The following is a 144,179-nucleotide window of genomic DNA, read 5'->3' as shown; positions in this document are numbered from 1 at the left end:
AATGAAATACAAGTCCACCACACGTCCAACCTATGATAGTTGTAGGATAGGTGTTACAAGGTTCAAATGCTAAGCTACATTGAGACACAAGTAGAGCTATAGCGTGGATGTCCAACCTATCATCAGCTATCATCTCTAGTAGCATCGATTGTTTGGTCTCAAGATCCACCACTTCTCCTATCTGCACTTCATTGCAATATGGAGATTGTGGTATAAGTTCCACAAATTGTCTTATTTTTACTACTTGATTTCCTCTTGGAGAGAATCAATGTCCACTATTTTTTGAAGCTAGGTATGGTGAATGAATACAAGTTCCACCACTTGTCCAACCTCCAATTGAGTGATTCTTGGTGCAAACCAAGAATTAATGTAGCATACCAAGATTTAGGTTTTAAGACATACAAAGTCCTCCATGAGTACAAACTCAATTCCATTGAAGCCTAGAGATGAGCAAGGTCTTGGGCTAAGCTCCAATGAAACATAGAAAGATGCAAGGTCCACCACTTGTCCAAGCTTGGCACGTCTCATTGATGCAAGGCTACAATGAAATAGAGGTAGATACATTGCATAGAAAGAAGGTTGCATACTATCTCCAATCTATCATCTCTAGTATCATGGATACTAGAAATATCAAGCTTCACCATTTGTCCAACTTGAAGTATCATGGATCATTTGGTCTCAAGCTCCACCACTTGTCAAACCTATAGTCCACTGTAATGCATATATTGTTTTTTTAAGGTTTTCCTTTTCCAAACTTGTTTCATTAGTGATTTTGAAATAATTTCTCTATGATTTTGCATTTAATGATCTTATATTTGTCATTTTGAAATAATTTCTCTTTGCATTTAATAATCTTATATTTGTCATTTGGTTGCAGGATGGACTTTGAATCTAGGGAGAAAGTGCACATGATAGTTGACAATGAAATTGTTGGTGTTGGTTGTGTGTGTAGAACTGATGAAGATTCAACTTGTGGTGGTATACAGATAGGCCACGAAAATGTATCCATAGTAGTGGATGAATATTTCAAGTATGTAGTTCTACCTTTCCCTACAATGGATAGTACATCGCTCCAGGGTTCATTTTGGAGTGCCATTCAATGGCCAAAGTTTCTATTGCAATCTACCATAGTGAATGACAACTTACTAGGACCAATGCAAAGCTATAATGCTGATGAAGAAGAGGATCATGTGGAAGTGCAAGTTATAGATGCAGTACCAATAACAAGCCCAGATTTTGAAATATTAATTCGAGAATCTTGGAGAAATTAGAGGGTTCTTTTGAAGGATGAGACAATGATGCACATTGTCAATGAGGGAACCATTTTATATGTATTTCCACATGATTATGTCAACTTCCAAGAACTTGGTCTTGATTGTGTGGGTGTGGCCATTGAAGCAGAAAATGCAAGCAATGAGAATCTGGTTGAAGTGGGTAGCATTACTTTAGTCAAATGGCCTATCAAACAAACAACAATGTTGGATGGAAGCCCATTGCAACGCTTTGTTCCCGTTGAAGGCATGCATACTGGATGTGAAGATGTATTAAATGAAGACAATGTTCAAAAAAATCATGAGGGTAATGCAGTACAGAACTCAAGGAAGAGACGTTACACTTTCATCAATAGGATGCAAAAGGAGAGAGCACCACCACCTTCTAGATTTTATCTATAATCAATTGAATCAATTCAAAGGGTTTCATGTATTGATTGTTGTGGATAAAAATGTTTTTAGTATGCAGACCGTGGTATGATGATGAGATTACGACAAGAATTTTTGGGAGAATCTCAAAAAACACGCAAAAATTATGTTTACAATGTTCTCTTAATATGCTACCAAAAAGATGAGAAGATACCGTACCAGTTTAAGATTAATGGGAATATTGTTTGTTGTAGGGCATGGTATGAGCTACATGGAATACCAAAGACATCATTTTACCGCTACAAAGAAAACTTTGAGAATGGTGTGCGGCAATATGTGCATGGAAACACATGTACATTCAAAAGAGGACTTCAACATACTAGTTTAGCAAGAGCATTGCTCAACAAATTTGTGGATAGCAACTCTGAGAAGATGCTAGTAGAAGCAGAATAATGTTGGATGGATCAAGGGAGACTCAACTAGTAATTCCATCCACATACAAACAAGTGGATATTTTAAGTGGAATCAACACAACACTTGAGCAGATGGGCTGTGAGAAGAAGCTTTCTCAATCTTCTTTTGGTAGAATTTGGAATAAAGAGTACCCACATGTCACCTTAACAAAGAAAAGTGAGTCCTCTAAGTGCAATATTTGTAGCTAAATCAAAGCAAGGTTAGAAGCCAAACCTAACCTTGAAGAAAGAGCTCTGCTCTTGAGGGAGAGAGAAGTTCACATGGCACAACAAAATAGTTGCAGGAGCCTATATTATGCATGGTGCACATTTTCAGAAACTCAACCAGATAAATATGTATGCATAATTCATGATAAAATGGATCAAAAGAAGACAACAATTCCTATACTACGCGTTGTTCCCAAGGGTGTGGATTCGGGTTATAATTTGCAGGTGGTGCTCATTTGTATGATCACTCATGGACATGGAGAAGGTCATTATGGAAACTTTGTTTTGAATGGTTTGTGGCCAGCTGATCCAAATCTTACAAATTGTTTACACAATTTAGAAAGGATGGATAAGCATCCTCTTGGGATCTAGCAATAAATGGGCTTCCAAGGAGCAATGTTTCACTGCTACATGCTTTGAACACAAGGGATGCTTTAGACTACCACAAAATGAGTGATGGAAAAGAGCCCATTGTTGGATCATTTGAAATTGCAGAACAGGATTTGTGGTCAACATTTCGCAAGTTGCAAGAGAACTTGTTGCTACAACTAGACAATTGTGCTAGGGAAAACAAAAATCGATATTTATTTGCTTATCTGTCATTGCTTGTTGCAAGGGGGGTTTTCAAAACCATCTAGCTAGGATTTTTAATGGTTGGACAAACACATGAGGACATAGATGCCATGTTTAGTAGATTTTCAGAGAAGTTGCGTGTTACACAAAGTTATATTTCGCCACATTTGATGGATACATTAAGAACCAGATCATCTTCATCTCCAGCTCCATTCTTGCTCACAAAGGTCCCAGATTTCAAGAAATATATTGTGATGGTTACATTTGTGATGGACAGGATATACTTGTTGGTCACTCCAAACCACTACAGTTTAGGTTCTTCATGCAAGAGCAAACACCAATGATGCAATACAAGGCACATGTAGGTGTTTCAAATTGGAGTGGAATTATTTGTCTTTGGAAAAAATACAGTGAAGGGAATATAATGCTACCACAAGGAAATCCACCTTTGGTACCAATGGCACAGTATGTTAAGGCCCATGAGGAGGTGATTCTAGGACTAAAGAATTACATAAGGTTTTGGAAAAATTTAGGGAGTGGTTCAAGTGTACCAAGGTACTATAGACCCATGATAGATTATTGGACTAAAGTGATCGAAGAGATTGGAAAAGAAATCATAATAGAAGCAGCCTTGTATGAGAATTTTTTGCCAAAAACCTAAGAACATCATCAATTGCAAAGCAGTGTGAGGAATTTCCAACAAGGAGCAAAAAGGTTCTTGAGCTTGGAAGAGTTAAATGATCATTTTTGTGGACCTCAATGAGAAAGACCAAGGGAAGAATTTGACCCTATGATTGATGTGCAACAGGGTGACTTCCTAATGCTACTTCCAAGTGACAGAGAAATATATCCTGTGTGGCTTGCAATGGCTTTGTCAAACATTGACAAAGAGCCTACATCACCAAAATATAAAAAGATTTTGATTCAATATTGGGCACCTTGTGTTAGAAAGAGTGGTATCATAAATGCTCAAGCTTACACTAATTGCTGGAAGGGTTTTTGGGCTATTAACTCTAAGGACCCACAGGTGTGGGAAAATGTTGATGGAATTGTTTGGTCTTGGAGACCAAACAAACAAGGGCCATTTTCTAGAATTAAGATTCCAGAAAGGCATGCTCTAAAAGCCAAAGCAAAGTTGATTCGTGCACATCAACCATGCTTGAATCAAAGGTTAGGTCTGGCATCAAATGAGGAATTATAGATTTATGACAGCTTCTATTGTCATTGTACTATTCAATTTCATAAACAAGATCGGTGGTTGTATCTTTTTTGTTTTAATTAATTCATCATATTCCTTCTAGTTCTACCTTATGTGTTCTCTTAAATTTTGGTGTTTATCAACACCGCAATTTACAAGATTATCATCTATAGCTACTAACCATAAATGAACACAATTACCATATTTTTCCCACTTTAAGTAGAAAATTCCAAAATTACATGAATATGCTTGATTTGAAAATTCCCATAATGCGAACTTTTTACCAGAATACCTAATATGGTCTTAGTCATCACGATGGACGTCTGTAGCATAGCTATCTAGAACTAACATAATGTCAATACTCAAGGAAGTGACCCGGATGGGGAACGAAGACTCTTTGAGGGTGTCAACCTCAAGAAGTGGACCTATAGAACGACAATATCTCTAACACTAGCAAATCTATCATTTGGATCTAGCAACCTGCCTATGTCCTATGTCATTGCACTTAATCATCAACACATTTTGACACTAAAACAAAGTCTATAAAACTTTGGGATGAGGTCTAAGACACTTAGGGGCACTAACCTACCAAGTTTGGTTGCAATCCAAGGAGGTACCAAAATGAAAATCCATCATAACAAGGTCCTAGAAACTACAACAAAACATACCAAAAAGGTTGCCCTAGGATCTAGGAACACTCTCCTATGGTCAGAATGTCAAATTAGACATTAATGCACTCAAATAGTAGACTTCGTCTACTCACATGTAGTCGTTGTAAACCACAACAGAATTGTCAGTGAATACACTTGAATGGAAGAGCAGTAGACAAGGATCACATTGCAAGTTTCAAAATCAAAATGTGATTATCAGAGTTCAAGATGTGATGATTACAAGATGTATGAGAGTAGCCGCTCTCAAGCTTATGCTCCAAAACTCAAAACCTTGATAAAGATAAGGGTCCCTTTCCCACTTTACAAAATGGGTTTTATACCTAGGGCTCACTTGGCCAGTGGCCGACTTTACAAGGCTCAAACTCATTTATAAGCTATACACCCCGGACGTAGCACAGGCAGACTCAAGGTGATCTGAATAAAATTATAGACTCTCATATAATTAAAAAGGCTTTCCAAGAAATAATGGACATCAAAATTTGGGACTCAAAATGAAGAGGTCGACTTGAAGGGCGCTTGTCTAGTTTGACTGCCAACATTCCCGCCTTCCTAATCTTTGCACATCCTCATGCAAACTATCTTGATTTTTATCAAGATTGCCTTCATGTTGTCGTTGTCTCGCTGCTTTTGTAGTTGCTTGAGTTATCTCATTGTGAAGTCTCTAATAATCGAGTGTGCGCTTCTCCAATGTGCGGGTGAGTAAGTTGAACTTTTGAGCCATTGCTTTGATTTCCACCTTTGTTTTCGGTTCTCTGAAGGGATTACTACATAATGTAGTTTGGTGGGCGATATGGCAGGCAAGCGGGTTTTTCCTCATGGGGTTGAAAATTGAAGAATCAATCTCAAGGGACCCTATCATGAAGGTGTCCTCAAATGTCAACATGTAGTGAGAGGGAAAAAACATGATTCAAGCATACATCTCCATGATTACATTGTGTCTTGGAATCTTTGTCTTGAGGTTCCAACATAAGCCTCTGGTTCCTTCCAGGAACAATTTCCAAGGATGTTTCGCTTCCTCTATGTCTTCAAATGCGGTGATGCAAGTGACTATCATTTTTGCAATCTTCACTAGCATTTGACATGTCAAATCTGGGACATCCTTCATCTGGGTGATGACCCCTTGTAGGTTGTTCACCATATATCTTTTTGAGGGTGGGAAGTTATTTGGCCGCTTGGTGAGGGATAGATAATTGAGGACCGCTCTTCGTTTGCTTTGCCAAGTATAGAAGCTATCCCAGGATTGCCTTCTAGTGATAGGACAAAAAGTAGGATTGATCCTAAGATGTTGTGGTGTATTTTTGTAAAAACTTTCATCATGTGGACTCTTTTTGAACCACTTTTTTTTTCATAAGGGTTGATTCTTAAGAATTGCTAATGCTTGCTCTTTTGCTACAAGAACACCCTGTAATCCCCTTGGTGGTTTGGCTCTAGGGTTGGCAACATCTTTCGCTTCTATAGGAGGGCTTCTTGCTTCATTATTGTAAGAGAAATCATTTCATGCCCATGATTTTTGACTACTTCATCCGGTGTTATCATCAAAAGTGTCGCTGATTCTAGAATTTTAAGTTCATATTGCATATACTCTTTGTGTGATGGATGTCGCACTTTTGAAATCTACCTTTGTATTTTCTCCCTTGCATCCATTCTATCTTCTCCCTTGCATCCATTCTATCTTCTCGCTCTTCAAAAGAATATAACCCACCCTCTGTATAGAAGTTATTGGCAAATCTATAGGGGAAGGTCCATGTTTGTGCTCTTTGCCAGATGCAAGTGGTGGAATACTCCTTACTACTGCCTAAGTCTTCATGGCACTAATGGTCAAATCTTTCTCTAGTAGCTCAATGGCATGTGCCGTGCTCTGGGTTGCCAATTCTTCTTCTGCTCTTGCCAATTCCTCTTTAAGCTGCTTGATCTCTTTGCCTTTTTGGCTCTAAATTGTTCGCCGATGTCCCGCAGCCAGTATCTGATGGTCATATCTTTCTTCGGTGAGAGCTTCCTTGAGAATTTTGAGCTCTTGCATTGTTGATGTGAGAACTGATGAAGTAGAGGCGGGGGCTCGTGTGTCCTACATTGCCAAAAGTTGTGTTAGGGTGCTTTTGACTACACCATATGACTCCCCAAACTTTACCTTTCTTTGACATTCTTTTTTGAGTTCCTTTTTCAGCCACTTTCTGTTGATCGACTTGTAGTTGGGTGTTTGCCTCGTTGAAATCTTGAGATTCTTTGTAATAGTAGGTAGCATCTGCTTTTTCTTTTTCTAGTTCAGCTTGTAGCTTTAATTGCGTGCCTTGAATATCTTCAACTTTGCATTATAGCCCTTGATTATCTTCCTTTCCTTTGGCAACTTCATATCTAGTCTCTTCCAAGTCCAATCCTCGGATGTTATTTAGAGTCCTTTGACATTAGAATTGCAGTTTAATATGCTCCAAATGTTCATTATTGTTGAAAGATTTGGTGAGCTTACTGCCATCCTCAATAATCGCCCTTGTGGAAGGAGACATTGGTCTTTTTTTCGATGTATGAGGTTTGTTGGAGGTGTTCCCTTTTGACTATTGGTTTCACCCTTGGCATTTGCTCAGATTTTGTATGTTGCTTTTATGCCTGTCAATAGATTCTTGAGGAGGAGAGGGTGGTTGGTTGGGTGGAGAGGGTTGGCACATTATCAGCGTGAATTTCTAAGGGTTCCACACCACTCTCCTCCACACCATATCAATATTTGTTCTCTGTGTTCTGCTGATTTCCGTTCGCACTCGATGAAGAGTGTACCCTTCTTCTTCTTTGTCATCTTTGTCCTCCTCAAAGGTCTGGTATTCTAAAGGCGTGCCTCTATTTTTTGGTTTGATTTTCCCACTAAGGTTAAAATCTAATTGTGTCTCCTCACTATCAAGATTCTTTCTTCAAGAGCTATGTCTTGATGTTTTCTTTGGTGCTTGAGCTATTGAGGGTCTTGCAACTAGCCTGACTGCATGCTTTGACTTGTGCAGGGGTGACTAAGCTAGTAGAAACTAACCTATCATTTTGAGTGGTTGGTAGGTGGTTCTAGTTAGCACTGCCCCTGTCCCCCATTCATATATTTCTTGCTCCTATCGCTTCTTTTGAGATTGGATTCTACTAAATTCTCAAGTATGTATGTTCCAAGGTCGCAATGAATAATTCTTTGCTCTGAAAGTCCAATGGCCATCACTACTGCAATGTGCAGGTTTGGCTAACTGTACCTTGGTGGCTTTTGGACTTTGAGGTGCTGGGATATGAGACGTAGTGGCAACTCCGTCGCTCAATACACAAAATCCTTGTAAGTGAACTTGTGCCCTTGCTGCTTGACAAATGCTTTGTCATTATCTGCAGCTTTGGTTTTAAGCAGCAAGTTATGGTTGCTTGGTGGTAAATGTAGTGCTTGATTGATCATGTCGACGGTGATCAAACTTTCACTGATTTTTTGTCTTTATCTGTCAATGTATCTTCTCCATTGTAATGAATGGATGACATCAGCTCATGCGCTCTCTAAAAGTCAGTACCCCATGGTTGTAGATGGAAGAATGTGTCCATTTGTAGGCACCTGGATCCTTCAAATACCTCATGTTGCTTATGCAAGGTCCATAATTCTCTTGGAAAAATGGTGGTCTTTCCTTTCATTCCGTCTATGGCTTCGAATCTCCCAGTGAAGATATTTGCATGAATTTTTGCTAACTCCTCCTTCAATATGTGGTCCTTCTCATTTGAGGAGATATCCATCACCTGGTAGGGTGGGGCTTCCCATTGCTTCTTTGGCCATCTACAAGGAATTCTCTGATCAAAAACTCAAATGATTAGATCCAAAATTTGGCCATAAAGTTGTTGAGAAAAGTCGATAAAACGCAAACTTGATCATAAAATGAAAAATGCGCATAGCTTGATCAAAACAAGCCCAAACTTGACCAAGCTTTGCTAGTGCATCTAGGACTACTACAAGTACTAGGTCAGGAGGTTGCAAATCATTTATGACTTTGGGGGTCATGGGTCGTGATCCATGTTGGGACAATTTTTTTACTTATGGTGATACCATATGGTAGAGTATGCTTAAGAGAAGCTATGGTTCACTTCTTTTGGAATTTGGATAATTGGTTTGAAATCCATGCCATTTTTTGGAGTTTTTATCAGACTTAAAGATTTTTGGCATTTTGACAAGGATTTTGAAGTTCAAACATCTTGAATTTTTGACATTAGGTCTTCCATGACATCTGGAGTCTGAGAGTAGGGTTTTGGTCTGGAAAGCTTGCAGGGGTCCTATAGCATATCCTAGTATACCGGTGAAGTTATTTTCTAGTTTGGAGAGGTTTTTCTCTAATTCACCCAGTTTCCCAAGTTATGGCCGAATTTGCCCGGCCTTTGCCATATTTGGTTCTGGTGGGCAATGTTGATCCTTGATGGTGATCACTCAGTTTGGGTTATTTCCTTTCCAATGATTTGGGGTTGAAGTATTGGCCAAATCCCAGCTATCTATAGGTGGCAAGTATGGACCACTTTTAACACTAGTCCTATAAAAAAAAAATAGCCACTTTTGTGGCTTTAAGAGACTTTTGTAAGAAATTAATTCAATATCTATTTAGATGTGTTATTAAAAAAACCCCTTTAAAAATATGCCCAAGAAATAGTATGAGTTGATAAAAATGTCGAGAAAATAAAACAAGGGTTGAAGTTGTCCTTGCATGCCATCCCTAAGGACCTTTGTCACAATGCACATACTTTTGCTAAGTTGACTCAATGTAGACCAATTTCTTTTTCAACACAATCAAAATTCTTTCAAAAATCCCTCAATAGGTATGTAATGAGTCTATCACACTTCTATATTGCTTACATAAAGACTGACAACATTTATTGCTCGCTCAAGTAAAGTAGTAAATTATAATTTTATGTATAAAGGATATTTTTAAAAAATAATATATATATATATATATATATTGCATTTTTAACTTAAATATGACTCTCAGAGTCTAAGACACATCCTAACAAGATGCTCAGGAAGTTTCATGAAGTTTTGATGTCATATGAAAAAGTTACGCTTAAAATACCAGAATCTAGGCATTAGCCACTTTGGTGGCTCCAATGTGACCCATTACAAGACTAGTGTTAAGGCATTGTGTGGCACTTCTTGAGTTGACACTAGTTCACATGTATTCTTGACTTTGAATTTACACCAAAAACACACTTTCAGTCTCTAACACTCTAACATTGATGAACCTTGACAAATGAAGCACTTTATGTGAACAAAGGCTGAATTTTTGCCATATTTCACAACTCCTAGCTTGTACCCACACTTTGCACTCAATTCTAACAAAATCTGCATATGGAGGTCATGGATCGCAAAATCGACGTTGTGAACCCAAATTGGACAAACATTGAAGAATGGGTTTCTGGCAAGTTCCTTAAGCTATTTAAGCACTTTTTTTTAATTTGGATCACTTTGACCCATGGGATAGACAATATCAAGATGAAGATAATGCCATTTACAAAATGACTTGGGGAAACATTTCTCATGTTTTAGGGAGGTACATAGGAAACTATGCAGAAGGTTTGCAAATGCCAAACATCAACATTGCAATACTAGAAGGTGAGATCAAACCAAAGCCAAATAGTTTTGACCCCAACTCATGGAGAAATATTTAGTGATCACCCAAGGAAGGGGGGAGCTACAACCCCGACAAACTCAGCTCTTATACTAGGAAACACAGCATCAAGACACCTTAGAACTTCTAGCCAGCAAACCCCTTCAAAGTAAAAGCCATTGAAAGAACATTTGCTTGTTTGAAGTCCCCAGTTGACCCAGGTTCACTCAAAATCTAATGACAAGTGCCAGTATGAAGATCATCAAGGAAAAAAGTTTCATATGATCTCCATAAGTCAAAGTCAAAATCCAACCAATTTAGTAGTGTTCAAGCAATTGCATGTGACCAAGCTTACATATGCATATTGAGATGCAGACGACAACAAATACCAACAAGTCCATGACCTTGCACAAACCCTTACAGATGGCTAGACTGAAGTTAAAGATTATCTCAAGTTGACGCAAACCTTCAAGCTGCCTGGACAAGTGACAGATAGGTCAAAATCAATGGAAGCTAAAGCTCAAAAGGACAAATTTGACCAGAAAGTACAGTGGATCTTCTAAGATCAAAAGGTACTCAAATGCTGGTAGATAATGCTCAGTAGTTGCAAGCAAAAGGCGCAGTAAGCATCACAACCAAACGAGCCAACATTGATTGAAACAGGTGATCAAGGCAAAGAAGATGTAGAAAAAGTTCAACCCAAGGACACCACCATAGCAAAATCATCAATACAAAAAAAGATCTTGAGAAGATTAAGTGCAACATTACTGGTGAACATGAAGAAATGTTGTCAAGTGAAGTGAAGCTAGACTTTCAGCTAGACAAGAACCTCATGTCTTTTCGCACTTGGAAAAAAAGCAATCATGGAAGACGCTCCTAATTTTATTAGCATATCCAAAAACAAACAAGAAGAATGTTGGGGAATCGTTTCCACCGCCATTCAAATAGGTGCAAAGACCGTCATAGCCCAATTTCATGTGATCAGAGCAAAAGATATAACATATAGGAAACCGGTGCCTAAGCAAAGCTTATTGAAGATGATTTATCTCCAACCTCCAAAGAGCTTAAAGAAGATCAAGCAATAGAAAGTCCAGATCAAACAGAGCAAACAACAACCATGAAAGCTATTGAGCAAAAAATTCCACCAAATCAGAAGTAAAGAAGATGGAGGCTGCAGACAACCAGGAAGCAATAACAAGTTCAAAGATACATCACTCATTGTCAGTTGAATCAACACATGGAAGTTAGAATGGAAAACAAAGTCTCAAGTCATCTTCCATAGAGACCAAGCTAAAGCATAGCACCCAAAGAATACTCAAGGTCGCTCCATGCAAGCAAGATAGCAAAGCAATGTGAGGTATGGATGCAAGTTAAGAAGAAGTGGTTGCTACTCAAGTATGAAGAGCAAGTAAAGTTTCAAGTAAATCCTTCAAAATGCATGCGTGCAAATGTTATCCTTGGACCTCATTGGCTAGACCATCGCAAAGCATACAAACAAGATATAGTGCTATTACTCTACTTTCCAAGAGGTAGCCCGCAACAGTTACAGGTGCTGTTAATTCCAGAATTCAGAGTTGCAAATGTCACAAGAATTGAGGATAAGATTGTAGATAAAGGAAAATTCCACCTACAATTGACGACCATAAAAGATATGACATCATATGCCTCTACATAAAAGAACCCTCACGGATCAGCTTCTTCAAGCAAGCGAGGCTTTATAAACACCCAGTCATTTGCTGACCCACATAAACCTCCAGGGAGCCACTCAAAAAAACAAAGGTGTATCACCTCAAGTACTTAGTAAAGCAAATGAAATTCAAGCAAATGTTTGTCCTGAGCCGTCTAGTAAAATTCAATGATTCAGTATGGATTGAAGACAGAAGATCAACACAAAAAGACCAACATATGGGATGGATAGCATCACAATGGAGATTAAAAGAATAGGAGTACTATAGAGGTGATATATAGATATGGGTACCAAAACTGGAGATCGAAGAATATGAAGTGCAATCAAGACCCTCCCAAGGAAGAAGACCAAATGAGTATCAATATCAAGATTATTGTAGGATACCTATACAAAGGGACAACACCAAATGCTGCTAAAGTCTACCACAATCTGCAAGAAGATACAGAACAGCGATGGACTTCTAAGAATCTTCTTCTTGCACAAAGGTTCTACATAGGATATACAAAGATTTGGCTATCAGTCACCCAACTGCAATTACAACAAAATTGCATGAAGATCTCAAGAGCTCAACGAGACCTCAAGCTAGACAAAGTCGACAAGGAAGCTACCAAGGTAACAAAAGAATTTGGATCCCTAAGTCTAAGATGGTGAAACAGTTATGGCAAAAGAAACCTTAAACTCCAACTTGGTCATTCATTAATCCACTTTTTGAAGACTCAAGCTTACTTTTACCTAAAGAAATGTTTGTTGTAGTAAGCACAAGAATGTAAAAAGTCAAGTCTCTAGGGTGCAAAAAAACACTCTTTGGCATAGTTAGAGTCGGGTTGCTGAGCCACAAAATGAGCAAAGCGTTAGTCCCAAAGCTTCAAGTTTTAATAAACTTTGTGGTAAGAGTTGTAGTTATTAGAGTTGAGCATATATATGTCGTTTTTCTCATGTTGGATGAGATGAGCATAAGAGTAGAAGTCTATTAACTTAGTCATGGTGGAGTGATGTAGAGTCCAACACTTGTGCACAGTGCACAGTAAGATGAGAGCACATATCCTCAACAAAAAAACCCTTCTTAAAGGGGTGCTAGCTTGTAAAGCCACAACATATGCTTTTATAGATACATCTTGTTTCTTATGAAGCTCTCAAAAATCTTTCTTGCATAGCATATTGTTGACCTTGCATTCCTGTATATACATATAGGATGTCCCATCATTGGACATATGCATTAAACACTCCTTTTTCCTTCCACCTATGCACCTTAAGTGGACTACAGTAGGAAAATCAATGTTCCATCATGCTACTCTCATATTTGTTGCCCTCGTATTTCCATGTCCATCAACATATAATCCCTTCAATACTTGATTGATATTTCCCACATTAATAAGTACTCTAATAATGCGCAATTCCCAAAGGCCCTTTTTTCCCACTGGGTGTTTTTCCTTTGGTCATCGAGGTATTAGACCCTAATTTCGATCCTCAATTTTCTACTTCCCTTGTACATACTCTTACTAAATAAAGAGAAAGCCTCGCCACTATGCAACTACAACAAACAAATGTGGCATCATCTCTCACATAGCATGGATTTCATTTTGTGCATTTGTGTGTGCATCTTATAGGGAGGGTCTTACCACATTTAGTGGTAGTGTCTAGTCCCGTGTGCCTCTACACACGTGTGTTGCATACATTTTACAAAGATATCTGTGCACAATCTTAAGATTGGGTAAATCATACATATCAAGAATAGTGTTATGTCGTACTTAAAGATAGCTTCTTGCCATTTGAATGGCTTAAAGGCCCTTGGAGCTAAGAGCTTGTGGGATTTACCAATGGAAAGTTCCTCTCTTTTCAAGGATTTGTGGCAAGGTTTTGTGAGGGGCCAAGAGCAGGCCCATGGGAATCCCTTGGATAGGCTAGGTTAGCATGTGAACAACCCCTTTAGGGGGACTTGTCTTCGGACAAAGTGGGAGCACAAAAAGGATTCATGCCATGTGAAAAGGGCCCTTTTGGAGGGAAAAAATGATATTTATTGATCGCGATGGGCCACAGGAGGGGGGGGGGGGGGGGGGGGGGGGTGCACTTTGTGGCAAACCCAAAATATAAGTAGAAAATAGATTACCACCAAGATGATGTCCATCATCGATTGGATAGGATGAATCAATAGCACCCTTTACAGTTGATGCCCTTGGTGCACAGGGAGATAGTCAATGGATGGTTGAGAAGTCTTTGCTGTCGGTTGACTAGAGTCCAACTAGAGTCCATTTGGACCTGAAACATCACTGAAATTTTCTTGATAGTTCTATTGAGATCCATCGGGCTCTCCTATCATGTGTGGGTGCGCTTTGACTTCCCTTGCCCTTATTTTGGGGAGGTTCCTACCCCGCGCGTGAATTCAAAAGGAGATCAAATAGGCATCGAATTCCCCAATGCTTCACACACACACACAATTAAGTTGTTGCAGGCCTGCAAAAAAAAACCCAGAGAACAAAGCTTCACAAGCTTGGAGTTTATTCAAGACGTTAATTTACAAAGCTTGGCTCAAAATGTGTGTGGATAGGCTCGATTGAAAGCTCTCGACAATGGCTTCACACACACATAAACTACAAAAGCAAATGCACAATATGATGAGAGCAGTGCTAATGCAAAATGGGATGATAATAAACACAACCAAAGAAAATTGCACACACAACCAATGCAAGAGACCAATGCTAAGTGTGAGTTCCTCCTCACCTAATCATCAAAGGGTAGTGGAGAATGCTCAGGCCCAAGTGGTGATTAGCGAGTGGGATTATTGAAAAATCTAATGCAAATAGGCATTAGTTGAGTGATAGGCCTAGGTACAAAACCATTGACTCTGATACCACTTGTTGGGTAAGTTACAAAAGTGTGCTCCCTAATCACCAATGGCTTAGCATTAGGCTATGGAGGATGGAGCCTTAGCTTTACCATGGTGTTAGGGTTAGGGTTAGAGAGATGGAGATAGGGTTAGGATATGCCAAGTGCAAGAGAATAGAGAGAGAGAGAGAGAGAGAGAGAGAGAGAGAGAGAGAGAGAGAGAGAGAGAGTAGACACAATGATAATGCTCAAAGTGCTTGTGATTCATTAAAAAATAGCCTTTTAAATAGGCTTTGTGCTTTACATTCATTGGCTAGAGAGGTTGCATCCTCTTGCTATTGGACCTGTAAGGATCGAGTGAAACTCAAATTGTAGATTCAGACTCAACAGTCTACTCAATCTGCAAATTCATACTCAATAGTTTGTAGAATTCAAACACAGCACTCTTTCAAATTTAGACTCAGCAGACTAACTGTACGACTGAATCAGACGCAACATTAAAACAATGGAGATGCACGCATAGAAGTTAGAGATGGAGAGGATAGCTTTGACACAGTGTTTGTGGGTACAAAAGCGTTGTACCTCTTTAGTTTATTCTAAAAAAAATAGTGTAGGATTATACAACCACCTGATAAGATTGCAAATATACAACCACCAAATAAGGGTGCGGATGGGCACGTGACTCTTTATCCCATTAACCTCCCACCTAAAGGCAACGTGCCTGAAGTGGAGAAAAGAATCAGCTATGTACAAAGCTAAAAACAACTATATCTATCTAAGCCCCATCATATGTCAGCAGTGAGCAAAGTTCTCAGCTGGAAGACCCATCATGAGAAGGTCTGCAAGATTATCATTCGTATGTACTTTGACAAGATCAATGCTCTTGTTTTCATGTACTTCCCGGATAAGCGCTACGCCTCATGTATGTGCTTTGTCTTTGCATGAAAGACATGATTTCGAGCTAACAAGAAAGCACTCTAACTAACACAATGGAGAATCAAAATCTTTGAAATGCCAAGCTCTCCCACCAAGCGTGAAATCTATAAGCCTCCTTTCATGCCTCTATAGCAACAACATACTCTACCTTTGTTGTTGTAAACAATGCAACACACTTTTGTAGCATGGATATCCAAGAGATTTCTCCCCCTTTGAATGTGAAAACATATCTTGAAGTAGACTTCTTGTAGTCCGCATGACCAACATGGTCTGCATTCATAAAGCCCACCACAGTTGCCTTCTGCTTTCCAAAGAAGATGCACAAATCCTTTGTGCCCTTCAAGTACTCACCCCCATTGTCAAAGCACAGACACTTTACCTTACTACTGACCTAATTTCAGCAAGTGCCACAAATTGTTTGAGCTTATCCAGGGCCTCATCCTTATGTTGGATCAAATATAGCCACACCTTATGGATAGCAAAATCCACAAAGGTGACAAAATACTACTTCCCACTAGAGATAGCCCTGGCATCTGGCATACATTAGAATGTACCAACTCCAAGGGAGAAGCCTTCAATGAAAGAGATTTCTTGTGAGGAGTTTGAGCATCCTTGTCATAGATACAGTGATCACAATGGTCAAAATCATCATACCTCAAACACGGTAAATACCCAAAATAGGAAAGCACCTTCATTTTGGTTTGACTCATGTGTCCCAACCTACCATGCCACAAGAAAACACTTGGCTGCTCGATTATGGTGACTACATGGTTCCGCACACTAGGTACATGAATTGGATATAGAGTGTCACTTGTAGGACCTCTAGCAATGATCCTAGATCCCTTGTTGATTTTCCACTTGCTATCCTTAAAGGTAGTGTGATAGCCATCAAAATCTAGCTGCCATGTGCTTATCAATCTCTTCTTGATCTTGGGTACATGCCTCACATGATGCAATGTAAAATTTGATCCATGCTGAAATTTCAGCTGCACACTACCGATTCCCTCAATATCATATGCATGGTTGTCCCACAAATGAACAACACCCTATACGCCTGCTGGAATTAGGATTGCAAGGAAACACACACATCTTGGAGAAGACGAAGGAAGCTCAAGGCACACCACAGAGAGTGTATTACTTAGTGTGCAATGGAAATAAGGATAGTCCTTTCATCAATAATTTGCCAATTATAGTTTTTGAACAAAGTTTGAAAGATGAGGTAAAAGATCTGATGGGGTGCCAAAGGTTTGTTACTCAACACATTGCTGATTGTGATGCAATTTTATCCAACCTTGAAGAGCTTTAGCTTAACCTAACTCTTTCGGGACAAAATTCGACTTTTAGGGCTACAACGGTATTGATTATTGGGCATGCAATGGAAGGCCAGGTCCAATGAAGGCTGGAGCTATTCAAGAAATGAAAGAGACACACACTTCAATTACTGAAGTTCATCGGTTTTTAGGTGCATTTGTGTTCTACCTCATTTGGTTACCTCATTTTTCTCATGTTGCAAAAGTATTATACTAGTTGTTATGAAAGGGAAAAAAGTTTGTGGAGAGAAGTACATACAAGAAGTTGAAAAAGATGCTTCTCAAGGTCCCCTACCTTGAGAAGTTTGATTGCAAATGTAGAATTTCAATGATCTTGACAATTGATACTAGCCCTACAAGGATTGAGTGAGATATAGGTTGAGATGATGAAGAAAGGTCACAAGCATGGTTTGACTTGGATCTAAAGTGCTTAATTCTTGTGAAAGTGACTACCCATATGTTAAGAGAGAGCTTTGGGGTATTGTTATGTGGTCATATAAGGAGTACTTTATTGGAGCTTCATAGTGATAGAGACGAACTACTTGTCGTTCATTGGGATGATAGAAAATTGCTCTATTTTGGACATTGTTATGCTTTGATGGATAGATTTTATCAAGTCCCTTAACCTTGAGTTTTTTCATATTACAGGTAGAGGTAACCCTATTGCTGATATGTTGCTAATATGAAGATGAAGAGGAGATTATTACCACAAGTAATGATGTGGGGCTGAAATTCTATAGCTCTTCTCATCTACATGTAAGTTGTGATGCCCTTGTTTGTGTTTTGAAGTCTTTTTTGAAGGTATGTATGATGGAGAGTGGCTCTTGATAGGTCATTATCTTTGCACTTTTACTAGGCAAGGATAGAGTGACGAAGAGTTCAAGAGGATCTGAAAGAAGGCTTATGTATATTTTCTTAGAGAATGTCATTTGTGGAAGCAGTCAAAGTGTCCAAGAGGAGTACCACAATGGGTTGTTTGTGATAAACATTGTTCTTGCTAGAGAGGATCTAACTAAGCACCTTGAAGGAAGATCTTTGCATATTAAAGCTACAAATTTTGTATGAAATTTCTTTATTGAAGATGTGATTTTTAGGTATGTTGTTGGCAAGATCCTTGCTACTAAAGGAGAACTAGATTCAAATGAAGCTCGTGAGTATTTTGTTGGTTTGGGCATCAAATTGGCTGGTACTACATCATGTAATGTAGAAGGCGATGGGAATAGTGAAAGAGGACATTTGCCTATTGTTTAAGCATTCCTTCTTGAAGAAGATATTTTGCATACATAACGACTTGTGGATGGTGTTAGCACAAAGACTACTCATGAGAAAGGTCTTGCCACCAAATGGCTTTGGGGTAGTGTCTACCCCTCTTACATAGAGCACAAATAAAGTGTCAAGCCCATAACTGGCAGATAATATATACATTTCTCTGTATGTTTTGTGCGCATGATGATCTCCTATGTGCATTATTTTTAGGTATTTGTAATGATCTTTGTGCATACAAGAGAATAATCAATCATCAAGTGAGTGCTCAAAAGGATTCTCCAGATTAATTTTATGCTCAAGTTGTGCAAGAATTGTTGCATCTTCCTAATGCATGGTTGGATGTGAATATTTGTAAAGTGAGCCCTTTCCCCTTCTTCTTGTTACATATGGTGTGAATATCCTCTTAAGGGGTTCTTTTTTTTTTAAGGGACACTTTAAACTTTTGAGGAAGCTGAAATCGGTATGAAGATGCCTCCATTCGTGGTGTCACCCATGTGAACCAAGGAACGGTCGGCAAATTTGGTTGGACACCTTTTTAAAAGGTGTTAAGTATAATTTGAGAACGAAATACCAAAAAAGGTGAAAAATGGCACAATTTTGAGAGAAGCTACAGACTAGCATTTGCTGTCCGATTGTGAAATGTGTTGATCTTCAGCTATTGCATCATCTGAGGGTACTTGGTAAGGTCTCGCCAGCCTTGCAGTTACATTTGTGGAATCTAATTAGTGTGAGCTTTGAGCCAAGAAGAGATGCCATTTGCTTTGGAGAATTCGCTGATTATGGAGATGCCTTCTGCTATGTGCTGCATGGAGTCCTGCTTTTGAAGAGGTTGCCTTTAATTTCCTAGTATGTGCGATAGATTTTTCTACTCCTTGGAGAGACTTGTGAGTTAGCTATTATCAAATCTCCACCTGCACTGCTAGTTTAAATAGTTGCCATTGCTACGTTGTTGCTAACTAGGAGCTCTACACATGAAAGAATCTTTGATTACAGTCGGGCGCTAGATGCATGACATATGCTAGTTCATAGATTTTCACGCTAGATGTGTTACGAGACTAGGCACCCTCCTGTTGTAGTGGTTAGCTGCAATTGGGATAGCTAGAGTAATGGTTAATTATGTGTTGTCTATTTATTTTACTAATTGAGTTGATGATGATTTTGTAGAGTGGAATGTGGGGAGTTGATGAAGAGGCGACGGCAATTACTCTTGGCCATTTTATATTTGCACAGTATTTTAGAATATCATTTCAATAAGCCACTATGGCTCTGTAAATAGTTGTAGTGGGAACTCCCCTTATGGGTCATGCAAGAACTAATGAGCTTCACTCATTTACAAAAGTGAAAGGCTTGGAGGGTCGGAAGATTCTTGGTTTTGAAAACTATTTGCAATCGAGCAATTGCTTTGTCATGGAGGACGATATCGGAAAGCTTAATTAAAGAGGAAGAAGGATGATGCATGCTGTGGGTACTACATCTCGCACGAGATTCTGTGGTATGTGACCCATGCCGCATACAATTACCGGTGCCAAACTTCACCAAAGTCACTAATCTTACTCGCAAGCTACTCAACTACCTTGCCCGCGGGAACGAGGCCCTGCATGCACTCAGTCCGAACTGCAACCATCACCCAGGGCGTTGGAAACTTCCCACAAACAGGTCGCCCTGGCCTGGACCTCTGGGTAAAAGCGTACCCTCCCATCACTGTCATTCTCTCTCTCTGCACGGCTCTGAGCTCATCCCTCGGCATCACGCTGCCCGCAACAGCTCGCACGCCATGCAAGGCTTTATAAAGCCTTTACACACCCTTTTAAAAAAAAAAGGTGTGGCTTAAGTCTTTTGGTCGGTTGCCCAAATTTTTTTATTTTTTTAAAAAGTTGGGGCTATTGCTTAACCTCGAGTCACACCCTTTTGTTCAAGTTCCCTACCAAGTGAGCTACACCCCCTACCTCCATTTACCAACTCAATTGGATCTTCCCCATTCGGTCACTGTTTTCCAAAAGGTATCGAAAACTGCCGAGATACGACCAAGAAGCTCAACTTTCTCCCTCTTACAAGTCAACAGATTAGTACTGGCACGGGAGAATCCCACAATTGCCAAATATTTTCGCAACAAAAATTAATGGCTTCTCCAACTTACAATGACTATCTCAATTCACTTGAATAACCTGCGGATTCCTCTTGAGGATAAGGGTGATCAGACGCCATGCAATTTGACTCGACTCGCAGATGCACCGTCAAATCGTCCACTTTTCTGGCAATTTCCTAGCGCATCGCCATTCCGGACTGGACGTCACCGCTATTTCTCAGCTAAGTACATTACGTTTCTCTTATTTATTTTACTCTTTTATTCCGCATATTGCATCTGTGAATATCACCAAATAGCCTTTTAAGCATTACCATTTAAATATTTATTTTATTTTAAAAAAAAACCACTCAATCATGGCACACCTTCCTCAGGCACCCACGATTGCGAAACAACGTCAAAATTTGCAACAATCACTCACATATGAACGCATGCGAAGGCAAGAACTTGAAGATAAATTATTGCATTCTGCACGCACCGAATCTGCACCGGCACCCAAGAAAAACAAAATTAGCAGAAAAGCCTTCACTTTCAAGGATTTTGATGGCACTAAAGATGCTAGCACGGTTCTAGCATGGGTTAGTCAACTAGATGACTATTTTCATGATGAAGACTTTCCCGAGCGTGAAATGGTAAAATGTGCATCAAATCATCTCACTAGCAGCGCTGCATTGTGGCGGAACGCCACCAAACAGCATGGGAGAAGACCACGCACCCGGCATGCATTTAAAAAAGTGTTTTTACCCCAATTTTTGCCCACACAGTACAAAGCTAAAGCACGACGTCAATGGGATTTAATTCAACAGGGTAGAAATGAAGATGTACAGGGTTACACTTATCGTTTTTGGAATTGTTTAATTCAATTGCAAGCTATTGAACATGTTAGTCGCAGGAAATTGAAGCGAAAGTACATATTAGGTTTGGCACTACAAATTAGTGTTGAGGTAGATATGTTCGAACCAGATTCTCTGTCAAAGGCTATTAATTTGGCTCTCAATGCAGAAAAGAAGAAAGGTGGACATTCCTCTCACATAGATCAACTTGCTAACACTAACCGCAACAAGAGACCTCCTTTCTCACCTAACTTTGACAGAAAAAAACACCAAAGCCGTACTTTTTTCAAAAGACGTAGATTCGACAATTCTCCTACAACTGCTCAACCTCATACGAGCAACAACAACAACAACACCCAGCAACGAGGCAACCAAAATTCTTTCAACCAACGTTCTCCTCCAAATTCTAATGGTAACAAAAAGGTGAAGTGTTTTAAATGCTTTTAATATGGTCACTATGCAGAAAAGTGCCCAAATGGTCATTCTAAGGGCAATGGCCATTCCAATGGAGTCAACAGAAATTCAAGTCAAAAACCCTTCAACAACAACTACCCCAATAGAGCTACTCTTAACCTCATCGAAGATGCTATACCCGACGACAATGAAGTGGAAGCTAACTACGGTGAGGAATATGATCCTGATTATGATAATGATGACAACCCATCCTCAGGTACTCCTATATCTCCTCACACTTTGTTTAAAGTGCAAGGCAATGTTAAGGGTGAAAGTGTCACCATTTTGTTAGATGATGGTAGTAGCCATGATTTCATTTCCACACGATTGGCACAACAACTATCTCTCTCTCAAATCTCATCACCTCACAAGGTCAAAACTGTTTTTAATAATCAACGTTTTAATTGTAAAACTCAAGTCACAGTTGAAGTTCGCATTGGTGAATTCACACAAGCACGCACATTTTTGGTAGCACCATTGCATGGTCTTGATATGATTTTGGGAATGCCATTTTGTCATGAATTTGACCCGTTGATTAATTATAAAACACGTACAATGTCTCTCACTCATAATAATAAAAATTTCTCCATCCAAGCAACACTGGCACATCAAAAATTTCCACTCCTCTCTCACACTCAAGCAAAAAGAGCTATTCGAAAACAGGGGAAAACATATCTAGTATTGGTAAATCACATTTCTGCTGAAACTGAAACTTCACGTAACTCCACACACGATAAATTTCTCTCACAATTTAAAGATTGTTTCATGCATGATTTGCCACCTGGAATTCCACCATCACGCCCAGAAGACCACAAAATTGATATTATACCGGGTAGTGAACCTCCTTGTAGAGAACCTTATCGTGTAAATCCTACCGCACACAGGGAAATACAAACTCAAATCACTGATTTACTTGATCGAGGCCTAATCCGACCTAGTAGTTCACCATATGGAGCTCCAGTACTTCTTATCAAGAAGAAAAATGGAACCTTTCGTATGTGTATCAACTACAGGGCTTTAAACAAGATCACCATTAAGAATAGGTTTCCTATTCCTAGAGTGGATGACCTATTAGACAAAGTGAAAGGGGCAAACATCTTTAGCAAAATTGACCTCAAATCAGGGTACCATCAAGTTAAAATGTTTGAACATGATGTCCACAAAACTGCTTTTAGAACACAAACTGGACACTATGAATTCCTCGTCATGCCATTTGGTTTGACAAATGCACTAGCCACCTTCACACGCATGATGAATAGAATTTTCATTGACCACCAAGATTTTGTGATTGTATTTTTTGATGACATTTTGGTATTCAGTAAATTTGAAGAAGAGCATAAACAATATTTAACACGTGTATTTGATCTGCTTGCACAAAATCACTTGTATTTGAATCCTGAAAAGAGTTCATTTTTCCAATCTGAAATTGAATATTTGGGACACATTGTATTGGGTAAGGGAATACATGTCAATCCAAATAATTATATATATTATTAATATATATATATTAAATAATTAATAAGGGAATATATACAAGGTTTGTATTTAAGAAAACTCACAAATAAGTTTATGATAGGTTTGCCATCATTTACGATGATTGAAATGCACAAGGTTTGTATTTAAGAAAACTCACAAATAATATATTAAATACGAACTCCACAAGAGAGGTGCCGTGGAGTTTGGGGCTAGATTTAGGCCTTTCTCTTGTAGATTCTCTTCTCTACTCTCTTATGCTATGGTTATTTTGCTGCGTACTCTCTAATCTAGTCTCCATCCCTTACACATCTCTTACACTCTCTTACAAGCATGTCTATGTCAATTCTATGTTTACTCTGTGTGTGTGTGTGTGTGTGTGTCATAGTCTAGGTGTGAGTGTGTGTGCTTGGAAATTGGAAGAAGAGGTGGACAGGTTGATGGTGATGCTTGGGAGCTTGTGTTGAATAGTTTAAGCGGTCGATCTCCCCCTCTTCTCCCAACAAGATGTGCTTTCGTGAACGAAGCCACTAGATTTTTGGGTTGCCGTTGCTGGACAATGAGGATGATTGTGAGCATGAGCCTATTATTGTAGATGACTCGAGTGATCATCAAATTTAAAGGTGGCCTTGAGCAATGTGGCGGGGATTTGGTACACACGCAAACACTAATCATGCAAAAATCCTATTAATATTTACTTTATCTGATGAGGATATGCCAACACACACTCTTAATGCAAAATTAATGACTAATTTGCATGCTCAATTAAGAGCTTATTAGAGAAAAAAAAACACATTAACTAAGATATGAAAAATTAAGAAATGCTCGATTAGTGAGTTTCATTAAGAAAGAGTATATACACACTTAGTAAGATATAAGAGGATGCTCAATGAATGATATTATTAAGAGAGTGCTAAATGCAAAATGTAAATCTAAATGCCAACTAGAGGGGATTGATTAAACTCAATGGCACCCTAACCTAAGCTCTGATGCCAAATTCTGGGATCTATGGTGGGTGCAAGAGCTCAGGGGGGCTTGAAGTTGAAGGTAGCCATAGCTACATAGTTACACACACACACACACACACACAAAGACACACACACACACAAATAGAGAAGTACACCCTTGCAATAAAGTAGTTGGCTCAATATATAAAATGCAAGTAATACATTTAATATAGGATAGAATATTTATAGCATAACCTTTACTTATAAGGTTGAAAAGCTATTCGGCTAGAGCCTTTGACTTACACTTGGCCATATAAAATTATATAGCATAATATCTAGGATATTGTGCCATACAAGCTCTTATCTTTCACCATGCAAGCTCTTATCTTTCACATAGGCTTTTACAATTCAGAGTTGTTGCACACACGTTCGAAACATTACTTGTTGTAGGTGTAAAAGCTATACATACTATCACATGGATCTACACATGGGTTCTGCCACACAGGCCGTGACAACATTGCAAATAGAGCTTGCGTATAGTCATGGAAGATTTGGAGAGGTTGAGGTAGTGGTGTCCATACAAGAGGCCAAGTACGACCCCCTTTCCCTGCTTGTGCCTTGTTGAGAGGAAAAAGAGTGAGAAGAGGTCACATATGGAGATGGCATGATGCATGGTCAAAAGCCAAGCTTTGTCCCATGCATTTTGGCTTGAGCCTTTCATGTGTACTTTGAATGTACTAAACACGTGTCCCAAAAAAGTGTTGCACTCTGTCACTACATATAAGGCTAAATCAAAGCCAACATACAATTGGTAGAGGAAACTTCAAAGGCAAGGGGAGCTAAAGGGGTTGTGAAAACTTTTGTAGAAACAATATGAACAAAAATGGCAAGTGATGTTGTTTGTGTGGTAGTCAAGACCACTTTGAGCATGATTTTCCACAAAGAAGGTAGCATAACAATTATGTAGGTACTAGGCGGGGGTAAGAAGAGCCAAAAAGGCTATTTGTTATGCTCCATATGATAAACACTATGTTTGCAAATGTATCAAAATGTGGTAGTGCATGGCATGCAGATTGGGCTACATCGAATTACATGACCAACCATGTTGAATAGTTTTGGGACCCACAAACTTTGGACATTCATTGTTAAGTTGAGATCAAGGATGATACAACACATCTTCTATAGGGAATATGTTATTGCCTATGACATATTGCAGTGTGTTTTCAATATTGATTTATGTACTATGTGTACCAAATATTAAAAAGAACTTGGTGTCTATTGGGCAAACGTTTAGCATGATTTGTAGGTCAAGGCCAATTTTTATGATTTGTATGCAGAGAAATACGAGAAGAATGGATGACTTGTAAGCATTTGGGAAAAATTCACACTCGTGAGATGTACTTGAAATGAAAGTTGCCATGTTTACACAAGGGTCAATATTTATTTGGGAAAGCGACATTTAGCATATGTGTATGAATGTGCCAAGGCTAAAAACTATTCAAAGTCAAGAGCTTATGATAGGTTTGCCATCATTTACGATGATTGAAATGCACAAGGTTTGTATGAAATACGAGAAGAATGGATGACTTGTAAACATTTGGGAAAAATTCACACTTGTGAGATGTACTTGAGATGAAAGTTGCCATGTTTACACAAGGGTCAAGATTTATTTGGAAAGCGACATTTAGCATATGTGTATGAATGTGCCAAGGCTAAAAACTATTCAAAGTCAAGAGCTTATGATAGGTTTGCCAACATTTACGATGATTGAAATGCACAAGGTTTGTGAGGCTTGGCAATTTGGAAAGCAGGGAAAGATATCATTTCCTCGTGACAAGCATGGAAGCAAAAATGTGTTTGAGATAGTGCATATTGATGTGTGGAGCCCTGCAAAGATTGCATCTATGGGTGGATGCAAGTTTTATGGCACCTTCATTGATGACCATACAAAGAACATATGGGTGTACTTCATGAATGAATGAGGTGGGGTGTTTACTCTTTCGAAATTTCAATGTTATTGAGCGAAAAAACAGATTTGGAGATATGTACAATGCTTGAGGTCAGATGGAGGGGGAGACTACTTCTCCAATAAATTTGGCAAAAAGCATGGAATTTAGATGCAATTTCCATATGGGTATACTCCGCAACAGAATGGTGAATAGGAACATTGCAAAAGTTGCAAGGACAATGATGAATGTGAAGAATATGCCTCACATTTATTGGGTTGAAGTAGTTTCTACAGGCATATAGATTATGATAAAGACTCCTATTGTACATAGCATGGTACCCAGGTAGAAGTTTACTTGCAAAAGACCTAGTTTGGTACACCTTGATTTGTTTGAATGTATTGCTTATGTGCATGTGTTGGAGGAGTTGCAAATGAAGCTGGATACAAAAGCTAAAAAATGTGTGTTCATTGATTATCCCCTTTAACAAAAATGGTATAAATGCTACAACTTTGTCGTGGGTCAAATGAGGGTAAGCAAGAATGTGTTTTTTGGTGAGTTTAAGAGCTTCATTGTTGTTGTACATTATGCTATTGGGACTGATTTCAAGGAAAATGTGGTTGCAAAATATGCAATTGTGCAATCACAGGTTTTGAGTGGACCACACAAGTCATCTAGTTCAAGCCTTGTTAAGAATCCATGGAGTGCCAAGATGTGTGAGAGAGTAAGTTCTACAAGGTCATCAAATGCATCAACAGAAAAAAAAAGGTTGATCATGCACCAAGGGTGTTGAATCTTAGTGTAGGTCATGATGATGGCGATTCAAGAGGCTCATAGCAAAGTCTTGATGAGGAGTTTTATATACTCTCTATGAAAAATCTAGGTGCAATAAGGTTGCATGCAAAAGATAGGGCACCTGGAAATGACAATGGACCATGAAGATTTAGAAGAGTAAGGAATCCTATGCAAAGATTTACATGTGGAAATTGTATGTCTCACCATTGTGCATATGTGGCAAAAGATCGTTTAGGATGTAGGGCCTAGTTGCTTAGGGGATGTCATTGGCCAAAGTGAGATCAAGCCATGAATAAGGAGATGGATGGTTGTATGGATTTATGTAGATGATTTTATTGTTGGTGGCAATCATGAGGCTCGAGTTGAGGAGAGTTGGAGTTGAGCATGCAAAGAGTTTCTTAAAGAAGGAGTTTGACATGAAGGATTTGGGAGAGCGGTGCTATTTCTTTGGGCATTGAAATTATACACACAAAAGAGGGCATATTGTTTTCAAGGTATGGAATGGTTGATTGTTGTATATTGTCCCGAGCCCCCTCCTCTTGCATAGCCACTTATTGATCAACACTACCATAGATTGTCCCTAGTACGACTCTTGACTCAATGAGCTTTGTAAACATAGTGCATCCCGTGCACTCTAAAGCAAAAGAGGTCGTCTAACGTTCTGAGGCAAAAATCGAGTCAAAGCATGTAACCTTACTTCCAATCTATGCATGTGACAAAGGCTTCAAGCGTTTGTATAAGCACAATAAAGAGAGAGAGTGAGAGATGCAATGATGTGTGCGTGTGTGTGTGCGCATGTTTGATTGGATTGTGGCAAAAGATTACATTCTTGTAGCTCATAACGAAGGAGTGAGAGGGGTCAAGGGAAAGCCTGTGTGTAATGGTGTGTGTCACGTATGGTGGACTCTAGTGTTGATGCAAAGTGAGAGACGATCTTGAGCCTGTTAATATCTTTATGCTGTAGTGTTCTTAGAGAGAGCTAGAGAGACTTAAACCTTGGGTTGTTACCGGCCTCATAAAGTTCTTGCTACTTTGATATTTTAAAATTTTTAAGTCACAAATCTCTTGTTGATAGGGCTGCATCTTAGTCCTTCGAGTATTGTTAGTAAAAACCCAACATGAAATTTCTCGTGGAGGCATTCCTTATTTTTAGAGAGATTCAGAGTGTTTAACGTCCAATGCGGGACGGGGCTCTTAGCTGACTTTCCCGAAGAGGATTTAAAACACCAGATTCAGTCCTCAAAATTCCCGCTTTGGAGCACTATGGCCAGAATCAAGCCCAGAGCGTTGCTTGCGCAGAGTAAGCAGAAGAAGGCCCCCGCTCGCTTCAGCAGGACTTTCCTTTTCGTGGGCGTCTTCCTTATTGCGTTCCTTCTTGTTACCTTCTTCTTTCGATCCGGACAGCGTCGTCCCACGCTCTTAGTGAGTCATCCTTCCAGATCTGTGAGAGAGAGAGAGAGAGAGAGAGAGAGAGAGAGAGAGAGAGAGGATGCAGTACAATTGCCAACACGAGAATCCAATCATCATCCAGAAGCCTGTTCAAAATGCTATCTGATTGAAGGGCATTTGGATCCATCGAATCAAAATGCTATCTAATTGAAGGGCATTTGAAACCATCGAGAGTCACTAGTCCTAGACTGTATGGCACAATACTACATGAAAATTTTCGAGTAGCGAGCTGCAGCTGTTTATAGTCTTGCCAAGTCTTGACAAGCTTTGTGTGGAATAGAGTGGTGCTTTTGTGAGAATTGGCATTGGAAGATGCATTCGGGTGACCCTAAGCAAGCAGCAATGGATGCAATCACGCTTTGTTCAAAGTTAACAACCGGTAGACAGATTGGATTATGAATGAAAGCACCTCTTGGATGTGCCCTAGGCTGGTGACAGCCATACAAAGGGAGCACTTCACGCTAGAAGCCAAACAACCTACAAAGAGGTCGCCTCATCTCACGGGCACATCTAACCCTATGTGCATGTGGACAAGCTACTTCATGACAAGAGTTCAATTAGCTTAGGAAGTGTTATGGCACCTTTGTGAGTCTGTCTGCAGACCGTGCATGTCCAGACATTTAGAGTAGTTGCATTTCCTATGGTTGCACACAACATGATTATCAAATTACAGTCAGTATCCATCAAGAGCATTTTACAGTGCATAGAACCTATTTTCCCTATTTTAGCAAATTTTTACTTATTATTAATAAGTGACTTTGTTGGGAAAGTGGGTAGGGCTAATTGACTAAGGCAATATATAAGGAAAGCTAGCGCTAGCACTTTCTGCCAGAAGAGGCAATAGGACCAAGTGTCTGGCAGTGCATCTTTTCAGCAAGACCCCTGATAAAACAACCTAGCATTTTTCAGCCATCGAGACAGCCTAGTATTTTCAGCATTTGCAAATCAGCCCCAACGTTGTGAAACTTGCGGATCGGCCTGGCGTTAGCAGATTCACAACAGATTCCCTAGCGTTTTTGCAGCAGACAGCAGGTCAGCCCAGCGTTTTTGCAACTGCAGACTACCATCAACATTTTGCAGATTCCCAGCAACAGAACCTTCACTTGCATCAGCGTTTTGCATTTTCAACAGTTAGGATCCGTACCGCAGCCTCAAAACCTCGCAGATCACCTTCCTGCAGCAAATCTTCACCGCACGGTCAGATCAGCTAGTGTTTGCAGATTCAGCATTTGTGTTTTTAGCGCATCGTCGTTGTGTCGTCATCATTGCCGTCGTCACCGACATAGAGTCAAAATTCAGCAGATACAAGATTTGGAGATTTTAGTCCTTAGCGTTTCTAGATCTCAGTCTGTCTTGTCATCGTCCTCATCGTCGTCGACATCGTCGGCAAGTCCATTGCATCTAGACCATTGTACCAGATTTGTGCAATCAATAGCATAGACCTCTCTCGCCATAGAGAGTAGGGCCCTTGGAGGAGGGTTTGACAACATTCTGGTGTCGTATTCTTCTCTCTCTATCTCTTAGTCTCAACACCTTCATTCATAGTGTTTACCACTTGTTTGTGATCATTTGCACTCTCACTAAAGGAATGGAAGGCTCTACCTTCCGTAAGTAAAAGGAACCCTTGAGCACAGTTCGGAGCACTCATCTTGAGCAAATTAGGTATGGAAAATTGCTAAAGATCTATAAAAGAAACCCATTGGGCACTCAGTAGAAGTAGAAGGAGGGACACAAGGAGGCAGACACCCAGCAGTCAAGAAGCACCTCATTAGGAGCCGTAGCTTTTTCTCAAGAAGAAGAAGACCCAAATCAGCCTCGCGTTTTTAGTTTCCAGCAGACAGCACGAGAACCCGCTCCCACCAGGTTGCAGATCTTCGCCAGATTCCCCATCTAGTACCATATCAGCCTAGTGTTTTCAGAATTCAACAGATCAGTCAGCGTTTTCAGATTTCAGCCAGATCAGCCAGTGTTTTTGCATTTCAGTCCTAGCGCGGCGAAGTGGTTGTATATCCAGGCCGCAGTATTGCCGCAGTAGCAGATCCCCCGCAAAACACCTAGCGTTTTTAATTTTCAGCCTTGACGCTGTTGTTGTCGACACCATCGTCGTCATCGCCATCGTCATAGTCGTCATCGAAGTCACTATTTTGACGACGACACCATTGCCATCGTCATCGCAAATCCCTATCTTGACGACGGTACCTTCGCATCGTCATCGCAATTCCGGACTGGACGACGACACCATCGTCATCGTCACAGTCACCATTGTCATCGTCGTCGACATCATCGTCATTGACATAGACCGATAATACCCGTCGTCGACATCACCGTCTTTGACATAGACCTCGTCGTGGACTTCACTGTCTTAGACACAGTACCGTTGTGGACTTCGTCCTCGTCCACAAAGACCCTTAGTATCTCGTCTTCGGCATAGACTTGTCGTCGACTTTCCTATCTTCGACATAGAACCCGCAGTACCTGTCGTCGACATCATCGTCTTTGATATAGTCCCCTTTAGTACCTTAGTACCCCTTCAGTACCTCTGTACCCAACATCGGTAGCATCAGTACCCATTAGCATCAGCATCGCAGCATTTTGTCATTGCAGCAGCATTGTGCAAGAATAAAGAAAGTACTTGCTCTGACAACAGAGCAAGGGGAACCCTTGAGGGTTGGGACCCGACATCCCTGTGTCGTCTCTTTTCTCTCTTTCTTTCAGATCAGTTCAGTTCTTTTAAGTGAAGTAAAGTGTCCCTTGAGTTTGTGTGCGGAGTACTAGATTTGAGAAAATCCTTATTCTCTTTTGTTGCACCTGACATTGGTATCAGAGCTTTGTGTGCTTCGGTTTCGCGAACTCAAGGGAAGTACCAAGAACACCAAGAACTCAAGAACTCAAGAACCCAAGGAACCTCTCCCAAAATTTTTCCCCTAAAGAATCTTTGAGTCCCGACCGTGGACTTACTAGGTCCCATCTTCATTGCCATGTCTTTGAAGGAAGATCGACATCGGATACAAGAAAACCCAGATCTCGAGTACCAAGATCTCCTAGCTTTGTATGCGGATATGGAAGGAGTTGGGGACAGGATCCCTAGCCTCTTCTGCATTTACATTCGCATGTAGCGTGCATCCATTTCCCTCGTCATTGAACCTTTGGAAAGAACTCCGGAACCAAACCTCAGTCCATCAACACCGGTAATGTTTTCACCACAGTCAGTGTTTGGGGAACAACTCTTGCTACAACAGGCAGAGTCAGCACTATCTGACAGAGTTACCCGGAACACGGAACGGGAACGGCGACGGGGACCCCCGCGAAACGGGGGAACGGCCAGGGGTCCGGAACGGGAACGACGCGGAACGGGAGGCATAAAAAACACCCAAATAATGCAATTTTTAGCTCTACATGTTTGGAATTTGAATACAAGTAGTATTAGAGTCCTTTGACTCTAATACTCACAAAAAACTCGATTTGAAGACCCCTAGGCCATGGACGATGCGAGAGGGAGAGGGAGAGACTTGAGAGGGAGGGAGGGAGGAAGAGAGCTTGAGAGAGAGAAAGAGGGAGAGAGCTTGAGAGAGTGAGAGGGGGAGAGCTTGAGACTCGAGAGTCGAGAGAGCTGAAGGCTTAGCATGTGGATTTACTTGAGAAGGGAATGGGTGTGAGTGGGTGCATTTTGAGTCCTTGCACACTCTAAAAAACACCTAATGTTCACTAAAAATTTGCAACAAACTGCCTATTTCTCCCCATTTTGAGAGTTGGCCATTCTGGGCCGTTCTGAGCCGTTCCGGGTTGTTCTAGAGCCGTTCCGGTATCAAGTGGTCACCGCGGGACGTTCCGGCCTTGCAGGGGGGGAGGAAACGGCGTTCCAATGTTCGAGGGCCTAGGGAATGCGTTCCGCGGTAACTATGCTATTTGGTATAGAGCCCATGCTGATATTCGGCAATCGTAGTAAGGCTGGATAGTGACCCTTACACGTTGTTTGCATCGCCAACAATACCCACAACACTCACAGCACCCGTAGGAACATCAATCCCTAGTTTCGAAGGGATTCTTATCGGTGATGTATCCATAGCATCATAAGCATTTATCAGTCAACATCAGAAGTTCAGATAGAAGTTCAATAGCTGTGCCTCACTTTTAATAGGGGGGATGTCACGTGTGCACTTCACTTTTGCCACGTGGACACGCTTCTGCCATAGTCTAGCACGAGTCTTAGCTTAGGATTGAGCCTGGCACCTTTGTGAGCCCCTAGCGGGACGTGCATGTCCAAGCCAGTCACACTTGCATAATCTCTCTTGCATAAGAACAATCATTTCATCATCCAGGCATTTTACCGCGTGAACCACCTCTTATAAGTCATTTTATTAGCAGTGACTTTTGGAATTCTTTTTGTAAGTTTTGGAAGCCAAACAACCTACAAAGAGGTTGCCTCACAAGGAGGTAAGAGAGGAGGGGTAATCACTTCAGGCAGAGGGGACATAAAGAGGGTGTCCTACCTACAAAATGCGAAGCGATGGAGAAGAGAGATTGGGGGCATGAGAAAGATAGGAAATTGTACAGAGATGAGAGAGAGGTTAGCCTTAAGCTGCTAGAATCATCTCGTCGGTGGATGAATACCCCTTCCACCTGTCAAAGTTGGCGATGCGGAAGCGTGTAGACCAAGGTGAGAAAGCACGAGAGAGAGAGAGAGAGAGAGAGAGAGAGAGAGAGAGAGAGAGAGAGAGAGAGAGAGAGAGAGAGAGAGAGAGAGAGATGCACTGAACTAATCAACCAAGGCAATGAGATAACAAATGATAATACAATGGGAGCTGAGGATTTCTTATATAGAAACCTCAGTAAATTGCCCTACCCAGACTTTGACAAATAAGTGAAATAAATCCCTAAAAGCCAAAATAAATATTGGGTTCACATTGGGCAGTTCACTTGAGATGCCTAAACTCTAACACCCTCTTTGCAGCTCATAGTGGACATCAATAGTGAAACCAAGTTGATGAAGAAGCTACCATGGACACCCCAGAAAGTGGCCTCCAACTGGATACACCTCGGTGTTGCTCTCCTTAACTTTGTACCCGAAAGAAATGCCATCTTGAGCATCGGTTGCCTTTGTAGAAAATCTGAACTGTAGACAAGACTACGTTCAATAATCCCCATTCATGAAGTGTGAACATATCACGCCCAAAATATAACACTCCAAGATAATGAAATCTGGAACACATCCTGTCCATGATCCGACCAACAACAATGAATTGGCGCGCCCATCCATAGTGTCTTTGATACGCCTGATTGGTTCCTTGCCAGATGCATGTGCCTTGAACTGCGACCTACGGGTCCAAACACCAATAACTTGAACTCCTACACAAGGTGTAAGGTGCAACAGAATGAATGTTGAACTTTGCTCAAGATGAGTCCGAACTGTGCTCAAGGTTCCTTTTACTTACGAAAGGGGGAGCCTTTCGTTCCTTTAGTGAGAGAGTGCAATGGACACAAACAAAGTGAATGACACCGTGAATGAAAGTGCATGAGACTCGGAGATAGAGAAGAGAATACGACACCAGAATGTTGTCAAAACCCTCCTCCGAAGGCCCCACTCTCTATGGCGAGAGCAATCTACTATTGATTGCACAAATCTCTACAATGCTTGGACTTGCCGACGATGTCAACGACGAGGGCTGAAAACTGAAAATGCTAATGGCCGAAATGTGCAAATTTTAATCTTCTGAATTATGACTCTATGTCGGTGACGATGATGCGACGACGACATGCTGAAAACTAAAAACACTGATGCTTGTGGGGATTTCGTCGCGAAGATTTGCAAAAACATTGAAGTGCCTTGCAGATGCAAAAACGCTAGGGCTGAAAATGGTCTTGCTATGGAGAATCTACTAACGCTGCTTGGTCTACTATCGCCAAGAATTTGCAAGAGCAAAAACGTTGGATGATCTGGTCCAAAAACGCTAGCCTTCGGCTGTGATGCAAAAACGCTAGGCCTCTTGGGGGTTCTGCTGAGAAGTTGTCTGTTGAGCTAGTGCTCTTGCTGCCTCTTCTGCCAGAAAGTGCTAGCGCTAGGTTTGCTTATATACAAACTTAGCAAAATTGCCCTACCTACTTTCCAACATTTTTCACTGCGTGCTGAACACACAGTACTTCCTGTGAGGGTTCCTTGGACCTAAGCTCGAGAGCCAAGATCGGTTCTTCGTAATCGATCGAACCTTCTTGTGGGGATTCTTTGGACCTCGACTCGAAAGCCAAGATCGATTATTCGTGATCGATCGCATCTGCAACGAGGTTAGCTTCGCTAGAAAAAGCATCAACTAAACCATCATCCTTGTGAACTATCACATCATCTCTATCGTGCAAATCATCATGCTTGTGAGAAATCACATCTTGATTATGCAAATCATCATGCTTATCCAAATCATCATGCTCATCATTATCATCATGCTTATCATCATGCAAATCCTGTGTGTCATGCTTGGGAGAAGAAGAGACTGAGAGAGTCTTCTTTTCCCGAATCTCTTGCATCTGTGCCTGCACTTGAGAAAAGAGTCGCAAGAACTCTTTCTTGTGTTGGTCGCTCTTTTCTTTTCTTGCTTTGGTCTTACGATTAAATTCTGCTTGTCTTTCTTCACGCTCACGCGCTATGGCGGCCATTCTGTCTTCGTATTCACGCTCTATGGCTGCCATGATTTTGTCGCTTTCTAACTCCCTGTCCATCATCATCTTGTCGAAAGCCTCCATAGGAGTTAGTGCAATCGAAGGGAGAGGATAAGAAAAACCCCTGGTGGGGAAAATTCTTCTTCTCCACTTCCATGCTCACTACCTTCGTGCGAAGTATCCATTCCGCTTCGAGTGATGACCATTCACTGAAGTCGTGGGTTCTTGTGGTCTTGGGTTCTTAAGTTCTCGAGGTTCTTAAGTTCTCGAGGTTCTTGCGGTTCTTGAGGGTCTTGAGGTTCTTGCGGTTCTTCTTTCGCTTGCAATCTGTGTTAGAGAAGGATCTTCTCTTCACCCGAGTTCTGCTCTTTTCCGCGGGCGCACCCCTTGGCGGCCTTGCGCTCACATCAAGGTTCCTTTTTCCCACCTCACGTCGATTGGCCGGCCGCTAAGTGCACGGTCCGCTCTCAATGAGTGAAAAGAGGCACAAGGGGAGGGTGGACAAGCCCTTCTTTCTTGGGTTTCCTGTCTTTCTTCAAAAACACGATTAGAAATCGACACGCCCAAGAAGTCTTGGGTTACGTGCGACCGCAACAAGCAAAAAAAAATTTGTGGTTCTTGTGGTTCTTTCCTTCAGTGATAGAGAACACTGCCAAAGCTCTGATACCAATGTAAGGTGCAGTGGAATGAATGTTGAACTTTGCTAAAGATGAGTGCTCCGAACTGTGCTCAAGGTTCCTTTTACTTAGGAAAGGGGGAGCCTTCCGTTCTTTTAGTGAGAGAGTGCAATGGACACAAAGTGAATGACACTGACTAAAAGTGCATGAGACTGGAAGATAGAGAAGAGAATACGACACCAGAATGTTGTCAACACCCTCCTCCGAAGGCCCCACTCTCTATGGCGAGAGCGGTCTACTATTGATTGCACAAATCTCTACAATGCTTGGACTTGCCGACGATGTCGACGGCGATGAGGACGTCGACGAGGGCTGAAAACTGAAAATGCTAATGGCTGAAATTTGCAAATATTATCTGCTGAATTATGACTCTATGTCGGTGACGACGATGCGACGACGACACGTTGAAAACTAAAAACACTGATGCTTGTGGGGATTCCGTCGTGAAGATCTGCAAAAACGTTGAAGTGCCTTGCAGATGCAAAAACGCTAGGGTTGAAAATGGTCTTGCTGTGGAGAATCTGCTAACGTTGGGGTTTTTGCTTGGTCTACTATCGCCAGGAATCTACAAGAGCAAAAACGTTGGATGATCTGGTTTAAAAACGCTAGCCTTCTGCTGTGATGTAAAAACGCTAGGCCTCTTGGGGGTTCTGTTGAGAAGTTGCCTGTTGAGCGAGTGCTCCTGCTACCTCTTCTGCCAGAAAGTGCTAGCGCTAGGTTTGCTTATATACAAACTTAGCAAAATTGCCCTACCTACTTTCCAACAAAAGTCACTTTAAAATAATAAGTGAAAAATGTCAAAAATAGGGAAAGTAGGTCTATGCACTGTAAAAATGCTACTGATGGGATTTGACTAGAATCTGATGGTCATGTTGTGTGCAACCAGAGGATATGCATCTAATCTAAGTGTCTGGACATGCACGGTTTGCGAACAGACTCAGAAAAGTGCCAGATCACTTCCTATTCTAGACTGACTTGACTGAACTGAACCCTGGTCAGGCTGTAGCTTGTCCATGGATACATAGGGTTGGATGTGTCACGTGACACAAGGGTCCAAATCAATCATAGGGAGCACTGTCTGCCCTTCTCTGCCACTCTCAAGCCTCTCTCTGGCTGAAGCTAGTGGTGACACCTGCTCTTCGACTAAAAATCAGACGTCGAGGCCATTGTGGCCACCACCACGTGTGCCATGCCGATCTTCTCTGTCAAACCTTTATTACCGTAGTCTCTGTCAAGCTTGCCTTTGACTTTGTCTTCAATTGAATTCTTGCTTTTGCCTTTAGCTTCCAACTCTTAAGCCAAACAAAGCGACGAATCACAATAATTGTGGTCGTACCTCCCGGGTACCGAGGCAGCTAACTGAGTACTGGTACTGCCATCCGTGTCAAGCTTGCCGATGCCGTCATCCTCAATCAAACTCGCCCATTTGCCTTTGACTTCACAATGTGGAGCCAAACAATTGGGTGGTCTCCTTGAGAACTGTGCCGGTGCATAGGCCGCTGACTCGAAGGCTGATCTGCTCTCCATAGCTTTTAGTTGGTTGTCCATACCCTCTTTTGCTGCTCTTCCCAAGTCGCTCCAACAGATCCCTCTTTGCCGCGCCACGACCGCCGCAAAGCCTCGCACCTCTGCCACCTCCTCCACCTCCTCTGCACTTGCTGCACTCGCCTTCCAATTCAGCCGGGGGAATCACTGCTGAAAAACAGGCAGCAGGGGGGTGCTTTTTCAAAAACGCCAGTGCAGCAGAGTGGGGGCAATTGGGTGTGTTTTCAAAACGCTAGGTAGCCGGGCAGAACTTTGTGCAGGCGGGCAGAACAGGCAGCAGGGCGTTCTCTTTGCGTTTCAGAAGGCCAGGCTAGCAGGGCAGGTTTCTGCGCAGGGAAGAGGGCAAGGCAGGGCAGCGTTTCAGAAACGCCAGGCAGCAGGGTATTTTAAAAAACGCCAGGGCAGCAGGGCATTTTCGTTGGCGAGGGCTTCTTCTTCTCCTCTGGGTCCCTTTGCTCCGCCCAAGGTCTTCAGTCGCGCTGCTCTGATACCATGTCAAAGTCGGCGATGCGGAAGCGTGTAGACCAAGGTGAGAAAGCACGGGGGAGAGAGAAAGAGAGAGATGCACTGAACCAATCAACCAAGGCAATGAGATATTTGATGATAATACAATAGGGGCTGAGGGTTTCTTATGTAGAAACCTCAGTAATTTGCCCTACCCAGACTTTGACAAATAAGTGAAATAAATCCCTAAAAGCCAAAATAAATACAAGGTTCACACTGGCAGTTCACTTGAGATGCCTAAACTAACACCACCTCCCATAGGTATGGTAGTCTAGGGGCTGCCTGTTGGGCCCTGCCCCCATTCTAGTTGAGAATAGGCATAATACATTCGGCACTACATGCCTATTGCTAGAGGTTCATCCACATATATCCGAGATCTGTAGCAGCATTGGTGTAGTGTTGGGTAAGGGTGGTGCACTGTTTGATGGCAGGATTTTTCAACTGTTCTCTAGTATATGTTAACGGTTTTTTTTCCGATTATTTGCAACCGGCTAATCTTGATTTTTAACCGGCTCAAGGCTAAGTTGAGGCACCTTTCCCGAACACCGATGAGAAAAAGAGCGAGTTTTTCTTGCCAGAGACACTTTTTCTGGGACACATCGTCTCTTCAAAGGGTGTAAAGATGGACCCGACCAAAGGCGAAACTGTTAGAGATTGACCAGATTTGAAAAGTGTACATGAAGTTCGCAACTTCTTGGCCTTATGTTCGTACAATTGGCGGTTCGTATGAAAGATTGCGGAGATTGCTTCTTCCCTACACACTTTGACTCAGAAAGGAGTTCCCTTTGCTTGGGGCTATGATCTATCAGAAATTGCAGCCTTTAAGACTCTTAAAAAAAAATTGACAACTGGTCCTGTGTTGATTCTACTAGATTTGCAGAAACAATTTGAGGTTTACTGTGATGCGTGTGGACACAGTGTGGGGGCGGTCTTAATGTAGGAGGGCCATGTTGTAGCTTATGAAAGTAGAATGTTCTTACGACCAAAGCGGTTGACACAGACCTACGAGAAGGAGCTATTGGCAGTCACATATGCTCTCCTCAGTGGCACCATTTTCTACCGGAGCAGACTTTATAGTGTTCACTTATCACCAGAGTTTGAGATCTTCTCGTCTCGGAAGCAACTTTCGGATAAGCAGATGAGATGGACAAACATTTTGTCACAGTAACTTGGTGGTAGATGCTTTGTCTCGAAAGCCATAGATATTGGCTATTTTGGCAATCATCAAAACTTCGAAGATATGATTGATCAGTACGCCACAGATCCAGAGTTACACATCTTTGACCTGTTGCAAAGTGGGGAGACAGTTGCAGGCTATGCTCTAAAGGAAGGTTATTTGATGCGGAAGACAATGCCGTGTGTTACTCACAGGTTGCGGAACACGGTCTTGATAGAGTGCCATAATCCAGCTGATGCTGGCCATAGAGGCATCGAAAGCACCTTGAAAGGTGTTGAAAAATATTTCTATTGGCCAATGCTCAAAAAGGATGTGGAGGAGTTTGTTCGGAGTTGTTTAGTGTGTCAGAAGGTCAAGTGTGACAGACACAAGGCCTTGGTTTACTACAACCTTTACCCATTCCTAACCGACCTTGGGAGAGTATAGCAATGGACTTTATTTTTGATCTTCCAAAGGGGCATGATGGCATCTAGACAATCATTGACCGCTTCAAAAAACAGACCCATTTTATTTCGGTTAAGAAGATTGTAAAAGCTGACTATTTGGCTAAGCTCTTTGTTTCATAGATTTTAGATTACATGGTATGCTTGAATCTATAGTTTTAGATAGAGATCCCCGCTTCATGAGTTTGTTTTGGAGAGCAATATGGGAGAATATAAGCACACGATTTATATTCTTGTCCTCGTTTCATCCACTGATGGGCAGTCGGAGATAGCCAATTCGGTGGTTTTAGACTTGTTAAAGTGATACATCTCTGATGAGAAGACTTAGTGGAAAAGTTTTTGCCCTTAGTGGAGTTTGCTTACAACAACACGGTTCACACGTCTACGAGGAAGGCACCATTTGAGATTATTGAGGGCGTCAAAAAGGTCCACCCATTCTGAGCACCAAAGATAAGATTTTTGAAGCAGATCAGTATACACAGGATCTAGACGTTGCATTTTGCCAAGGTAGAAGTATGTACGCGATTCACAACACATTCTTGATCTCCGGAGTCATGACAAAAACTCAATACGCTGAACTTTGTGTCGATGTATGCTCATGTGTGTGTGCGTGTGGTGTGTGTTGTGGTTGGGAGCATATGTTGGTACCTAGTTCTACACCCACTATTGGGCATTGACGACGTTAGTGGGGATGTCGTGGTATTTAGTCAATACTATTCATGATGGAGCTGATGGTTATATTGTCTTGTGGGTGACTACCATGGGTCTATACCTTGCACTTTCCTTTAAGGTGAATCTGGGCTTATCTTGGATTCATCTAGGTACATTCTTGATGATTCTCTATTATCTACCTCTACCGATGGAACTTTTGCTTTGGAGAAGTATCAAGCACGGCATAAGAAGGCAGTTGACAAGCATCGACGTGACTTGTAGCTGAAGGAAGATGATTGGGTGCTACTCAGGCTTAACAAAGCACGATTACAAAATCAGAAGGGTAAGGAGAGGCTTTTTTCCAAAGCTAAGTATGCGATACTATGGACCTTTCGAGATACAGGAGAAGATAAATGATGTATCCTTTAGACAGAGGTTACCAAATAGTTGGAAGATTCACAACGCATTTCTTGTGAGTCTATTGAGACCTTTTAAAGGTGAAGTGCAGTGGACATGAAGCCATACAAGCAACCAGAAGTGGAAGAGACGGAAGAGATACTCATTCTTGAACAGGTCTTGGCTCAAGGAAAGGAAAGTGAAAGGTAAGCTGACACGATTGTCACAAACCACTGAGATGTCAAGCCACCGAAGACCTGAGCCAACTTGCAAATCCTTGCCGAGGGCCTAAAACCCTAGAAGCAATAGAAGAAGCAGAAGTTCTCGCCAACTTATAGATCCTCGCCGAGCTGGACAAATTATTACATGAGTTTCCACCAACATATGGGACCCCGTCCGATGGGGCCCAAGTTTCTAAGGCTTATAGTAAAGTAAAGTAGGATCAGCACACACAAAAGACTATTGTAAAAGATTGCTTACGCGAAAGTTGCAGTACGGATCCTTGCAATTTACGTTGACTGATTGATGTTGCACTGTACGACAGATTCCGCGTTTTACTCTGATAGGTGTTGACATGGTAGTGTATGAAATTCCCAAATTTTGGTGCTGCTTACTTTTGGAGACCAGATGCTTTTATGCTTTTCATGTGTACTGCTTTTCATGCCTAAGGGTCTTTTAATATGTGCCAAGGACTCGTACTCTGGCACGCTCCCGCGTGGAGGTGCAAAGCAAAGAATACTGGCGTTGTATTGGGTTGAAGCAATATAAAGAAATAGTGAAAGGGGCGCCAGTGTTTGGGGCGAGTGCTCTTTTGGGATGGAACTCCGCCACTCCACGTCTCGTGTGTCTTGCATCTCTCTTTTAGTTCAATTGTTATTGAAGTGCTTATAAGTTTGTTTAGTCTTCTTTTCCGTTGGCACGTGGTGCCTTTCCGTTTCAATGGTATGAGAGCTTCAATGCGCTTTTCTTAAAGCATAAAGGTCCTACCAAGAACAGATAGAGCATCATGGCATGTATGGATTCGTCAAAGTACTTACAGTTTCTTCTCGACGAGCTTCACGGCATAATTTTGTGGCATCCCCAATAGAATCTTCTGATGCTGCAAAGTTTCCAGGGTCCGAGTTACGACCAGTTGATATTGTGCTAATTCTTTCTATCTTTTGTGGTGCGTATGCCCTATCAACTACCTCATTTTTGTGCTAATTTTTTCGATTTAATGCTTCTTTTAGTGCTAGGCTTCATTATGGCTGAGTCTGCCCTTATCTCCGGAGTCATGACAGAAACTCAGTACGCTGAACTTTGTGTTGATGTATGCTCATGTGCGTGTGCGTGTGGTGTGTGTTGTGTTTGGGAGCATATGTTAGTACCTAGTTCTACACCCACTATTGGGCACTGACGACGTTAGTGGGGATGTTGTGGTATTTAGTCAATACTATGCATGATGGAGCTGATGGTTATATTGTCTTGTGGGTGACTACCATGGGTCTATACCTTGCACTTCCCTTTAAGGGTGAATCTGGGCTTACCCTGGATTCATCTAGGTATATTTTTTAGTCGTATAGCGGACATGCAGACTTCACATTGTGAAGTTTTCGTCCGAGTTACGACCAGTTGATATTGTGCTAATTCTTTCTATCTTTTGTGGTGCGTATGCCCTATCAACTACCTCATTTTTGTGCTAATTTTTTCGATTTAATGCTTCTTTTAGTGCTAGGCTTCATTATGGCTGAGTCTGCCCTTGATTTCCGGAGTCATGACAGAAACTCAGTACGTTGAACTTTGTGTTGATGTATGCTCATGTGCGTGTGCGTGTGGTGTGTGTTGTGTTTGGGAGCATATGTTAGTACCTAGTTCTACACCCACTATTGGGCACTGACGACGTTAGTGGGGATGTCGTGGTATTTAGTCAATACTATGCATGATGGAGCTGATGGTTATATTGTCTTGTGGGTGACTACCATGGGTCTATACCTTGCACTTCCCTTTAAGGGTGAATCTGGGCTTACCCTGGATTCATCTAGGTATATAAAATTTTTGAACTACATGTTACCTCCTCTGATGCCCCAGGTGGTGCTCCCTCCTCCAACACCAACAAGTGCAAGAGCCTCTAACCGGCAACCTTCCTAGCCGTCTGCTTCAATTGGGGGAGTCTTAGGAACATGGTGTAGTCATCTAACCTTGATCCAGTGCAACTCTCTTCCAAGTTCAACCATTGTTGTCACGTGACACATCCCAACCCTATGTGTCAGTGGACAAGCTACACCACAACAGGGTTCAGTCAGTTCAGTCAAGTCTAGATTAGCAGTGATCTGGCACTTTGTGAGTCTATTCGTAGACCGTGCATGTCCAGTCACTTAGCATAGATGCATATCCTCCGGTTGCACACGGCATGATCATCGGAATTCCCATCAGAATCCATTAGCATCAGTTAGGGGAATTTCCCAGTGCATTTAGCCTATTTTCCTATTTATTGGTATTTTCACTTATTATTTTTAAGTGACTTTCCAACAAAAGTAGGTAGGGCAATTTTGCTAAGTTAATATATAAGCAAACCCAAGTTAGCACTTTATGGAAGAAGAGGCAGCAGGAGCTTCCCGCTCAACAAGCAACTTCTCAGCAGTACCTCCCCCCCCCCTCATGACCCTCTAGTGTTTTGCATCTCCCCCTCGCCTCTGGCGTTTCCTACAACAGCAGGCCTTCGCCATCGATCACCAGCACTATAGCGGTTGCAGATTCCTGGCATCGCCAGCATATTCCTCAAGAATACCATCAGCATTTTTGACATCACTAACGCCAGCAGACTTCAGCCCCTTTCCAGCGTTTTTCAACCCAAACACTAACGCTAGGGAATCTGCAGTTCAGCCTTGCAGAAAACGCAGGTTTTCAGCCTGTGACTCAGTAGCAGAATCATCCCAAGTTGGTTGCAGACGTTCCCCCATTTTCAGCCATAAAAACGCAGCCAAAACAGTCATTTTCAGCCACCGAAATAGTCCCCGGATTCAGCGATTAGAAGCCTACAGATTTCAGCCACGAAGTCGCCGTCGTCATCACCGTCGTCGTCATTGGCATAGTTCCATTGCATCAGTCCATTGCATTCGCATTGTACACCTTTGTGCAATCAAAGTAGACCACTCTCGCCGACGAGAGTGGGGCCTTCGGAGGAGGGTTTTACAACCTCTCGGTGTCGTATCTCTTCTCTCTCCTTCTCTCAGTCTCATTCACTTGCACACACAATATCCACTCACTTTGTTTGTGACCACAGCACTCTACAAGACGGAAATCTCTCTTTCCCTAAAGAACTAAAAGGAACCTTGAGCAATAAAGATCACTAATCTTGAGAAAAAAACAACATTCATTCCGCTGCACCTTACATTGGTATCAGAGCTTTAAAAGTGTTCTGCATTACTCAAGGAAAGAACCACAAGAACCACAAGAATTTTTTTGCTTGTTGCAATCGCACGAACCCAAGTTTACTCGGGCGTGGCGATTCCTAATCGTGTTTTGTTGAAGAGTGACAGGAATCCCAAGAAAGAAGGGCTTGTCTAGCCTCCCCTTGTGTCTCTTTTCACTCATTGAGAGCGGACCGTGCACTTAGCGGCCGGCCAATCGACGTGAGGTGGGAAAAAGCAACCTTGGTGTGAGCGCAAAGCCGCCAAGGGGTGCGCCCGCAGAAAGGAGTAGAACTCGGGTGAAGAGAAGATCCTTCTCCAACGCGATTTGCAAGCGAAAGAACACCTCAAGATTCTCAAGAACTCAAGATTCTCATGAATCAAGGACCTCAAGAACCCACGACCCTCAAGACTCAAGAACCTCAAGACCCTCAAGAACCCAAGTTCCTCGTGAACTTAAGAACCCACAAGAACCCACGACTTTAGAATGATCATCACTCGAAGCGGAATGGATACTTCGCTTGGAGGTGATGAGCATGAGAGAGGCGAAGAAGAATTTTCCCCACCAAGAGGTTTTTCGGACCCTTCCCCATCTACGACAAAGATTGCACTAACTCCTATGGAGGAGTTAAAGCAGATGTTTATGGAAAGAATGGCAGAAATGAAACGCAGACACACAGAAGACAAAGCAAAAAGAGAAGCCGAAAGAAAGACAAGACAAGAACGGCGCGATCGGACACATGCAAGAGTGCTTGCGGCTCTTGTATCTCGTGCCGACACAGATGCAAGAGATTCAGGAGACGGAGACTCTCTCAGTCTCTTCTTCTCCAAAGCATGACACACAGGATTTGCATGATTGTGTGAAGCATGATGATGATTTGGATGACAAAGATAAGTATGATGATTTGAATGATATTGCTAAGCATGATGATTTGGATGCCACTGACAAGCATAATGATTTGCATGATCAAGATGTGATTTCTCACAAGCATGATGAATTGCATGAAGATGATGTGATTGTTCACGAGGATGATGTGTTAGTGGATGCTTTTTCTAGCGAAGCTAACCTCATTGTAGATTTGATCAATCACCAAGAATCGATCTTGGCTTTCGAGTCGAGGTCCACAGATCCCCCACAAGAAGATTCGATAGATCCCGAAGAAGCGATCTTGGCTGTTGAGCCTTGGTCCAAAGAACCCTCACAGGAAGTGTTATGTATTCGCATGATTGATACGCACGCATTGTTCGAGTGTTTCATTTGTGAAGGTTTCCTGTATTTTAGTCAGCATCGTTATGTGATCCCTTTTCCTAGGCATGGCATATTGCATGTTGAGCACGTTTCTCTCATGGATGAGCACGAATGTATGCGGATTCTTCATGAAAAGCTGAAAAGTTTGTATGTCAGGAAGTCACATTCCATGTCTCTTCCTTGGCATGACACAGTTTCCGAAAGATCACATGAAAGTATGAGCACCAAGCATGGGCATTTCCGTTGTGAATTGCCACAGTTGATTGCTTTCGATCATAAGCGAAAGATTCGATCTCATTGTTTGCATGTGTTTGATGAACGGGTTGTCACTCCGTCTCTATGTTCATCTACATTGCGTACACAGTCTTTAGAGAAGACAAGATTTTTTTCCTTCACTTTACATGGAATGGGTATGTTCATGGTTTTGTGTTGGAGATGGTTTCAGGAATTTTCAGCCATGGAATTTCTTGAAGACGAAAGAAGCAGATCTCTAGACGAAGTTGACGCAAGAAAGGAGATTCAAACGACTTTGTGTCGCTTTCGGCGCGGCCCATAGAAGCAAGCGTTGCAGACCTTTATGAAGTTCAAGTACGGCACGACCCACACATCAGAGTGGGCCGGCGAAGCGTCCCTTTCAAGATTCCGGATGCTATTGGCGATCTCCCTCGACGCCATACAGTTCGGTACCAGTACCTCACTTTGAAAAGGAGGGGATGTCACGTGACACATCCCAACCCTATGTGTCACATGACACATCCCAACCCTATGTGTCCGTGTCCATCATCCGGTTAAATGTCGCAGGAGCATTTGAAAAATCCTGTCCATCATCCGGTTAAATGTCGCAGGAGCATTGGTTAAGCCAAAAGGCATCACCAAAAGCTCAAATAACCCAAAAGTAGTCCGAAAGGCTGTCTTGTAGACATCTCCCGGCGCGATTCGGATCTGATGATATCCACTCTTCAGGTCAATGCTGCTAAAGCACGAGAATCCCTGTAACCTGTCGAGTATACCATCGATCCTAGGAATCGAAAATCTGTTCTTGATGGTGATTTTGTTGAGGGGATGTCACGTGACACATCCCAACCCTATGTGTCCGTGGACAAGCTACACCACAGCAGGGTTCAGTCAGTTCAGTCAAGTCTAGATTAACAGTGATCTGGCACTTTGTGAGTCTATTCGTAGACCGTGCATGTCCAGTCACTTAGCATAGATGCATATCCTCCGGTTGCACACAGCATGATCATCGGAATTCCCATCAAAATCCATTAGCATCAGTTAGGGGAATTTCCCAGTGCATTTAGCCTATTTTCCTATTTATTGGTATTTTCACTTATTATTTTTAAGTGACTTTCCAACAAAAGTAGGTAGGGCAATTTTGCTAAGTTAATATATAAGCAAACCCAAGTTAGCACTTTCTGGCAGAAGAGGCAGCAGGAGCTTCCCGCTCAACAGGCAACTTCTCAGCAGTACCTCCCTCCCCCTCATGACCCTCTAGCGTTTTGCATCTCCCCCTCGCCTCTGGCGTTTCCTACAACAGCAGGCCTTCGCCATCGATCACCAGCACTATAGTGGTTGCAGATTCCTGGCATCGCCAACATATTCCTCAGGACTACCATCAACGTTTTTGACATCACTAACGCCAGCAGACTTCAGCCCCTTTCCAGCGTTTTTCAGCCCAAACACTAATGCTAGGGAATCTGCAGTTCAGCCTTGCAGAAAACGCAGTTTTTCAGCATGTGACTCAGTAGCAGAATCATCCCAAGTTGGTTGCAGATGTTCCCCCATTTTCAGCCATAAAAACGCAGCCAAAACAGTCATTTTCAGCCACCGAAACAGTCCCCGGATTCAACGATTAGAAGCCTACAGATTTCAGCCACGAAGTCGCCGTCGTCATCACCGTCGTCGTCATTGGCATAGTCCCATTGCATTCTCATTGTACACCTTCGTGCAATCAAAGTAGACAACTCTCGCCGACGAGAGTGGGGCCTTCGGAGGAGGGTTTTACCACCTCTCGGTGTCGTATCTCTTCTCTCTCCTTCTCTCAGTCTCATTCACTTGCACGCACAATATCCACTCACTTTGTTTGTGACCACAGCACTCTACAAGACGGAAATCTCTCTCTTTCCCTAAAGAACTAAAAGGAACCTTGAGCAATAAAGATCACTAATCTTGAGAAAAAAACAACATTCATTCCACTGCACCTTACAGCTGTTGCCACCACCTCCCCCACCATCGCCGCCACGAGGATACAATGATTGGAGCTCGTATGGATATCCTTATTATCCGTATTCGGGGTACGCGCCTAACCAACCAAAGGATTTCAAAGATGGTGGCACGACAATAAAATTTTTCACCTTTTTTGGAGTTCAAGATTGGAAGAAAGCTTTACAGTTTCTCCAACAATTCAGCATCTATGCTTTGGGGAACTATACGAAAGGATCAAAGATTTCTTGAGCAGTTGGATTTCTTAAAGAGAATGCTATGCAGTGGTGGAGCTCAATCGCGACACAACCGCATGCTGCAAGGACATGGTAAGCTTTGAAGACAATTTTTGCACGCAGTTATATGACTTCCCTATTTGAAGTCCATATTTGTCAGAATGGGGCAACTTGAAAAGAATGGGGCAACTTGAAAATGCTTGCCACAAAGACATGGAAGACTATAACCAAAGGTTTGTAGACGTCTACCTTTCGTTGTCTCTCTTCAAGTTGATTCCCTTGGAGGACTAGTGCGAGTGATATACCTTGGATTGCCATCACCTTTACAAGAATATTGTTTGCCTAAATAGGTATCAACAATGCAAGAGCTTATGGATCATGCCGCGGTTGGCTACAAACTTATGAAGGGAAGCTCGAGTTTACTACAGAAGCAACTCCTACAAACAATTAGAACTCTCGACAACCACGAGCAAATCGCGGGAGTCTTGTGAAAGCCAACCTGAAAGGCCTTGTTTGACATAGCGTCAACGAGAACCCTCATGACAAGAAGGCCGATGCTTTGAATGTTTTCAAACCGGGTATACTTTCGATACATGTCCTCAAAGAGCCTCTACGTCTCTAGAGCAACCTCCCGCTTCGATAGCAGAAAGATCCCAAGGGCCACCTCCGGCTAAGAGAGCTAAACTTGCCATTAGCCTTGTACCTTATATTTATGGATTGTGTCGAGCCTATGGCAAAGACAACGACTTGAAAGCCCCGATCTTCTTTGATCCCAGAGCTACCGAAAACTTCATTTATCCCGAATTCCTCAAGCAGATGGATTTTGACTATGATTCACAAGGTGGGAAGCTTGAGGTCGAGCTAGCTACGGGCTAAACTCAAAAGGTCGTATCACTTATTGATGCTCTTCCACTAGTGACCATCCGAGGATACCATGGGAAAGCTAATTTCCACATCATGAAGTTGGGCAATTGCGACGTTCTCTTAGCATGCCTTGGCACAACAAAATGACGCTACTCTCCAAATCCGGAACGGTAAAATCACCATTATGTTCGGCCGTCTGAACAAATGTTTTGTATTTAGATACTTTTTTGAGAAAGTGCTGTTTGAAATTTGTTTGAAATGGATACTATCTATTTTAAACCTGTGTCGGTGCCGATTTGAGAATTGTTTGACTCTGATTTTAATACCGGTTTCAATGATTTGTGATTTACTCCCGGGTGGAGTCTTGAAGAATTGATGTCTGATAATGTTTGAACCTCAGAATGACGCAAACCGAGTGTCTGGGGAGCATTTTATTGTATGTTGGAAAACCACAAACCGGGTCTCTGGGGAGCGTTTAGTTGTATGCTTGAAACCTCCAAGCGACAACGTTTGGTTGTATCAGTCCTCTGAGCTCATGGCCCGGACCTTTTTAGGTGCTTTGCAAGGGGAGTGACGAGGTAGTCGTTGAATAGCTTCATGCCACAGATTGTCTGTCTCGCAAGAGTGCTCAATGGCGTTGTTCGTTGTGTCTTGTAACATGCATATGTGAGCATTTGTGTTGCATTGTGATGTGTCAACCGCTGAAAATTCCTAATTGGGTGACATTGCCTGGGTATGTAAGTTTAGTGCATAGAGACACCCGTTACAGATTAGTGCGGTTTGGGTATGATGGAGAATTTTGCTATGCCAAAGTATCATCCAATATGGAATGAGAAAACTAAATGACCCTCGGAATGACCAATATTTTTGAGCTAACTTGAGTTGTTTTGCAGATATATATTGTAATCACGGACGATTACTCTTTTTTCAAGAAGGGGGGATGTTACAAACCACTAACGTGTAAAGCCATTGAAGACGCGAGCCAACTTGCAAATCTTGGCCGAGGGGCCTAAACCCCAGAAGCAATAGAAGAAGCAGTAGTGATGCTTTTCATGTGTCTTGCTTTTCATGGCCAAGGGCCTTTAAATATGTGCCAAGGGCTCATACTCTTGGCATGCCTTTGTGCTCTATGTTGTAGCCTCATCAAAGCGACATTCAAGGCTGTTGAGAGTTGCTTCTATTGGCCTTAGGTCAAGAAGGATATGGATGATTTTGTGCATACTTGCATTGTATGTTAGATAGTGAAGTATAACAGACACAAAGTGACAGGACTCCTAAAGCCTTATAGATTCTAGATACACCATAAGAGAGTATTGTTATTTATTTCATATTTGATCTTCCAAAGACTCAAGGTAGGCATGATGACATCTAGATGATAGTGGATGGATTTAACAAAGAGGCTCACTTTATACTAGTGAAGAAGATGGTGAAGGCCGATGTCTGGCCAAAGTATTTATTGCACAAATTGTTAGATATCATGGGATGCCCAAGTCTTTTGGTTTTGCGTTTGAACACTTGTAAAAGCAAGAGGCCAAAGGCCTATAATAAAAAGCCTTAGGGGAGTCATTGTCAGACTTGTGCAATTGCAAACTTTGGATAAGTGCTCTTCTCGGTTGTTGTACTCAACACCTTAAGTTGTTGACCAAGGGTTGACGGTCACAAAAGCGTATGGAGGAGTGTGAGCCAACTTGGTAAATCATGTATACATCAATTTAAGGGCTAGATAGATGCGTCTGTGCTCTTAAAAAGCCCAAAATGGCACGCTTTTTAGCGAAATCTCTCTTCCACGGGTGAGAATTTTGAGAAATGGTTGAGAATTTGGAGAGTTTTGCAACAACGATTGATCCTCTCGATGAGCCCTACGGCAGCAGATGGCTTTCTGTACGATTGGCAAGAGTCTAGGGTCCGCACAATGTACCCGCTCTAAGCAGATAGAGTTTATGTATTCACGTTTCTGTGAATGCATGTGTGAGTTATGCATCTATGAGATTATGCGTCTATGGCAATAGCATGGCATTGTATTGCGTCTGTGAAGGATACTTTCTGATAATTTAACTCTATTGCATCAAAAGTTCCGGATGAGATAAGCTGGATGGATTGTAAACTTATTTCATCAAGAGTTCAAAAGAACAGAACTAGGTAGGTCATCATTTTGGGATTTCAAGACTCCTGAAAAGGAGGCAGATCTTCATTTTGAAATATCAAGGGTATTGAAAAGGATGAGACGACTAGATACAATGTGGAACTGGATTTTGTTTGGACGCATGCTGGAGAATGTACTATCTAGCAAGGATGGTCATTGGCATGCTTGCATGAAGTCAGCGTTTGCTCAAGAATTGGATTTCTTTGTGCAATGTAATGGAGGGTGATGACTTTTCTTTAAGAGGGGGGCTATGTCTCAAATGGATGACGCTGCATGATCCTAAGGACCCGAGGAAGAAGAGTATGAGCCGAGGTAGTCTTGCACCGGAACGAGGGATTCAATTCTAGCGACACCAGCCTGCAACGATTTGTGGTGCAAATCGTGGGGCCGTACAGATTAATGATGTGGTAGTTGGGACATTGCTGCTCTTGGACCAATTATTGAAATCATCGACTTTTTGAGCTTTTGGGGCCGCCACTTTTTAACAGCACCAACTTTTCTGCTTTGGAGCACTTGTAAAAGCAAGAGGCTAAGGGCCTATAAATCAAAGCCTTGGGGGAGTCAATTCTCTTGAACATGTCTATGTAAGCCTAGCTAGTAATACTGTTGTCGTACGAGTGTACAAGTCTTCCTCACTCGCCTTACCATACGGGAGTCTCTTGGCTAATCCCATTGGCATGAAAGATGAGAGCTAGGGTGATCAAGTATCGTCAATCAGGCTCTAAGTCGCCTGAAAGGGAGCAATCAAACTGAGAGAACGACCTCACCAAAGGCAGTGCACAGCCACAAAACAGCTTACTTTCTGTGGACCGCCCCTAGGAAAAACCAGGAAAACTAAGCAGCCCCATAACAGCTTGATGGCCGCGTCAGAAAATCACTGCATCTGTTATGAGGAGTAAGCTGTTGCTTAAAACACAACATAACAACGCATTATGGTCAAAAGAAACTAGATCTCGAAAAGAGAGATTGCTGCAGACCTTCTTTCTGCAAGCAGAGTGCTCTGCAGAGAACAGTTTTGCATTGAATTTTTATTAGCACAATGCATATATGCCAATGCCAATGACATGGCTTTATGGCTGTCAGGAAACTGTGATTGGCATTGTTTGTCAGGGAGTAAGCTGTCGCTTAGAAAACAACATAACATCACATTATGCCCATCCAAAAGGACCCATGTCACAAAAATAATTTTTTGCTAGACCTCCAAGTGATGCATGAATTTTTTGAGGTAGTCTAAGAAATCTATATTTTTGCAAAGTTGGCGACTACTTAAATGATTGTGGCTTGTGTTTGCGTGTATGGCCATGCTTGCAGGAATATGATTATGAGACCTCAGTAACAGGCTCCTCACAGTATGCGGTATTGCTCTTAGCATTTAACATTTTTCTACCAGTTACCTGATTCATTCTTGGAGAGGGCTCTAGACATTAACAATTTGTTTTTCCAGGTGTTGAACACATCGAGAGGACCAATACATTTGCAGCTGTTTAAGGACAGAACTCCTAAGACTGTGGAAAACTTTGTCACCCACAGGTTGGTGGCCCCTGTCATTTTTTGTTAAGATATCTTGCTGTCAACCTATTCTTAAATTTTCTGTAAAAAACGGGACGTTTTTTGGGTACACGTATGTTCATCAAAGAGCAGATTAGCACTTTATATGATGAGTAGTAAATCCTTAACAATGAGATTAATGTCACACTAGTAGCCTTTGCCCGTTTTGATCAGTATATGGAAGTGGAGCTAAAGCTCTATTTGATGTGAAGTCTGTTATCGATAGTGTACAGCTGAGACCATAGACCCTCGGTTGACCAATGGCTGCGTGAAGAGAGAGAAAAGGTCAAAAAGTGCTAAAACGATTGATTTTTTAGGTGACAGTTTGGGGATTTGTGGACTTCGAAGAGCCTACTGTCTTGGCAGATCAACTCTAGAGGAAGAGAGTGGAGAGTTCAATGCTATTGACTAATCACGACTATGATTAGACCTGGCAATCCAATGTCAAGGTCTTGCTTGAAACCCTCAATCCTCAGGCCTGCAGCTGTTTGCAAACAATGGAATAAAATTCTTTTCTGGCTTTTAAGCCATTTCTACAATTTGGTCCGCCACATAAAATGAGCCAGAGTGGCACGGATGTTGTCAAATGTGTCAATTTTGATGCATGTCAAAGTTGCACCTTGGAGGTCCTTCTAAAGGTTTCGCACGCCATACCAAGGTCTTCGAGCAAGGTATTACGTTGTTCAAGGGGTTTTCCATTGAGCTACCTTGCATGAACATTTAGAAGCAACATATTGTCCTGGCGCCAGTTTTTGGCCTGATAGTTGAGTGCACTGTTTGGGCCATATAAGTGGCCCTCATGTGTACCTTGTATTAGATCGAGTGCTCTCTCTCTCTCTCTCTCTCTCTCTCTCTCTCTCTCTCTCTCTCTCTCTCTCTCTCTGTTTCCCTTGGTGTCTGTCCCCATGTCTTGTGCTTCTCATGTCTCCTTCATGGTATTACAGAACGGAAGGTGAGGACAACTTGAAGACCGTTCAACATGACATTGGAGACTCCTGGGAGAGATTTGATTGCTCTATTTGCGGCGTTTTGCATCAGCCTATACTCTATGTGTTTGGACTTTGGAGTGCCCACTTTGGGGCCTCCATTTGCATGGCTATCCTCTGCAACTAATTAGCATGAAGTTTTAATTTTCTGCTGCCGTGTATGCAGCTGTACCTACCCCAATTGTCCTTAGGCCCCTACAGAGGTGCTTTAATCAACCACTGTCGACAGGATTTTTTTCAGCCTCTATGGAACCCTCCTTGCAGCACATTTTATTCCTCTTCACAGCTGGTCCTTGTAATAGTTATGGCATCTCTTTGGATTCGGTGGGAGTGAGGTAGTTTTCTCATGTCTAGATTTATTTAGCCATGTTTAGCTCGGGGTTTTGGCATAGTTCCATGGCCATCAAGCTCTTGTAGGCCTTCCCAGGTTTTCCCCATGGCCCTACTGGGCCTTTGGTGCTCTTTCACCCTATTAACCCTTTTTTTGGATTTCCTGTAGATCCCGAGGTTCCGCCTGCTTGCTTCTCTCTTGGCTTGTCATGGCTTATTCTCGTATCTTCCCAGAGATGTCCAGCTTTACATTGAGAGAGGAGACCATGCTCTGATACCACTGTCTTCCCGTATCTTCCTAGAGTTGTCCTCTACAGAGAGAGAGGAGACCATGCTCTAATACCACTATCACAAACGGGAGCACATAACAATATAAAATGTACTCGGATGAATAGAATTTATCACTTAATATTGAAGCCACGTGATACATATATATATATATATATATATGTGTGTGTGTGTGTGTGTGTGTGTTCACTTTTTGAGAAAGGGATCGCATTTCGAGAAAGCAAATGCTTTTCTGTGAAGAGGTCTATGTTAATTGTGCATGAGACTGTATCCAGGGATTTAAGGGCTTGCTTATTTCTTGTGCACAATTCTAACTAGGTTCGGAATTTCCTCCTGACATAGAATATTCCCTTCACGATGCTCTCGTGACCCATGTTATGTCGCATAAGGAATACCCATCACCTGGTCCTTTCTCAGGGAACTAATGGTACAGTCTCCTTCGCGATGCTCTATGTCACCCATCCTGTGATGCATTAGAGATGCCTGTTCCTGGATGGTTGAATACTTCCCCGATGCTTCCTATTACCCATCCGATTTGACGCATTGGTAGTACCCGTTCTTGGTGGCCCTACAGATATCCCTGTTTATAGTGCTCCCGTTATTACTTTGAATGACGCAGTAGAAATATCTGTACTAGGATGTCTCAATCTCTCACTTGTAATTCCAATAATTCATTTAGAATTATTTTTCCTGGTGTCTTAAGCTAGAAAACCCTTTCACGTATAAATCGAATAATTCATTTAGAATTATATTTTTGCTAGATAAAGCTAATTTAGCAACACAGGCCTTGTGGTGCCGAGTGTCCCTTGTGGGCAGCCTTGGGGTGGCCCTTGGGCAGATGCCTAGCGTTTTTGGGCAGGATGCCTAGCGTCCACGACAGCCCATGCAGTTGTGGTCACCAGTAGCTGGTGATCGGTAGTTGCGATGGGCATTAGGGTATCTCCCTTGAGTTTTTCCTTCTCAGGGCAGATGCATGGAGGTGCTATGATCATGCAGACGTAGAGCAACTCCATCTTGGTGCAGGGCTAGGGGAGGAGGAGATCCATGATCTCCATAGAGCAGCCACCATGGGTAGCCTTGATCCAATTCCTTCTCCTTCTAGATCAGCCCTCTTGCCAAGAGAAGTTCCACCAAAGCCTTGCTTTCATAGGGGGCCAGTGGTCTCATGTGCAGGAGGAGATGGTAGTAGCAGTACCAGTTGTGTGTACCTTGGGTCTATCCTTTGAGGCATGTCAGTTCTATGCCGGACCACCCTTGGTCACTTGTATGAGTAGTTTGTTATTAGCATGAGGAGCCCTTTCTGGATCTCTCTCTCTCTCTCTTTCTCTCTCAGGTCAGTAGTGGGGCAGGTACGCACCTCAGAGGGTCTATCCACACCGATTCACTCCACTATTGAGGTGAAGCAGGGTTGCCCGCTCTCTCCTACTCTATTTGGTATGTATGTGGATGCGGTTTCTGACTACATTGAGAGAGATGGTGATAGAGGTGCACAGCTGGCAGGGACATGGATTCCATTATTGTTATATGCTGATGATATTGTGTTGATCTCGGACTCTCCGGAGGGGATGCAACGTCACTTGGATGCTTTGAATAGGTTTGCTCAGGAAAGTGGTTTGTCCGTCAACCTTGGTAAAACCAAGGTCATGGTATTTAATACCACCCCAGAGTGGATCAGGAGGTCAGCACCAGCATTCACATACGGCCAGGAGGCTGTGGAGTATACAGATGTGTACACTTACCTCGGAGTGGTTTTTAGTGGGCCAGCATTTTCATTGAGGAGGGTAGCAGAGACTAGACTGACCAGAGCCCATGCAGCATTGGGTAGATTGGAAAGGATGTGTTCACAGGTTCAATTTCAGGAGCCTAGGACGAAGCTCTGGCTCTTTGACACTCTGGTGGCTTCTGCATTACTTTATGGAGTTGAGATCTGGGGACCTTCATTAGATCATCACGGGAGGACAGGCCGTAGTGATGGATGGGGGGACATGGAGAAGCCTCCGGTCTCTATGATCTCGCGGCTCATTAGAGCCAAGGCCTCAGTACCACGTGCTATTGTTCGAGCAGAGCTAGCTGCCCCCCCACTAGTGGTTGAGGCGCTCACCAGATCGGTCTCCTTCATACACCGCATGTGGGAACTTCCCAGAGACAGATATGCCCGCCTTGCACTTGAGTCCTCTCGACAGTTAGCCATGCAGGGAGATACAACATGCTGGTACGGGGAGATGACATCATGGTTTCAGGCGCATGGGTTCAGCGTAGACACATTGCCTCCCTTCCAATACTCACTGGATGCACCCTCTCTGACTCTTACACAGTCCGAGATCACCAGGCTCATCCGCCAGGACTTGACTCAGCTAGACACGAGGAGGACATGGATACAGCCAGCACAGGAGCTGGGCACGAAGATGGCTTTCTACAGAGAGCATCTCCTCCAGCTTACGGTTGATGGCTTTGTGACGAGGCCGAGATACATGGACACCCACTTGTCTCGGGGGATACGATGTACTATCGGCCAGATACGTACATCTTCACACCAGCTGCGGATCGAGACTGGGAGATACAGTGGAGTACCAGCAGAGGCCAGGACATGCCCCCTGTGTGACATTGAGCCTGAGACAGAGTTGCACTACACATGCCACTGCCCCGTCTACTACGAGATACAAGGCCGCTTCCATTGCTTGTTCAGAGAGGGCTTTGGACCATTCTCCAGAGTCATGCAGTACGAGGATCAGAGATGCTTGGGTTTTTTTTTGCTCGAGCTACGCAGACACAGAGAGAGCCTAATGAGAGGAGAGGCTAGCCAGTCCCAGAGACAGATCACAGATTTCTTTAGAGCTGCCACTGGACACCCGGAGGAGTTACTACCACAGCAGAGCTCGTCGTCTCACACCAGAGGCACATTGATCGACCGAGCGACTGAGCTTGGAAGATCTAGACGCCCACGACTGCGGAGGACTACACAGCATCGGCGGAGGCTGCATCAGAGGATTCGGATCACTTTGGCTCGACATGCACGACGCTCGGTCAGACTACTGACCATGGAGGAGATTGATGAGATCCGCCAGCGACCGATGCTGGATCTCTTGTGATCTAGCTATCCCAGCTAGCTGCTGTTCACACCTAGTAGTTTAGGATTCCATAGTATTTTATTGTGACATTTGTCATTTCATTTTTTGTCATTGTTGTCATCTTGTTACCCTGACTCTGACTTTGTATCAGATCCACCACATTGTAACTTTCTGGTCTCATAGGTCACTTTGGCCTTTTGAAGACGTTAATATAACATTTCATTTCATTTCATTTCATTTCTCTCTCTCACACACACACACACACACACACACACACACACATTCTCAGATGTCTTGTCTCTTTCTACCTTAATGATTTCCCTTCTCCAAAGTTGCCTTGTTCATGTATGTGGCATTGCAGGTGTTCTCTAGTGTCAAAGGATCTTATTGGAGTCGAGGTGTCCACCGGACCGGAGTTCAATTCTTCTCTTCATCACATCTTCCTGTCACATGCATATTGCACTTGAGCCGTGAGGACAAGCTACTAGCGTCTGTCTTAGATAGTTAGGATCTAGCCTGGTAATTTTGTGAGCCTCTAGGACATGCATGATCAAACAGGGCATTGTTGCATACCCTCACTTGCACAATACATTCACTTAAGCATATAGGAATATGAATAGTCACTAAAGCCATTTACTAATAAGTGACTTTGACATGACATCTATAAAAGGTAGGTAGGGAAAATGGCTAAAAAACCTATAAAAGAGTCACTTGGCCTTCAATTTTTAGGATATCAGAACCAAGTACATCAGGGACATATCACCTTAGCACCTAGCGTTTCTATCGCCAACACCCCAGCATCATCAATGTTTTGCATCAGTTCAGCCCAACGTTTTCAGTCCAGCGTTTTGCATTAGATCAGCCCAACGTTTGTGCACTAGATCAGCATCAGTATGAAGCTTTCAATATTTAGTATTTAACCATTGTATCATCATCGTGCAAGTAATCTAAAGCAAGTACTTGCTCTGGAACAAAGCAAGGGGCCAGTTGGGACCTAGCATGCGGTGTCGTCTCTCTTTTCTCTCTTTGCTCTCTTAGATCTTTGAAGTCTCTTGATGATAGTTTCCCATGACTTTCAAAATTCTCATCTTTTCATTGTGTTCAATTCAATTTCTCTCTCAAGTCAAGTGAAGTAACCTTGTGTTTGCGCGAAGTACTAGATCTGAGGTAAAATTCTTAAACCCTTCGGCTACACTTGTCATTTCCTATTTAGACATGGTATCAAAGCCCTAGGTGTCACGACCACCTTGGATGCGTGGTATTGGTTGATCCGGTGTCATTTTGGACTTGATCGAGAGAGAAGCAGCTTTTTTTCCCCCTTATTTATCTCCACTATGTGGCTAATTTGGGTATGTGGAGGCTATGGACCCTCGTCTACGACTGTCCCGTCTTTTACCCTTGATAACCCCCGCCTCTCTTTACGGAAGGGAACCAAATGGAGGTTTCAGGATGTGGAGCATTGTTGGATTGTTTCGTTTTTCCTAGATACAATTTTGTTGCGATGCCTTCCCACAAGGGGAGCAAGCATTCGGCTTTTGGATCCAAACCGGAACCATTCCTTTTCCAACCTTCTTTTACAGAGAGAAATTCTTTGGAGCAGGTTCCTATGGTTGTATTTCCTTCGAGGAGATGGATTGACAGCTTTGTTGTGCCTTGTGCAAATGCACGTTTTTCTTGGAATCGACGACGAAGTTACCTATTCGATGGGTAAACATGCTGATGATTCAATTGCACCTTCGTACCAAGTTGTTGATGACAGAGGGGGATTTCATTTGTTCTAGAAGCAGTGTAAGGTGCAGCGGAATAAATGTTTGCGCTTTGCTCAAGATGAGTGCTCCGAACTGTGCTCAAGGTTCCTTTTGTTCTTATGGAAGGGAGAGCCTTCCGTTCTTAATTAGAGAATGCTGTGATCACAAACAAAGTGAATGGACACTGTGCGTGCAAGTGTATGAGACTGAGAGATAGAGAGAGAAGAGAGATACGACACCAGAGACGTTGTAAAACCCTCCTCCGAAGGCCCCACTCTCGTCGGCGAGAGTGGTCTACTTATGATTGCACAATCTGGTACAAACTGAATGCATATGACTGATGCAAGTCTAGGCTATGTCGACGATGACGACAGGGATGGCGACACTGACTAAGGGCTGAAATCTGCAATCTTTTATTTGCTGTCCAAAAACGCTATGGGCTGAAATCTGCTGCTGCCGAAAAATGCTGATTTTGGGGCTGTTTCCTGATGATCTTTGTTGCTGAAAAACTGCAGGTCTTAGGCTGAAAACTGAGGTTTCCTAAAGGCTGAACTGCTGGTCTTTCCGGGCTGAATCTGCTACTCTTTTAAGGCTGAATTTGCAAGTTCTTCATGGCTGAGAAACGCTGCATGCTGAGGTTGTGTCTGCTGAAAATCTGCAAACGCTGGGATCTTCAAAAACTCTAGCTGTTGAAGCTGCTGTTGGCAAAATCTTAGTGCTTGGAAACGCTAGGTTGCGGCTGTGGATGGCGATGATGCTGAATGTGAAAACGCTAGGGGAGATGGTTCTTCTTGCTTGGAGGGGGAACCACCAAGGTTTTGCTTGAGAAGTTGCCTGCTGAGCTTGGCTCCTGTTGCCTCTTCTGCCATTTAGTGCTAGCTTTGGTTTGCTTATATACAAACTTAGCAAAATTGCCCTACCTACTTTCCAAGAAAAGTCACTTAAAAATAATAAGTGAAAAATGTCAAAAATAGGCAAAATAGGCTAAATGCACTGGAAAATTCCCTGAAGGATTTTGATGGATTGTTGTGGGAATGCTTATGATCATGCTGTGTGCAACTAGAGGATATGCACCTACACTAAGTGATTGGGCATGCACGGTCTACGAATACTCACAAAAGTGCTAGATCACTTCTAATCTAGACTGACTAAACTGACTGAACCCTGATCATGCTGAAGCTTGTCCACGGACAATACGGTTGGATGTGTCACGTGACAAGCAGAGGATGTTCTTTAATTTTTTTCTTTTCTATCCGAGAATGGAAGTTTCAGTTCCGGCTTTAGTTGATGACACTTGTTCATCCGGTATGCAACAGACTAGGTGCATGCTTCAGTGTGTATGTTGGAGTTGGCTTCGACAGGCAAAGGGGGATTGTTCTACCTCTAGTAGCACTTCTTATATGATCATCCGACTTTCATGGATGAGATTTAGAGGTGGAGCATGTGTTGCCAGATGCTTAGCCGATACTGACAACAATTAGAGGAGGTTTTGTCAGATTGTGGGCTACTCCTATCTCCATGTTCTCTCTTCATCGATGCTAGTGTGGCCTTTTGTGAGCTTGTCAGTACCGTTTTGTGAGCTTTTGTCCTTTTGTGAGCTTGCCGGTATCGTTTGTGGGACAGGTTTGCAATCTCTTATGGGCAGTACTCTTGATGTTCGTTAGCAGATTTGACACGATCCTTTGGATGACAAGTTTGCACGCAGTGTCGGCAGTTGGTGGGGACATCTAGTTCCTATTTCTATAGTCAAAAACATTTTGGTTTCTTCTCCCTTACATTCCTTTGGAGAGCTTTAAGCTTGGGGCAACCCATTCCAATCTTTGTGGGCACGTTGCAGGTGCCCTAGGCAATTCCTTTACTCTCATCTTGGTCATTAGTGTTATGTTATACTGTCCTGTTCGTTGGATAAGTCAATGAGCCGGCATCTATTCCAAATCCTTGCTTAGACTGTCTCATAAGTCTATGAATAGAGTCAGATTTCTGTTCCAAACAATATTGTTGAATCTCTTTTGGCAAACCACAACATAACGCTCAATCTGGTCCCTCAAAGTAATCTTCCAAAATGAGGACATTGGCAAATAAGATTAAGTATCCCAAAACCTCTGACAGCAGTCATCCAACGTGTCTTTCTTAGTCATCCTCAAATAATGCCAAGGTGTGATGACATCTTCTTCATATTCGTTTGATATCCAAGTTGACATGAAAATTCTCTTGAATTTCACCACGTTGTAGGTGCTTCTCTGCGTAACAATGGAGTACACCACCATGTCTGTGCATTTCCTTTCAAGTAAGATGCCGCCCTTCGCAGCTTGGAGTGTTTCGAGAACCGACCTCCTAAGAAGGCAATGTCAAAACTGTTGTATAGACTCTAGGGCTAGATAGGTGTCTTGATAGCCTGAAAACGTGTCAAACCTGACGTCCTCACCCAGGACAAGCTCTCCTCCTCTGTGCTGCTAGATGGCCTTCCATGTCTTCTAGTCTGTTTTCAGAAATTTGCTTTTCTTGCTTTTTCTCCGCTTCTTTCGCCTTTTCTCATCCTCACTGTAACTAGAGGACGACAAACTGTCAGAACTCTCTGAAGATGAAGAAAAATCTAGGCCATCCTCGAAATGAGCGCGCTTCTTGGATTTGCTTGCCACCTCGAAAGTCGACTTCCGGCCCAAATAACGGAAGAAATCCGCTGATTTCCTATTCTTCAGAGAGTGCTTCAAGACTTTCATTATCTGGTTCATCTTCTTTTCAAGAGCTAAATCGAGCTGTTTCTGCGAGAGTATAGTTTCCGCTTTTTTGCACTCCTGTGTCCTATCAACTTTCTTCCCAATCTGAAAGGAGAATCATGGCCTCTCACCATCTCGAGTGAATCTTTTTACATACTTGTCAACTTGTAGTTGACGTTTGTATTCTGCTCTGGCAAAATTCCCCGTCGGAAATTTGCATGAATCTTTGTTGATTTCTTTAGTTCCTGCGTTGGGTTTCGACTTTTCTTCACTTGCTCGTTGAGAGGTATTGTCTTTGTTAGATTCTCCGCGAGGAGCCATTTGTGCTCAAAAGGGATTGGATCCTCCGTAGAAGAAGAATCTTTCTGAGCTCTAGAGAACTCCAAGCGAGAAATCAATAGCAACACACTAACAGAAACTGCAAAAGCACTAAACTTGACAAGAGAGAGTGAGAGAAGGAGAGTCGACACGGCATGACGAAGTTCGGAGTCAAATTTAAAAGCACTTTTACTCAAAAGCATCTGCTAACAAAAGCTAGCATTGAAAACTTCTTCGTACAGCCTGCAGGCCACACAGCAACACCAATGCAAAACGCAGAAAATCCGTACAGTCCTGCCACGTCATTGTTTGTACGACGACCTGTCGCGTCAACGCGTTTTGCAGAAATTAGCTTCAAACTTTAAGCTTTGGGTTTTTAGGGTTTTAGGGATTTTAGGGCCCACAATCAATGCTCATAAGCTCTTTAAGTTGATAGGCATCTTCTAGGTTCAGCTCTTCTTGTCCTCTCGGCCATTTCTCTTCGAGTTGGGCATGCCACATCATCACTTTGTGACACTTATCCCTAGACTTGCATGTAGTTTCTTACAAGTGGATAGTGGTCGTTCTTGGACTAGGATTGTTGGCCTGCCTTGACTAAGATTCCCGAGCCTTGCTTAGCAGAAGCTTCACACTATTAGTAACCTCTTCCAACGTGGCATGCTCAATTGGAAGAGAAATGATCGAGTGGACAAGATAACCTGAAGAACTAAACCTAAACAAACTTCAGAGCACTGGCCGTGGGCTAAAAACCCTAAATATCAAAAGCTTGACCTCTGAAAGTGATTTTTGTAAATAGCGTTGACATGTTGACGTGGCAGGTTGTACAAAATTGCTGACGTGGTACACTGTCTTATGGGCATAAACCATAAAGAACCCTAGAGTACACATAAGTTCTTGCGGAGAATCTGACAGAGATAACACCTTTCAGTAGAAAGGCGAAGAAAAGTTGAAACCCGGTGCGGAAACTGAAGAAAAGAATGAAGAATTGGGCAAAATTTTAGGCGGGAAAGTTCGCCAGAGCAGAGTACAAACGTCAACTTCAGGTTGACACGTGTGTGAAAAGACCAATGAAGTACTCCTAGAATCCGAAATATGTGAAACACTTGAAGAATTACCTGATGGATGAGATTCATGTGAGATGGCGTGAGGGCATTGATTCTCCTCTCAGGTTGGGAAGAAAGCTGAGAGACAAGCGAAGTGCAGAAAAGTGAAAACTGTACTCACAGAAAGAGCTAGACAGAGCTCTTGACAAGAAGATGAACCAGATAATGAAAGGCTTGAAGCACTCTCGAAAGAAGAGGAAATCGACGGATTTCCTCGATTATTTGGGTTGAAAGTCGAGTTTCTAGGTGGCAAGTAGACCCAAGAAGCGTGCTCGTTTCGAGGATGACCCGGATTAGAGTTTGTTGTTCTCTAGTTTCAGAGAACATGAGAAAAGGCGGAAGAAGCGGAGAAAAAGCAAGGAAAGTAGATTTATGGAAAAGTCTAGGAGGCATGGAGGCCATCTAGCAGCTCAGAGGAGGAGAGCTCGCCTCTCCTGACAGTGAACTAATGAGCAAGAAGACCAAGGAGTTCAAGGAAGGGGGTCAAGCCGCTAGGTTGAGACGTTCTCAAGCTACGAGGACACCCATCGAGCCCTTGAGTTCATACAGCAGTTTGGCGTCGCCTTCTCTGGAGGTTGGTTCACTGAACACTCAAGGTGCGAAGGGTGGCATCTTACTTGAAAGGAAATGCACATACATGGTGGTACTCTATTGTTATGTAGAGCAGCACCTGCGACGTGGGTAAAATTCAAGAAAATTTTCACGTCAACTTGGATATTAGACGAATATGAAAGAGATGTCATCACGACTTGGCAACATTTGAGAATGACTAAGAAATATACATTGAATTACTATTGCTAGAGGTTTTGGGATACTTAATTGCCATTGTCTTCGTTTCGGAAGATTACTTTGAGGGACGAGATTGAGTGGCTTGCCAAAAGAGATTCGAGAGTATTGTCTAGAACAGAAGTCTGACTGTATTCAGAGACTTATGGGACATACTAAGCAAGGATTTGGAACGCATGCCGGTGCATTGACTTATCCTACGGACAGGATAGTATCCACCTCACAGGCAAGAGTCTTCCAGTGAAGAGAATGAATCAGGGGAACCGGATGACAACTCATCACAAGATCCTTGAACAACAAGGGAATCAAATGGTAGCGCATCCGAGGGTTCCAACGGACTAAGGGAATCGGATGCAAGTTCATCAGATGATTAAGGATAAGAAAGGGGATCAGATGATAGTGCGTCTCAAGGTTTCGACGATTGAGATTGACGTGCCAATGGACAAGGGGGGCTACCCACAGGTCGCATGGCACAAGGAAAGAAAGGAAAGGGAATTAGCTAGTAGATCAGAGAATTCCACAGATCTAGATTAAGGTGCCAAGGACGGGGAGCCCAGAAGGGCTAGCGGTAGGTCCTAGGGCACGAGAAAAGAACAGGTAAGCTAGGTTCACCGGATAATTTGGTCAAGGGTACTTTTTGGCCCTCGATGCATAGTGGATGGAGAAAGAGAACCTCGCAAATTCTCTTTATAGAGAGCTATACCTTGAAGCTTTTGGGCTATTAGTAGTGTCTATCCCAAAAGTTACCGATGAATCATCAGGTTGAATTTGGTGCGTGTGGATTGCACAAGAGGCTCCACTTCCTTGTCACAGATGGCCTAGATTGAATAAAGTCACTAATTTTTCTTTGAGATTTTAGGGTATTGACGGACTGACAATATTTTGCGGAGTGACTTTATGAACTGTGTGCACTGAATTGAAAATTTCCTTGATTAAACTAAAAACATGTGCTCTTTCATGTGTGTATCAATAGAGACATGTAGAGAAAGATGAAATGTCTGCAACATTTTGTTTGATGAATGATTTGAACTTAGTGCATGTAGACATCTGTTAGAGATCGGTGAGATCTGTATGTGATGGGTAAGTGAATGAGAACTGAATGTGGGCCGAATGAGATTCTAGTGCATCAAGATGTCTATCTAGATGAGATGACTGGATACTTTGAGTGCATCGAGAGTTCCGGAAGGATGAGATGGTTGCACAGTGATGTAGGTGCATCAAGAAATCTGGACGGAATGAGATGGCTAGATTGAATGATTGAAAACACGTTGTTCATTGTGAACCGAGTGTCTAATTTTGTGAATTGCATGCTATGTGGATGTATTGTCTTGTGGGGATGGTCATAGGCATGGTTTGCTTGATTGAAATGTGAAATGAAAAGATATGAGTATGATAGTAACAAGATTTAGTAGATCAAGACATTCGTGAAAAGATCAGCGTGGTTTGGATGTGATTGTTAAATGGTTACAATGATCAGGATTTGTATCTGAGACCCTCGACAAAAATGATTGATTAGTGACTGATGTCTTTGTAGAAGTGTTGGAATGGTGGAGTCTGGTGCATGAGTACATAGAGTCGGTGTCTATTGAAGAAAGTTTCTTTCCTTTGATTGTTTTTGTAGGCGTAATCGAGGGCGATTACAATTCTTTCAAGAGGGGAGAATGTCACAAATTGATGATGTGGCATGCCCAATTGGAAGAGACATGGTCGAGAGGACAAGAGAAACTGAAGAACTGAACCTAAATGAACACAGAGCACTGGCCGTGGGCCAAAAACCCTAAATATCAAAAGCTTGACCTCTGGAAGTGATTTTCGTAAATAGCGTTGACATGCTGACGTGGCAGGTTGTACAAAATTGTTGACGTGGCAAATTGTACGGATTTTTGTAAAATGCACTGTTGGTGTTGACATGGCAGGCTGTACGGATTTCTGCCTTTTGCGTTTTTGGCCGTTGGGCATTTGTTACGAGATGCTTTTGAGAGCAGCTGCTTTTGGGTGAAGTGCTTTTGAACCTGATGCTTTTGGGGCTCTGCTTTTGGGCATCCCTTGTAAGTTTATAAGAGCCCCTTGGATCTCTCACTCTACAGAGCATATGCACGTAGAGTCTGAGAGCAGAGGACCCTCAGGAGTTGTACTTTGCTGTGAGCAATAATAAAGAAATACCGAAAGGGGCGCTAGTCTTTGGGGCGAGTGCTACTGGGCGCGGAACTTCGCTGTGACATGTCGACTCTCTCTCTCGCTCTCTAGTAAAGTTTAGTGATTTTGAAGTTTTTGTTCGTGTGTTGCTATTGATTTCTGGCTTGGAGTGTCCAAGCTGTTGGGGTATAGGCGCCTGTGCCTTGCCCAGCTGCCCAGAGTCTGGGCGCCCATTGACTTGTATACCTTATACATAGCATAAGTGTATAGGGGGCTGCTCACTCTTTTGGAGTCTCCCCACCCACATCGTGTTGTGTGTCTCCTTCTCTCTCTCTCTCTCACTCTTCGTCTGTGGTGCTCCCCGATCTCCTTCAATTGGTATCAGAGCGTAGGTGCAGAGGGAGCGCGTGTGTGCACAGTCACGACGACAGCGGAGAGCCAGTTTCATTCCCAAAATCGCGTCTACGCGCGCGCGCACTTTCAAGAGTGCAAACAGGGTTTCGACTTCGGCATCGGCAAATTCAGCTTTCCGAGAGCGTTTCCACGAGACGTCCTGGTGTTTTACCCCCCTTTCGAAGCCATTCGAGCCATCAAAAACTTCATTCGAGCTACGGTTGAGGAGCTGCATTTTTCAGCCCTCTTTTGGCAGTTTATGCTGCGTTTTTGGGTCGAAACGGAGGTTTTTTGGCATAGCTTTCACACCTGGACTCGGATACATGTGATCCAGGAGTCTACCTTGGGGTTTTTGCACGCTCCGGACGCGCTCGTCACATCAGAATTTTAAAATTCTGAACGCTGAATTTTCTGCAGCAGCAGTTGTTTATTGTGTGTCGAGGATTCCACACATGGTTTGCTCTCATATGTGAGAGTGACATTTGCTGCAAGTTTCCTCACAGGTGGGAGGATACGATGTATGCCTTATGTGGTTTGATGCTCAGGGAGACTAATGTGATTGCATTTTGAGCTCGGCAATGTATGTCTCGAGCATGTTTTTTGGCAGTCACAGGTAGAGTAGATATTTGTGTACTAGATTTGCAGGTGTTTGCAATGATGTATGCAAAGTGTGGAGATTGGTGCATGCATTTGGAGTGCGGTTTGATGCGCTTTGGTTGCTCATGGTTTTGAGCGTGTAGTCAGTTTGGTTACTTGTTTTGTGGCCGTTTTACTGACGAAACTCTGGCGAAATTTTCCAAGGAGTTTTATGCGCATCATTTATGCGATCTAGGTAGAGATTGCGGGTTGCACTCAGCATTTACGTGCGGTGTTCTCTGCAGGTGGGAGATTTGTGAGTGTGTATACATCGATATCGCACATTGTGGGCTTGGTGATTAGCTAACGGGTTTGACAGGCGTACAGTTATCTTGCCACACTCACAAGAGTGAATGTTGTGATGTATGCTTGTGTGGCTACGAGCTAGGTAGCCGGATTCGAGCACTAATGGCTTGAGGTTTTTCAGCAGGTTTTAGCTACAGGTTTACAAGTTTACAGGCAGGTTTGAGGGCTTATTTGGGTGCTGAATTTTCAGCCATTGTTTCCTCTTTGCAGGTGTCCATGTATGGCTCAGTTGTAGGTTGATCTGGGACACGTTTGTGACTTGTTTATGCAGCTGTTTAAGAGCTGAATTTTGGGGCTGTTTTGGGGTTGATTTGCAGCCATATCTTACAGCCATATTTGCAGACTTTTGTTGATGCGATTCGAGCCAATTTAGGGCTGATTTGGTTGACATTTGCTACTCATTGTTGGTTGCTCTTTTGCGAGCATTATGACTGATTTTTCATTTGACTTCCAGCGTTATGGTCTGACACAGTTTGATGGTGTAGATTTTGTTGCTTGGAAGGAACATATGCTTGTTGCATTGACGGATTTGGGGCAGGATAAACCCTTGCGTGGTTTATCGGCGAAGCCCAATTCTATGCGTGATGATGATTGGCAGGATCTTGATGAGTTAGCAATGTCTACGATTCGTTTGCATCTGGTTGAGTCTGTTGACTGGCAGGTCTCGAGGGAGACTAGAACTCATGCTTTATGGCAGAGTTTACATGCTATGTACGCGACATCCATGTCTACAGGGGAGTCTAGTCCCACTTCTATGTCCATGGGAGAGATTGGTCCCACACGCAAGTCTCGACGGCATAGAGACTTGACATGTTGGCATTGTGGACATAGAGGGCACATTAGGCGTCGATGTTTCAGGCGTTTGAGACAACGGAGGCGACAGATGCGTGATGCAGATTTGGGCATGACAGATGCTAGTGAGAGTAGTACGGTGGTTACTGAGTATGCTTGTGACAGCGATGTCACATTTACATCTAGCTTGTCTTTAGACGATCTTATGTCTACGGATTGCATATCGGATTGCACATTGTCTTCACATTGGTTACTAGATTTAGATGCTACTTTCCATGTCACGTCGCATCGTGAGTGGTTTAGCACGTTTTCTAGTGGGAGACTTGGTTGTGTGCACATGGCTGATGGTGCTGTGTATGACATTGAGGGTGCAGGAGACGTATGTTTGTCCTTGTCCAGTGGTATGAGATTTACCCTTCGTCATGTGCGTTATGTGCCAGATCTGAGACGGGATTTGATCTCAGTCAGACAGTTACGGGATAGTGGATGTCAGGTATCGCTGCTTGAGCGATCTTTTGCGTTGCATTTGGGTTCACTAGTGATTGCGAGAGGTGCCAAGAGTGGTACAGGTTACCCATTGCATGTGGATCACGGGAGAGACGGTGTTGTCTCTGTGATCATGCAGCCAGGTAGAGAGCGAGAGAGCAGGCGAGTCTCTTTTGCTCATGGGTTGCAGGGTACTTTGCATGGAGTGCAGAGTAGTGAGCTCGTTGTGCACACAGTTGGGGCACGACTTGAGCAGTCACATAGAGAGGTGACAGAGTCAGACATGCATGCTTTGCTAGTGACTGAGCAAAGCAGAGAGTCAGTTGTGCGAGATACTTCTATGCAGGATAGATAGGTAGAGCGGTCTTGCTCTAGTGAGTCACGACAGGAGGACGTTGTGCAAGAGTCTATACATACGGAGTTAGAGCATTAGAGCTCTAGTGAGTCACAGCAGATTGAGTGGTCATGTTTGCAGTGGATGATTGCAGAGGAGGCTGAGATGTCAGCGATTATGCAGTCATTCCTTCTATGCTCGACAGTGAGCATGGGGATATAGTTGTGCAGGATATGTCTTCCAGCAGACACCTAGAGCAGCTGGTTTGCTCTAAGGTTGCACGACAGGTTGATGCGTCTTTTGTGGACAGTGAGGAGATGCATGTGGCTGACACGCCTTGTCAGTCAAAGATGCCTATTGCCAGGGATATATATGTTGATGCATGCTCCGTAGAGCTAGCAGGGCCCGCTAGCATTGCATCAGCATTCGGTGGTCTCATGTATGAGATGTTGATCTTGAGACCGGATATCGCAGCTGCAGTGGGAGCATTTGCAGTTGGGGTTGTCAGTCGTTTGTTGACTGATGATGGCATAGTGCACGAGGGAGATATGCAGGTATTGCGTACATACTTGCAGTATGTGTGCGGTACGTCTGGTGGTGTATGGACTTACACGAGAGCAGGACAGCCGGATGCACACGATCACAGCCAGCCAGTGGGCATCGGTTGAGAGCGGTTTTCTCTCACCTTTTGTAGTCTTTAGACTAGGTTCCCTTGCTTAAAGGCACAATCGCCTTTAAGTGGGAGGTTGTTGGGGTATAGACGCCTGTGCCTTGCCCAGCCGCCCAGAGTCTGGGCGCCCACTGACTTGTATACCTTATACATAGCATAAGTGTATAGGGGGCTGCTCACTCTTTTGGAGTCTCCCCACCTGCATCGTGTTGTGTGTCTCCTTCTCTCTCTCTCTCTCACTCTTCGTCTGTGGTGCTCCCCGATCCCCTTCACAAGCCTGTAATACATTGGCATCAGGCAAGTGACTGACCGATCGACTCAACAAAGATTGGAATGGACGACCAAAACGTTGCCTCATACGGAGTTTTACTAATGACACTAGAAGAAAATTGCTTGGACTGAGGCTGTCGATCATTCACATATGACTCAAAAACATCGAAGGCTAACTGATTGTAAATCTCAGTTTGACCATCGAACTATGGATAAAATATAGATGAAAAGCTTAAAAATCTCAAATAGTACTTGCCAAAATGTGACGTAAACTTGACATCTCTATCTAATACAATTGACTTTGTAAACCACAAAGGGGATACCAATGCTTAATGAACAAACGTGCTATTTGTCACAAACTGTTGACGTGTCAAGCCACTGAATACCTAAGCCAACTTGGAGATCCCGGCCGAGGGGCCTAAACCCTAAGTGAAGAAGCAAAGCAACAGATTGTACGGACGCCTGCAATTCACGCTAACATGCTCATGTGGCATTTGTACGAAATTCGGAAACTTTTGATGACTACTGACGTGGCAGAACTGTACGGATTTTCGTGTTTTTCGTTGACTGTTGACGTGGCAGAACTGTACGGATTTCCGTGATTTACGCTGACTGATTTTTAGCGCCAGCTTTTGGAGCAGTTGCTTTTGAGTTTGAAGCTTTTCACTATCACTGCTTTTCAGGCCAAGGGCCTTTAATTATGAGGGTAGGGCTCATTCTTTGACATGCTTCTGGACGAAGGAGCAGATGATGGAGTACTGGCTTGTACTTTGATGATGCAATATAAAGAAATAGCGAAAGGGGTGCCAAGGTTTGTGGCCAATACTCTCTAGGGTGGAATTCCGCCACTTCGTGTCTCTCTCTCTCTCTCTCTCTCTCTCTCTTTTAGTTCAGTTGCTATTAAAGTGCTAAAAATTTGTTTAGTCTGTTCTTTTCCATTGGCACGTGGTGCCCGTCTTGTGACAATGGTATCAGAGCATCATGCGTGTGCTTTTCTGAAAGCATACCGGTCCCACAAAAGAGCAGACAGAGCAAACCAGAGACTACTGGAATTTTATCTGAAGTATCTTCGGGTCCCGATTCCGGACTTATTAGCCACTCCCACCCTTACTTCATCGCGCATCGGACGTGCTCCCATCTTGACTCTTCGCCGCTCATGTCTTACAGGGCATAAGCCATTAAGATCACTTGCAATAGAAGGATCAAGATTTGTTTCGAGCAGCTATTTTTCTCAGATGCAGTGGTGGATGTCTATAGCTACCAAGCCGCTCACTCCAAGGACTTGGCAAGCTTTCAAGAAAATTTTTGCCCGAAGTTATATGGCTTTTGGCAGAGTGGGGTATCCTAAAATGCTTGCCATGGAAACCCTAGCAGATTATACCTTGAAATTTATCGACATCTCTCAGTAGATGTCTCTTGTTGAGTTGATAACCTTGGAGGTCCGGTGTGATTGCTATATCTTGGGACTACCATCGCTGTCAGAGGAAGGTTGTCTGTCCAAGAACTGATGGACCATGCTGTGGTCGCCTAGGACCTTATGAAAGGGACCTAACCCTAATTTTTGGTGCAAGTTTCAAGATGGAAAGTCAGTTAACTTTCAAGCTCGATTTATGTCGAGATTGCTTTTTAAGTTTGAGTTCTGTTTGAGAACTTGTTTGGTGATCCTGTTTGAAATTTGTTTGAAATGGATGGTATGTTTTTTAAACCTGTCTTGGTGCCGATTTCAATTGTTTGACTATGGTTTTAATACTGGTTTCAATGATTGGTGATTTTACTCCCGGGTCGAGTACAGAGAAATGATATTTGAGAAAGCTTGTTCATACTCATGGCCTGGACCCTTGTGGTTATTTGCGGGGGGAGAATTGAAATGTTTGAAAAGTGTTGTTTTTACTCATGACTCGGACCCTTGTGGTTATTTACGGGGGCAGTATTGTTGTTGTTACTCATGGCCCGAACCTGGATGGTATTTGTGGGCGGGGAGAGGGTATTAAGAAGTCTGAGTGGTGGTTACTCTCAGCACCTCCAAACGACGCAGGCTGTGGTTTGGGGGGCGTTTGGTTGTAAAAGGCCTCTATATCTCATGGCTTGGACCTTTTTAGTTTATTTGTGGGAGGAGTGACGAGAGGTAGTCATTGAGTAGCTTCATACCGGAGACCGTTTGTCTTGGGGGAGTGCTAAGCGGTGCTGTTTGTTGTGTCTTGTAACATGCATATGGGAGCATTTGTGTTGCATTGTGATGTGCCAACCACTGAAAATTCCTAATTGGATGAGATTGCCTCGGTATGTAATTTTAGTGCATCAAGACACATGTAGAAGATCGGTGTTGTCTGGGTGTGATGGCTAATATTACTACGGCGGAATATCAAGAGTTTCGATCTAGACGAAAGGAGAAGCCAACTCCTTGATCAAAGAGTTGAAAGGAGAAGCCAACTTCTTGATCAAAAGAGCTGAAAGGAGAAGCCAACTCCTTAAAAAAAAAGAGCAAACTGATTGTCCCTCGGAATGACCCGTTGATTTCTTTTTGAGCTAACTTGAGTTGTTTGCAGATATGCTGTAATTGCGGACGATTACTCTCTTTCAAGAAGGGGGGATGTCACAAATTGCTGACGTGTCAAACCATTAGAGACCTAGGCCAACTTGCAGATCCCGATCGAGGGGCCTAAACCGTAAGTGAAGAAGCAAAAGTAGCAGATTGTATAGACGCCCGCAATTCACATTGATGTGCTGACATGGCAACTGTACGTAATTCCGGATTTCCCACTAATTGCTGACGTGGCAGAACTGTACGGATTTTCACGTTTTTCACTGACTGTTGACATAGCAGAACTGTACGGATTTCCATGATTTACGCTGGCTGATTTTCAGCGCCAGCTTTTGGGCCAGTTTGCTTTTGAGTTTGAAGCTTTTCATTGTAATTGCTTTTCAAGCCAAGGTCCTTTAAATATGAGGCTAGGGCTCATTCTCATGCTTTTGGACGAAGGTGTAGAGGATGGAATACCGGCTTGTACTTTGATGATGCATATAAAGAAATACCGAAAGGAGCGCCAAAGTTTGGGGCCAATACTCTCTGGGGTCGAATTCCGCCACTCCGTGTTGCGTGTCGTCTCTCTCTCTCTCTCTCTTAGTTCAGTTGTTATTGAAATGCTAAAAGTTTGTTCAGTCTGTGCTTTTTTGTTGGCACGTGGTGTCCGTCTTATGACACTATTGCTTCTGCTCTGATTGTAGTCTTCAAAGGAATGAGCATGCAAAACTTACTGACGCGATCAACATGGTGAAACACTGAGTAGTCCTTTCTACCTTTTCCAAAGTGGTATTTTGAATGAGTATTGTGGACCTTGACTTAAGAGCCAAGATTGGTCCTGTGCAGCTCCACACATCTGCAACTCGCTAGCTTTACTTGGAACATAGTCAATCAAACCACCAAATTGCTCAACAAATTGGGACCATTCAGCTTGAGGGTCACTTCAAAGTGCACTAGGCATCGACTGGAGCCACTTGAGGGCTTATGGTCAATACAAACAAAAAAATCTCTATCATTCAAAAAAGGCTTCTCATGCTTTATAGAACGAATGACAAAGAGAGGTTCCTTATCGTGTACTAACTGATTCTTTTCTACACTATTTAACTCTCTATTGAGAAATACAAATGGATTGCGTGCCTTATCCCCTGTCAAAGCATGAGAGTAAGAGATTAGTGGCAAGGAAGGAATGCCCTCCTCACCGCGAATGACACGAGAGAGGCACCCTCTTGAGAGAGAGAGTATTATCTTTTGAATGAACTAGTGGATCTATCTCACGAAACCACTCGATGCCTAGAATCATATCATATCCAACTAGAGGAGACACAATAAACTTGTGAAGAAAAGCTATATTTTGAATTGAAACTTGTACCTTAAGACATTGATGCTCGATAGAAGAGTACATGCCAGGAGTAAATCTAGAAACCTCAATGGGATCCATTGGAATAGCTACTAAAATGTGCGCTCTTCACGAGAGAATTGCTACTCACATCATGCATATTACCAGAATCATACACGATTACAATGCCATAACACTATATGAGAAACACATTTCATAACACTATATGAGAAACTCATCAGGATGATCATTAGAAACTTGGGCACATTACTTTGCTCTAAAGCAACTTTCTTCTTTTCCATACTCGGTTCGCTCTTCAAGGCTTAATCAACCTCTAACTATTCCTTTAGCAGATTTTTCATCAAGAGTCAACTCGGGGGTTTCCAGAGTCTTAGCCTTTCCTTTATTATCACTGTTAGGTGAAGAGCTCTGTGCCTTAGGTGTAGTGGAAGATTGAGAAGAAGAAGAGTGATTGTTATTCCCATTGGTTCTGCGGGGTATTGAAAGGCGACTTGTTCCCCTTAGGCTCACCTGTGTTGGTGCTTCATTTCTTGCTCGAGAGCAATCCTTACGACATCATTGTAGTCAGTAGGGTGGAATCTTAACATCATATTTGATGTACTTTTCTAAACCAAAGAGGAAAATCTACTTGCGATCATCGTCCGACTTACACAATTGAACACCAATTTGCAAAATACGGTTAGAAAAAGACATAATTGGAGTCCCATTTTGCGTGAGATCTCGCCAATCCTCTTTCAATCGACCTAGGTATTGCGGTAGCATAGAGCGATCTTTGAGCTTACCTTGGAAGTTGATCCAAGTATAAGACAATGACTCACCATTGGCGGCACGCTCAAGATGCGTGGCCATGTGTGCCTCTTGCCAGGCTTGATACCAATTTATGGCATCACGCGACAAATACGTGGCAACTGTCAAAACTTTATTGTTACTGCTTTTCTTATTAGTAGCAAAGTGAGCGTTAAATTGATGCAACCAAGAATAAATCACCGATGATCCATCTTGCCATTACTCGCTGGAAGTCAACTTTTAAGTGGTTGGATTGTTGGAGTCATCGTCTCTATCTGGTAGAGTGACGATTCACCAGCTTCTTTTGGAGGATCTCCCTTCGAGGGGGGGAATTGGTAGATCAACTTTGGCATGCGTTGATCTCTCTGGTTTCATGCTCTAGCTCCATAGCTATCCGCTTTCCTTCAACAGCTATCTTGTGAGCTTCACGTTCCCTCTCTAAAGCCAATCTTTCACGTTCAATTGCGGCCCGTTGAAGCTCCTGTTGTTGCATCATCTTCATCATCGACTTCATCAAAGCTTCCATAGAGTTTGGTGTAATCTGTGGTGAGGATGGGGATGGAGGAGGAGCCGGAAACGACCCTCTTGGTGTAGGGACTTCTCCTCCAACTTCAAACGTATCACATTCACGCAGAGTATCCATTCCGCTTCTCGTGATGGTTCTTTAGGTTCTTCTATTTAGTGAAGATATTAAAGCACTGTCAAAGAGCTCTCATACCAATGTTAGGTGTAGCGGACGTGATTGATGGTGACAGCTCAGGTTGAGTGCTCGGTACATACACAAGGTTCCTTTTACTTTAATGAGAGGGATGTGCAATAGACAAAGAGAGAGAGAAGAGAGAATGCCACTGAGAGTGAAGGTTGAGAGAGAGAGAGAGAGAGAGAGAGAGAGAGAGAGAGAGAGAGAGAGAGAGAGAGAGAGAGAGAGAGAGAGAGAGAGAGAGAGAGAGAGAGAAGGAAGACAAACACTAGATGGGGTCCAAACTTCCTTCAAGGGCTCCCCTCTCTATTGATAGAGAGGTATTTGCTTTAGATTGCACAAATGTTGATACAATGATTATAGATGCTAAGATGTTGATGGGATCTTGCCGTAGATACTTGGATTTGAGAGGCTGCCTTGCCTGGGATATTGATTGATGGGTGAAGAGATGCTAGGTCGAGCAATGGCTACAGGTAAACCTCACAACTTTATTAGTGCTTGTCACTTATTAATTTAATAAGTTAGAAACTTCTAATGATAGGTGCTTCACATACTAAACTACCTAGGTCAGATAATAGTGCTAGGGTTTTATAATGTGAACACTCCCCAGTGCCGACACCTAGCAGACATTGGCAGTGTTCATGTGCAATTAGAGGGTATGTAACTAATCTAAAGTGTCTAGACATGCACGTCCTACGTACAGGCTCACAAAGGTGCCATAACACTTCCTAGTATAATGGGAATGGCCTATGAACTTTGAGAATAGCGGAAATAAGAGAATTAGAGGGAGCATTTTTGTGAGATTACTTTGAGAACATAGAGGGTGAACTTCATTGATGGTAGCAACATGAACATAGTACTTAATTAACTTGGCATGAACAATACTTTTGCAAGAGAGAGTGTATTAGAGAACATGACAATAGTTGAGGACCGGATTTACTTGGAGCCGGTCCCCCCTCCAAAAGGCGTTTGTATTATAGATTCTCTCATCAAGAGAGACTTGGTACAATACAATCTTTGTGTTCCTTTTGACCTTGGTGATGCTATGAAGATGGAAAGCTTCATGCATCACGAGCATAACATAAACTTTGCAAAAAGCATTAACTATCTCAAGCCTTAGTCTCAAGGCCTCAACACCTTCGAAGATGGAGAGAGCTAGTGGGGAATGAGGGTAGGGAAGAGGTAGAAGAATCAATTTTTTTTTTCCGGAAAAAAGATCCTTCTATTAGTTAATGAAATTGCCCATGGGGCTATAAACCTCTCTACAAGAGAGGGCTACAACAATCATGATGGGGAGACTCTCCCAATGAAAATACAGCATATGTACAATGAGGCTAAATCAAGAGATGGGAGGAGGGAAAAGCCACACAGGTGGACGGTAATGCCATTTGAGTACACCCTGGACCATGGTGAAGAAAGGCCCAGGACGCCAGAGTCAAAAGAAAGCCTCTCTGCGCTCCCGCATGCTGTCAGAGCTGCCCTGGAGTTTGCGAGCTGTCCTCTGAGAGTATGGATCAGCTCTAGCCAAAGATCCCGAACAGTCTCTGCTGGTGGTACAGGGTGAGCCTCGAAAATGCGGAAGCAGCGGGTCCGCTAGATGAACCAGAGTGTCAAGCCACTGATGAGCTCCCAACACTCCTCTCTCTCACTGCACCAGTCTTGTGGAGTAAGCTCTGTGGCAGGCTGGAGTGTAGGTCAACCCCCCTGCATCACTATCATCTTGCTGGGTGGAAGATAGCTCAAACGGAAGTGTCGGGCCCGTGAGGATGGACCAAGCAGCTGCCCCCCAAGTGTATTGCCGAGCTGTGGAAAGAGTTGGCATCAACCGAAGAACACGAAGCCACACCTGCTGTGCCAAAGGACAGTCCCAAAGACAGTGACGCTGACTCTCCACAAGATGGTCACAAGCTGCACATGCGGCCGAGAGACCACTATGTACAAGCCAACTTCCAACTGCTGTAGCTCTGTGTGCGACCAGCCATTGTCTCAGCTGTCTGGAGTCCCACAACCTCTCCCAAAAAGCTGCCAAGAACTCAGCTATGAGACCCTCCTCCTGCCAATGAGGTGCTGCAGCAAGGCGAGCCTCTCTCTGTGCTACCAGTATGTGACGTCCTAGTCGAACAGTGTATTGAAAGAAAGGGACGCCTGGGTGGTCTGCAAAGGAGACAAGGTCCCTCCAAAGCCACTCTCCAGGATCTCACTGTACTCGTGCCAATGGACAACTCTCCCAAGCCCACAGTCTCCAGTGTCCAGTCTCAAGAGCTGCTGGGTCGGGATCAATGACACAATTTCTCCCACAGATGCCCACCACTCGGATCCTCCGAAAACAGCACTCTGCCACCTGGGGGGCCTGTACTACAACTCGGTGTAAGCGTTCCTCATTCCGTAGCTCGAAAAACAGGGAAGATACAGTCTTTGAGCAAGCCCGAATTGAGATGATAACCTCCAGTCGCGTGAAGGCTCCCATCCACCTGGGCGTTGCTGACTCGAGAGGTGTGAGCCACTCAGCTAATACTGCCTCTGAGATGTCCTGACACATGCTCTGCACCCCTCTCATGCCCTGTAGCTGGAAGCCCTGGAGCTCTTCTGACAAGCCTGAAAACTGTACCAGTCACCTAAAGAGCGTGTTGGATCCTCTGCCATGGGACCCTAGGAAACATGAGGCCGACTACCAACCAAGTGGCCTCTCTGAGTGCTAACCATGGGTTTCTAAACAAGGGGCTGTCTCAGGCGCTCCTCCGTGCAAGTAGGCTAACGTTGCTCCAGGCCTCGCCGCAATTGCTCCCAAGATCGGAGCAAACTCACAGCGAAGCGGTCCTCCAGTCTCTTGCTCAAGCCAACTCTGCGCATCTCTGTGAAAATCCATCTGGTTGAAGGTCGCCAGTGGCCTCCAGCCTGAGGCACCCTAGCACTAAGCCGTTGAAGCAAGAACTCCTTCCAGGGCTCCTCACTTGGAAGAAGTCCTCTGACGATGAACTTCCCAAGAAGGGCTTTGATCTGCTGTGTTGGGTCTATGATCCCAAGCCCTCCCCGAGAACAAGGAAGAGTGATGACCTGCCATGCCACTTTGGCCCGGGCTATTTGAGTGTCACGCCCTGACCAAAGGAAGTTCCTGATCAGTCTCTCTATTTGGCTGATACAAGAACTCGAGAAGATCCAACAACAAGTGATGTACCACATAGTAGCCAACAACACCTGGCTGGCCACTACAACTTTGCCAGCCAGAGAAAGTCGTGCGAAGCTCCAATGTAACAACTTCCTCCTAATAGACAGGAGGAGGGGAGCAATCTGCTGCTCGAGAGACAAGTCTAAACCAACTTGACAGCCCAAGTACCGAATTGCAGTCCCTGGGGGAATCCACCTGAAACCCTCACCTGGCATCCTGTTGGGCATAGGAGCACTACCAACCGAAAAAGCCAGTGTCTTTCTCCAGTTGATCAATGCGCCAGATGCACAACAGAAAGTCTCAAAAGCCTGCTCACACCAGCCTGCTCACACTTGAGAAGGTTGGCCTCCTGGCCATCGAAGTACAAGGCTGAGTCAGCTGCAAGCTCAGCGTCCAGTAGCTCATCTCCCCGTATAGGAAGTGCTAAGCCATGTAAACCAATCTGCTGCGACACCAAAAACCTGCTCATCGCCTCCGCATAGAACAAAAAGAGGAAGGGAGCAAGAGGACAACCCTGTCTGACCTAACATGTGAGCATGAAGCGATCACCTCTACCTCCAGCCATAAGTACTTGATTGTGTGCCCGTCTGTACAAAGCTGACACCCCTTTGATCCAAGCATCTGAGAACCCCATCTTGCGTAGAGTGCCCTCTAGAAAATCCCAGTCAACTTTGTCGTAAGCCTTCTCAAAATCGAGAAGAAGAATAACCAGATTCTCACCACGAAGCCGCGCTAGGGCAGAAGCCTTCCAAAAAGTAAAGATGTTGTCAAGGATACTACGCTCCTTGATAAAACCTGTTTGAGTCCCATGTATAATGCTCTCTAGAAGTGGCTGGATCCTCAAACTCAGAGCCTTGGCAAGAAGTTTGTAGGTTGAGTTGAGAATGGTGATGGGACGCCACTGTCGAATCTCATCCAAGGAGCCACCCTCCTTGGAAATGAGGTAGATCAAGCCCTTAGGCATCTCTCCTGTGTGCAGGATGTACTGAAAAGTACTACAGAGATCTGGGCGAAGCAAGTCCCAATACTCCAAGAAAAAACTGGGAGTCAAGCCATCCTCATCTGGACAGCTACCACGGGGTAGTGCACTAAAAGCCATGTGCAACTCCTCTAGTTGAAGAGGCAACTCAAGCCTCTGACGCATCTCCTCAGTCACAAGACAAGGCATCTGTGCCCACACCTGCTCTTTGCATGCATCTCGATGCTCTGACTGAGGCTCTGTAGACAGTAAATCACGGTAAAAGTCAGTAGCAACTGCACGCATGTCCTCTGGCTCTGAAGCAACTGACCCGTTGGGTCTCCTCAACTGAGTGACCTTGGCATGCGTATGTCGGGGTCCCACTACCTCAAAGAAAGCACCTGTCACTCTGTCACCCACCTGGGTCCACTGAGATGCCTGTCGATGGAAAGCAAACTCATGGTGCCTCTCCTCTGTGCTAACAAGCTCCTGGCGAGCCTGCTGTAACTGCTCCTCTAACCAAGGACTGTCTGGATGTTGCTCCTGCATCCTCTGCAAGGAAGCAACGCCTCGTCGGAGACGCTGTTCCTCCTCTCTCGTTGCAGCCAAGCGAGCCAAAGACTCCTGAAGAAAGAATCGACTAAGCTGAGCAAGTCCTGAGGCCACTCTGTCAGCAGGAGAATCCTGCATGTCTAAGCTCTCTGTCCAAAGAGCCTCCACTCGCTCTCTGAGCGTAGAGTCCAGCAAGACCCTCTCAGGGATGCGTAGCATCATGCTCCCCCTCCTCTGCCTATCAGTCACTGTGAGGATCACTGGTGCATGGTCCGAAAAGGAAGTCCCTGCCAGAATGCCAATTATCCCACCCAAGTCATAGAAGTGGTCACTAGTGTAGAAGCGATCTATCCGCGATAGATTCACTTCTCCCACTCTGCGGTCCCCGACCGAGAGAAGGCCAGGCTGTCTGGGGGCTTCACAAAGCTAGAATGCTGCCACACAACTGAAACCCTCAAAGTCAAACAAAACCTCTCCCAAGCTGCCAGCTCAACTCCATACATGGTAGTATGGCTACCACCAATCCTGTCAGAGGGGTCCTCCAACATGTTGAAGTCACCCCCTATGCACCATTGCTTTGTCTGCGGCAGCGACTCAACAATCTGAGACCAAAACTCTGCTCGTGCACTCGCCACAATGGGCGCATAGATGTTTAGGAAGCCCACAAGACAACCGTGAACCTGCATAGTGATCCACTGAGCCCTGCCTGCATAGTGATCCACTGAGCCCTGCCTGGCACAATAATCCCTCTGCTCACAATGGCATGCTGCAAAGAATCCGCAATAGTCATACCTACCCCGCCCTGGATGCCTCCAGGTCCAAATGCAGCTACCAAAAAGTCTCATATCGTCCACGCAAAAGCTGACTACAACGTCTAATGCGACTTTCACACAGATGATGCTCCTGTAGCATAAGAAGGTCAATCTCTCCTCCCACAAGGCATCGCTGAAGCTCCTGACGCAATCGGCCCCTTTGACACTGAAACTGGGGCCCACCTAATCCCTGTACGTTCCATGAGACGATCCTCATGGGGAGCGAGAAAGAACAGATGCTGCCGCAGCAGCTAAACCCGCTATCTTCGAGGTTGGCTTGGATGGGGAATAATCTGCATCCGAGCATCCTCGAGATAAGCGTGACTGCAAAGAGTGCCTAGCCCAAGCCCAAGTAGACCGAGCCGTGCGTAAAGCAACCTCCTCTGTCCATATAGGAGAGATATTTGGCTGTGAATGTAATGTTAAGGAGCTGAAAAATGCAGCCAGGTGCAGGTCTCCTATTGCTGGGGGGGGTGGAAGGGTGTAAAACCAAAGAGGGATGGGTATCTGGCAAAGTAAATTTACGGCATATTTGATGTGTTTTGGTGGGTAATGAAACTTCTCCAAATGGTATGCCAAGGTGGGTGCAACAAGGGGGGGCCAGATCTTGTACAATTGAAAGAGGGTTCTCAAAGGTAAAAACACCAGTTAACGATGGCTGATGCGAACATAACAAATTGGAACAAGTCACTGCAATGATATCTCTTGTAGAAGCCTCCCTCTACTTGTTGTATGATCTCCATCATCCAAGGTGTTCTTGGCCTTCTTGCGCTGATGTCAGAGCGGAGCTCATAGAAAGACTCTAAAGCCTTCTGCATGACTTTGATGGCCTAGATCGATGGCCTAGATCTAGGCAAGCGAACCAAATTAGTGCTGGTTCACTCTGAAATCCTCCCAACCTGTACAAAAATATAATGTCCAACTATCAAATGGGCAAAATGACCTAAAAGCGATCCAAATTACTACGAGTCTCTGACATAATAACTAGGTGAAACTGTAAATGCAGTGTACATACTACAGGGCCAAGGTGGCGGTACAACCATGAGATGCAGCCCAGGGACCCCCATCTTCTGGTGATACCACCTCCAATAGGATCAATGCATGATCTTAGAGTTATGAAAAAAATATGAAGAAGAAAGGATGGCACCCAAGTGAGCAACCTTGTTCATAAACTCCTTGATAAGCTTCCTTGTCGCTTTGAGCTTACCAAGATACTATCTTTCTATGTGAACCTTTTCCTGCAGTCCAACAAAGTTACAAACTATTAATCTTGTGCATGATAGATACAACATTCTTAACCCGTATGCAATGCAAGTCTGATCCAATGTCTATCCCCAGTGCGAGGCACCAAGAAACTGATGAAAGATCACCTAGATGCACACACACAGAAGCCTCTCTCTAGCTCTCTGAATTATGCAATGCAGAAATCCTGTCAAGAGGGCTCTCGGCTCGAAACACATTCATTCGTTAAAGAACTCTTTAGGATACAAAAGAGCTTAAGGAAACCCAGAACCTGCACACAACAGACATCTAAGAGCCTCAAGGGTTTCATGCTAAGCAGCCCAATCTCGGGATTGAACTGAAGTGTATAAGGGACCATAAAGGGCAAAGGCCAACCTTTGTGGAAGAAGGGCAAGATTTAAGCCCAAGCGAAGGAGAGAGGAAAGTTCACTAAAGGAAGCACGGCTTCAAAGCCATTTAGGGAAAGTGAGTTTGGCTCAACCTTACAATTTTTTCGTTGATAACTTTGACTCGTCTTTCTATTGCTGTAAAACTGGGAACACATAAAAAATTGGTGAAAAAGGTCAAGACTGGCCCAATTGACATACCCTGAGGACTTGCTAGGGTGGCCACGCCCTAGGTGCAAAAACCAAAGCCTAACCTTAAGCAGTAAAAAGAGGAACTGAGTGCTCACTTCTAAGAAGAGAAGATATTACATTGTGGAGATTGGATCAATGATGACCGGCAACTTATTAAGGTTGTCCAAGGGCTTCATCAATGGGGTGAGATACATATGTTTGATGAGTGCTTTTTAACAGAGACATTAGGGTGAGATACCTCTGTTCGATGAGTAGTGTCCTTATTTCTGAACCTTATGGTCGATGTGATGCTTTTGAAAAGAGTCAGTTTTTGACATCTTCGAGCTACTAAAACTTGTTGAACTTCAAATGATATAAAGTTAAGCATGATAATGACGAATTTTTGTTAATATTTCAAATCTTTGAGCATCAGGTTGTAATAATTTTATTTATGCATGCTGCGCTTTGTGCCGGTATTCACATCAGTTTCTCATCATGTAACATCTACTTGCAACAGTAAGAATGGCTACTACGACGGAGTGACCTTTCATCGTGTGATTAAAAATTTTATGATTCAAAGTGGTGATCCTCTGGGGGATGGGACAGGTGGAGAGTCCATTTGGGGCAGCACATTTGAAGATGAGTTTGATGCAAGGTTTGTATAAAAATGCTTTCTGGGTCATGTGAATAAACCCATCAATTGCCCTGCACATCTCTTAATGTCAATGGCTCTTTTGCTTTACATAGCTTGAAACATGAGCCGTTCACACTGTCGATGGCCAACCGAGGTCCAAATACGAATGGCGCACAATTTTTCATCACCACTGTGGCGACTCCTCACTTGGATAACAAACACACTGTTTTTGGGCGTGTATTGAAAGGCCAAAATGTTGTGAAGGTATGAATTCTGAGGCTCTTTCCAATCCTTAGTAAATCATAGAATGTTGACTTTTGAAATGCATTTGTGAAGGAAATTGAAAGTGTGGATACTGATGCAATGGACAAGCCCAAGTCCCCAGTTGTTATCCAAAATGTGCTGATCACAGATGAGCTATGAGCCTCAAAGTGGTCAGTGATCGTCATGTTCTGAAGCTATGGCCATCTTCTCATGGCCTACTGTTGAGTCAGTCTTGGTTATGCACTTGATCTTGGGAAACCAAAAATGGAAAGCCTACGACACATTTAAGCACACAGGTCAGGCTGAGTGTAAAAAACAAAGGATGAAAATTTTGTAGTTCATTCAATGCTTTTTTCAGGTTGGTCAGAGAACATTGATGATCCTCGTTTGAAAGCTGTGCAATTTTCTGTCCTCTATTCTACTCATGTATTTGTAATCTCTCATCACTATACACGGAGGTTCGTGAGATCCCTTTTAATGAAACAGTTACAATCAAGTTGATTCTTGGTTATAATGTAGCATGATTTTGCTGAGTAGAACCTTTTGAGCAAGTTCTCTATCTGATTAAGGTCTGTTTACATGTCACTATCTGGAATGATTAGCATTTAAAACTCTAATCGGTGTTTTAATTGGCAAAGCTTGATGGTTAGTGACTTTCTCGATGATTACCTTGAAATAGCCCGACATTTCGTCAATGAAAATATTGTTTGAGATTTTGTATATATTTTGGTATAATATGGGATCAAACTAGACAAATCACATAAAATATAGTGTTGGGGTCTTGGATGGGAATTTGAACCAGCACTTAAGATGGTCTCATGATCAATCTGTAGCAATTAATGGCAGCCCATTCTAAAGAATAAAATTTGGTCATTAAAAACGATTGAATTAGTTATTCTTGAAAGGGAGACACTTCAGCTATGGTTTATGGAACTAAATGCAATTGGAATTATATCCAGCATATCACAGGTTTTAAGGGTAGTCTTGTTTTTAGGAATTGTCACTAATATCATTCCACAAGAATCACACCAAGGCAGTATCATGCCCAGTAAGAGCCTAATGACTATGAAGACCTATTGTAAAGTTGCAATATTAGATATTTGTAATGTCCAAGAATTGATGTTTTCAAAGTCGTCGGGTTTCTGGCCGCATGTATAAGTAATCGTTGCCTCTTCCCTCAAACTTATGGTGAACCTCAAGCCAAATGCATGAGAAATCTAGCTCTTACCTTGTACAATCTTTTTTAGTTTGACAATGGGAAAATCAAGAATTCAATTTGGGAATAATACAAATATGGTTAAGTCGATGGTTTTTAATATTGTGCATGGAATGAAGCTAAAATAGGACTCATGTGGTGATTTCTGCAAAAAATTGGATTGGGTGATTATGGGTTTACCTATGTGCAGCCTAATTTGTTGGATGTCATTAAGTTGAGATAGGAAGCAGAAGTACTCTTTTGAAGTTTTAGCAAAAACTAAATGAGTGGTTTTGAGCAAAGCCAAAACCAAGCAAAGCCCATCAAGGAAACAACAACCACCAAAAGAATGGTATTGTAATGAGAAAATTGTTTGTCATTAGTTGTGATATAATATAAACAACTTACATATGTAGTGTGCTTGCACACACATATCTCAAAAAATCACCCCAAACTTCTAGCAAATGCGAGAATCTTTCCTTATTAGAAGGTCAAGTGAAGGATACTATTGTGTATGCATGTTTGTTTCGCAACAATGGAGTTTTCGCCTTTTGATACAGGAAACATAAAGAAATTCACTTGCCATACACGATAAATAAATCTAAAAGGATTTTTTTTGAGAAATATGAATCAAATAGTGCAAGGTACATAGGAAAGAAAGAACTTATCTCAAAGTATAAGCTTCTCTCTCTCTCTCTCTCTCTCTCTCTCTCTCTCTCTCTCTCTCTCTCTCTCTGCGCCGCTCATATGATCTATGTTTTTGTATGCTTGAATCTCTCTCTCTAGAGCTTGAGCACAATGGGTGCAAAATGTAGCCATCCCTTCCCCTTTATTAAATGCTACGTTCTCTCATGACCTATCGTCTTATCATTGGCTTGAACATGACAACTTCTTGTATTGTTTCGGTTCCCATTGTAGTGTAGTATCTAGAATTTTGCCCTGGGTGCTGATGTTACAACACCCACAATGGGATAAAGGACCTTAACTGCCAAACGCACTAGCACTCCCTCCAAGAGCTCATAGAATTTGGAAGGAAAGCAATTGATGAAATTTTTTTAATGCACAACTTCTATGAGCAAAATAGTGGGTTGGCATGGATATGCATACTAAATGACTAAAATAGTACATAGAAAAGGGTAATCTATCTCAATTACTTTTATAGCTTTGGCAAAATTATTTCCATGTTAGTTGGATTAAAAAACTTCTTTGCCTACCCACATTGGACATATACTCCAATATCAAACACACTATAATAAGTTCTTCAATTAATCTGTTTTGTTCCATAACAAGTGCATTTGAACCTGTGCATGTATGGAGAGGCTACACTCTTACCATTAGCATACCCTACAAAGCTTGATCGGATGAGTTGCTCAAACAAATACTAGTGGTTCCAGACCGGCCAACCCCCATCGCGGCCACCTATCAAGCTTCCATGTGCATATAAAACCTTTTGAATCTTATTATGAATATTTTGAGATAGGCCAAGCTCGGTAAGGACTTGTGGATGCCATTACTAGTTGAAAGCTTCTGGTACATTGCCACGGGGTTGCACAAAGACCCGATGAAACTGTGGTTTTGCATTAGCAAGTTTGGGAGTGGTTGCCGAGAGGTCAAGCCAACAATTCTCCCGAGAGGTCCAACTTAAAATTTTGCATTCGCTTGACCTCTCGGAGGAACTTGGGAGACCAACAAAAGAGGCATACAAAAGGATTGAAAACATCCATTGCCTTGCTCCCAAGACAGAGACTACCATTTCCTGCATTTTAAACGAGAATATTTACAAATTTTTTGGTTCAAACAATATACTTGAAGTTTGTCAAGCATTTAGCTATGGTGCCTTTGCTAGGCAAGGCCTCCAAGAATGCCTTGTTTGCAACTCAAGCTCCCACAAAGAGCAAGATGGCATTTCTAGATTATACATAATGGTGGCCTCATTTGATATGGATAATCATGGGATAATTCTTTGGAGAAGATATCTTTGGAACCTTGAGAACGACTTCACAAAATAGTCCACATTAACGTGTACTATTCATATTTGTGATTCAATCAAAGCTTTGCAGAGAAGGTTTATCACATGGCCAAGCTACTATACATTTTTAAAAAACATAAAAAAAGCACTCTGGTAGTTTCACACAAGCTTTTCAAAAAGTCAATGTAAGATGCATTTTGTGTTCTTGCAAAGGAAACAATGGTTATAATGTGTTTGGTATATGTTTATTGCTTAAATTAGGCAAAGAAAAACAACTTAAGTTACGATTCAATGGTTGTTTTGTCATGTTTTTTGATACTTCTTAAGATAGAATTGATCGGCCTGTCCTGCTTGGTCTTTGGGTATGATTGTCTTTTTGCTGCTTTTGATGGATGAGATGGGGTGGCTCCCCTATAAGCCTCTGAATTAATGATGATGCTTCTTGTGCTATTTTGTTCATGGTGCCTTTGTGGTCTTACGTTGCTCATGGTAGATTTCCTACATGAGCCACTTATGTAATTCTTTTTAGCATGAATATATTTTCAACCTCCATTGGTTGGTGGAGATATTGGTTAAAAAAAGATAGAATTGACTAGGCGTCGTACACCTCTTGAAGAGCTCTAGAGTGAGCTCTCTGCATATGAGCAATAAAAAAGGCTGACCACCCAACCATAGAAGTCCTCTTAATAAAAGACTTAGACCTTGACTGTTCACACTTGGTCGAACAAGACCCAACACTTTGGTGCGGGGCTACACACTCTATGGATGTATAAGCCTCCTCAAACCCCGTGTGGACTCCACCCCCAAGCTATGCACGAGCATACACTAGGCATCCTACCTGTGTGTGCCACATGTGCTTCATGGCCCTGATGCTATATATGACTTGACATGAAGTTAACATGGGCTATTTTAGCTAATCAATTTTAAAGCATATATGTATACATGCTCTTGTTTGCACCTAATTGCATTGGCTGTTTCACCTAGTTCATTTCATGTCTGACTGTATACCTGCACAATGGGTATCTCTTGTTTGCAATTTACCTATCTCATTCTTGGAGATGAGAAACTTTTGGTCCTTTTCTGTTAAGTATGGACCTAATTTACCCTTGTAATTTTTATTTTAGAAACACATATTTGTAAGGCCTCTGTTATGAGGAGAAGCCATCATGAGTGAGAAAAAATGATTGTCAGAAAAGCACTCGTTGGAATATTTATTTTTCTTGGAATATCATGGCGGAACGACGGCTTAAAAGTGATTGAAAAACTATCGATAGAGGTAGACACTATGAGTGCACGAATGCAGTGCGTGTGCGTGTGCGAAGAGAGAGAGAGAGAGAGAGAGAGAGAGAGAGAGAGAGAGAGAGAGAGAGAGAGAGAGAGAGAGAGAGAGAGAGAGAGAGAACGCAGGATGTGGGTGGAGCAGCTCAACACAATGTGTGAGAGAGATCACGACATGGTGTGACGTGGAAAGCAACATCACCAGCATATATTACCAGTGTAATGGCCTCTCTAACATGTGTAAAAGCCACATCTGCATCTCGCATGAACGACGTCAAATATGCCATGGGTGACCACAATGCCAACATCTCAAGTGTCGACATGAACGAAACCACTGTCTCACATGAATCGTCATCATAGACTCAAAACTGTCACACATATTCACCGGCACTTAAAAGTGCTTGCCAAAATGCATGTACAATGGGCATCAACCATGCACCATAACCATATGCAAATCCATCCGCAAAGACAATGAACCAAAGTACAAAATGGTTGCCAAAGTGTCTTGTGGAAACATGTGAAGAAGCTCCTTCCGTGTGCTTGAAAAAATTGCATCTCTCAAAAAACCGCTTGATGGCGTGTAAAACGTCTCCGTGGATTTGTACCCAAATCTATCAATAAACCTCAAACCTCAAGCTTTGCACAAGCTGAAAGTGCATCTTCAGCTCAAAATTTATGCACTCAACTTCAAGCACATGGCGTCCTTCAAAAAATGCATTAAACTCGCACACTACGCGACAACAAAAAACATGATTTTTTTTTTTGCATATAGTCAGTTTGAGGTGAATATCAACAAAATGGTGAAGATTGCGATGATACGAGGAATAGAATCTTACAACACTTTCTTCATATTGTGCATCATGTGAGCAACAAAATTAGTTGCATCTTGTGGTAGATTGACATCCTTACAACCCAAGAGGTGTGTGCAAACTGCTTTGATCCTTGCTCTCCAAAGCAAGCTAAAATTGATCATAGCCTAAGTACACGTCACCCATAGAGTAAATATCCCTTCTTGCAAAGGCTCCAACAAATCCATCAACAAATCGACTTGTACCCACATTTTGAATTATTACCTTTTTTATTTGTTGCATGTCCTATATACACTCTAAAGCACCATTCTTCTTTGGAGTAGTAAAGCATCACTTGGAATATAGAGAACATGGCGGTTCCAAAACACCCACGTATCTTCTCATTCAGCAAGTTAGTAAGCTTTAGGAGCAAGAATTGGATGTAAAATCCAAGGTATACGAGGAAAATTTTATATAACTATAGGTGGAACAAAATTTGGATCTACACATCCAATGTAGCCTAGCTCAAAAGTAAAAGCTTTACCATGACCTGCAAGCATCTCCTAATGTCGGGGTTTCTATGTTTGCAATGTGAGTTGGGGCAGCATAGGGCTATTGTTGTGGTTTGTAAAAAATGAGCTACATCTTATCTCTACCACACTCTACTTTACTTCATGCTATCCCTTATAACCTACTCACCACCACCACTGCACATGATGCTTCTCTTCTAAACGAAATGTATGGCTTTTGGAAGCCACTTACAATAATGTCGAAGGCCAGCTCTTGATGGCCCTATGGGAACTCTTTCAATGATGTGGCAATCCACCCCCTTATGAATTGGTCAACTCCCTTTTACAAAAAACTATGCATACTACTTTCTATTGAATTTGCTGCTTGTCGGCCTTGCCAAAAACCAATAGAGATGCCCTCTTATCATACGCTGTAGTGGTCCCCTATATGGCAAAACAAATTGGTGGACAAAAGCCTTCCCTTCGCTTCTAGTTTCAACAACTCAAAGCATATACCACAATGAATGTGCTCCAAGAAACATCATCCTAAATAAGAAGCTCCTCAAACACTCTTTTGTTCCCTATGAAGTTCACCACATTTGACATATAACAATCAAAGCATTGTGGAACACATATTGACCAAAACATTGCCGAGCACATATTGACCAAAGCATTTTCAGGCACATATTGATTGAAGCATTGCCAAACACACATTGATTGAGGCATTGCCAAGCACATACCTACAAGCTTCCTCACTCTCAGAATATCTCCAAAATCAATATCCAATGCATTGTAAAGTACAACTCCCTTGCCGTGTTGGCCATATCTTACAATCAATGTACTCCAAGAAACAACTTCCCATGCAATAAGCTCTCTAAAGTGTATTCATTCGGCATAAATATAAAAAAAGCATTGTTAAATTTGAAATGCCAAAGTGACAACTAGTACCAATAATCCGTTTGAGGGATGATAATGTCCAAAATCTTGTGTCGTGTCTGATCAGCACCAAGCTACACACTATGGGAAGATTTGTGCACCTCCACGTGCTCTTTCTTCCCTATCCTTTACAACATCATTGTGTGCCTTTTCCTTGTTGGGAGGGAAATACCCCTCACCATACTTCAAGAACCATGGAAAATCCTTGTAAATTGTGCTCTTGAAATTACGTGCCATTTGCATTGGGTTGAAAATATGCTCCGCTTTTTAACCTCAAGCATTCTCTATAAACTTTTGACACTTCTAATGTTGAAGCTGCGCTTCCGTAACCAATCTAACACGTGGCATATTGTAAGCAGCAAAATTAACTTGTTGGTAAATAGAATGCGACAAGACGGGAATGGAGACTTGCGAAGGAGTTGGGTTTGCTTTGATCACGTGCGTAGAGTGGTGGGGTGGACAACAATGGTAGCACATGTCTACAATCCTACGTAAGCCCTTTGCAAGAATCCTACAACCCCCTCTTTGTTCCTTTGTGGAATTGATTAATCAAGGATTCAAGAGATGCAAACAATTTTCATGTGCGAGATGAAAGAAGAAAACACGCAGGCACGAATCATGTTTTGGAAAATGATGAATGCGGTGTTGTTGGACAATGGAAACCATCCAGTTGGTTTTGGAGGATTCATGGCAGTAAAGCTATTCTCAAATTGTGTTCAACAGAGGTCGTGACAATGTTTTAGAAGGAAGAGAGCATGCATGCTTGTTTCATAGGGAGCAGATCTTGCACATTCACACCATGCAATACGTGCCCAAGAACTTCCAAGATGAGCACAAGCATAGGTGTGAATTATGGCATTGTGCAAGGAGCGAGGAAGAGCAAAATTTTACAAAAATATACGAGCTTGGTGGGCTTCTAAGTGTCTGACTGCAACTTGTCACAAATGGACTGTTGGCTAAGTTGGTAGCATGTACGATACGCTCGGTGGAAACACTTCATTGGGGTAAACATTACCTAGAAAAATTTGAGAATGTATTTCATTTTTGTATTGGTATGTTGTCTCTTAATACAAATGTGTTGCAGGAAGTGGATGATCTATCATACCTCCTAGTACAAACCTTGTAGTGACAAAGCACGCGAGTTGGCTTGCTGGCAAGAAAAACAAACAAATGTTGAGCTTTTACGATGCATGGGTGTGTGATATATCAAACGCATTGCTTCAAAGTGTGAAGATTTTTGCTTTTGTGGAGGGTAGATATCATGGGACTGGACCTTCAACAGAAAAACTTACTCGCTGGGCATAACAAGACTGAGCACCAAGCCCGCACCCCAGCTGCTGTTGCAAGAGAGATTGAAGATGAGCTCGAAGGTACACCACTCTATCAACAACCAACAGTGGAGGGGGATAATATTACAGTATCCAAAAAGAGGAAACATGCTAGAAAAGTAAGCTATGAGGAGGAAATTGCTTCACATCAACCCGAGTATCTCACCCAAAACATCCCACAAAATTGTAGAGGTCTCCAAGCAATTACCACAGTGGCCGGTCAAGTAGGGGATGAACATAAGGGTGGGATGGTGGTTGAGGAGACATACATTCATAAGACAATGTGGGCAATCCGCTGTATACCAAAGGGAAGTAGGGTTTAGTGTCAAGGGTGGTTGGGATCTAGAGTCGATAAATGCAAAAAGAAAATAAAAAACGAGTGCAAGAGCTATTGCACCATCCTTTTGGGGTATTTTGACCTTGAAAAGAGGGGATAATAGTGCTCATGGTAGCAGTTCAAAGACATAATTCATGTGGTTTTGCAATGATAGTGTGGATCACACATGGAATATCTGTTACACAATCACTCAATGCCCTGCTAGAGTCCCTAGTATATGGCCAATGGAAAAGGGAACAAACATGACTGCTTCAACGTTGTAGGAATTGGAGACATGAGGCTTCACAATAAAGAAGATTGCAGTTCCTTACATTATGTAGACAATGATCTTGTTTTTGTAAACCATTATACCCGGTCGCTTTTAACATGCTTTTCAATAGAGATATGTTTATTAAGTGTTTTGATCTTGTTATTTTATGGATTTATTATGTTCCTATAACCCTTTAGTGAACTATGAGATATATATATATATATATATAGATTTAATGTGTGCCACATAGAGAGAGAGAGAGAGAGAGAGGGAGACGAAGAGGAAGAGGGAGAGGGGACAGATTGGGGAAGAGGAGTGACATGGTGTAGGTGATGAGTAGCTAGAACTCATGTGGCGGAGCGAGCTTTTTCAAGAGGATTAGGGAATCCATCACAAACTTGATAGAGAGAGCTTTTTCAATAATTTCACCAACTCGTCCATTTTTCAGAAAAGATCCCTCCATACCTGTACTCAAGCATTTCCAAGAACATATTGAGCAAAGAAGGCACATATTGACCAAAGCATTAGCGAGCACATACTGACCAAAACATTGCCGAACACATACCTGCAAGCTCACTCTAAGCATATCTCCAAAATCGATAGCCAATGCATTGTAAAGTACAACTGCCTTGCCATGGTGGCCATAATCTTGCATTGTAAAGTATAACTACCTTGCCATGTTGGCCAGAATCTCACATTCAATGTACTCGAAGAAATTTTGTCCCATACAATAAGCTCTCTCAAGTATAATTCCTTTGGCATGGATATCAAACAAAGCATTGTTAAATTTGAAATGTCAAAGCGATAACAAGTAACAATAATCCATATGAGGGATGATAAGCCCAAAATCTTGTGTTGTGTCTGAGCTTCACCTTGTGGATACGGAGCATCATGACATTGAACCTGCACTTGATCTCCTCTTTAGTAAGGAAATCATCTTCTATGATCATCAATGGATTCAATGTTTCTTAAGTAAATTTATGCTTAGTTTTCTTTGGATCTGTCAGCATAGGCCGTTGAGAAGCTTTCTCTATAAATTTGTCACTTCCTTTTGGTAAAGGTGTAGCTATCAGCCTACGCTTCTTTGCAACAATCTTATACTTTGTCTCTATGTGAACTTCAATGGCATCTTCCAAATGTGTCTATCTGTGTAAGAATTTCATACATGTCCATTGACTGCACTTTCATAATTTTAGATCCAAATTGCAACCTAAATTAACTTTATTAGGTTCAAGCACATCAAATCCTTGTAGTTCACATTGAACATTTGCAACATATAGCTTCTCCCACTTGTGGACTCATTGAATTTCCTTTAAGACATTGAACCTTTAGATGTTAGGCCCCAAAAACCCAAAGAAAAAATCTCTTGACCAAATTTTTTTGGCAAGAACTTTTCCCTCTCCATACCACTATAGTTTTGCTTTGTAATTGCACTCTAAGGATACCTTGAGTAGTTTTGTGCTATTTAAAATCTTTATGTATCTTTGGCAATGGTTGTTTGTGCAAACTATATTTATTTCTGACATGGTCAACATACAATTAAAAATTGGATAGCTCTTTTACCGTCTCTACTTTAGATCCTCAAATAAACTCAACCATCATCAAAAAGCACCTTTGTTTCCATATGCACAACCATAATATATGGCTGTCCCAATATAAGCGGATAAGAGGAATGCTCTAGCACAAAAAAGTTATGTTCATCTCAAATATCTCCCCAACGGTTACCTTCACATTTGCAAATGCACTACAAAAATTGCCTGGAAGCATACTGGCAGCTCAAATCCACCAACAATGATACAAATTGGTAGTCCACTTTTCCCTTTGGTGCAAGCTTTTTGTCATAAGATTGATCTCCAAACCATGGTCCACAAGTGGTAAAATTGGCTCATTAATGTCGCCAAGTTTAACAATGGTCCGTTGTTTTTCTAGACTAAGAAGTCCTTGAAAAGTGGCCCTTGGGCACAATTTCAACATCTCCATCATCATTAAAATGAACATGCTTTACCTCGAGTGTAATTTGATCATAGATCTAGACCCTTCATCTTCAGATTCTTCTTCATAAGCATCCAAGATTGACTCAATATGTCAAATCATTTTACTCTCAATCGGATTAGATTCATGTTCGCTTGGTACTTACCATTTCCTCTTCATGACGTTGATGATTGCTATTTCTAAGATGTGGCTTAATGTGATCTCCATGTCGATTTCAAGGATATACTCTTCAAAAACCTTTTTCAATTCTATAGCTAGTTCAATATCGGATTTCAAGTTGTAAGAAGGTCCTCCAGGCTTACCTTGTTTCTTGTCCTTTAGTGCCTTCCCATGACCACTTCAAGAGCATGAATTGGCTTGGAAGAAGTAGGCTTCTCCTCCTTCTTATTGTTGGACCTTATATCCCTCTTTAATGATGCTACATTATTTTCATCCTTCCACTATAGCTTCATTGACTTGAGAATTATCAATAAATGCATACACCGGAAGAGAATCCACTGGGTCTGACCATGTTGTAGTTTCACAAGTGAAAATTCCATAGCTTCTTGGACCCACCTTCCCCAATTCAGCTATTTTCAAAGCATAAGGCCATAAATTGCATACCCATCTTCTTCTTCAAATGAGGGAAGATCACCCACCCTTACATGCTTGAACCTATCTCCTTGAGTGAGATCCACATTATTGCCTCCATCTGGCTCAATTCTCATTCTCTACAATGGGAGACACGGTGTTGGGGCATTGATGCAGAGTCTCAGTGCCTTTGCACTTAATGCCCCATAAAGTGCGTGATTTTGAGTATTACACCCTACTTGAGTGCTCAACTTTTGATCACGTTAGAGCTTGTTTCCCCCATTCAGGCATGAGTTCTCTCTACACACACTCCTCTCCAAATCACAACATGGTCTCTCTATTGCAAAGCTCATTTCCACTTATAATCTCCACACACCCCACATGAAATGTTTCTTTTGGTCCATAGGTCCCTTGACCTTTAAGGATGATAACACACACATACACATACACATACACATACACATACACATACACATACACATACACATACACATACACATACACATACACATACACATACACATACACATACACATACACATACACATACACATACACATACACATACACATACACATACACATACACATACACATACACATACACATACACATACACATACACATACACATACACATACACATAGGTACTGCTATTAACTATAAGTAACTACATCTTTTTCCCACACCCACACACACTCACACACACATGTATTGCTTTTGGCTATAACCATCCCCTCACAACTCTCCTAACAAACAAAAGCCTCTACAAACTTTGGTTGTTCCTCTACCTAGTTCATACTACTGTGAGGGACACACCCACAACTATGAATTGGACCAGACCTTTAGATACATAGTAGGCACCTTGTGCCTTGAGCATCTTTTGCACAATCAAAACTAATCTTCTAAACTCTCTTTTCCACATAATAAAATAGGAGATGAATTTTTTAAACCCCCCCATGGGGTAACTTGTGTGTTTTTCTAGCACCAAGTTGTGTTTCTTATATTGCCTACCTCCTTTTAAACTTGGAGCTTTTTCCTCGGTTTACAAAGATCCCGTGTGGGACAGTACCCTTCGGTGGGGCCTGTCCTTTTTTGTAAAGTTGCATAGGACTCTACCCCTCAAAGGGGCACCTGGCTAATCACCCACTCTCAATTTTTGTAGCACATGTTTAAGGGCATTATGGCCCACTAGCAATTTTGCATGCATAGTAAAGGCATCACGCCCCGTTCGGCCTCCCTCTCTGCCCCTCTATCGAGTAGCTCTCTCCACCACGCCTATGGGGCTTCTACTTGAATGGTTCCACCTCTCTCTTACCTTAGCCTCTACATGAATAACCATGGTGGTTGTCGCTTGTAATCATATGCCTTGAGGACCCGGCATGCTGAATGACTAGATCGTGGGGGTGATTCTCCATGTTGGTGTATTACTATACAATGAGGCGAGGGTTGCTTTGTGCCCCTCACTTAGCCTTGTTTTGCAAATTGTGTGTGTATGTGAAAGTGAGGTTGGAGGGGTTTTTCTGCCTTGTTATTGTGGTGCTATGGAGTTGGTAGAACATGAAGGCGCTTCTCAGGTCGTACCCTGTCAAACTGGCTCTGTTTTTCAAATTTATAACATGCTCTAATGTTGGTACTCTCCACTGGTGCATGTATATGATTTTTTATAATGCATCATCTCTGCTGTGTACTCGTGGTATGCTGCACCGTATTTGACAATACATAACAATTAGTTTTTTGATCATAAGGTTGTTCTCGGCATCGCGTTAAGTATACGAGTTGAGGCTCTTTTTACAGTTAACTACTATTTTTTTTTGTGCATACAATAAAAGGTATTTGGTTTTTTCCTTTTATACCACACTATGCTTGATTAAAATCTTGCAAAGGTCTTGAGTTAATACTGCATACTGTAAACGGGTTTTTTACTTCCCTTTGCCATTTTGGGGTATGAGGCACTTGTGGATTTTTTTGCAGCTCCCGCAAGATATGAGACTCCTAAAGGTGGTATTGGCTGCTTAATGACTTTATTTTACTGTGTATTTGATAAATAAATGCATAGCTTATGACCAAAGGAGCTAAAGTATAATTTGTTACACAAAGATGTTGCATGACGTCTGTTTTTTTTTGCTTTTTTCTGTTATGGGAGCTTAGGTTGCTGCATTGTTTTTTAATAGAAAAAATGAGAGAGGAGGGATGGGTATTGTACCTCGATCATCCTTAATGTTTTTGACAGGCAAAATAGTGACTTTTTTCATTATGGTTATATCTATTGGAAATGATATAGTTTAGAATTTGGGTGCAGGTGCATAAGGATTGCATGGCTTACATTTTCTTTTCTCTCTAGGAATGGTGGTGTCGATTCATTTACTTCGACTAGTTGTAGCTGTGTTCTCTATCTTGGAATGGAATATACATAAACATTTTTTGAGGTTTGCGGTACCATTGGACTCATTCAGAGACCAATACAATCAAAAGTGCAAAATTCTTTACAAACTAATTGGTATGAAGACACTAAATGTTTTGTGGGAAAATTGGGAGTAAAACATTTGGATATGAAGAGGATTGCCTTTTGATCATAATTTTATGTATTCAAAGATCTATTTAAAAGTGGTTAAAAAAATTGGGGTATATAATAACCATATCTATAACCTGCAAAAATTCACTTGTATCTTAAAGGAGTGATGACCTTTTTGATTACAAGTATAAAACGAACTTAAAAGAAACAAAAAAACACACACACCTTATAATTTGCAAGACAAGAATACAAAATGGTTTGATGAAGGTTTTAAAGTTAAAAAAGTTGTAAGATGGACATGGGTTACGATTGATAAAGTCCATTGACACCTGCAAAATGGATTCAAGGCTAACATATATGTTGTCTTGTTTGCATTGATGCAGGTGAGGACTCTATCCTTTCTTGGAATTTTTTTGACTTAGTTACTATCCATCACTGATGTACTAGACTCTTGCCACTTTATGGAACAATCAATACAGATTACCCCATGTATATAAACACTAGAATGAAACCTCATTCTTATAGCTATATACAAAAATAAATCAAAAGCTGTGCTACCCCTTGTCACTTGTCTAAAGCCAACCATGTGTTGTGTTCTTTTGTGTATATTTATTAATTCAAAACAACAATACACACGGCCTAATAGTGTAATATAACTAGGAAATCTTGTGGCTACTCTATCATTGCACAAAATTCCCTCATTGCATTTGAGGCACGTTGTTAGGTCTTTTGCATCCTAGCCACAATCAAATCTAGGTGGTGATGCCCCCAATTCGCTAGGGAAAGGTGTCTATCCTAGCTCCATGTGGTGGAAATGGATGGGAGGCATGTGTTGAGGCCACACAACCCCTTTTAAATTTCAATGTCTCAAAGGCCTGGTCTTGCTCTTGTTGCCTTCATTAGTCTATTTAGCTTCCCTTCTAATGTTTGCTTTGTTGTCTTGCCTTACCTTATTCATGGTCACAACACACACTTCATCTTCAAATGATGGGCTACCTATATAACATAACCACTTCACATGTGACAAGGAACCTTCCTTTTATCTTTTCTTTGAGAGGTGAGGGCACAAACCAACCATAAATCAATGGGAAAATATGCATGTCTTCTCCTTGATGAAAAGATGTTATCCATCAATCCCATAGGTCTACAAAATGATGCATACTCCAAATACAAACCTTTTCAATATGCTAATCCCTAATATTTTTCAATGCTCTCTATCTATAGGAGGCAAGTCGCTATACCATGCTCTACTTGCCACCTTCATAAGTAGTGGAAATTGCTATGATGTTATGGTAGAGATGTATGTGAACATACTTGGGATTATCAAGGAAATTTTCCCCTCATTAGCAAGTTTTTTCCCTATATGAACCCATGTTTCTAGGGTAATCCTTATCTTTTATATTAGCACACATAGTAATACTACTTCCTGTGTTGTGTGCTCTTGAGCTTCTCTTTCATCTTCGCCATCTTTGGGTGCATTCTTGTAGCCATATTTCCAACAATTGGTATGAGAGAAGGCTTTTTCATCTTGGGTAACATTGCTAGCACCCTTTTGGCTCCATATTATTAGATTGAAGTGATTTGTTGTGGTGAGAGTTTGTAGGATGATATAATTTTGGGGTGACTTCATTGAGATTGCTATCTCCCAGAATTTTGATTCGACATCATCTCGGCCTTGTTCCCACTACTAGTGATATATCACCAAGATTTTAGTTTGTGGGTTGTGCTATATAGCATAAATTAGTTTTGTGCAATTCTTCCAGAGACAAATTTTGAAGTAGGTGTAGTCACAAGCCATGGTTGATAACAATGAATGTTTTTCACATTATACCACCTAAGGATAAACTAGATGGGGACAATTACCCACTTTATGCATGCATAATGCAACATATTATTGTTGCAGAGGATGCTAGAAAAATTGTGTGTGGTTATGATGTAAGACCAAGTTTTGTGGATATAGGTCTGATGGATGATGGTACAATCTCTAGTAGCTCTACTGCTAGAGTTGTTTTGCCTATTGTTGAGTAGGCACCTTGGATGCTCAGGATCCATAGGCTCCCTCATTGCTTTCACATTATAATAATTGTCCATTACTCCACACATTCTCTCGGCATAAACATCGAAACAAGCATGTGATAGACTAGCTTATTTGTATAGAGGTCCTATTTTGGCAAAAATTGCTCACTTTTGTAACGAGCTAGAGTCCAAGATTATGGCTGATGAGAATGGTATGAAGATTAAAGATCTCAATGAGAAATTAACTGTCATTGGTAAGATCATTTTTGATATTACTCTTGTACACACATGATGCATTATCTCCTTGTTGCAAAGGCATTTGCAACATCAGTGTTGAGCAAGCGCATTGTTGAGTAGGCATAGTTGGATTCTAAGGATGCACATGCTATTGTTTTGCCTATTTTTGAGAAAGCACATCGGGAAACTAAGGATGCACATGCTTAGGCATTGATTAAATCTCTATTAAGCATTCCACTACTCCACACATTTTCTCAACCACTAAAGTTGTCTCAGCTACTGTTGATTGAGAAAGCATATTGGGATTGTTAGTAGTCTAGCTAACAGATATAGACAAAGGACAATCATGTGGCACATTTTGTTCCCTTTTCTATCATAGATGGAGTTTGGTCCTATCTTTTTGTAGTGTCAACTATTATAAATATTTCTACCATAGATGGAGTTTGGTCCTATCTTTTTGTAATGTTGACTATTATTAATCTTATTTTTATAGATGTTTATTTGAGTAATTAATGATTAGTCTAGGGTATGAGCTTGTGGATTGTATCTACTTTGTTTGTTGGCACTTAAATTGCTATTTTATTGAGACATGTTAGTCGAGGACCATATTTTTTGCCATTATTCAAGTATAAGGTTAACTTTTGTAATTTAAAACACACATTTTAATGAGATAACAATTTGAGTGTATGACTATTGAGTCCCTTAGTGTCTATGAAAACTTTATCTACTTGGTTACCCCTTGTGTTGCATTCTGATTCCAAGAATGGATTAAGATTAACGACTGAAAGCTCTATGAGTTTCACTGCATTTTCCTATATTCAATGTGGCTGTCCACATGCTATTTGGTTCATCTCTTGTGATTTAGGCATTAGATTTGAATTCAAATTTTTAATATGGATAGATCTCAACATGGCTAAAAGCCATAGCATGCTTCAATTGTTAAGATATGCATGCTAATATTAGGGTTACTTTTTAGTATCATTTTTGTATCTATTCTCTCTTTGATGGGTTTGAGACCCTAGGGCGGTACTAGATGTCCTTGTCTATCATCATTGCAATTTCAATCACAATCAAACATCATATGATAGGTAAAATACATAAACTAGCCGATATAGACAAGTTTTTGGTAAATTGGAAATCACTTGAGATTTGGTATTTAATCATAGTGGGCATGACTATGTTTTTTGAAAGTCTAACACACTCTTGCCTCCATGCCTTATCCTGGTCAACTACATCCCTTAGAATGACAATTTTATTTGAGATTCTCGATAAAACTACAGTAACACTAGCATAGTTAGGGAACTCCATAACATTTGGCACCATTGTCGAGGATGTAGCCACCTAAACTTGAAAGAAAATGTACCCATTTTCATTATCTCATACTTTCTTTAGATCACTCTAGGGTACTCACTTTTCATTTAGCACCTAGATAGTGCTTGGGCTTGCTAGCTGTGTATAGGGATATAGGAGTATTGTGATACTTTCCTTATAATTTTTAAATAGAAATCATGGACGAGTAGGATGTGATTTTGGGCTTTGTAATGAGTTAGGGAGGTAATTATTGAGTCAAAGAGTAAGAACATGTGGATTTGGTAACTTTTGACGTAGTTTTTCATAGGAGTAGGGTAAGTAGACATGTCATCAGAGGTGTGAACCATCTTTAATATAATCATCCTCATCAAAATTAGTAATTGGTGCATTTTGGAGGTTTTATTGAAATTTTTAACTCCAAGGATTAAATTGAATGCATGCATATGATTTTATACTTGATAGAGGCTTCAAACCACTGCTTGAATGCAGAACTACACCTGCAAAAAAAAAACTCCACCTTTTGCATGGTTTTTTAGTATCATGATACTTAAAAATCTAGCATAACATTGGTTTTCACCTTGCACTTGGTTCACAGTTTTTCTACATGATGCATATAAGTTTGGGCCTATTTGACCACTAAATTGAGACCAATACCACAAATTTGTAGAAAAACATAGATAGACAAAGAATCCTTGGGAATTTCTCCAAAACAATGTTAAATTGCTAAATAAGGTTACCACTATGTTCACCGTGCATAAGGCAAGTGACACGTCTGGTAAACAACTAAACTCAAGTTAAGTATTGTTATACTTAACAACAAGACCAAATTTGGGAGATTTTTGTCAGCCTTGGGTATATACTATATAAACATGCCAAGTAGAGTCCAATGGAAAATTTTGAAGAATATTTTGTGTTTCTAATCATCTCCAAAGGCAAAATCTAAATTATAGAGTCATATATCTTGAAAGTTGTATTGATTGAACTAGTCATATATCTTGAAAGTTGTATATTAGTTCATTCAATAGTGTTCCAAATTGAATCAAAATTTGATAGGGGTTATAACTCAATATATGGGACAAGTGTATCAAGTCAAATTTTTTACACTATGTCCCAAAGAAAAAAACAATACTTAACAATCCTTCACATGGGGGGTATCCAACTTGATAACTTGGTATACCTACTTGAGTACAACTTACATTTCAAGTTTGGGCTAAAAATACCCTCTAGAGACCAAGATAGGGAAAAATAAAGTTTCAAACGCTTTATAGATGTTTTCACAAATTTTTGACATGTATTTGGAATTTCTTGCCGAAAGTAGGTCCTTTCATAGTACAATATTAGAACTTCAACACTGCAAATGTGGAGTTTTCTTTGCAAAAGTGAAGCATTGCTTCAAACAAAAGTGCTTTGGAGTAGATCACAACTAAAAATTGTTGTCAAGATACCTTCACTGGGAGACTTTGAAACAAATTTGGAAAAAAAGTAGGAGTATGTTGGGGTTCATGTCAACTGGCCAGACACACACTACTAACACATCTAACATTATTAATTAATACAAAATAGAATAAGGACCTGCGAGGCATTGTTATCCTCACTCTATGCTCTACCCACTCTGTGTGTCTTCTCTTCTTCTCCCTCACACTCCACACACATTGTGGACTCTATAAGTGGTATCAAAGCTTACTGCAAAGGTCTTATGGAGAGCTTAGAGTACGTGAGAGAGTGAGAGAGAGCTAAACTTTGTATCCACATGCACAATTTCAAGCCAGATTTTGGTTTTTGTTGTTGCTACAACTTCTTTGTCATGCCGGGAGTATTTCCATCAAGCGTCCTAGGGTTTTATCTCCCTTTCAAAGCCGTTTATTCTATCAAAATATCCATTTGAGCATGCATAGTAGAAGGTAGATTTTAGCCAATATTTTCGGCATTGAATTAGAATTTTGATGCTTCTTAGCTTACAACATCGATTTGATATTTTTGACAATCGATCTCCTTGCATCCCATTGATCTTTGATATGCCTTGTGTCCTTGCCATCAACTATCTATCGCTTAAAATCATCATAAGACATCAACACCACACTTGGAGATATTCTTTGTCTTGGCACCCAAGAATGTCCTTATATGTATGTCCTACATGGAATGGCTGAGTCAGACGACATTGATTGGGTACACCTCACAACAACCATAGACACTTGGGGCAATAGAGGAACAACTTGGGTAACATCGAAGGGGGAAGAAATATCATAGGTTGCACCAATGAATATGTTAAGTGCAATGCATATACCTTCTGAGGTATGAAGAGTGAAGACTTAAATGACATCCAAGCTACTATTGCCTTGGAGGATTGTGAATGATGTGACTCAAAGACTAAATCACTGACAAAAATTGATTCTGAGCTTGAAAGGACATCTGAATCGCATATTAGCTCAATTCGGTAAACAAAAACCTCAAGGTCAAGTACCACATCCTATAAAGATGTATCCTAGAGTGAAGAGGACACAAATGAGGATGAATCTAGTGATTCCATGCCACATGCAGACTTACATCCTGCACTTGAACATTTTAAATCTTATACCACAGGGGAGAAAAAAGATGTGTATGCCAAAGCCCAACAAATGCCTACCGATGGAAGTAGTGGAGTCTACGATGGACCGATAGTAGTTAAGGAGATCGAATTAGAAGAACTAGGTGAAGAGTCTAAAACTGTTTTAATTACTCAAGACTTTATTGAGATTGAAGAGGTTGTACTTAAGGAGATTCTCAGATAATTCAAGGATATATTTGCTTAGACATATCATGTTATGAAGGGCGTTCCACCTAACATGGTGCAACATACAATTCCCATGACTAGCATTGGAAAACCAATCCAGCAACAACCCTACCTAATGAATCCTAAGTATGCAAAGATTGTTCAAGAAGAGATTGAAAAATTTATCCAATGTGGATTCATATACCCTATTGAGCACTCGGAATGGGTTTCCATGTGCTTGAAAGAGTTGAAGGTACGGAAGCTTATAGCTTTTTAGTTGGGTACTCTGGTTATAATCAAATCACAATTGCGTTAGAGGACCAAGCTAAAACTGCTTTTATAACTGAAATTTTATTGTGAATGTGTCTTAATTCATTTTTGTAGTATTGATAGACTATCTATTGGTCACTGACTGTATGTAGAGCCTACCTGCTACCAAGAGGATATTAAAATGAGATATAGCATAAAGTGGGAGCAAGCAATGCAATCAAAGTATAACTCAAGTATGGAAAATGAGACTTGGGAGCTGACAGAGTTTCCAGAGGTCAAACAAGCCTTACCTTGCAAATGGGTGCATAAGAAGAAAGACGCAACAGAAGATCCCAAACCTAAGTATAAGGTTAGATTGGTTTCTAAAGGATTTCAGTAGAATAAAGGCATGGATTTTGATGATATTTTCTCTCCAATAAACAAAATGACTACATTACATCTTGTGCTTGGTCTAGTAGCCACTAAGGCCATGGAAGTTTTCTAGATGGATGTTAAGATGTCTTTCCTTCATGGGGATCTTGAAGAAGATGTTTACATGAAACAGCCATTTGAAGTTGAACATAAAAAGCCTACGGGGACATAATTGGTGTGTAGATTGTGTAAGGAATTACATGGCCTAAAGCAAGGCTCAAGGTTGTGGTGCCAAAAATTTGACAATTATATGCAATCTCAAGGTTATGTACGGAACCAAGAAGATCATTTCTTGTATACCCGGAAGTTGAATGATGATTCACTTATCTTGATACTTTATGTCGATGACATGCTCATTGCCACGATGTTTAAAGACAAGATTTCCATCTTAAAGAAGTCATTCAGCACACAATTTGCTATAAAGGATCTAGGAGATGCAAGTCACTTTCTTGGTATGCATATCAAGAGGGATAGGAAACGTGGAATATCAGAGTTATCTGAGGAAATGTATATCCACAAGGTCTTGCCATGTTTTGATTTGCAGGGGGGAAGACTACATTCAGTACCCCAATGTAGGCATATGCTCCCAAATTTGATGCTCAAAAATAAAAAAATGACCAAGTTACCATATTCTTCAATAATAGGCATGTCTTATGTACGCCATGGTAGCTACCAGGCTAGACATCGCAATTGTTCTGGGAGTGGTTAATAGATTTATGGAAATCCCTAATAGGAAGCACTGGAAGGTAGTGAAGCACATTTTGAGATACCTTAAGGCTACATCAAGTGTAATGGAATAGGGCTATGACATTGATTGTAGAAGAATTAAAATAATAATAGTGAGCATTTCCTTTAAGAGAATTCTTAAAGAGCATAAGAAGAGTACTTGATTAAAGGTAGAAAATTGAACATTACACCTAATTAGCTTGGCATGAACAATACTTGAGAGAGAGAGAGAGAGAGAGAGAGAGAGAGAGAGAGAGAGAGAGAGAGAGAGAGAGAGAGAGAGAGTGTTAGCAGCAAGCTAACTCCGATATCATTTTTCGGAGCTTTTATTGTAGAAACACTTATTATTTTGATGAATTGAGAATATTGTACTCCTACTTTTTAGATAAAAATTGTAATTGATGAGCTGGGGCTACAAGCTTCCAGATTGTATCAACCTGTCTTTAGTTTGAGCTCCTAGATTATTAGTTTTGACCAGAAAAACTTTGGCTAAGGTATAAAAGTCAATTTTTGTAAGTGTTTCATACGTTTTTGGATAATAGAAACATAGCGTGAGCTAACGGCGCTCACTTCTCTCCTTCTCGCACTTCCTACTCCCTTCGCAGTTGTCACATTGCAATGCAGTCCATTGCATTACAACTGCAGGTAAGGCTCTACGCATTGACGTAAGCATTTCATGGTAATCTGTAGCTTTTGGCGTCGCCGACCCGCGGCCTAATTTCATCATAAGTAGGAATTTAAGCTTCAAAATCATAAACTAAGTATAGGTGGGTATTGGGACATCATTGCTAAGCATTTAGATGCATTCTGGGTCGAAAACGACTAGGTCAAAACCTCAATGCTGTTAATAATTGCAATTTTTACACTTGACCTAAAGTGAGATTTGAGACCATAAGCACGTGTTCTTAGGTCTTATAAACATGTCCTAGAAGTTTCATAACGTTTGGATGTCATTTGATGCTGTAACAGATGTGATTTGTTTGTCGATGAGCGATTATCTTTTGGTGATTTCAGTCATTTGAGTGTAGCTTGAGTTAGATGCGAGTTGTTTGTTGTTTTCTAAGAGATTGACAACCTCTTGTAGCCTCTATGCACTAATCGAGTCAGCTTCATCCCATGGATTGACAATTATATTCGTGGTTCTCGTTATGTCTGCAATAAGATAGGAGTGAGGTTAGACACCCGTTCCACATTTGGCGCCGCTGTCGAGGATCAAAGAGACCTAAACTAGGGAAAAACACGAGCGTCTTGTGAAGTTATCCTTTAACTTCCTCTGGATCTCCTAGAGTCAAAACTTTCTTTTTAAAAACTGCATAACTTAAGATTGTCGTCTTTTGGCTGTGTAGAGGTATCTTGGAAGTAGGTTGTACTTGCTAAGTACCTTTTAGGATTGTAAGATTAGATTAGGATTTTGAGAATGATTGATAGAGTAGACAAGTCCTAAGATCAAGGCTTAGAAAACCATAAAAAACAAGTAGGCGAGTGTTTGTGGACACTTTCCACAACCCCATTGCAGTAGAACCTAGGAGTAGAGTAAGCAGAATCCAAGGTGGGATTTCAGAACATTGCTCTATCCAAAAGAATCAATTGTGAGTTGTTTATGTGAACTTGCAAAAATTTAGGTCTACGGCTAGAAATAGCACCAGAAGACTATCAATCACTGAATCCGACTGGAGAGTATGCTTTAAAAGTTGTATGAACCAATGGATAAGCTTAAGGACGCATTCGAGGTAAAATTTCAAGAGTTTGCAAAAACTCAGATTATTTACTTTTTCTTGACATTTTAGGCCAAATTACGTTTTGACTTGACTCAGAGACTTAAAATAGCTCATGAAGAGACTGTTCAGTGAAAAAGTTCAGAAAAGTGCTCATTTTAGGCCTAAAGTAAATATTCACGATTATTTACTTTTAGCTCAAAACTGACCAAGGTTGATACCAGAGACTCTATGCACGTGTACAAACATCTTTTGTAAAGGCCCATAGAATTTGGACCATCAAACTGGCCAAAAACTTGGTAAAAACTTAATTATGTACTGACTTTTGAGAACTTGAATGTAAAATTGCGAAACTTTTGTTCAAACCAAGTGAAACTTGACTCATAGGCTTATATTGAGGTGTTAAACAACTGTACATGCTCAATTGACCAAAAAGATGCAAAAATTTACCAAAAGTAAATAATCACGGTTATTAAATTTCGTCCCATGTTTCAATTTTTTTGCTCAACCTAGCATACCACCAGTTTTAGCATGTTCTATTAAGCCCACAAACCAAATTTGGTAAGATTTAAATCATTGGAGTGAAAATTGTGGCCAAAATTGCAAAGTCAATATGCACACACAAAATTGTTAACCATTTGAATAGGAATTATCCAAACTTGATGAAACTTGGCTAGGGAGCTTAAGTTAAGCTGATGAACAAATCTGTGTCAAGATTGTGACAAAAAATTGCAAAAAAATAGCAGGAGCAAATAATCACGATTATTTACATCTGCTACAAAAATTAGACATTTTTGCACATTTGAGTATACCACAAGGTCAAGCATATAAAGTAGACCCCACAAATCAATTTGGGTGAAATTTGGATCACAAAAGTGAGACTTAAGCCAGATTCTTGAAAACTTAGTCTGTGGATACGAAACAGTTGTTGATAACTTGAACAAATTTTGTTCAAACTAAGTGGAACTTGTCCAGAGACCCTAACAAGTTGAGTACTTGGCAAATCAAGCCAAAAAGTGTAAAAAATTAAGAAAAGTAAATAATCGTGATTATTTACTTTTGATACACAGAGACACCATTTTGGACTTTTGAGCTTGTACAGTGTTAAACCAACATAATACAAGGTCACCAAGAAATTTTGGGTTCAATCAGATCCAAATTAGTACATGTTCACTCAGTTTGCAGGTTGTTGATTAGTCCTTTGTCTTTTTGCAAAAGTAGAATTTGAAAGACTCAAGTGCTGACTCACTTAGCTCAAATTGAAGAGATACACATAAGCCAATCACAATAGTTAGCAAAAATTGTACAATCATTGTGAAAGAATAGCTAACTTGATTAAATCTGATACAGGAATCGGGTTATAGATAAGGAATTGAAAGCTTGACAGAAGTTGCAATCAGGTCATCAAGTGGAAGAAGTTGACAACAAGTCAATTTGACGGTAAGTACTCTATCCAGGGCTTCACAAGTCTATATGAATCTTAGATTTGGTTGTATACTAGCAAATCAAGGCATATTTGGAGAGACTACTAGTAGAGTATCCACCAAAGAGAGTATGGACCAAGGAGATCACTTGGATACTATCCTTGAAGAAGTCTTAGCAGCTTTTTCAGAATCAACATCTAAAATGTCTTCCTATTTGACTCATTCATAAACCGGAACAACAGTGCTATATAAGCACATACTCTCCTTTTATAAGGCTAATTGCCATGGAGCTCAGGTTTACATGGATCCTAATGAAGAGTATGTCATTCACATTGATGACCATGACATAGAGTTTGAAGAGAAAATCAGGGCAAACAAACAAGGAAAAATGTACATGGATAAAAATGAAACTCAGTATTTACAAGTTGAAAACCCTGACGTAATAGACAAATGGGGGTTATAAGTAAATACCATAATTCCAGATATGGCAGCAAAAGAAGGACCACCGACTTTAGAATTTGAGGGATACGATCAAGTTGATTTGAAGCCTTTGAAACGTCTTAGCACAGATAATCCTAGGATCGGAGTCTATTGTTGGGAGGATAGAAATGCTAAAGATCTTCTATGGACTTCTCATGCCAAATCAGGACAACTAACACCCATGAAGATCATCTATATCTTCAAAATCAAAGACAAGGGTTCAATAGATCTACCAACCTACCTGTTTAGGGATTGTTATAACAATAACTTTGTTATGATGACTCATGAGGAGGTGGAACAAAACAAATACCAAGGGTACTCCATAAGGGATTGGATATTGGGCCAAGGACAAACTAGACCAAGATATGAACTCTGCAAGAGATCTTTTGAGAGTAATGTTAAAAAACTAGAAACTACCTCATCACGAAGAAAACCGGGTGACACTAAAGCCAGTCTAGGGCTACAAGAGTCACTATTTCCAACAGACTGGTTTGAAGGACTCGGGACAGGACCACCTACCAAGAGACCAGGAGTTGAACCAAATAGACGTGTCAGATCAGTTGATTTTTAGAAATGGGTCAAAAAATACGGTGGATCTTGGGACCCATATGACCACTTAGCAAGCTTTAAGCAAGTGCTAAGAGCAAAATGCATATTTGATTTCCATACTCAATTTGAGGGATTTGGAATGACATTAGAAGGAAAAGCACATACATGGTTCCAAAATATTTCACCAAGGTCAATCATGGACTTAAATACATTAGCTCAAGGATTTGTAGCTGCTTGTTTCAAAACGGGGATCAAACACAATACAGTAGCTCAAATCTATAGCTTAAAAAAAAAACAAGGTGAGTCTGTTAGGGATTGTGCAACTAGAATGAAACAATACATTGCAAGATGGCCATAGCCTACAAAAGAAAGATTAGTATCATTGTTTCTAGAGGGACTACTAAACAAAGAACTTCATGCTAAATTGTATAGCAAGAAACATATGACCCTAGAAGAGTGTGTGTTAGATGCTATTGACTTAAGAGACAATTGTGATATTTTCAATGAAGAAGATGTCCCTAAGGATAACCAAAGTGAGAAAACAACATCCACCAAACCGACACAAGTGGAGAAAAATGCTATAGCACCGCTTACAACCATAGAAGATATGCTCAAAAGAATGAATAAAATGATGAATAACATGCAAAAAGCACATATGAGGGTGTTAAGTATGGAGCCTGATTTACCCCTTTGTAATTTTCTTTGGTAAAAGTGCACATTTGTAAAGCCCCCATTATGAGGAGAAGCCATCGTGCGTGAAGGAAAATCACTCGCCGAAAGCCAAAATTTTCACGGCCAAAATTCAGGGGCAACTTTAGGGGCGTCGGGGGCAGAAGCCCCCGACACTTTTTCCCCCCTCGCCGGAATATTCCTTTTCGTCGAAATATTATGGCCGGACGGCGGCCAAAAGTGGTCGAAAATCGACCGGTCGGTTGGCCGATGGCCGTAGTCAATGGCCGGTGGCCGGTGGCCAAATTCAAAAGAGGATTTGTCTACACAAGGGCGGCCACACATGGGCGGATAGGAGGGTCCGATTTGGACTTATTCACACAAGGACGGCTACACATGGCTGCCTCTCATGAGAGAGGGCAACCCTTTTGGCCTATAAAAGGAGGCCATTTCTACACACATTTCAGAGTGTGAAGTGGATGCAACAAGGTGGGTGTGAGGTGGTGAGAGTGAAGCAAGGCGGGAGCTCCAAAAGGGTATAATCCCTTTGTAAACTACTTCTTGTTTTGAAGTACTAAAGCCATTGAGTGGCTGCTTTCCCGTGGACGTAGCCCACATTGGGTGAACCACGTATATCCTGTGTACTCTTTCTCTCTCTCTCTCTACTCTATAATCTCGTGTATGTAAATCTATCTCTCTCCATTAAGTAATCTACTCAATTATCTATTTAGCTACGTCTTATTTCCTAACAACTGGTATCAGAGCAAGGTTTGCTCGTAGCTAAATTATTTCAAGGAAAGGACTCCTTGAATTGAGCGGGATTTATGGCGGAGGAAGGGAAGCTCAAGATTGAGAAGTTCAACGGAAAAAACTACCAACATTGGAAGATGCAGATTGAAGACTATCTCTACCAGAAGGACCTCTATTTGCCACTAGGCGGTCTTGCAAAGAAGCCCGCAACAATGGCAGATGAAGCATGGATTGTCCTTGATCAAAAGGTACTGGGAACAATCCGGTTAAGCTTGGCGTCAACGGTGGCCTTCAATGTTTCGGAGATGAAGACCACGGAGGACTTGATGAAGTCACTTGACGACTTCTACGAGAAACCATCGGCTTCCAATAAGGTATTTCTTATGAAGCGCTTGTTCAATCTAAAGATGGAAGAGAATGGTTCAATTGCAGAACACCTAAATGACTTTAACACAAAGATAAGTCAACTTCGATCGGTGAAAATTAATTTTGATGACGAAGTGCGAGCTCTTCTTATACTATCATCTCTACGGGATAGTTGGGACAGCCTTGTGATGGCTGTAAGTAATTCTATTTCTGGCACAAATACTCTTAAGTTTGATGATGTTGTGGGTGTTCTCCTAAGAGAGGAAATACAAAGGAGAAGCACAGGAGAATCATCAAGTGCTGCACTGTCCGTGGAAACAAGAGGAAGGCCTAAGGAGAGGTTCAAAAACCAAAAGGGTCGTGATCGCTCAAGGCGGAGCAAGTCAAGCACAAAGTCTGTTCTTGAATGTTGGAACTGCGGCAGAAAGGGCCACGTCAAGAAGGATTGATGGTCCAAGAAGAAGAAGGAGACAGAGCCTCAAGACAAAAAGCCAACATCAGAGGCCAATGTGGCAGGTAAAGTAGAGCAAGATGCTCTAATTCTCTCATTAGACAATGTGTCTAATTCTTGGATAGTAGATTCCGGGGCTTCATTCCATGCGACACCACACAAGCAACATTTCCAAGACTACACCAAAGGTAATTTTGGGTATGTATACTTGGGAGATGATGAAGCTTGTGAGATTGTCGGCAAAGGTACAATTTCTGTCAAAACTGCTAACGGAAATGAATGGAAGCTTAAAGATGTTAGGCATGTTCCTTCTCTTCGCAAAAATTTGATCTCTACAGGACAATTGGACGATGAAGGTCACAACATTGCATTCGGAAACAAATGGTGGAAGATCTCAAAGGGATCTTTGGTGGTTTCCAAGGGAGAAAAGGTTGGTACACTTTACTTGTGTACTGTTAGTACACAACCTTTAGCTTGTGCAGCAACTACAGAAGTTGACAGTGCGGTGTGGCACTACTGGCTTGGGCATATGAGTGCCAAAGGAATGCAAATCCTTCAAACAAAGAAGCTTCTACCAGGTTTGAAAGAAGTGGACTTACAGTTCTGTGAAGATTGTGTTTATGGTAAACAAAAGAGGGTAAAATTTCAAAAATCAAGAAATGAAAGAAAAAAAAAAACTTGAGTTGGTTCATTCTGATGTTTGGGGTCCTGCAAGTACACCATCACTTGGTGGCTCATTGTACTATGTAACATTCATAGACGATGCGACTAGAAAAACATGGGTTTATGTCATGAAGAATAAATCCAATGTATTTTCCATATTTCAAGGGTGGAAAGCCTTTGTGGAGAATGAAGCAGGTACCAAGGTTAAATGCCTCAGGTCCGACAATGGAGGCGAATATTGCAGCCAAGCTTTTGAAAGCTTTTGTGCTAGCAATGGCATTCAGAGACAAAGGACAACCCCAAGAACACCTCAACAAAATGGGATTTCAGAAAGGATAAACAGGACAATCATGGAGCGAGCACAAAGCATGTAGCTACATGCAGGCCTACCGCTTGAGCTTTGGGCGGAAGCTGTAAGTACGTCCGTGTACTTAATCAACCGTTCACCCTCAACGGCAATCGATGGGGGAGTTCCAGAAGAGGCATGGACAGGTAAATTGGTGAATTATGCATTACTCAAAGTGTTTGGGTGCGAGGCTTTCATGCACATAGATAGAAGCCTAAGATCAAAGCTAGATGCAAAGTCCAAAAAAGTGTTTCTTCATTGGCTATGGAGAAGGTGACTTTGGGTATTGCCTATGGAATCCTGAAGATGGTAAAATCTTAAGGAGTAGGGATGTAATTTTTAACGAACAAAATATGTACAAAGATTACTTGGAAAGAAAACAAACAAAAGAAACAGGTGATGAGTACATGGAGCTTGAGGACAGTTGAAGACTCAAGGACTGCAAACGGTGACAATGTGCAACAACGTCAACAAAATGAGGAGCCTCAACCTATTCCCGGAAGATCTACAAGAGCAAGTAGACGTCCAGAAAGGTTTGTTCCTTCCTTCAACCATCTCTTGATCTCAGATTCTGGAGAGCCAAAATCATACGAAGAAGCTGTGCAACATGAATCCAAAGAAGAATGGACGAAGAGCATGCAAGTGCAGGTGGACCCACTTCATCGCAACCAAACATGGGAGTTGGTTGAGTTTCCTAAAGGTAAGCGGGCACTTCAAAACAAATGGGTGTACAAGCTGAAGGAAGAAGAAGGTGGGAAGAAAAGGTACAAGTCTAGGCTTGTGGTAAAAGGGTTTTCTCAAAAGAAAGGTATTGACTTCAATGAAATATTTTCTCCTGTTGTAAAAATGAACTCAATTAGGCCTGTCTTAAGCCTTGTGGCTGCTCATGATTTAAATCTCGAGCAAATGGATGTAAATACGGCATTCCCTCACGGTGACTTAGAGGAGGAAATCTACATGCTTCAACCAAAGGGGTATGAAGTAAAAGGTAAGGAGAAAATGGTTTGCAGATTAAAGAAGAGCTTGTATGGTTTAAAGCAAGCATCAAGACAATGGTACTTGAAGTTTGATTGATGGATGTTGGATCATGGATTCACAAGATGCAACTCAGATCACTGCGTCTACACGAAGAATTTGGGAGATGGGAAATTCATCATCCTAATGCTGTATGTTGATGACATGTTGATTGCAAGTGCTAACCTACAGGACATCAAAGACCTAAAAGAGGAGCTGTCTAAATCTTTTTCAATGAAAGATTTAGGTTCTGCAAAGAGGATACTTGGTATGAAAATATCAAGGGACAGGACGAAGAAGACAATAAAGCTATCTCAAGAGTGTTACATTAAGAAGGTACTAGAAAGGTTTGCAATGCAAAATGCAAAACCAGTTTCTACACCTTTGGCTGGTCACTTTAAACTAACGAAGGATACGTGTCCAAAGACACAAGAGGAGATAGCCTATATGTCTAAAGTTCCATATGCTGCAGCGGTAGGTTCTCTAATGTATGCTATGGTCTGGACAAGGCCAGACATTGCACATGCAGTGGGAGTTGTGAGTAGGTTCATGGACAACCAAGGTAAAGAGCATTGGCAAGCTGTGACGTGGATACTTAGGTATCTAAAAGGGACAATGTTAACCCTCACGGCTCACGGACACCCCATCACCTACGACGGACGTGTATTATGTATGATTTAGAGTCAGGTACCGGGCTTGTCGGACCAATAGGGAAAGGTAGAGTGATCGCCGATGAGAGGCGCACTTTAACTTGGACATTCAAGGGATTAGTTGGTTAAGCATGGGCGCCCAAGTGTGAATGGGGTGAGCTCCTATAAAAGCCAACTAAACCTAATTTTTACTCATTCTCTCATTTGTGCAATTGAAGAGTGCTCTTGCTCCATCTCCATCTTCTTCTTCTTCACCTCCTTGTGTGTGTGTGTGAGAGAGAGAGAGAGAGAGAGAGGGAGAGTGTGTGCGCGATCGAGCATTACGAAGGCACGACGGCGGCGAAGCGGTTGAGCGCGGCACGACTGCAGCTTCTTCTTCATCGCGGCGAGGAATCCACCACGAAGGCGAGCGTAGAGCGGTGAGTGACACACCCTTTGTTTTCTTGAGCTTGCTAGTTTAGGCATGTTGTGTGCTTGGAGCCGTTTGTGGCTCGCATACGGTGTATTGGCAAGTCCCTTGCTTCGACAGTGCGGCAAGGAGCGCACATTTTTGGCGCCGCTGCCGGGGATATGCATTACACTAAGCTCGGTTAGCACTTTACGCTTCCTTGTGGTGCAATTTGTATCATAGGAAAGGCAGGGAAGGAGTGTGTGGAGGTTTCTGTTTTTTGCGTTTTCTGCAATTGCTGTCAAGTTTCAATTTCTGCTATTGTCTGCGTTTTTTCAATTTCCGCAATTTCTGCATTTTCAAGTTCGGCGTTTTCAATTTCCGCAATTTCTGCATTTTCAAGTTCGGCGTTTTCAATTTTTGCGTTTTTCTGCATTTCTGCTTTTTTTAAATTTCTGCAATTTCTGCATTTTCTGCATTTTCTGCGTTTTTTCCTGCAATTTCTGCATTTTTTGCAATTCTGCATTTTTTGCATACCTGCGTTTTCAATTTCTGTATTTCTGCACAAAAAAAAAAAAGTTTTTTATTTTATCTCCCAAAAAAAAAAGGAAAAAAAAAGAAAAAAAGAAAATAAAAATTCGGAAATAAAAAAACGCGAGTGAGCGGGCGGCGAAATTTTTCGAAAATAAAAAACGTGACTCTTAAAACGGACGGGTTGGTTTGTATGAAAGATAGATCGAGATCATTTTCCCAAGCCCAAGCCCAAGCCCAAGCCCAAGCCCAGGCCTCAGTCCTCAGTCTTATGATATATACTAGACTCACTCTTATATATATACCCTACTCCCTCAAGAGAGAATGAGAGCATGTGGGACAAGTCCTCCACTCTCCTCCTTTCTCTTCCCACTTGCACCCTTAGACTTTCTAGTTTGGGCCTAGTTCCCTACTGGAAATTGACAGTTTTAGGGATTCCGAGAGCATAGAGTGACCAAACGGAGGGCTGTAAAGCACGGCACGACCCTCTGACCGATACGCTCGTTTTGAGCTATCACACGGCCCATTCCACGACACGCTCTAAAAAATCTAGCAAAAAAACAAACAAAAAACACGCTAAAAACTAGTCACAAGGCCTCCTAGAGCAGCTTTTTGACACCTTAGGGTATCAAAAGCACATGCACTTACGCTCTGGGCGGGTGCTAGAACACGAGCATATTGAGGGTGCCTCTGTTCATACGGACACCCATCACCCATCCACGATAAGCTCTAGACCCTCAGCGGGGACACAAGGTAGCACCACCCAAGACCCTAAAATAGCCGCTAGTGATTCCTCCTCCGACTCAGAAATCATGGAAGCATACCCTACCCAAAACACTGAGAGAGAAGGCCATGCACCTCCCGAAGCTCCACAGCCTAGTACTAGTATGTTTAGCCGTTTCATGGAAACATTAGGTAGAGCTACTCGCTCAGAACCTGATGCAAATGAAGCACACAAAGAGGATGGGTTGGACTCTGACACACCTCTACGATACCCCATTGAGTTAAATAGTGCCTATGGAAAAGTGCTATATAACGCCTTATTGGACACGGGTGCTAAATACAATCTGCTATCCTATGGGGTGTGGTGTCAGTTAGGGAAGCCACCTCTATCTGAGAGTATTATCCAAGTCAAGGGTGTCAACAAGAAAAAAACTGCGGTTTTTGGAATCTGGCACACTTCTGTCAGTTATGACAATGGGGTGGTAGCTCAAGACTTTTTGGTCATGCCTACTGGAACTATGGAGGGTAATATAAACCTAGGCCGCACGAGGATGATAGCCACCAAATGCACTATTGATTGGGGGACTGGGGGTGTTACAACGCAAAAACCAACTCTTAGCCCTACCACTCAAGCCATAGTCCCTCAGATATTGCCCAAGGAAATAAAACCCAAGACATTGCATGTCCAGGAGGTTGAACCATACATCCCCATAGCCCAACTCTCTAGAGCTTCAACTGATGTAGTTGAAAGAAAGCTTGAGACACACAAGAACCATCCTAATATAACAGAGAAAACATACAAGTGGGTCCCTAAAACCTCTGTAGTGAGCATGGTTGATGCAAAAAAACGGAAACCTAGTAAGAACCGTACCACTCACTCCAAGAAATGTAAAGAAACGCTGCGTTGGATTCCTAAACGACTATTGGAAGCCCAAGGATACTATGAAGGAAATGATCAAATCTGGGTGCCCAAACGTAAAGTATACTCTTACCTGTCACCTGGCCCATGTAAACCCAATCCTGTGGCTCCAAAACAAATTGAAAATCGCGGAAAGGAAAAAATCATGGAATGTTACACACCCGCTCCCGAGCTAGTTTGGGTACCAAAGAAAGAACGATTTGTTCCACCTAGCTCAGGAAGGGGGGAGTCCCATGAAGCTTCTAGCTCCTCATGTAATACATCCATAGAGGTAAAAGCTTCTACACAGCCTCCATCTATAGTAGTGGACCTCCATGAAGCTACAAAAGAATCCACACCTCCCAGTGTTCAAGAATCACCTGATGAACCACTTCAAGTTCGATCTTGGGAGAATACCTTACCACCCTTACAACTTGACGAGGCACCTAGGGTAATAGAAAACTACTGGAAAAAATCCTCACCTATTACCAACTGGAACAATTGGTTTCAAAGGGTGACAAGCTCATTTCAAACGGTATGATCTACCCAAGGAAGGGGGGAATGTTTGTGGACATCCATCATTCACTTGCTTCCCTCTCAACCTTTTTCCCTGACCTCTCAATTCCAATCTTAGGGAATGTACATATAAAGATTTATACTCACAAAAAAAAAGAAGAAAAAAAAGAGCAAGAGCAATTAGCAAGCGAGTATGCACATTAAAGTCAAAACATTGACTCAGACCTACACATTCACATCTGGTACAGTGAAACAGAAACCTATGCCATAAAACACCTTTGATCCTCATCACTTGAGTGATGGAGGGTAAGTAAGATTAGTACGACAGAGTGTTTCTGTTTTAGAGTTGAGTGATTAGCAAAGTTCTCTTTTCCCACTGATGTGCCTCCTAGAGGTATTGTTTGTATTTCATAGTGTGTACAGGAACGTGTTGCTATTGATAGCATTTGGACCTTCATGGAACCTTCAAATCAAGCGCGACCATCAACACAAACAGGTGTTTCTTGTCCATTAGCATTGCCTTTATCTTTTTGCATCCATGTTTGTCTGCTTTGATTGTGATTGGTAGCATAATATTCAGCGCATTGGCTTAGTATCAAACATTTAATTCAATGTAATGTTTGTCATAATCACTTGTCTAGGTTTAAAAATCAAGCAGTCCGACTAAGCTAGTTTGACCAAGTTAGGTGTTAGAGATCTTCTCTTAATACCATGGGGAGTGCCTTCCTAATAATCAATGGTTACTTAGGTTCTTAATCCGATTTAGGCAGCATTGTGTGAAATGTACTAGGGCTTTCTAGTGGGCTTAACCCTAGTGACCTTTAGCTTAAGAATTATAAAGGGAGTTTACTAATGTGATGAGCCTGGGGAGGGTAACAATGTTTTATGACCCCCCAAAGTTACAAAATTTAAATGTTGAAAATGAACAAACAAAAAATCAAAGTGCCACAATGTAAAATCTTACGCTGGAAGAGAAATCTCGGCTTGAATTGGTACTTCACTCACATGTATTGCCTATGGTACTAGAGCCCTAGAGGTTCCCAGTGTGGGCGCTTTTCCTTGAAAAGCAAAAAACCCAAGGCATACAAAATAAGCACCCACTTCATAATTGAATCAATGTGAAAAGACTTTGGGGGGTCAAAGAAAAAGTAATCAGTCAGGCGATGATTTCATGAGAAATTCCTTTTATGGTAGCTTAACTACAAAGTCTTCTAGGTATAGCCTCTAGTCAGCCCTCGAACATGAATACTTGGCTCTCGCGATTAAACAACTTAATTGACCAGAGAAAATTAAGAAGCTTACCCATGGTATTAATATTCGATCTCTAGTGCTTTTGACCGTCATATTAGCGACCCCAGACTTGTTTAATTTTCTACCTTTACATCTGTTTATGCATTTGATTACATTGCAATTTAATGTTCATTGCTAACAAATTGTTTGAAATTCTTTTACCAATCAATGTGTCTACCTAAAACTGCATATGCTTTTTAAGAGAATGCAATTACTGTGCCAATGTTGTTTGATTTTGCAGTGATTGAAGAAGGCTAAGGACATTCATCTCAAATGCTCTTCCACCTCGACGATCCAGCTTCAACTCAATAGCTTCCGAGGACGGAATCTACATCAGGAAGGGGGGCATGTTAACCCTCACGGCTCACGGACACCCCATCACCTACGACGGACGTGTATTATGTATGATTTAGAGTCAGGTACCGGGCTTGTCGGACCAATAGGGAAAGGTAGAGTGATCGCCGATGAGAGGCGCACTTTAACTTGGACATTCAAGGGATTAGTTGGTTAAGCATGGGCGCCCAAGTGTGAATGGGGTGAGCTCCTATAAAAGCCAACTAAACCTAATTTTTACTCATTCTCTCATTTGTGCAATTGAAGAGTGCTCTTGCTCCATCTCCATCTTCTTCTTCTTCACCTCCTTGTGTGTGTGTGTGAGAGAGAGAGAGAGAGGGAGAGTGTGTGTGCGATCGAGCATTACGAAGGCACGACGGCGGCGAAGCGGTTGAGCGCGGCACGATTGCAGCTTCTTCTTCATCGCGGCGAGGAATCCACCACGAAGGCGAGTGTAGAGCGGTGAGTGACACACCCTTTGTTTTCTTGAGCTTGCTAGTTTAGGCTTGTTGTGTGCTTGGAGCCGTTTGTGGCTCGCATACGGTGTATTGGCAAGTTTCTTGCTTCGACAGTGCGGCAAGGAGCGCACAGACAACAACAAATGCTTTGTATTTTGGAGGACCTGATATTTTTCTTCAAGGGTATGCTGATGCAGATATTGCAGGTGACAAAGATACTCGAAGGAGCACTACCGGCTATGTATTAATAGTTGGAGGCACAACAATAAGCTGGGCTTCAAAGTTGCAGAAAGTGGTCTCACTTTCTACCACGGAAGCAGAGTATGTAGCAATGACGGAGGCAAGCAAAGAAATTCTATGGCTTCACCGATTCTTAGAAGAGATTGTATTCAAACAAGACAATTGTGTCTTGTACAGTGATAGCCAAAGCGCTATTCATCTTGCGAAGAACTCAACCTTTCATTCAAGGACAAAGCACATTGAGGTGAGATATCACTTCATACACACTCTTTTGGAAGAGGGACAGCTAAAGCTAGGAAGGTGCATACAAGTGAAAATCCTGCAGACATGTTTACAAAGGTGGTCAACAAGGAGAAGTTGAGCTTTTTCTCATCTTCAATCGGCATTCAAGGATAAGAAGCCATGATGGAAAGAAGTCACCACAGGTTTGGTTTGGAGATCAGTCTCCAAGTGGGAGATTGTTAAGTATGGAGCCGGATTTATCCCTTTGTAATTTTCTTTGGTAAAAGTGCACATTTGTAAGGCCCCCATTATGAGGAGAAGCCATCGTGCGTGAAGGAAAATCACTCGTCGGAAACCAAAATTTTCACGGCCAAAATTCAGGGGCAACTTTAGGGGGCCCCTGGCACTTTTTTTCCCATCGTCGGAATATTCCTTTTTGTCGGAATATTATGACTGGACGGTGGCCAAAAAGTGGTCGGAAATCGAACGGTCAGTTGGCCGGTGGCCGGTGGTCGGAAGTCAATGGCCAGTGGCCGGTGGCCGAATTCAAAAGCAGATTTGTCTACACAAGGGCGGCCACACATGGACGGATTGGAGGGTCCGATTTGGACTTATTCACACAAGGACGGCTACACATGGCTGCCTCTCATGAGAGAGGGCAGCCGTTTTGGCCTATAAAAGGAGGCCATTTCTACACACATTTCAGAGTGTGAAGTGGATGCAACAAGGTGGGTGTGAGGTGGTGAGAGTGAAGCAAGGCAGGAGCTCCAAAAGGGTATAATCCCTTTGTAAACTACTTCTTGTTTTGAAGTACTAAAGCTATTGAGTGGCTGCTTTCCCGTGGACGTAGCCCACATTGGGTGAACCACGTATATCGTGTGTACTCTCTCTCTCTCTCTCTACTCTATAATCTCGTGTATGTAAATTTGTCTCTCTCCATTAAGTAATCTACTCAATTATCTATTTAGCTACGTCTTATTTTCTAACAGAGGGGACCAGGGCAAGGGATACCTCAACAGAGACAACCAATTAGGCCACAAAAATGGTGTGCAATCAAGGGTAAATGGACCAACCATGAGATCAATGAGTACTATTATTGACCAAAGTATGATGGAAATGTTCAATACATGCCTATGAGGCCACAAGGATAACCCATGTACATATATCAGCCTAATATGGCCCTAGCTCACAGACCACTGATGGGTATGGAAAGACCTCAACCTTTGTTGGTCAACAACCTCTATATCCTGGACATAATGCAGTTCCCGTAAAGTACATGTATTCAAAGGGAGTCATAGATGAACAAGCACTAGTGCCTATTACACCCTATGCTGAGCCTAGTCCATCTACAATAATGGTAGAAGGAGATTGGTATAATTCACATCCACCACCAATGGAAGAACCTATGACTTATACTACACCAGAGCTTGCACTGATGTACTATGTAGCTAATCAAGGTGTTAGACCTCCGATGATAAGACCCATGATTAAGACAAGAACTAGAAACTGTCACAACTGTGGTGCAGATGATCATTGGAAAAATAAATGCCCGGAGCCTGACAAGAACATTAAGCCAATTGAAGCTTATTGCATACAATGTTGCAAAAAGGGAGGACACTCCCCCGAATATTCTCCAAAAAATCCTTTAAACAAGGGTAAAACAGTAGTGAACGTAGTCCAAGTGATACCTAGTAGCTCATCTGAGAGTGAACCTATTGTTCCGATCAAGGTAATCACCAAAGCCCACGCTAAGAAAAAGAAACATAACTCCTCTGATGATTCGGATAATACTAAAATCTTCTCTCAAAAGACCAAAAGAAGCAGAAGCAAAAGGTATGAGATGAGAAAACAAAAACAAAGAGCTGAAATTGAGGAGAAAGAAAAGAAACTATTCCAGGAAAAAGTGAAAGAAACTGGAAGCGAAATTAAGGAAACCACCGTGAAGTCTGGAGGATCAATTTTGGTAGACAAAATTTATGAGCCAATCAACACAGCCTTGGAAGCTTACCAATCGGGACTTAAAGCAGGCCAAAACATGGAAAACAAATGGAAAAACTATCCTTCTCCAAATATGGAAGCAGCTAAGCTTGAAGCTTATCAAAATTTGGTAAGAACTACTCAAGAGATGCTGGAAAAACAAAAACCCAAGCTCGAGAGTCTGGCAAAACCTGAGGAGCTTGTGGTATGAACCAGTAAAGAGAAATCCAAAGTGGTGGTAGAACCCCACCTTGAATCAAAAGAGCCAGAACTCATAGTGCTTGACATCAAAGATGCCTTTGATGGAATCCCGTTTGTAGAAGAAGATTGACCAGGACACTTATGGAAAAAAGTTAGAGAGATTAATGATCGGAGCCTAACTCTGAAGTCAGCTTCTATAGAGGTAGTTTGGTTAGACAATTTGCCTTCTGATATGGACATGGATGTACAATCCTGGTATGGGGATTGCGGATCTGAAGTGTCAGGAATGTCTAAACCAATGATTTTGAAAACACTACCCTCTTACTTGGGAGATAACGAATATGAATGCATAGTGTGTAAAACCACTCAGATAAAGAGAGAAAAACAGACCCTAGAAGTAGACAACATCCATTCAATCACGTCTACACCCATTCAATGCACTCTTACTTTAGGAGAACTGTAAAAAATCAGACCATATTTATGTAATGATCTACAAAAAACTCTAGAGAAAGTGGGAATAACAGGGCTAATCGCAAAAAGTTTGGGAAAACTGAAACACGAAATGGGTAACAAAGAGATTCCATCCATTCCAATGAACAAAGTCGAACAATACTACGAAGGGAAAGAAGGAAACACAACCCTTTCATTGAGATATAATGATATACAAACCATGGCAATACTATATAGTGGGGCAGGCATAGCCATAGCCATGAAAGCAGTATGGGAATCGTGAGAAAAACCAACCATTAGACAAAATCAAATGAAATTGCAATTGGTTGATGGACACATTAAAAAACCCTTAGGACTGCTTGAAAAAGTGATAGTTAATTCTTGTGGAATTTATTATCAACACACTTTTGCAATAGTGGACTTTGGAAAGAAACTCAATTATGAAATCATCTTGGGAAGACCTTTCATTCGACAAGTACAAATCATCCAGGAGTGGGAAAACAATTATCTGTACTTGAAGCAAGTGGGATTAATAATAAGGGTTAATCTAAAAGATCACACTTACAGAGATGTCATGAAAACACCCATACAAGAATTTGACTCAGTCTCTTCAACTAAAACTAAACTTCCGTCTTGGTTGAACAAAGACACACCTATTTGGATGTGTGGAGCCTCAAAAAACAGGAGTTTAAAACGAGAAGAATGTATCTTAGAAAGGTATTGCACAGATGAAGCCTATGTACCCAAACCCTTTCTAGAGAATTTGTTTGATCCATTTGAGTGGACGCAAATTTTAGCAACAATGGATGTATATGGAAATACGTCTATGCCTACTCAATTTTGCAAAAATGAGGACGGCTATGACATAATTCCCATACAAATGATCTCAACCCTTCACATTGAAAATGAAATTCTAGAATCCAAGGACTTGATGAAGGCTCAAGAAGTCTTTTCAAACCTCTACTATGATGCAACAGATGAGTTAGAAGAACATTCCACTACCTCAGCTGATTCGGGGTTAGAAAAAGAACATGTGAGAGCTAAACTACTCATGAAAGGAGGGGAGGAAAAGTTTTGTGACTTTCCAAACCAAAAACCGAGAAGACACAAATGGTATAGAAGAAAAAGAGACATAAGAAACTTGTAAGCTAGAACTATGCCATCAGTCTCCAGTAGAACACAGTTTCTGATGCAGATAGATGCACATGATTGTGTCAAAGACAAAATCAATGGTAGATATCCTTTACATGAGAAGAAGGAAATGTCAAAAGCATCAAGAAAAACAAAAAAAGAAACTCAAGCCAAACCTAAATACTAGGATAAGGATTTAACCATGACACGAGTTGAATGAAGAAAGAAGTATCAAGAGTTGAAGAAAGCTCTAAAGGAGATACATACCATTGAAATTGAAACCAATGAGGAGGAAGGTAAAGATGTCATGAGTGTTCCATCCCATTACAAGGAATATACTCTCCCGATCAAAGAGTCATAGTCGAACAACCTGCCAGGGAACTACAAAAACAGGGCGAGTCCTACGAAGCACGTGAAAACGCAAAAAAGATAGATCTGGTCGAACCAGGAGAAGAGCCTAGACATGCCTGCATTGCAAATGACCTGACAAAAGAAGAGGAAGAGCTTTTGTTAAGCTTACTAAAAGAATATTGAGATATCTTTGCTTGGTCTTATAAAGATCTCAAGGGAGTTAATTCAGAAATGTGTCAACATACCATACCGATGAGAGATGATGCGAAACCAAGCAGACAAAGTCCTTACACTTATAATAAGACATTTTCCAGGAAGATCAAAGAAGAGATAGAAAATCTAAAGGAAGCCAAATTCATTTATGAAATTGAACACACAGATTAGGTGTCTCCAATTGTGGTAGTACCCAAGAAAAATGGAAAACTAAGAGTGTGTGTCAATCTCAAAAAAGTGAATGCAGCTACCATTAGAGACAACTTTCTTCTTCCAATCACTGGGCATGTTTTAGAACGAGTTGCAGGAAAAGAAACTTACAGATTTTTAGATGGATTTTTGAGATACAATCAACTCTTGGTTGGCCCTAAAGATCAACATAAAACTACCTTTGCAACTGAATGGGGTATTTTTGCCTATCGGGTAATGCCTTTTGGGTAACTAATGCTCCTACCACCTTTCAAAGATTAATGAGCCATGCTTTTAAAGAATACCTTCGGAATTTCTTGGAAGTATATATGGATAATCTATGTGTACATTCATCAATCCGAGCTGATCATTTTGAAAACCTCAAAAAGGTATTTGAAAAACGTAGACTTTATAGGATTTGCTTAAATCCTCAAAAGTGCACATTTATGGTAGACAAGGAAAAGTTCTTGGACATATAGTGTCTAAAAATGGCATAGCTACTGATATGGATAAAATTCATGTTATTGCTGATTTGCCTAGACCGACAACAGTCAAAGGGGATCAAGCTTTTATGGGACATTGTGGATATTACAAATGGTTCATTTACATGTACGCTATAATTGCAAAACCCATGTATAGCTTGATTACACACTTTGAATGGACTGATGAGTGTGAAGAATCCTTCATGAAGCTTAAGCATGCTCTCACTTCAACTCCAATATTGAAAGCACCAGATTGGAATAAGATATTCCACATACATGTAGATGCTTCCAATTTTGCCATTGCGTGTATCCTAGCTCAACCAAAAGATGAGAAAATTGATTTTCCTATTTCTTATGCTAGCAAACAGTTGAATATGGTAGAGAAAAACTACACAACCACAGAATGGGAAGGATTAGGGATAATCTATGCCGTAAAAAAGTATAGATATTACCTATTAGCTAACAAATTTGTTTTCTTTGTGGACCACCAAGCCTTATTGTACTTGGTCAACAAGCCATGCAACACAGGAAGAATAGTGAGATGGTTCATCATTCTTTTGGAATTTGATTCCATTGTAGTTGTGAAAAAGGGAACCACTCATCAAAGGATAGATCATTCATCAAGCATTATATCAGGAGAACGATCATAGGGAGTAGATGATGATCTACTGGATGCATATCTATTCTTCCTGAAAATAGTACCTTGATGGTTGGAAAACATGGTATCCTTGATGACCATAGCTCAAGTGGATTTGCAAATACCACTTCCTATTACAACTGGATTAATTGAGCAATTGGCTATGTATCAATCACTAGTTGAAAGGTTGTACACAAGAAATCAAGATGGAATATTGCTTTTATGCATTAATCTTGAGGAGAAAACCCAATACCTAAGTCAAGCACATATTACCATAGTAGGACTTCAATTTGCGGGAGACCAAACTATGCAACGGATCTTGAGACTTGGAGTATTTTGGCCAACTATGAGGAGGGATGTTCACTCATTTGTGGAAAATCGTCCTCAATGCCAGAAACAAGCACCCATACCTCAAGTGACATTATTCCAAATATTACTTGTTCCTAAGTGGAGTAACTATCTAGTTACTTACTTATCGAGTCAAATATTTCCTAAGGATATGAGTAAACACCGCCAAAGAGAACTTGAAATAGATGCAAGAGACTATGCTCTTATTGGAAACCAATTGTATAGGATAGGAAAAGATCAACATTTGTGTCGTTGTGCAAATGAAGATGAATATATTCCCATTATAGAACAAGCACATGCTGGATTAGCTAGGGGTTACTTTTGTAGTGAGACCACCGCAAGAGCAATCTTAACGGCAGGCATGTGGTGGCCAACACTTTTTGCAGATGCCAAATAATATTTTTGAAGGTGTGATGCATGTCAACGAGGTAAAATGCCAACCCGTGTAGATAACATGCCCTTAAGACCAATGATGGGGGCAAGAGCTTTTGCAAAATGGGGTATAGACTTTGTTGGGCCAATACAGCCACCTGCTTATAGAACTCAAGCTCAATATATTATTGTATCTATGGACTGATTGACCAAGTGGGCCGAGGCTAAAGCAAATCAAAAGAATGATGCCAGAACCACAATCGAATTCTTGTGTGAGAATGTTTTCACAAGATATGGACTGCCAATAGAAAATGTCAATGATAGGAAAACTCATTTCCTCAATGAGATAATTGAGTATCTGCTTAATGAATTTATGGTCATCCATAACAAATCGGCTCCCTATCACCCACAAGAAAATGGACAAGCTGATCATACAAATAAAATTCTTAGCTCGGTATTGACTAAAGTGGTTAGTTTAGGACAGACATATTGGGAAATGAATCTCCATGCCACTCTATGGGCTTATCGTGTTTCATTCAAAACAGCTTTAAATGCTACACCCTTTAACCTTGTATATGGTCTTGATGCCATACTGTCTATATAATTTCTATTGCTGATACTAAGGGTTGCTAAGGATCTTGAGTGGACTGAACATGAACTGTCAGAGAAACTGGAAGATTTAGAAAAGCTTGATGAGCAAAGGCTAACTGCTGTAGCTCACATCTATGCACAAGAGTGGAAACAAAAATAGTGTTTTGATTCCCATCTAGTCACAAAAATCTTCAAAAAAGGGGACTTAGTTTTAGTCTATTCCCTTAAGCAAACATTCCCAAGTTTAAGAAAAAGGGAAACGGATCGTTTGTCATTGAAGATGTATTTCCAAGTGGAGCAGTTAAGCTGTCCACCCTAGATGGTGAACCAATGGCTAATTGGATTAGTGGATGCCGTTTAAATAAGTACAATTTGCCACTAACCAATGAATTGTTAGAAAAGATACATGCAACAAAGCAAATAAAGATAAAACGATAGCAGGTCATTGATGAAGCCCAAGAGGAAGCTCGCCTTCGAATACTCAAAAGGAAAGCTGCTCTCAAAAAGCAACAAATACCTATTCCCGTCAACACTCTGGAACTACATGACCAACTATGGGAATTACAGAAAGATGAAGTATCAACACATGAAGAATGGCTAGATGGAATGGACCTTCGCATTAAATTACAGCTGAAGAATCATCACACAGATGCATTGCTTGATGCAGGAGCTTGAGTAAATGCAGTCAGTTATTCCACATAGAAGAAAGCAACAAGTCAGTCTTTGACAATAGGAATATCGACTATCAAGGGATGCAACAAGAACCCAACATGGACATTGGGAGTAGTCAACTTAAATGTGATAGTACATGGATGTTCATGCCCTCATCAATTTGTATGCTTACCAGATGAACACATGAATGAAACAATTATTCTTGGAATCTCATGGATGCGAAGGTATAAGGAAGTACCATATTGGGATACCAATCAGCTCAAGCTATCACCTAAAGGTAGACAACTCATTTTTCCAATTGCACCAAGCAAAGAGGAATGGAAAGGAGGTTAAAAGCAGAGAAAATCATGAAGCAATCAATCTCCTACATCTTATAGACAAGAGAATGCTACAAGTAGCATGCAAGGAGTCAGGAAAATTTGGGTACCAAAAGCAAGGCTTAAGAACAAACCAATTCAAATTTCGGTGCCCAAAACATCATCTACTGTACCAAAGATGGTTCCAAGGTTCAAAACACAAAGAAGAGCATCTTCAAGCAGGGAACCTAAAACAAAATGGATTTGGAGAAAAAAGGAGCACTTATCTTTGTCGCCAACTGCAAAACCGATGAAGCAGTGGAGGGTTAAGTCTCAAAACATTCAACCACAACATTTCATTGAAGAAAAATCAAGATACCAATGGCGGGCAAAAGCTCGAACAACCACCAATATTGATACCAAAAACTCAGGAAATCAGAGTGCCAAAGCATCCTGACGGTACGATAAAGAAAAGAGCACAAGCTACAAGATTTGCTCTTTGGGAGACAACAAAAGAAAACCTTGACATCAGGAATCCTTGAGTTAATTACTCAAGACCCACCTCTTGCTTGAACAACATAATGGTTTGAATTGCATTGATCTTCAAAGCATGGTAGAGCCAACCACGGCTATGCATAAGACACGATTGTTCAACCCATGCACACAGCTGTCCCGGAGTACGCCATCTAGGAGGGGTGGAAGGAAGTAATTAAGGGAAATGTTTGAAGAGGGAGGAAAAGGTTGATGTTAATGTTTGATTTTTTGCAAAATTACCTCGTAATACCCTTAACAAGTCATCAACAGGGGAGATTTAATTGATAGCATCTCCTCGATGAGTGTAAATAATGTATATACTATCAAAAAATCATCAAAAAATGGTATTTTTTGGTTGTTTTTCATTATTTTTCTTGATATCGGGACTTAAAAATGGAAAAATCCACCAAAAAGCAATAAAGCTGTGTTTTTCAATGGATTTTTCTATTTATTGGATTTTTACTTTTCTTTTTTAGCGCATTTTGTTATTTTCTTTGATTTTTTTAACAAACAGGTCAAAAATTAATAATAAATAGCAAATGAGCTCAGATGGAGAAATTAAAGATACACTGACAATCAAAAGGACAAAGCAGACATGCACAAAAAAATTCAATCAAATCGAAAGATGTAAGCGCGAAGCCTAAATTAGACTGTCAAGGCCTACTTTCGCAAATTCTTGCAGAATGAGCTACCGGAATCCAATTGAGGAAATTTTTGAGTGTAACATAGATTTCACGGCCTAATAGGACTAACAGGGGAATTTTGGGAAAAATAGTTTGGGAAGTCCGAGTATAGATATCCAAGGTAGCCCAAAATCACCTCATTTTCATTGCTCGCCCTTGGAGAAGAGAGCTCTCGACCTTCTCTGCGTGCGATTTTCGGAGTCCACAGTTGCCCTTTTACAGCGTCTTCTCACATGAGACATGATGGATAAGTTCTATGCTTATCAATGATTAATCCTATATGGCCGGTAGCAAGTCTAGGCTCAAGGAAAAAACCCTAGAAACCCAGTAGTGCACAAAATCCTACGACCAAAAATTGACCATAGTGGCATGTCAGCTCAACCAAGTTGGACGAAACTTGAACTATAGAATGCCCCTATATAATAGAATATTTCTATTATATAATAGAATATCACTAGATGACCATTCGGCAGGGGTCGAGGGGGGTCCAAAGTATAAAATCTAGGTTTTTGCCAGATGCCAGAATTGGATTTTGACTCCACAGATAGCTTATAGATTGGATCTATACACAATGTACATGAATGGTTTCATGAAGACAATCAAGGCAAGCTCTCGAACATCAAAAAATAGCTCGAAGTCTACAAAGCGTCAAATTTGACATATGAAGTCAAACTGACTCCAAATGGGCCAAAACTGGATGGGTAGCTTCAGGACTATGTAGTGGACAAGTCTATAGTCTCAAAAGAGACTAACCAACTCCGTAGGCCATCTAGTCACAAAAATCGGTGATTTCAAAGTCGACAAAGCACGAAGTGGTGCCGACACGACAAAATTTTACCAAATTCAATTTAGGACTTGTTTTAGATGTATGGAATATGTTTAGGTCAAAAAATTACCAAGTTTTGCAAAAAAAAAGACTTTTGTAAATAATTGTGATTATTTACTTTTATACTCTTTTGGGTTGCAAATGGTACCTTCACTTCACCTATCACTTGTCCACACCTGTTACATGCCACATTTCAAGTATGAGCCAAAATGATCAAGAAAAACTTAGAAATTGTCAAAAAACGCACCAAAGTCTTTCCAATCCAATTTTTGAGTTATCTGTCACATTTTTTGATCCAAAACACCCCATATCTCATACACAAAGTCTACATCATGCCTAGAACCAAGTTGCACCAAAAAATGTACATTTTTGATGAAAAGTTAATAATCGTGATTATTTACTTTCTTGCCAAAATGAAGGAAAATTGCAACTTTTACCTTATGGGACCAAAGCACATGATGTCCAAGTCCACTAACCAAGTTTGAGCAAATTTGGATCTCAAAATCTCAAAATCTCAATATCCCTTTATATCCATTTTTTAGAGACTGAAAGCCTAAATTTGGCACCACATTAGGGAATTTCGGAGGTCATTTGGAGGGCCTTCTAAGAAAATGTATTTTTTGCACCGTCTCTCTAGAAAAAATGGCAAATAATAGAGCTGGGTCTTTCATAGTAAAAGTTCAAAAAGTGTACTTTAAGTAGATTCATTACTCTTCTAAACATTCGTTCGTAGTGATTGAGGGATAATCCTCTTTTCAGTTGCATTGAATGAACCTCGTCAATATGGAGGGAATGAGGCTAACATGGAGGGACGAAGGCGCAACCGCTATTCACTTTCCATTAAACTTGCACATTTGGCTAATGGCGCACTCCTCAAATGGCACAAATGTTACCCAGAAACGAGCCAAATATCACCTTCACATTGATTTGGACAATGAGTACCAACCATTGATTAAGTGTAGTAAAACAAACACACATATACCTCCCGCTTCCATAGACACGCTCAGAGCTCAGGGAGCTAAACACATAGATATCCGGATGAGACGCTCTCTCTACCCTAAGAATCCAATGACTAATGCATCTCCACCGTTTGTCAATCCTACAAGCTTATTGACCTTTGCTGGTGATGGAGAAAAGGGCCTTTTGGGTTATTGTAAATCTCTTACAAGAGAAGCTGAAACTTACAAGGGCATTCTCCAAGCTCAACAATGTGAGATTGTTCGCCTTTCACATTTACATTCTACAGATCAGGTTACCATTTTGCAACACAAAACAGAGGTACAAGAACTGAAAGGAAAGGTGCGAAGTTGTCAAATGAAGGACATTATCTTGGGTGGTCGTATTCGAAAGAAGAAATTGCGCAATCTTGAAACATTGCAGGTTGCATCCGGAGGTCTCAAGAAAAGAATCCGAGCATTAAGGTGATGCTTCTTGGTTGGCTACATTGTTTTAGTTAAGTAATCTTTTTGTTTTTTCTTGTTATGCATTGTTTTTATGTGCCTAAATAGTGTTAGTGAAGCAAAATTTTCTGTCATTTACTTATGCATTGTCTTCATGTAGAGATTCAATCTATCCTGACAAGGAAAAAATTGACCCCAAAGTCAATATAGGAAAGAGATTGAAGCCACTTATAAGTAGAAGCCTGGCAGCAGATATAGTACATGACAAGAAGTTTAAGGTCCTACAACGAAATGTAGTGGACCGCTTTATTTCAGAGAACTCAGTGCCTGCAAAAGAGATACAAGGCACACTTGATTCACTTGGTGTAAGCAAAAGAGGATATTCGGCTATCCAAAAGTCTGTCTCATCCATATTTGTTAAGAAGGGTATAAAATCCAAACTTCTACCATCAGCCTCAAGTGTTTGGAAAGAGAGGCGTCAGCTTAACGAGGCACATGGAGACTATCTTGGACAACAGTGGCCATGGAGCAAACATGGAGCAAACATGTTTAACTTACAGTGGCCATGGAGCAAACATGGCATATGATGAGTTCAATAATATTTTTATGGACCTGCAGATGTTACAGAAGAGAATGGTGGAGTTTTACAACATCACATTTGAAGAGTCACGAGGGGTATTACATTTTGTGTTAAAACTGGATGAGTGTGAGCTTGTTAAAGAGAAAAAGCTAGAGCGTGTTACTATTACTTTAATGAATAGAGCCCTCTCAAAGTGTCCCAGTGATGATCCTTTGTATTTTAGTGTTCAATCAGAATCTAACATATGGTGGCTTGGTGCGTTTGAGGTAAGCGAGATTCTCAGGTAAGCTCAAATGTTTACATCTACTTAAGTCTCATTTATTTTGTGTTGCAGGTAAAGAAAGAAGATCATGAGATTCTATATTGGGTGTTCCATCGAACTAATATTCCGGAGGTGATTGATCGACAGACTAACCAGGGAGAGGTACTATGTCTAGATGGAAGGGGAGACTTTCAAGTTCAGTGGCATCTTGCAGGTGACCTCAAAACATTAAAGTGCATGTATAATTGTGGAATGGGTGCAATTGCAAAGTTGCCGTGTTTGTTCTGCATGGAGCCTGCAAAGGTCATGGACCCAAAGTGGTGGAGAAAAGCTCCAACACGTCACATTGAGGATCTTGCTTTTCGACCGGTTTTGAAAATACCACTTGTGAATGTCCACATCTGTACAATGCATGCCCTTTGTAGAATTGTGGAGAAATTGGTCTACTTATATATCGGGTTTTCTTGGAAGATTAAGAACTCAGCAGAGCGACAAGTAGCCCTGCAGTGCTTAGAATTGGTACTGTCGGATATGGGGCTTCATGGTGGCAATGTGAAAATCCAGCGGGATGAAAAGAGCTCAACTGCTGAGAAGGATGTCCCATGCAAACCATCCATCGGTGGGGTGAAGACACGAAGGTTTTTATCTAAACCCCAAGGTACAAGAGATCCGAAGCTAACAAAACATGGAAAAATATATAACACATCTTATGTTAGCAAGGTAGAGTATCAGAGCTGGAAAAAGCTACATATTGCAGTCAAAGACCAAGAACCAACTACTCGTAACGCGAAGGCTGAGGTTTGGCGATCAATAGACATCCTATTTTTGATGTGCGACAAAGATGACTGGTCACAAGGTGATATGAACAAGTTCAAGGAGAATCTCAACCTTCTCAAAAAATCATTCAAGACAGCATGGACAGACACCCAGATTACTCACTACATGGTATTATCGTGTATTTGATTCTCTTTTATGTGCAACTATGTGAGTGTAAAACATTCTAACTAATCTTTTTTCATATCTAGCACATCATCTTCAATCATTTACCATATTTTATACAAAAGTATGGGAACCCGGCAATATGGAATACCCAAGGGATGGAAAAGTCTCATTACATGGCGAGAAATGCTTATTTCAGGCACACATGACATGGTGGCTCTCGAATCAAGGCTAACAGTTTGAGAGAACTATTTGAATGGTTCTATCGTAGAATCATTCATCGAATGCAGGCAAAAGAAGTCTTGGCAAATTCAGCAACAACACAAGCCATCAGACATTTACAACAACAAAAAGTTAAAAGATCAATGGCATACAACAACTCCGGAGCTCGTGAAAGTCAAAGAAGGTGGAGAGAGACAATGGTGTATGTGAACCACAAGTGGAGAAAGATACTCTGAGTGGATGACATTGTACAAAATTTATGTAATACATGATCTTATACAATTGCTACTTGAAGTGTATCAAGATTTTGAAGGTTCAAATTTTTTTTTGGCACGTCATTCTTGTAACGAATCATGAGATGTTTGCCATACTCTAAAAGTTCATCTGGGTTTTGTCTACCAAGAGCTAGTGCCATTGCTGTGTAGGTGTAGTAATACGCTGCCCGACCACCTGTATAGCCCGGGCAGTAACCAAAACAATCTCTAGCAAACACTTTGTCCACAAGAATGACTTTATCTGCACTTTTGGGCAGCACGGGTCCACCCAAGAAGCGTGATAGTGTTTTGAATGTGTAAGTTGCTATTGAACCGTCTCGTGACATGGAATTGTGAAAAACTACTATCGACGACTCGCAAAGCTTTGAAAGGTACCGCGCTAGGGCCGCATCCCTTCCACGATACTCTCGAGTCCGTCGCCGAAGGAAGTCATCCTTGTCAGCCATCCCAGACTGCACATATCATGTCAGAGTAAGTGAGTGAGAGAGAGAGAGAGAGAGAGAGAGAGAGAGAGAGAGAGAGAGAGAGAGAGAGAGAGAGAGAGAGAGAGAGAGAGAGAGAGAGAGAGAGAGAGAGAGAGAGTTACCATGAAGCTCTCATCCTGCAGAAAGAGGTTTTCCTGCCACAGGTCTACACATGTAGTTGACCCCTGACCTGAATGGTTAAACCAATCCTCCACTTCTTTGTTACTTGTTGATGGTCTTAGGCTTTGTCTTATTGCTTGGAAGGTGGCTTCATTAGGTAGTGTCTCCTTGTATTTTTCAGCTTTCTCAAAGCATCTTCGGAGGCATTCCATTGCCCTTCACATGACTAGCTTGCAGACAAAAACATGGATGACACCTTGCCTAAGAAGCCACAAACAAAGGGAGTACCAGTAAATAAAGTGGGTGACTACTGTGAAGGAGAAGAAGGAAAGACCACCTTACCACTTGAGTACAAAGGAGTAAGTACGGTTGCTATATTAGATAGTGGGGCAGGAATTGCCATTGGAACCAAAGAAATATGGAAAAATTGGAAAAAGCCTGCTCTTACAAAAACTCGATTGAAATTGCAATTAGTGGATGGATAGTGGAGAGATTGATAGGAATATTAGAATAAATCATCGTATCCTCGTGTGGCACAGAGTATCAGAACACCTTTGCCATAATGAATTTTGACAAGAGCAGCAACTTTGATATCATATTGGGCAGACCATTCATGTGTCAGCTCAAAATGGGACAAGACTCGGGCTATGACTATATCTACTTGAGACACAAAGAGGCCATTACAAAAATTAGTGTCAAAAATCATAGTTATAGAGATGTAGAGCGAACATTGGGGGAAGAATTACACTCCACAATTGAAGAGGAAAACGAGGTACCTGCTTGGTTGCAAAGCAAAGCGCATGTTTGGATGTGCGGAGCTTCAGGATGCGGGAGTCTTAGAAAGGAAGATTGCATCCTAAAGCATTTAATAGAAGATGAAGCTTATATTCATGAACCATTCCCAAAGGAGTTATTTGAACCCTTTGGACTGGCGACTCTTGATATCTACATAAACTTAGGCAACCAACACCAAATTTTGTGATGAACATGGCTATCATATAACTCCGAAGCTAACGAGGTTTGTGAGTGTGAAAGCAGAAAATGTCAAAGAGATGGCTATGTCATTGAGCATGAGGAAAAAGTGAAAATGAAAGAAGTAGAGCACCAACAAGAATATGTCATCATTGACATACCTAAAGAATTGACAAAAGCTGTTTCAAAGAAGCCGATTCTAGAAAGGGCGTAATTGTCAAATGTTCAACAAAGACAAGATCAAAAGAAGAATAAGGAAGAAGACCAATTTTCTCCTATGATGATCAAATTCAGCATATGCAGAGAAATAGGACTCAAAATCACTTGTTTAGCTGTGATAGATCCAGAAGCAACAAAGAATCTAATGACATATGGAACGTGGATAATGATGGGAAAGCCACCAATCAACAAGCTAGAGGACATGGTGCACACAAGTTCTAAAATGGCAATTCCTAGCTTTGGCATGGCAAAAGCCGTACTCGAGTTGAGTAATGGGGAGTACAAGGATTTTTCCATATAATTGACTCCCATCATATCAAAGAGAGACTGATTTTGACAGAAAGCTGAAGGAACATCTTCTTTCAACCACAAGGAAAATCTTTCGTAATAACACCATCAAAAGACCCAAAAGCACCTCAAGTCAATGCGAAAAAGGAGCAACCAAACATAGGAGAATCATGTAAATCTAAGGTAAACTTTGAAGTAAATCAACCTCGCAAGGCAACTTTACCTTCAATGAGCCTCCATCAAACTTCCCACGAAGCCTCTACATCAAGAGCCAAGACATCAACAATGCAATGGAGACCAAAGAAAAAAGTCTATCAACCAAAGTTTTCATCACAAAAAACTATCCAAAAGAAGCCAAAGAAAATCAACCAAGTGCGAGTATCCAAAGAGCACATCCAAGTCAAAGACCTAGTTTGGATACATAAGACACAAGTTTTGAACCCCAAGAATAAAAGGTGACAGGGTGGATAGCATCAAATGAGTCAATCACTACTCAAGGCTATTTGCAAGGCAACATTAATGTTTGGAACAAAAAGCCTAAAGTAGCAGCCTGGACCTACTCGCCTCAACCAAAGAGTTCTACAAAGAGAAAGACGAGCTATAAACACAAGACAAACAAATCCATTAGGAAAAAGAAAAATAGCAAAGGACAAAAGACAAGACCTTCCAAGCAAGTAACGCGAAAAGTTTGGGTACCGAAGCTATAATTCAATGAAGCTACCCAACAAAGACAAGTGAAGCAGAGGTTAATTCCAGTCAAGCTACTCGAAGCACAAGGATTTTATAAAGGTAACACTCAAATATGGTTGCCAAAATTTGTAGCTCAACCTGGAACAACCAAGAGAAATCAAGCAGCACAAGCTTCTATCCAAAGGCAAGCAATGACAACCAAAAGCCAATAGAAGACAATTGCAACCAAGACTGCTCCAATATACAGAAGGATACCTCGTCATCAACTAGAGAATCAGGGCTTCTACAACAAAAATAATCAGTTATGGATATCGAAGCCTAGTGTCCATCAAGTCATTGAGAAAAAGAATCAAATGCAAAAGACGATCACACAAAGACCAAAGACAAGGTGGGTTCCAAAATTGCTGGTAGAAACTCAATCACAAAGAACCCACACACATCAAAAATTGCTTCTCATGGGAGACAAAGCAAAAACTACATCAGTCCCTACAAGAGTTGAAGGACTTGTTTCACAAAGAAGTGTGAACATACAACAAGCAAGTCAAGAGGAGCCAAAGTATGTCAACCTACTCGACAAAATGGTGGCATTCAAAGACCAACACAATGGAAGAGGCCTAAATTTCTAGAACTTATGGAATTGGGTTTCTGGCATTGAACATATAAGTCCAAGTCTCCACTAAAAATACATGGCATAAAAGTCAGAGGCGAGAAGCTAAGCCACTAAATAGCGAGGCGTTAGTCCCAAAACTTCATGTAATATTTTCTGTGGTCTAAGCGTCTTAGTTATTCTAGGTACTACTCAAGCTGGAAGAGTTGAGTATAATTACTTTGTGTCACTCATGCTGGTATAGGTGAGCATAAGAGTCAAAGTTGTTGTAGTATAGTGGTAAGTGAAGGAGGAAGTCCAAAAGACACTCATGCACTCAACATAGTGAGGTATGAGTGGACAAGCTTCTACCTTGAAAACCCTTCTTGGAAACATGGAAGCTATTGCAACATCCTTTGATGTCACATGTGCTACATTTGTTCCTTGAAGCACCAATCAACTCTATCTTCCACATTGCATGCTTTTGTTCGACCAATTTGTCGTATGCATATAGAGTGTCCCATAATTGGCACTTGCATTAGGCACTCTTCCTTTGTTTCTTCCAAGCACTCACCTTGCATGACAGGTACTTCAAGTCCAAATACTCAACTCCAATAAGAGCGTATACCAAAAGCACTTTTTTCCACCGGGGATTTTCCCTTTGGTCATCCAGGTTTTAGACCCTAATTTAGAATCACATCATCTTCTTGTATATATTCCTTCTACATCTGCAATAAAGAAATGGCTACCCAAATCAATCGACAACAACTTGGAGCTAAATTTGCAGATCAGAACGCACTTATCAAGAACATCTCTAATCTTCACGGGCGACAACAAGAAGGTATAATAGTAGCAAGTCAAAGAATGACCTACAATGATAAGAAAGTGTACCTTCAGCAAATGAGCTATCCACAACAATCAAAAGTAGCTCACACAATGCTTCAACATTGGTGACCTATTGAAGACAACCCAAATTATAGTGGACATGGAAACACAAATTACCTATCATAAAATCCACGCCACAAAGAGGATTGGTTCTATAAACTCAATAACATTAAAATCCTTCTTCATGGTGGCCAAGACTGGAAACAAAGAGAAGACTACACAATGAGAAGGAAAGTTGTCTCGATAATCAAAGATCAAGTCGTGTATCAACAACATGGCAGATATGAATCACTCAAGGAAGGGGGAGTGTCATCAACACCAAAGCTTTTTCGAAGCTAAAGACCAACATTGAATACAAAGATACAACGATCCGTGGAAAGACAAAGAATGTCATACAAAGACAACAGAAAACAATGATAACTTCAACAAAAAAGATCTCAACAACAAAACATAAGGAGTTTCATAGTGCTAAAGCTAGTGAAGTATTGCAAGTCAATGACAAAGACAAAAACATAAAAAGAACTCTTCACAATAGCTATGGATCACTATAGGAAGGGGGGAGCGTCATCAACAACAGAGTACTTCCAAAGCTGAAGACCAACCTTCAAGACAAAGCGGAAGACAACCCTATGACAAGACTGCACAAGGTCGTGTCAAGGGACGACACGAACTAGGAAGGGGGAAATGTTTGAGGATTGATTGAGTGGGCGCCCACCTGGATGGACATGTAGCCGGTGGACACCACATTTATAGTCTATTATATTGCCGAGCTAGTGTAGTGATACTCTATGTAAATCTTGATTCTAAAGTAGCAGGTCAATTCCTTGATGTGATTCTATCATGACATTTGTAAAAGTCCATGTAAATTGGCCACTAGCCATTTAGAATACCCTAGGTATAAAGGTCAATGACCTTAATGTGAAAGGAGGCTTATCTTTAGAGAAGAAAGAGCTCTGTTGTACGCTCAAGCCATGAAGCTGCTCCACCTTCAACTAACGATTGGGTAATCAGTTTTCACTCCAAAACTTGCATTGTGTTCCTCTCTCTTTTATCTTTCATTTAAGTGTAAGCATTGTCAATTTTGTTGTGGTTCGCGACTACATATTTGTGAACCTTAATTGTAGATTTTAGTGCTTAAATCACTTTTTATAGTCATTTTGACCATAGGAGAGTGTTCTTAGACCATAGGGCGACATTTTTGGTATGTTCTATTGCAATTTTCAGGATCTTTTTCATGATGGATCATGATTTTGGTACCTTGTTGGATTGCGACCAGACTTGGTAGGATAGTGTCGCTAGGTGTCCTAGACTTCCTCCTAAAGTTTCGTTGCATTTCGAGTCTGTTCAAGTGCCAAAATGGTGTGATGACCTAGAGCTATGAGAAAGGACATAGGCAGATCTCCCTGAGCATTGAGTGATTGCTTTGCTTATTGAGTTAGTGTGTTCGCTTGTTAAGGTTCACTTCTTGAGATCGACGATCTCAAAGAGTCTTTGTGCCCCATCCGAGTCACTTCCCTGAGTATTGACATTATGTTAGTGTCATATCACTATGCTGCAGACGTCTATCACGGCGACCTGCTAACATTCCCTCTTGAATCATTTTGGTCTTTGTTTTCCATGGGATTGGCATTCCTTTTAGCCCCTTGTTGGAGATTAATGCGAGAAGCAACCATAGTGTGGTGGATGACTTTGGTGACAATACTTGGCCGTTGTGAGTTGACATACTCAGCCATTTCTTCAGGTAATCTTGCACAAAATTGTTGCTTTTTCTTGGCGAAGTCTATCTTTTGAAAGACTGTAGCTTTGAGATGTAAATCCCAAAACTTGTCCACATAGTTGTGGATAGACTCGTTGGAGAGCAGCCTCAAATTTTTCCATTTGGTGAGCACTTTATCTATGGTGTCGCTTGCAAGGAATTGTTTCATGATGGAAACTTGTAGAGTTTCCATGTCTTTGGAGCTTCTCCATTTCCACGAAGGCTAGCCCCCCATTTTCAAGAAGAATTTTGAAAGTGCATAGCTACATGACGTAGCTTGGAGGACTCTGTGAAGCCCTCGTCTCCAAAGACCGCATCAAATTTTTGGATGAAAGCCAAAACTTTGTCGATAGCACCAAAGGTGCCATCATAGGGGAGAAAAGAGATACTCTTTCCTCCCTCTTTGAACCTTTTAAGCTTGTAAGACCTTTTCCAAGCACGATAGGATTTGCGATGTCCTCTCCTCTTGTATTCTCTAAGAGAATAGCCGCTGCTTTTGTCAAAAGAGGAGGAAGATGATGAAGATGGAGAAGAGGGTGACCTCTTTCTCGCCTTTTTCTTCCTTTGACTCCTCTCTTCCCTTTTGGAGTGACAAGGGGAAGGACTATAGGCCGATCTTTTCCTCTTGGGAGGAATTGGATATCGTCGAGACCACCATCTTTAGATGAATTTGGAGATTTACTTATTTCTCCTTCATTGGATTCCTTCTCTTCTCTTATCAGAGAGAGTCTTCTTTTGGAAGTCTCAACAAGAATTCCTAAGCTGTCTGTCTTCTGGGAGAGGTAGGAAAATCCTATAAGCACGAAGCTGTTGGGTAACTTTAGCTTGCAAGGCAGGGTTTCCCATAGCTTGTTGCAACCTAGTAACAAGATAGTTCAAAAACATCGCAACATCATCTCAATAGCACCTTCATGTGCAAAATCAAAGTTGTCAATATTCATTCTACTCTCTTTATTATTGTCAGCCATGCTAACTAGACTGTTGGCGGGTATGCCGTAAGCGGACGTTAGCATAGCAAGAACAAAACCAATAACTCTATGTTAGCCGAGGACAAAGCTTAATAGGTAGGCGCATGGAAACAAGAAGATAGTTGTGAAACTACTTCTCAACCTTTTAAGACAATCTCTAATCAAGGAAATCAAATCCAAGAACGCACTAGTGAAGAAAATCCAAAATACAACGCTAATGCTCATTGAATCTATGTCAAATGATTTCGAAATTTCACAAGATTCACAAGATACACTCTCCTTGCCATGAGGTCAATATCCTATGGACTGTGACTTGATAGCCCACCTCAAACTACCTCTTGCGACAATCACGCATAAAGACAGGCAACAAAATAAAAGTTACCATTTTTCATGGCATATGATCCTAATGTGTAGTCCTACTTGCCTGAACCCATAGGTGCAAAAGAACTCACCAAATGGACACTTGGTTTGCAAAAAACTCACCCGGAAGCTTGTAGGAGCTCTCTTCGCATCGTAGTCGGATTCACACACTCTTGGCGTTGAAGGGAAGCCCTTGTCGTTGCTAAGATAATGGAGGTGTAGCTTTAGCAATGGACCCTTTGTAGCACGTATAGGGAAGAGAAGAAGTCACACTCCCTCTCTCCCTCTCTCTCTCTCTCTCTCTCTCTCTCTCTCTCTCTCTCTCTCGCTCAGACACCATGCACAGTGATAACCGGATTTGATTAATTCAAAAGTTGGTTTTAGGGTTACAAAAATTGACTTATATACATTCCTCCATAGAGGCTTGTTCCCACCAAGTCTAATGGATGCTCAAATATTACAAAAGGTATCATTCTGCTGCAAAAAGTAATAGTACAATGTATTCTGGAACATCTCATTAGGAGAAATATGAACCTTGCATGGGCCTTGTAAGGAATCCTAATTTTTAGGAATTAAGGCTAATGTTGTGTGGGGTTAAGGGGGCAAGGGCATTGAAGAAGGTAGTTTTGAGTAGGCTTTTCTAGCCTTTTTTTTAAGGCAAATGTAGGATGTGGACCTAAGGGGTTACTTTCTCTCTCTAGCTTTTTTAAAGTGAAGGAAGCATAGGGGTGTGGCCACATCAACGAAAACATGGGTCACTAAGAGTCAAAATTTGATTTTTAAAGAAAAAATTCATTTTTACTTGTTTTTTACTTAAAACTCCCTCCCAACATATATACATATCCAAAAATTCATTTTTTGATCCATTTTTTAACTCACAAGCTTAGAAAGTCCATGTTTTCAAAAATCTTTTTCCCCAAAAAGTAAAAAACACTTTGTTCTATCCTCCTTCTCCCTCCTCCCTCCTCCCTCCTCTCTCCGTCTCCTCTCCCTCTTTGCCCCTACCTTCCTCCTCCTCCCCAATCTCTCTCTCCCCCCCCTCCCTCCTTCTCTCCTCCCATCTTCCTCAATCTCCCTACCCCTCCCCCTCTATCTTTTCATCCTTTGCTTCCTCACGCAACAGCTTCCATGGTGCTCATGGACATCACAAATGGTTTTCTTCCACCACCACGTACTCCGCACACCAAAAGCATACATATTCGCTTATCCACGGTGTTTGCACCGAAGACCGCTATTGAGGGTGATCAAAGGTCATCACAGGAACACCACATCGCTCGTGAGACCAATGTTGACATTTGGGTGGATGGCCATTTGTACCCTTACCATCCTATAATCCACTTCCATCCATCCTTTAATAGACTTTCAACATTTCTTTGATTTCTGGGAGGAGAGAAGCAGGTTTGTTATGCTATTGCAAGTGGTTGCGTATGGGTGCAGTTGCTTCTTTGCATATGTGGATGCACGAATGTCAAGCTCTTCACCTCAAGATGACGACATTAAAGAGAGTGTTGAATCTTTGGAGAGGGTGGTTGAAACTCTTCGACAACAAATACAAGAAAATGAGTCCCACATTAAGAAGCTTGCCAACACCATCACATACTTGAAAGAAACACCGCTTGGTGCAAGGGAACACAAACACACGTATTCATCCATTGAAACTCTTGCATATTCGGGAGGAGCACGCAAACAATGAGTGACAGCCACAAGGTGATTTGGTCTTTACTTGCATGATGCATTCTTATTTCACACTATTTTCTAACATTTATTTTTATTGGTTGCTAGAAACTTCATCTATGAGGCATGTGGTGGAACAAACCAAGATGATTGAGTCAACCTTCTCACTAGTTGTTTCAATACCCAGGATGTGATTTCTATCTTACAATCACCTCGAGGTAAACACATTAAGGATGCAGTCACCAAGGACCTTATGAGTAAAATGAGAAATGTGGTTAGTGATGATGACGTGCAACAAGCTTTGATGAGGCTGGAATCAACACCAAAGCCTATCAGGCTATTTTCCAACTCCTAAGGATGCTCTCAAAGAGCATGGCATTAAGGAAAACCTATTTCCCGTTCCTAACAAGGTCAACCTCGCAAAGAAGGCCACAAACAAAGATGTGTTCTCCCGCATTAGGACATACCTATACATTGAGGACATAATGCCAGCTTCGCTTTATGCTTTGTGCACAACAAAGACAAGGGTAAAAGTTAAGAATGTAATGTATCCAACATTTTTCAATAAAAGTATTTTATTTACTTTGCAAATATTTGAGATTTGCATTTTATTAAGCCAAAGAGCATTAAGATGGGATGATCGGATCAAAAATCGGACTTTAGAACTATTAATTATGAGCCTTATTCACTTGAAAACAATAAGGTTGATGGGAAACTTAAGCTTCAAGATTGTATCTAGAGATAAGAGTTGACTCTTGGGAAAGAAGGAGCAATTTTAGGAAAGGAGGAGTATTTTTAGGAAAGGAAGAGGAGGGAGTTAAGTTTAGAGTTCTTGTCTTTGAGCTCAAGCTTCTTCTAAAATTGGAGAATCAAAATCGTACATCAGAATCTGTGTACGCAAAAAAAGTAAAAATAAAAAATAAAAATCGGGAGCTACGAACGTACGCGAACTTATCCCTCTATTCTTAGCTGGCCTTGAGAGCCTATATAAAGACTCCTCTCCTCTCACTTTGAAGACACATATACACACTCTCAGAAGCGGAAGCTCTTTTGCCTTGACGTCGGAGTTATCTTCTCTCCCTTAACCTCTCTCCCTTGAGCTCTTACCTTTAAGCCATCTCCATCTCCAAGTCTTTCTCTACCATCGTTGTGTTGCCCTTGGAATTCTGGAGTTCTCTTCTCTCTTTCTCTCTTCTCTACATCGATACGATAGCCCCAAAGCGAGTGACTCAAAGCTCGAAGGATGCTCATGTCGCTCCACCTCCAAGGAAGGTGCAAAAGAAGATATCATCTACTCCAAACGTTGCTGAAGCGGAGGTATTGGTTGCGGAAGAAGTCGAAGTCGTCGAACCTCAAACACGGGAGGTAATTGAATATGTCGCTAATCCGGTAAGACAAATTTATAATTCTGCATTGCTATTCATAATGACTTGGGAAGCTAAGCATAGGGAACCCCTTAAACTCTCCGAGAAACGTGATTCTATCACAAGAAACAAACATATGTTTTCATAGATTAGTGAAAGAACTGTTTGATAAAATGGTCACTGTTTGTTGAATTGTTATTGCTTAATAAATTGTTATTGTTTGATAAGTGGTTATTGATTGATATGAAGAATTGGTTGATCATGTTGAAAGAATCATTTAAAGAGAAGAATTGTTGAAAGAATATCTTTTGTTCCTTGCGGGTAGCGAGATGATTTTGCGGTTAGTGGAGAATAAGTTGAGGTTATCGGCTCTCTTTTTTTCCTTGCGGGTAGCGGGATGCCGCATGGGTAGCGGGATGCCTGACGGTTAGCAAGATGCCTCGCGGGTAGCGGGATGCCTAGCGGTTAGCAAGATGCCTCGCGGGTAGTGGGATGCCTCGCCGTTAGCGAGATGGGAAGGTTGCACGATTTGTGGTTAGCAAATAAATCCTTTGCAAAGGCTCTGTTGGTTAGACAGAGGAAGTCCGTGGGTAGCGACAAACTCATGAACAATTGAAAAAGTTGTTTTTGTTGAAATATAGGGCTGTTTTCATTAGGCCTTGTTTAAATTGTTTTGATATTGTTTGAAGGGCTGTATAAAAGAACCAGTGTTTGGAATTAATTAAGGAACACTGTTTGTATATGTAAAATAGTGTGGTAAAAAGTGTGAGTGAGGGATGGAAAGTGGGGGCTGGCTCAGGTTGCCAGTCAAGGATGGGTGGTCTCGATTAGTCGAGAAACTCTCCATTCCCTCTTATTAAGAGAAGTGAAATTAGAGACTCATTGTGCCAAGAGTCGAGATGAAGCAAACCTACGTGCCCACAAGATTACTAGTTAGTTTAGACTAAGTCTCATATCATATTTATGGTTTATGGATGGCGGCCGTGCCTCTTAAACGTGGGGAAAAAGGCGTTGTTTATGGATTGTAAATGTTTCAATGGAATTTCAACTTTATGTTAGGAAATAGCTTTCATTGGAATCTTAGATTTATCGACCTGGTTTGTGGCGTATGACCCTTATAACCACGTAAACGATGGATAGAGGACTTTCTCTCTTCTGTTGCTCGTATCTCTACTTTGTGGAAACGGAGTAGGGTGTCGTCAACGAA

The 144,179-nt window shown here is 41.6% G+C and overlaps 1 protein-coding gene across 1 annotated transcript; it reads left to right on the top strand.

Moving 5' to 3' along the window:
• Positions 1 to 28,100: 28,100 nt before the first annotated feature.
• LOC147435158 (peptidyl-prolyl cis-trans isomerase CYP18-2-like) lies at positions 28,101 to 83,472 on the top strand. The gene is made up of 6 exons (XM_086488266.1): positions 28,101 to 28,318; positions 51,781 to 51,825; positions 51,914 to 51,999; positions 82,553 to 82,690; positions 82,783 to 82,933; positions 83,006 to 83,472. The coding sequence occupies exons 1-6, from the start codon at positions 28,160 to 28,162 to the stop codon at positions 83,090 to 83,092; spliced, it is 666 nt and encodes a 221-aa protein (XP_086344392.1). The 5' UTR covers positions 28,101 to 28,159; the 3' UTR covers positions 83,093 to 83,472.
• The last annotated feature ends 60,707 nt before the right edge of the window (positions 83,473 to 144,179 follow it).

The sequence above is a fragment of the Adiantum capillus-veneris genome, chromosome 18 (assembly GCF_014529385.1).
Source record: "Adiantum capillus-veneris isolate H3 chromosome 18, ASM1452938v2, whole genome shotgun sequence".
NCBI lineage: Eukaryota > Viridiplantae > Streptophyta > Polypodiopsida > Polypodiales > Pteridaceae > Adiantum > Adiantum capillus-veneris.
Note: the sequence above shows the minus strand (reverse complement) of the source record. Positions and strands in the feature narration are given on the sequence as shown.

What these genes read in the sequence shown, in the direction of transcription:
- LOC147435158 (XM_086488266.1), top strand. Translation starts at nt 28,160, where the DNA reads ATGGCCAGAATCAAGCCCAGAGCGTTGCTTGCGCAGAGTAAGCAGAAG. An exon ending in AGCGTCGTCCCACGCTCTTA is followed by an intron (nt 28,319 to 51,780) that starts GTGAGTCATCCT and finishes CCATGCTTGCAG; the next exon opens with GAATATGATTATGAGACCTC. An exon ending in GAAAACTTTGTCACCCACAG is followed by an intron (nt 52,000 to 82,552) that starts GTTGGTGGCCCC and finishes TACTTGCAACAG; the next exon opens with TAAGAATGGCTACTACGACG.